This window comes from Melanerpes formicivorus, unplaced genomic scaffold, assembly GCF_026170545.1.
Source record: "Melanerpes formicivorus ecotype bairdi unplaced genomic scaffold, bMelFor1.0.p_v2 SCAF_5, whole genome shotgun sequence".
Lineage (NCBI taxonomy): Eukaryota > Metazoa > Chordata > Aves > Piciformes > Picidae > Melanerpes > Melanerpes formicivorus.
Genome location: NW_027142357.1, coordinates 9,156,552 through 9,271,934, shown reverse-complemented (window position 1 = coordinate 9,271,934; position 115,383 = coordinate 9,156,552). Strand labels below are relative to the sequence as shown.

The window sequence follows — 115,383 nt, the reverse complement described above, 5'->3', positions numbered from 1 at the left end:
ATAAATTTTTAGGCCTGTTCTTCCTTGACAACTGAAAAGGAATTGTTAGAAAATTGCCATCAGCGTTTGTCACACTCCACACTCTTCCTAAGGTCTTATTACTTTGAATCATAGAATGATTTTGGTTGGAAGTGACCTTAAAGCTTGAGTCCCCTCATTAAGCCAGCATTTCCAGGTTGCCACTAAACTATGCTCAGCACCAAGTCTACACATCCTTTAAATCTTTCCAGGGAGGGGCAGCCTATTCCAATTCTTAACAACCCTTTTGCTGAAGAAATTTTTCTAATGTCCGTTCTCAACTTCCTCTGGTGTGTAACTTGAGGTAATTTCTTCTTGTCCTATTGCTTGTTACTTGGGAGAAAAGACTGACCCTCACCTTGCTACTCTGTCCTTTTAGCTAGTTGTGGAGAGAAAGAAGGTCACTCCTCAGCCTTCTTTACTCCAGGCTAAGCAATCACCGTTCCCTCAGCCCCTCCTCACAATACTTGTTCTCCAGACTCTCCCTTTGCTAGCTTTGTTGCCCTTCCCTGGGTGTGCTGCAGCACCTCAATGTCCTTGAAGTGAGGGGCTTGAAAGTGAACCCAGTATTTGAGGTGCAGAATCACCAGCACTGCGTACAGGGGCAAATATTCCTTCCCTACTCCTGCTGGCCATATGATTTCTGATGCGTATCAGGATGCTATTTGCTTTGGGCACCTGAGCAAATTGTTTCATGTTTTCAAGCAACCTAGTGTCAAATCACATTAAATTCTTCCATATCATGCCAAGGAGTGATCCCATACCCTTCTTGTTGAAGTGAACACACAGGATTAATTGCGGCTTGTCTCCAGCTCTCTTCAGTTTGAGTGTGTCCAACCTCTGTAGACTTAAACACTTGCAGAGCCTCACTCAGCAGTAGACTGACACCCAAACTGCAGCAGGGGTCAAACTTTAGTGAAGCAATAGATAAGTACACAGACCCTACTTAGGTCACTCTTGCTAATCGGCAGAAGGATAGCGCTAGATAAAACACATCTTTTAAAAGTCTAATAGTAAGGATAAATCAAGTTCCTTAATTGACTGGATGGATTCTGGCTCCTGAAAGCAAAGTTATAAAATGGTGAGGCATACAGTAATCGGTGTATAGGGATCATTCCTTATTGCCTCTTCTAGTCTAAAACCAAAGGTGCATTAAAGGAAGCTAGGTAGGAGGCAAACTCAAACCAGAAGGTGTTTCAAGCTGCAGCTCATTATGGGTGCTGTACATTTTGGCACAGTCTGAAGCAAGGAGTAGATGAGTTCATCAAAGAAGATCTATTAAAGGTTAGTAAAGAACCTTATCTCTTCTCCCACTGAAGTGCATGTACTTAATGTGTATTGATGATTTGAAGAGATAGAAGTCCAAAGACTTGCATTCTGGATTATACAAGTTTAATCTTGCACTTTGGGGGATGAAAAGCTGGACGCAAGCCGGCTCACAGCTTGCAATGCGTATTTGCAGCCCACAAAGCCAATCGTATGCTGGCTGACCATATCCAAAGCAGTGGGGCCAGTGGGTCAAGAGAGGTGATTCTGCCCCTATACTTTAATGTGGTGAGACCCCACCTGCTCTGCTGTGTCCAGCCTCAGAGACCTCAGCACAAGACATGGCCCTGTTGAACTGAGTCCAGAGGAGGCTACAAAAATGATCAGAGGCTGGAACACCTATGCTATGAGGACAGGCTGAGAGAACTAGGGTTGTTCAGCCTGCAGAAGAGAAGGCTTCAGTGAAGTTAGTATTGCAGCCGTTCAATACTTAAAGGGGAAGTATAAGAAAGATGAGGACCATCTTTTTAGCAGGATCTGTTGTAACAGGACAAGGGGTTAAGAAATTTTAAATAGGGGAGATCTAGACTAGACCTAAGGGGGTGGGGGGAAGAAAGAAATCATAGTAAGGGTGATTAAACACTGGCCCAGGTTGGCCGGAGAGATGGTAGAAGTTCCATGCCTGGAAATAGTCCAGGTCAGGTTGGATGTGGCTCTGAGCTACCTGATCTAGTTAAAGCTGTCCTTGCTCAATACAGGTGGGTTGAACTAGATGACTTATAAAGGTCCTTTCCAACCCAAGCTATTCTATGAGTCTATGATTTATATACCTCAAAAATGCTGTGAATCTCAGGCTAATGGTTTTCAGGCAGCTTCCCTTCCCTTGGAATTTATCTCATCACAAATTATTTCATCTGAGACACCCAATAGCACCTTCTTCAGCAATGTCTGGAGTTCAGTGGCATCAGTTTAACATCAATCATTAGTGGAATGTAACATTTTTAATATATACTGTATAATATTTTTGAATGGCTGTCATCTAAGGGAGACTTTATGTAGCCGGCCTGGTTGGTTGATTTGCTTTTCTTTTGGGTTGTTGTGTGGTTTGGGGTTTATTTTTTGTGTGTGTGTATTGAAATGAAAGATAATTCAGAGCATGGAGATTGCTTCCTTGCCTTGGTGTCCTGAATAGATCTCAGGGAATACAGTCATAGAATAGTTCATGCTTTGGCTGTTTCTACCTCTATTTGGTTACTTGTTTTCAAAGCTGTCCTCAGTTTCTTTTATTCTTAAAACATCAATAGTTCTCTTTGGACTTTGTTCCTCCAGCTATAAAATAAAATCTGTTCTCAGTTGCTGAACCCCAAGGATTAATTTGTTATTTGAGATGTTCAGAAGTTACTTTTCTGAAGTAACAGCAAGTGGCCCATGAAGAAAAGGAGCTTATCAGAGCAATGTAGGAGAGTTGGATGTCGTTATTTCCATCAGTGTTTCAAGGAAACACCAGGCAAACAGGTAGTACCAAACAGTGGTAGCTGCTTTTGCTCTCAAATGAGAATTGGCATGCCTGGGAAATGCTTGGGATCTGTTGTCTTGCAGTCCTCTTCTGAAAGGAGAACAAGCATGGGAGGATTCAAAGACTTGCATTTCTCTAACAGCAAAGATTTCAACAAGTGCTTCACCCAACTGGCTTCAACACAACCTTTAATTATGCTAAAGCCATTCTCTTCTGCTCTACCACAAGTATCTGAGCTTAGGTTGGACCTGATCAGATGAGTAGGACCTGACACAAAGTTATCCATGATCAGCCTGGGCAAAGTTGACAGCAGGAGCAAGAGCAACTGAAGTAAAAAACATTCAAAGGAGGCAATCATTCCAGGTAGGAAATTGAAGCTGGTTCTATCCCCTGCCTAGGTCTAGTGTCTTATTTCAGACCAAACGTAACCTGCAGCATTTGTTTTGTACTTCAGTCTTCTGGCAGATCACCACTGACTAAGGCAATTTGCAGGACAAAGATGTCTGTGTGGGAGTTGGGCTTTTTCTCATTCTCCCTGGAGAAAAGGTGGCTCAGGAAAAACCTTGCTCTCTACAACTACCTGAAAGGAGGTGGTAGCAAAGTGGAGTTTGGTCTTTTCTCTCAGGTAACAAGTGAGAAGGACAAGAGGAAACAGCCTCCAGTTGCACCAGGGGAGCAATGTTGGATGTTAGGAAAATATTCTTTGCCAGAAGGGCTGTTGAGCCTTGAAACAGGCTTCTCAGGAAGGTGCTGGAGTCCCTGTCCCTGGAAGTATTTAAAAGACACATAGATTTGTTTCTGAGTGACACAACTCAGTGGTAGACTTGGCAGTGCTGGGATAGCAGCTGGACTTGATGATCTTTAAAAGTATTTTCCAATGTAAATGATTTTGTGATTCTATGTTATGAAGCCCCAGACTGTTTTAAAACTACACACTGGTGCATATTATTTGAGGAGAACATGTGAATGTAGGGATCCTCTGGTCCCCCTGCCCATGCTTTCTGAGCTGCTTCCAATTTGTGTGGGCTAGCTTTCTTAGCAGGGTGGCAGGGGGAAGGAGAGAAATCAGTTAGCCAATGCTGTGGTGCCAATAGAGCGTCTGGGCAGGAGCATCTGTTCTGGCCTTTGCTGCTGAACTGCCAGCAAAGTCTGGAGAGCAGTGACATGGGATCTTGCTGGGGGACAGGTTTATAAATCACCACAGAGCAAAGCTTTTCTTTCTCCTCTTCATCACCTGGGGAATCACCTGGGTTTGGAAATGGAGTGAATTTGATGTCAGGCATGGTTTAGTTGATCAGATAGTGTTGGATGATAGGTTGGACTCAATGACCTCAAAGGTCTCTTCCGGTCTGGTCTGGTCTGGTCTGGTCTGGTCTATTCTATTCTATTCTATTCTATTCTATTCTATTCTATTCTATTCTATTCTATTCTATTCTATTCTATTCTATTCATCAGTTTGACCCTGTGTCCTTTTTCTGACTCCATACTTTGCAAAAACAAGCAGGCTGTTGGAAAGGTTTGAATCTTTCTGACACCAAATCAGACCACACTATGTTGCAAAAGCCAGCAAAGCAGGTTTCACTATCAGCTTTAAAAGTACTGAAAGAGGTCTTTGGACAGCCAGATATAATTGGCTGGGAAATGGGCAGCAGTGCCTCAGATGGAACAAATGAAGATTCAGCTGTTTTTAATAGCAGTGCAGCATGTTCTATCTTTTTAGACTTGTTTGATTTAAATTAACGATAGTTTAACTAGTGTTAAATTGCCCTTAAAAGCAGAAGAACATTTTGTGTGTAATCAGAAGGGGGAAGGGGAGGAAGGCTCCCACCTGTCTTTTTTTTTTTTTTTTTTTCCCCTATAGTGAAGAAGCATTTTCCATGCTTCAATTTAATTCCTGGCAGGAGGTCTTGTCTGATGAAGTAGCAGAGAACCATCAGTAGCTCCTGCTGTGTGCTTCAGACACTGGTGTCATTCAGCAAGCAGAGATGCTAAGGCAGTGACAGGCAATGGGGTGCCTGGTACCCATGGTTTTGTTATGCAGCAGGGGTTGCCATATCTTGACTTCCTGGATGTTGGAACTATTGGGAGAAGCTAAGTGTCCAGTGCTATGATTAGTTGCAATACAGTACCTACCTTGCACATCTAAGAGTTTTAAGAAGCAGGGAGGTTTCTTCCTTGATGGGTACAGCTGTATAAGCCCAACAGCCCTTTCTCAGGTCTGGATTTACTTTGGGGCTATGGCTGTTGGGTTACAGTGCACATGCTGAGGAGCAGCACTGTGCTGCCATGAGTGCATCGCAAGAAGGAGCAGTACTTCCCTTCACAGGCCTGCCAGTTAAACAAATACATGGTGAGAATGGGGTTAAAATACATATTACAATATAGGGTGTGAAACAACAGCTAAGCTGGCTGCCTTGCTCAGCTTGCTGAACTGACAAAAATTTACTTATTTCTTCAGCCAGCATGGAGCTGGGTTAGTTTCCTCGTAGTTTAGTGAACTACTACTAATAGAGGAGCCAAAAGAAGTGCTTTTTGGTGGGGGGGAGCAGGTGTGAGGCTGCATCTTTTGGCAGCTAGGGCTCCACTGCAATACAAAGGCCTTGGAAGTGAGGCTTTCCGATTGCCATAAACGCTTGAGCGCTCCACGTTCCCCTGTGAGGGTCCCAGTTGCTTTGCACGGTTTGTACTGAGTCCTACTGGCAGTCTGACCAGGGAAATGCTCTCCTGCTCCACTGGAAGGGTCAGCTTTGAACAGCTGATGCCAGGGGAAAGCTTTAATTTGGATCCAGCTGGAAGTCACGGTCTCTAGCAAAATGTAACTTATTTTTCTGCAGCATAAAAGATCAGAAGGAACATTTAAAAAATAAATTAATAGGGGACCTTTTAATGGAATTAAATATTAATATGGATAATGCAATCAATGCTGTATTGATTGCATTAGCCACAATAATGTTTAATTCAATTTAGTCCACAGTGCTGGATCTTTTTCTTCCCCTGTGTTTATTGTATGCTGTGCAGCAATGTACTGCCCATATGCTCTGCCCAGCTGTGTTCCCCAGGCTTGTCCTAGGAAAGCAGGAGTTGATAGCATGGAGAGGGCAAAAGAGCCAGGCTGCTCTCCATGCTAGATTCTTTCACCTGCTCTCAGGTTGACTGCAAAAAGTCAAGGTCACCTGCCTGGCTGATGAAACCCAGATTCAAACCAGCTGCTTTTTGTGGGGTGCATCGGTTTTAAAGCCCAGACAGAAAATATTGCTATTAATGTAAATATCGTCCATGGTCTCCATGTGTTTTGGAGCCTCAGATCCATGCAGTGTTTTTCGCTTGTTCTCAGCAGTTGAGTTCCAGCAGCTGCAGGTGACAAAATGGGAAGATTTTTCTACCCTAAGCTCTCTAACATGTTTCTGAAGAAGTGCCAGGTTTGGGTTTTAAACTCAGCCAAACCTGAGTGATTTTATCTGTGGTTGTAGGCAGAAGGTTTTTATTATATTAAAATTCCCTGTTTTGTTTAACTGAAAAATTGGAGGCAGATGTTCTCCCCAACTCAGTCCACTCACAGAACAGTTTTTCTGGTCTCTGGTTCTTTGCTTGCTGTGTACAGGTGTGTACAAATACCTGGGAGCAGCCTGGGATTAGCACTTGTTGGGTCATTTTTGAGGAGTCTTCCTAGACTTTCCATGGCATACTTACTTCTGGTTTTAGAAGCTGTGGTTTCTTTGTGGGGGAGGGAGAACTGAACTTTCTCTCACCACCACACTGATGGATAAAATGTACCTTGACTCAATAATGAGCAATGGAGAAACTGCTTACACTTAAATTCCCATGGTCTGTGCAGCAGCATACATCTGTGGCTTAGAAGTGAGGTGTTCCTACCTAGCTCAGGTCTTGTGAGCTACAGACTTGCTCTCCCACCCATTGAATGACACCAGGCTTCAGAGAATGCTTGAGCACATAGCCTGCCTTGCACCCTGGGCTGTTGTAGAATACAACTGACGCTGCTGGCAAAGCAAGCTTTTGTCAGTCCCTGCAGATATTGAGGATGCACTCATTGATAGGCAGTCTGGGATTTGTTTTGTCCTTGTTGCATTCCACATACATGGACCTGTAAAGAGAACAAAGTACTGAGAGGTCCAGAACCAAAAGAGAGTTTTTGCCAGGTTCACTCCACAGGGAGTCCCAGATCAGTGCTGACAGCTTCTGTCTGGCTCCGAATAGAATAGAATAGACCAGACCAGGTTGGAAGAGACCTTCAAGACCATCATGTCCAACCCATCATCCAACACCATCTAATCAACTAAACCATGACACCAAGCACCCCATCAAGTCTCCTCCTAAACACCTCCAATGATGGCAACTCCACCACCTCCCCAGGCAGCACATTCCAATAGGCAATCACTCTCTCTATGAAGAATTCCTTCCTAACATCCAGTCTAAAGCTCCCCCGGCACAGCTTGAGATGGTAAATGAAACTGGACTGTGGCCTCTTCTGGTTTAGGAAGAAGATGCCTGTTGGCTGTGACTGCCAAGGAGTCTAAATCACCATTTTCTTCTGTTCCCTACAGGTGATAAATCTTTGTACATTTTATAATATTTTATCATGGAGCAAAATACTTCTGAGTGCATCAGAGAGAGAGGCTACAGCCAGCCCCCAGGATGAGTTGGATATTCCCACACCTAATTAGTGCACATTAAGGTAAATTTTGAAACTGTCTTTGCGTATTAAATGATAATACTCACTTCTCTTGGTCTCAGTCTTTCTCTTTACACTTCACATCCCTGAAAGAAAAGTGCAGAATTCCTGGAATGAATTGGAATGAGGCTGATATGTGTCTCCAATGCCGTGGTGGTCACCCCCACCTCTTCTGCTCCTGCTTCACACTGTGCCCAGGCTGCTCCTGGTATTTCTTTTAACCTTCAAAATGATGGTCCTAGAAAAAGATCTATTTTTTACCTGCTTGGGAGACTGAACGGTTGATTTCTCTGAGCAGCTGTTTCTGGGGTGATGCCCCATAGCATGATGACTGTGTTTCACTAGGAAAAAAACATTTTCTTGTGCTGTTTCTCCAAGCTATGAGGGATTGCTTTCCCCATGACAGGTGGGAGCTTAAGCGCCCAAAAGATGGGGAGCATAGTTTTGGTTCTTCCCAGGTCAGTACAAGCACTTGAAGGAGCCCATGTAATGAGTAGTGTTGCCCTGCCTGCCAGCCAGGCACCCTACAGTGAAAGGCTGTGCTGGAGCAAGCAAAGCCATTTCATCTCCCTTACCACAGCCTCCAGCAGTGGGAAGGGCAATGTATAGACAGTCAAGCAAAGGAAAAGAAAGTTGCAAGAAACATCTTGTATGTGGCTGTGGAAAAGGTTTATGCTGGTGGTGCCCTTGAGGTGAGCAACAAAATTATTCTGCAAGAGAGGCAGCCACAAAGCTGTTTCCAAATTCTCATCTCTCCAGACCCTTTTCATTTTCTCCATCCCCCCTCGAGATGTCCTTATTAAATTGAGAGGCCCAGAACTGGACACAGTACTCAAGGTGTGGCCTAACCAGTGCTGAGTCCAGGGGCAGAATGACTTCCCTGTTCCTGCTGGCCACACTATTTCTGATGCAGGCCAGGATGCCATTGGCCTTCTTGGCCACCTGGGCACACTGCTGGCTCGTGTCCAGCCTATTGTCAACCAGTACCCTCAGGTCCTTTTCTGTTTTGCTGCTCTCCAGCCACTCCAACCCCAGCCTGTAGCACTGCATGGGGTTGTTGTGGCCAAAGTACAGCACCTGGCACTTGGACTTGTTAAATGCCATCCTGTTGGACTCTGCCCATCTGTCCAGCCTGTTAAGGTCCCACTGGAGAGCCCTTCTATCCTCTAACAAATCAACACCTGCTCCCAGCTTGGTGTCATCTGCAAACTTACTGATGATGGACTCAATCCCCTCATCCAGATAATCAATAAAGATATTGAATAGGATTGGGCCCAGCCCTGATCCCTGGGGGACACCGCTAGTGACTGCCTGCCAGCTGGATGTGGCACCATTCACCACCACTCTCTGGGCTTCGCCCTCCAGCCAGTTCCTAACCCAGCACAGAGTGCTGCTGTCCAAGCCACAGCTGACAGCTTGGACAGGAGTTTGCTGTGGGGGATGGTGTCAAAGGCCTTGCTGAAGTCCAGGTACACTACATCCACAGTCTTCCCCACAACCTCGAGGTGGGTTACCTGCTCATAGAAGGAGATCAGGTTGGTCAGGCAGGACCTGCCCTTCCTAAATCTATATTGGCTCGGCGTGATCCCTTGGCTGTCCTGCAGGTGCATTGTGATTGCACTCAAGATGACCTGTTCCATAATCTTGCCTGACACTGAGGTCAGGCTGACAGGCCTGTAGTTTGCAGGTTCCTCCATCCGGCCCTTCTTGTGGATGGGCATCATGTTGGCCAGCTTCCAGTCACCTGGGCCCTCTCCGGTGAGCCAGGACTGCTGAAAATAGATGGAGAGTGGCTCAGCCAGCTCATCTGCCAGCTCTCTCAGCACCCTAGAATGGATCCCATCTGGTCCCATGGACTTGTGAGTATCCAAGTGGCTCAGCAAGTCCCTAACTACTTCCTCATGGATTTCAGGGGGATTATACTGCTCCCTGAGCCCATCTACCAGTTCAGTTATCCTGAAGTCCTCCTGCCTTATTGTTGAAAATGGAGGCAAAGAAGGTATTTAGTACCTCAGCCTTTTCCTCATATTTAGTTACAATGTTCCCCTCCAAGTCCAATGAAGAGTGGAGGTTCTTCTTGCCCCTTTCACAGAAGTGGCTAGCTTGAGTTCTAACTGGGCTTTTGTCTCTCTAATTTTTCTCCTACATGATCTAACAACATCCTTAAACATATCATGAGTTGCTTCCTCCCCTTTCCACAGGCAATACACCCCCTTTTTCCCCCCTTAATTCCTTCAAGAGCTGCTTGCCCTTCCAGGCTGGTTGCCTTCCCTGCTGGCTCATCTTTTGGCACGTGGGCACAGCCTGCTCCTGTGCCTTCAGGAGCTCCTGTTTGAAGTAGGTCCAACCATTCTGCACCCCTTTGTTCTTAAGGACTGCTACCCGAGGTACTCTCCAAGTTTGTTGCTTAAATAAGCTGAAGTCTGCCCTCTGGAAGTCCAAAATAAGGGTTCTGTTATTGCTCCTCCTTAATTCCCTGCATGTTGAAAACAGCCTCCTACCATCACATCTGAGTCCTGAGTCTTGGTACTTCATCCTTTAGTTCAGCCACCAGATTGATGAGATAACTCACTTGGTCACACCTCAGACAGATGGTGTCTCCTTCACCCTCCATTCCAAGTGCCAGGCTCCAGCACTCTCTGCAGCTAGCAGCCTGGACACCTGCGTGCTTGCGCACCGGCTCTGTCTGGGTACCTACTGTTTTTCTAGTAGCCTTTGGCTAAGCCATTACCATGGCTGGATCTCTTCTGGTAGGTGAAATTAAGTTTGGGGTTTTTTGTTGTTTGTTGTTAAATATATATATTCCACCTGACTACTATATTTTGCCCAAGCTACCACAGAGGCTACTGCACTCTGGCGGCTGACCCAACACGTGCCGCTCACTGCAGTCCAGCCAGAAACTCTCTTGCCAAGTGGTGGTGGTGTGGCTTAGATTGTCTTGCACTTGCAGCCATCTTTACAAAGGTCTCTGTCCTTGCCATGCCCACCTCAGATTTTTACAGACTTATTCCTGCATTATAGCATTGACACACCATGGGTCCCAGACATTTCCTTTTAATGGATTCTGCATTAGTAGCTAGTAACGGGAAATCTAGTATCAAAAGGTTAATGTACCTCCATTAGTCCTTCCCCCCTTTCTTTATGTGCTAGTAGAAGACAACCAATTTCAGTAACTACATTAGGTCTGGAAAGGGTCTGTAAGCACTTGAAATTCTGTACAGGCAAAGCTGTGGGGCTATTGATAATGTTCTGTCGAAGCACTGTGGGTAACGTGGGATTTGCAGATGTTGAATACCTTTCAGGTATTTTCCAACATTTCTTTTCCTTTGTGGTTTTTTTGAGACCTGCTCTTTTCATCAAGTGGATTGCTCTGCATCTCCTACATCAGGAAGGGGGCCTACAAGAAAGCTGGGGAGGAACTTTTTAGGGTGTCAGGTAGTGATAGGACTAGGAGGAATGGAAAAAAGATAGAAATGGGTAGATTCAGATTGGATGTTAGGAAGTTTTTCACCATGAAGGTGGTGAGACACTGGAACAGGTTGCCCAGGGATGTGGTAGATGCCCCATCCCTGGAGGTTTTTAAGGCCAGGCTGGATGTGGCTCTGAGCAGGAGTTTGGAACTAGATGATCCTTGGGGTCCTTTCCAACCTTAACAATTCACCCATGTGCTCTCTCAGCTACAGGCAAGCTAAGGAGGAATGATGCTGGGGTAGCTCAGGCTGTTGTGTGGCAGCTGATGTAGCCTGAACAATTCCTCAACCTGCAGCAAGCTGTTTTCTCCTTCCTCTCCCCAAAGTCAGCATGACAATTTCTGTTCCTGCTAATTGGAGTGAAGCTGAACTCTTAAGTGTTATCACATTGACCTTGTCTAAAGTGTAGGTCAGAGAATGCAAACTTTCTCACTGAAATAAATCTGTTACTCTAATGACCACAAGTGGCATGCAGGAGGGTGGGGAGGGCTGGCTGTTTGTTTTGCCTCCTGATATAGTATGATTTTCAGAACTTACCATGTTCTTTAACTGAAACAGTTTTTTTTAGCACTGCAAGCCTTTGAAAGTTAAGACTTTGGGCCGTGATACACTGGCTGAATGTCTTTGTGTTTAGCACATAGTCAGTGTGGGCTGAACCTCCTCACCCTTGAAGCCAACAACCAAGGCCCTGCTGGAGAGCCACTCCATCATCCTTCCCATGCCTTCCATGCACTCTTGTCCACCCCAAACAAGGATATAGCCTTCAGGTCTCTGGTTTCCCCAAGGTTCTTGCATATAATAACCCAATTCTCTCTGGTTCCTTGTATGCCACTTATCACTTCTGGCAGAGGTGAGGGGCTGGGCAGCATCATGGTATGTGCATGCTGAGGAATGCTAACATTGCTCTGTGAACCAGCAGCTGCTGATTTTGAATCTTGTCACTGTGTGGCAGTTTTAGGCTGATGCCTAGGAAATTTTCAAAAAGTTACCATTGGATGCAAAAGAAAAATAATGACCAGGGTAGACCCTGGTTTTGTCTGGGGTGCGTGGGGTTCGTGTGCTGTTTGTAAATACATGCAAATATTGTATATTTTGTACATACTCATTGCATGTCATATTTCCAGATTTTTAGTTGGCCTGTAAATATAGCTTCATTTGCTTCCATCCCAAACTGAACTAGTCTGGCAATTTTATTTTGGGGGGTAATTCTCTCAAATTCTCTCAACCCATCTCATGCTGTTACTTCCCAGTACCACACTGTTGTTCAGATGGAGGACTCGTGTCTGGCAATAAAATCTGGGTGTCATGGAGAGCATCTGCATTGGTCTTATCTGCAGCCTAGTGTGGACACCTCTGTGATGACCATTGCAGGCCAGACTGCTGCAGGATGCTCTTCCACTGTGTCTGGGGCTCAGTTCTGCAAGGTGCAACATCCCCATACTTCTGACTTTGTTATGCAGGTAAGCTCTCCTCTACTGGAGGCTCGCAGATGTGAAGGTATTCAGGTGAAACAGGGGTACACAAAGTTGGGTGCATGAGCAGCTCTGGGTATGAGAATTCAAAAAGTTGCAGAGCCAAGGCCAGAAGAAAAAAAAATAAAAAAATCCCATGTGCTTTAATTTCACTTAATGAGAAACCATTCACAGCTTTCCATTTCTGATCTGTATCTTTCCATTTCTATTCTAATGGTAATTACTGGAGCAGTTTATTAACAAAGAAATCATTTGATAGCTTTCACATATTCACATACTTCAAGTATCTAACAACCTATTGATTCGATAGCTTGGCAGCATTCCTGATTGAGGAGCTGGACTTTGAGCCTTTTTTTTTAAGCCCTGTGATCATTTCACATGCAATAGGTAATTATTTTTCTGGTTGAAACAAGGGATGGATTGCAGGTCGATGGAGCCTACAGTACATTCTTGTGTGTGACCCCTGACTCAGCCACAGTCAGGGAAGCAACATCTGCATCTGCTTATGGAAGGACTTTGGAAAGTTTTCATTGGGTTAGATTTCTGATCCCTGAGTTACTAGAGTTTGTAAAGAAAAGGTATGCAGCACGAGTGCATAGAGCATCTACTCAGGACACTGAGTTGCTGGAGTGTGTCCAGAGAATGAAGCTGGTGAAGGGTCTGGAGAGCAAGTCTTGTGAGGAGCAGCTGAGGGAACCAGGGTTGTTTAGCCTGGAGAAAAGGAGGCTGAGGAGAGACCTTATTGCTCTCAAAGCTATCTGAAGGAGCCTGTAGCAACATGGAGCTTGGTCTCTTCTGCCTAGTATCAAGTAAGAGAGTGAGAGGAAATGGCCTGAAATAGACCTTAGGGAGGTTTAGATTGGATGCTGGGGGGGGGGGAGGGGGGGAGGAATACTGAAGGGGTTGTAAGGTATTGAAATAGGATGGCTGCCCAGGGAGGTGGTGGAGTCATTGTCCCTGGAAGTGTTCAAGAAATGTGTGTACATGGCACTTCAGGACATAGTTTAATGGCCATGGTGATGCCAAGTCAATGGCTGGACTCGATGATCTTGGAGGTCTTTTCCAACCAAAACAGTTTTCTGATTCTCTGATCTCTTTATGAATGGGTTTTGTGTGTGGAACTGTGCCCTTCTTTCCACTGGGCCCCAGCAAGATGCTGCATGGAACAAGCTTTGCAATGGCAGTGCATGTTCATAGCCCTCACTTGATGATGCTGGTTGGTTCACTACCCCTGCTTTCACTTGCTGGATGGGGCCTCACTTTTTCAAGGTGGCTGGGAAAATTTTCCCTGACCCCAGTTTATGCTGGTACAGAAGATCAGGGCACAACAAGTGCTCCTGGAGGGCTGCTCAATGTGCAATGAGTCGATCTCCAGAGGACCAGAAGCCCAGGCATGGTCCAACCATTCAGAGCTAGCCATCAGCCAGTCTGTCACTGCACTGGGGTGTCTGGTGTGTGTAAGGTGTGTCAGAGGGTCACAGGAGGGAAAGACAAGGCAGTGTTTCTGGAAGCAGTGTGGCACAGACTGCTTGTGTATATTGCTGTCATGCCTTTTTGAGATTTCTAGCAAATTACTCAGTATGTTGGAGGCCTACATGGGAATTGCACATCTGTGGTTAAATAGCAGAGAAACTTGCTTAGAAAGAGGCCCCAGCTAATTCAGTAAGCAAACATCAGACACCTTTGGTTGCATCATGAGCCATTCCAGAAAAATTAAGGGGAGCCAAATGGATGGGAGTGAGTTACTGGAATTGTCTTATGCAAGTTTGGAAACAATATAAACAATTGATCTCTATGAGGAGAAGCTACTGCCTGTGTCCTCTAAGGGTTTTCTATGCAGGTGACCCTGATGGGCTTCCTAACTGGTTGGCTAATAATTCATACACTTCTGAAATGGCCTGGTTTGACCACCCAACATCTAAGTGACCCTACAGCCTATCAGGAACAAGGCACTGAGAGAACTTGAATTACAGGTTAGTCATTTTCTCAGCTAATACATCACAGACTGAAAGCTTTATGTCTTCAGAGCTTACTGTATTAATTTTATGCATGAGTGCTTTATTTTTTGCCATATGAGATATATCACTGGCTTACTAGAGCAGAGTATCATTAGACCTGAAAAGGGATTTGGTCACTTACACTTTGTCACCAAGGATCATTGCACATAGATTATGTAGGGCTGTACTCTGCCATTTCTCATGTGTTTATGAAGTGATTATAAATATCGAACAGCATGCCTTCAGGGGACACTTGAGATCTGTTATTGTAGCAACATTTCATTTAGAAAGGTGGCACACACGCAGTGATTTGTGCCTTGGGAGGGTCTGTTGAAGGGTTTGTCTGATGAGAAGACAGAATTAGCCTGTTCTGCCTAGAATCAGCTCTCCTTTGTAGGTTTTCGTCTTAGCAGTTATCATTATGCATCTCCTCTCATCCTGGTCACACATCCTGGTAGCTGGTGTTGAGGACAGGATCCTGAGACAAGCAGAGTACAGCATTATCTGTGCTGGAGCCATTGACTAAATCACATGAAACTACTTTGGGTTGGGTTTAGATTTTTTTTGTGTGTGGGGGGGGTTGTTTTGTTTTGTTTGTTTTCTGTCTCACTTCAAGACAGTTTTGAAAACACAACAAACTTGACTTTTCAAAAGTGCTAAGCCCTCAGTCTTTGTTGTTTCAATGATGGGGTTTGTAAATGAACCTATAAAATACAGCTGTTTACCCTGAACATTCAACTTATTTCTCCACAAGTCAACAGAAAAGAGCCTGTGGACATACCAATGGCTGAGGGATGTTGTGTCCCACCTGTTTGAGACCTTGGTACCCATTTCTCATAGCTTAAAGATGTGCAGGAGTCCACCTCAGAGCTCTTCCACTCCTCAGCTACTGAGACCACAGGGCAGCCCTTATCTCCAGATTTTGCTTTCCATTTGCTACCACAACTGCTAGTGAGCTGTTGTATTGTGTCAAGCCTTCAGAAGATCTCTGTCCCTCTTTGTCACTGAACAGGCTTTATTTTTCCACAAAACCCAGTAACTAGTAAAGCAGCAGACTTGGTAGGGTTAAATAGGGGTTGGACTTGATGATCTTAAAGGTCTTTTCCAACCAAAATGATTCAATGAGTCAGTGAAGGCTGGGCCTCCTCTGTAAACTGATGTTGTAAGCTGATGCTTCTCTTCATTTAAAGTTTCATATTAAAACATTTGCTGCTGGGTAATGCAAAGCTGTTCTCCATTTCTGGATTTCCATTTACAGATGAACAACACAGGCCCACCTTTGATTAAGGGATACATAGAAGGAAAAAACCCCTCTGCTCTCTGCCTCTTAAACATTAATTAATGCTTCTGTGAGCCTTTGATGAAAAGGATCACTATGAGAACAAGCAAGTGAGCAATAAAAAGCTGTCTAAATTTGCCAACAAAACTGATGGAAGCCTGAAGTTGTGTTCTGAAACCGAGAACACAGTGACATGATTTGTGACCGGGAGAAGGAGGAATTTCCTTGTGTTACATGACTGCATGTTTTTATTAGTTTGATGATGTACAGTGGGACTATTCCTCTTGGAAATGGCTTTTTGGTTAACATTTCATTTTCCTTCCCAAAGTTTGCTCTCACTCACAGTGATATGAAACACAGCTCCCTGCAATTGGCTATCCCTGAACTTTATTAATACCACTTGTTGTTGTTGTTGTAAATGATCTATTTCAGAACAAGTAATAAAGCTCTTGTTTTGCAGGCAGGCAAGCAAGCCCTCGCCCTTTATCGGGTGGCATTTCCACAGCAGAGGAAGAATGACAAATTCCTTAATAAAAAAATCAGAAGAATAACACTCATAACCCATCGCATCGATAGTTATATCACTTTCATACCAGCCCACTTCTCTTTAGGAATTCCAGCCCGTGCACTAATTTAATATCACTAAATTGGCCTGGGTTTTGATGTGCTCTACTGATACTGCATTTCCAGCCCGTGCCACTTCTGTATTGCAGAGTGCAGCTGGATAACAGCATCTGGAAAAGCAGCAGGTTCAGTTTTATCTGCAAAAGGCACAAATTTCCAGGGGCAGAGAGGTGGTACAGGTTAGCTGGCACTAGATTAACAGGCATTTATCACCAAGTAGATCTAGAATCATAGAATTGTTTTGGTTGTGATGAGACCTTTAAGATCATCAAGACCAACAGCCAGCAGTGCCAAGCCATCACTAAACCATGTCTCTCAGCACCACATCTACATTTCCTTTAAATACCTCCAGGGATGGAGACTACACTGCTTCCCTGGGCAGCCTGTTCCAGAGCTTGACAATCCTTTTGGTGAAGACGCTTTTTCTAATGTCCAACCTAAACCTCCCCTGGTGCCTCCTGACCCAGTTTCCTCTTGTCCTGCCACTTGTTATTTGGGAGAACAGGCTGATGCTCACCTGTATGAGAAAATTGGATTGAGGCAGCTGTTGCACATACCTATGGGAATATTTCCCATGATGAATGGAGCTATGGGGCTGGGGAATGGCAAGAGACTCCTGGTGATGATGGATGTAGCATCTTTGCACGAGGCCAAGTTTTTCTCCTTCACCTTCTCCAGGAGCAGGTTCTGGTCCAAATTCATACAAGTTTGAAGGTAATGTGGCTCAGTTGTTTTCATAATTGTTTCATGTTTTCTAACCTGCTCAGTTTCTCTTTTCTCTTTTCTCTTTACTGGTAGCAGAAAGTCTGTGACACCTCAAGGTTTCTGTAGGACAAGGCTCCAGCACTGTTGCCCACTGGTTGCCCCTGCACACGGAGGTAGCAAAATCTTTGCTATGTGTTAAGTTTCTATAGGTGTTCTCATTCTGTCTCTAAAACTAAGGCCAAGTACCACTTGATGGCTAATACCAGTGCAAAAGTGTATCTGACAGACAGAGCAAGTCTATGGCGCATGTGGGTTTCTCTAAATCTCCTCTCCACCCTGCTCAAGGTTGGAGGCACGATGTGCCAGGCCTGACCAGGGAAACTTTCCATCCTTCAAAGGATGTGCATCTGCTTCACTAGTCAAAAATTTGGACATGCATCCTCCTAAATTTTTATTTCTATGCCGACTTCAGGATCTTGTCTCCCATTCAGCAACTTATTTCTGCTTTTAACATAGTTTCAAAGAAGAAAATTCCTGTATTTCTTCTACAGGGCATCCCAGTCACCGGTAGCATACAAACACTGGGGGAATTTGGCCTAGGAAAGGATGGGTTTGGGCTGCCATCTTCTTTCTCAGATCCAGAAGGATGGAACCCAGTTTGCCACTAAGTTTGGGTGACAGTTGTGTTTGCAAATGATACATCAGTACCCAGGCTCCAGCTGGATGGAGACAAGTCCTATACCTTCTCAGAAGCACTCAAGAGAAGCAGGCAGGTGTGACCATTTTAGGCTGTGCCTTTAAGAAAGGGACAGTGCTGGAACACTCTGGCTGAATATTTTGAAAACAAAGATAGGTCTAAACGAATTTCATTGGTAGATTGGTAAAATGCAACTTTAAGTTTTAGTTCAGTTTGAGTCTGTCTGCGTTCTAGTCTGTTCTGCCTTTCCAGTCTGTCTGCTTCTGAGCAACTAGCCGGAGCTGATCTTGGAAAACAGATAAGAGGACTAATCCTTGCATGCGCTTTGAAGGCTAACAAGAATTTCCTCCTTGATAATTAACCTTTTCTCTCTCTCTAACCATTTTTGGAAAAAAGGGAGGTGGGGGAGAGAGGGAGGAAAGGGGGGGAACCCTCCTCTGGCTGGAGGAGGGAGTTTTGTTCTGTATTACTTTCTTTGCTGTGTATTTCTGTATATATTGTAAATAGTGTATATTGTGTATATATATAGATTTGCATTTCATCCTGCTTGTAAATATAGCTCATACCCCATCATCTCCATCCTCATGTGTTTTATAGTATCTCTACTTTTCCCACACTGTCCACTACCCCAGGGAGACTTTTTCACCATTGGGGAAACTCTTAGGGCTATCTTTCCCTGCATGCCTTTTGCTCCTTTTCATGAGGTACCTGCACCTCTTTCTGTTTGTTGTTTTTCACCCTGCTGACAAAACCAGTAGGACTTAGGATGTTTTAAGTAAAACCATGAGGGCTACAATATCCTGTGGGGCTTCACAGCCTGCTAACAAACACAATTCTTTTTCCCAGGCACATCTGCATTTGCTTTCTTTTCACGCTGGCAGGGCGAGGAGGGGCAACACCATGATTTGTTTAGGAATGCAGTTAGCCCAAGTGTGCAGGCCTGCAGCAAGCCAAGAGGATAACCTTGAATCCAGAGAAAGTTAGGGGGAATTTAAAGCCATCTGCAGCTCCAATGGGTCCCCATGCACCCCTTCAGCTCGCAGTTTCTATTCATGCCGATAAAGTGCCAGAAGATATGCAATACAATAGGAAATTGCTTCTTTGGGTATTGTAGCATCTTGACTTAGAAGTGCTTTAACCTTGGCCTCATGCTTCCTGCGGGGCCTCTTGTATTTGCTGCAGAAGTACTGACACCAGCCAGGAACGTGTAGGATTTTTCATCTGAGTAAAATTAAAACTCGAAACCTTTACCATCCTCTCGGTGCCAGACATGCTCTACCTGCATTAACTTGAGCTTAATGGACTGCAAAACGAGCATTTCAGCACGTATGGGAGTGGATTATTTGGGGAAGAGCAAGTTCTTCACGCATTTATCTCTTCCCTTCACCAAAGCTATTGTCCTTAAAAAAAAGAAAAAAAAAAAAATAAGGAAAAAAAAAAAGGGGAAAGAGAAAAGAAAGAAAAATAAAGAAAAATGGCAAATATTGCTAAATTAAAGGGATACATCTGGGCCCTAAGAAGCCAGGAAAGTGCTGGAGCAAGGAGGCAGAGGCTTCATCCATCAAGACAGCTGACTAATGAAAAGAGCAAAGGCCACCAGCCTCTATCTATTACACTGGAATGGTTTCTATTAACCAAATACTTGATGGCAGTGATGAAGATGATATAGACACTAAAGGCAACACTTTTCAGCAAGCCAACTGAATGCCTCACTCTGGCTCTATTGTAGCCTTTCCTCAAGGGAGGACTCAAGGCACCTAAAGCCAGAACATGCTGACCCCAGCACCTTGCACACTGGCTACAAGGTTGGTGGTAAGAGACTCTTGGCTTTGTAGCCTGCTCTGAGACATAGTCTCTGCTCTCTTCATCATGCATCATTTAAAGGGACAAGGTAAAGCCTGCAAGCCCTTTTTTTTCACCTGCTTTCCTAGAACTTTGCCTTCCAGATTCATATGAGTTTTCCAGGACTCCCTAGGCTGGGATGTGACTGTCTCTCCAAACAAGCCAAGCCATCAGTGAAATACTGAAGGACTAATCCTTGCAGGTAACAGGACAACTCCTATGGGTAACCAGGTGTGAGGGTGGCACAGCAGTTTCTCTTCAAGCTTTTATGAGTTATCACTATAAAGAGAACAACAGCGTGAAGCATTCTATGTGCATGTCTTGTAATGGCCGTAATACCTTGACTGTGTCCTTCCCAGTGCCAGATGTCTTACACTCTAAATGAGCATCTTTAATAGTGGCATTAATTATTATTGACATCCTGCTCTCACTGTAACAAGTCTAAAAGCTCTTTCTCTCCTTCCTTTCCCCAGATTTCCATCTCCTCTATCTGATGCAAACATCAGAAAGTCAGACAGCAAAGGGTCTTTTTGGCTGACTAGCTGGGCCACCGAAGTGGAGAGGCCACAGAATTCTGCTGAGCTGGCAAGGTGAGCAGAAAGGAATCTGCATTGCATGGAGGACATAGCTCTGAGCTATGGATGACCAAGTTTACAGTCATTCTACAACATCCTGTGCACTGAGCCCCATAAAGAGAACATGGAAGGTCTTCATCACCTTAGTATGTAAGCCAAAACAGTCATGTTCCCAGAACTCCTATGCTAACAGGGAAGTACATGTCACCACGTCATGTTGGACATTGTCCCATGTTGGGTGTATTTGGATGCAAACTTCCCAGCGTAGCCCTGTTGCACTAGAGTATTGCTTGCACTCCTGGGAGCATACAAGAAGAGTGTGGATGAGTGGGGGCATGACCTGGCACCTTCTGAGCACAGAGCACTTCTAGATACCGAAGTTAATCATGGTAAAAACACAGTTTCCCTTAAAAATAAGTAAATAAATAAAAATCACTCTGAGAAGGTAGTCAGTATATCTGCAAATGGTATGTTAAATATATATATGCAGGAGCTTGCCTCCTTTCTGTGTGCTCTATTCCACGTGTTTTAAAAGCTAGGCTTCCACACTGCAAAGGAAGGTGGATTTTTGATACATTTTTAATTGGCTGCATTGACTTGCCATTGCATGTGGTTTTGCTGTCTAAAAGGCATTCATTTGCTACACACTCATGTGCCCTCTTTTCCTTTAGCCACCAAAATGAAACACGTTACTGCTCAGCTGGAAGTTGAGGATTTGCTCTTTGCTGTTATATTTAGCAGAGCTGTGGCCAAACTGGGCATGCAGCAGCAGATCCAGCATCCCTGCTGGCTGGGAGAGCTGAGCCAGGGGAAGGTCACATCAGACAGGACTCATTAGGTGCCACTGAAGCCATTCTGTGCTGCTGACTCATGAATGCTGGTGCATAGTTAGCATCCTGATACTTTGCAGAGCCATCTGAGTGGGAATGTAGGATGGAGAGTCCCAAAAGTCCAGATTTTTCCCAGTCTTAGAAAGGTTTTGACTGTGCCTGGCATGGTCCTGGGGGTGAATTACATTGGCCTGCTGATGCTTTGCAGCTGCTCTGGAGCTGAGAGAGCTCTCCCCCAGGGTGTGCAGGAAATAGCCCCACAGTCATAAAATACTCCTTGGTAAACAGCAGAGTAATGAAGCAAGAGAAAAGGTGATGCTTTCAGGGTGGGTTTTCCCACTGCTGCTACACTGGAAGGGTTTAAAAAATGGCATCACGTAACAATGAGACTTGCATGTAAAGCACCTCAGTAGGAAGGATTTGCTTTCTGGCTCTGGGTGTGCTTCTGCAAAATTCACTGTTGCTCATGACAAAGGCTTTTCCTTTAAGTTATCCACTCTCTGACCCACTCCTTTGCTCCAATTTGAGATCTTTTTGTCTCCTTTTTCTATCCAGGTCTCCCAGGCTGTATCATTCCTATCTCCGATCACATTACTACTTTTATCTTCCATCTTTCCAATCCATCATCTCCCTTTTCCCCTTTTTTCTGCCCTACCAGGCCCCCTGCTCATCTCTCCAGCCCTCAGCATCTTTTCGCACCTTTGTCCACCTTCTCTTCTCCATCTCCCACAAATACCTCTTGTGTTTTCAAGGGTTTGTGCAGGGGGAAGGAAAGGACAGCAGCTGTGGAGGAGGTTGTGCTCCCCTCCCTTAAATAACATATGTATCAGACACCTTTCCCTTTAGGTGGCAGCCTCTGGAAGCCCAAGACAAACCTTTCAACAAGATTAAAGAGATGGTATTAATTGCTATCGATCACGGGTCAACAAATTAAATTGCATCTGCAACTGCATCTCTGAAAGGTCTAAATGAGAAGAGTACTTAATGGGTCTGGCTGGCCCAGAGCTGTGATTAATTAAAGGGAGAAATGAACTAAAACATTAAAAAAAAATAAAGCAGAAGGGAAAGGGATTGAGATGAGCTTGAAACTCTGGGTAAAAAAGAAAGAGCATAGCCAGAGGGTGCTCAATGGGATTTCAAATCTGGTTTCATCCTGTCTGGCCTGAGATGGCTGCTACAAAGCAGAGCTTGTGGCAATGCTTTTGGGGGCTATTGCTCCAGGTACCCCAGGTGCTGTGGAAACATTCCCCACCCATAACCACCGTCTCTTCCACAGAAATTCCCCATCCCTCCTATCTGCCATCCCAGACCTTGCCCTGCTGCTGCCTTGGTGGTCAGGGAGAGCTCTGGGGTCCCTCAGGGGACCATGTACCTAATGCCACTGGATTTGGGCGAATCAGACTCCATCTGCAGTCTGAGCCAGCACTTCACAGAGCACCATTTAATTTGTCTCCTTTGACATTTCGAGTTCAGTTCACAGAATCACAGAATGATAGGGATTGGAAGGGACCTCTGGAGACCATCTAGTCTAGTGCTGACAAATGCCCCTCTTCTGCTGCAGCCAAACCTGGTGGCATGTGTGTTTTCACTCCCCCCAGGCTAAACAAGTGACTCAATTTCAGCTCCTCCCTGGCAATCTTAATTGTATTTTTCCCTCTAGGAGAATAGGAGAGAAGAGGGCCAGTACTTGAAGGGGACTTACAAAAAAGCTGAGGAGGGATTTGTTACAAGTACTTGTAGTGACAGGACAAGGGAGGATGGCTTTAAGCTGGAAGAGGGGAGATTTCAATTGGATATTAGAAAGAATTTCTTTACAGTGAGGGTGGTGAGAATGAAACAGGTTTGCCCAGGGAGGTCATGGATGCCCCCTTCCTGTAAATGTTCAAGGCCAGGTTGAACAGGTCCTTGAGCATCCTGGTCTGCTGGGAGGTGTCCTTGGCCATGGCAGGGAGGTTGGAACTAGATGATCTTTTAAGGTCCCTTCCAACCCAAACTATCCTATGAGTCTGTGATGGACTCTGGAGGGCTTCCCCCTCATTTCACCCAAACACATGCTCCAGCTTACCATTCATGATCCTGCAGGCATCCCCCTGCCATCAGCTTTAGTTTTTTTTTTTCCATTGGTTTTTCAGACTCAGTGCCCTGAAAGGGTGAAGGGAAAAAACCCTGAGCATCCTCATGTTGCTTAGCAATCCCATTCAGCACAGAGACTGTTTATCCCACTCTTCTTCCTGTGAGAACTAGGAGTAAATTACTCCCGGGTGGGAATAAGGGCACTACTGTGACTCCTTGGGAAATAGTGAAGTAGCACAGCATGGGATGGAGATGGTGCTTAATTAATAATGAAGAAAATAATAATATGTGGCACGTATAGTGCTCTACTTGTTCCAAGCACTGTACAAACATTAACTGCAGTAATTAAGCTGTAATTAATTAGAGTAACTACTAATCAGTGTAAATAATGATGCATCTGGAGGTACCAAATGGAGTTTGTGAACTGAAAGCAAATTTTTGTATTCAGGAAATGGCATCAAATATAAAATGGCACCACTAAAAGCTAAAACCAGATAGAGGTTAAAGCAAGAGCCTGGGAGCTGTGTCAGTCCACAATAGCTCCCCAGAAGGGAATCCTAGTTTGGTATCTTTTGACCAAGCAAAGCTGATTTACTGCTGAGGATTGCCCTCCCCAACCCATCCCATCCATAGGGCCCTCAGGGCTATCTACATGTTCCAAGGCTGCTCTTCCCACCCCAGCTGCACTCAACAACACTGCAGAGAGCTGAGGGCTGGAGCAAGGGATGAGGAACTGGGAGCTTGAGGGGATGACAGTCAGTAGAGTAAAATACACCACAATTATGTAATTTTGGTGGGTTTTCCTGGTTCACACACTTTATATTTAACAAAATAATTTTTTAATAATATAGTCTTTTACACATCAAATATTTTTTCTAGACCCCCTCCCCATTTTTTTACAGATTTGTTTTTTTCTCACTAGTTTCAGGCACACTATTGTTTGAAGAGTTTGAAACTGGATAGGCATCGACAGGCAACAGCTTACAAAGAAATGTGGCGATGACTTCTCTAATGGCACCAGTTCAACCTGCAGGAAGGCAATGCCAGCCAAAGTACAGCAATCACTGCACCAGTACTCAGCCCCCTGCCCTCCCCTAAACACAAAACCAGGGAAGAAATAAAAATGTAAAGGTAACAGTGTGCATATACCGAGACCGACCACGCCGGTCGGTCAGTGGAGGATGCTGTAAGGAGGATTTGCTGCTACTGCTGAGAGCAGCCACTGGACTGAAGCCTGAACAAAATGAGCATCATCACCCTCATGGCCATGACCAAACAGCAGCAAACCAAGTGTGGGTGGTGATGGGAAAGTTTCCTGTGCTCACCTGGGCAGGGCAGAGCAGGGAAAGTACATAGGTGGTTTTTCTCTCACAGTATAGCTTGGAAGCTGCAGCCTGAGAAAGCAAGAGATGCCAAAAAGCCCAAGGAGACCCTCAGCTGCTGGTGAGGACCACAGGGACTTCTTCTCCCAGTGGATAGGCATGTAACCATTTTCTAGAGAGATGTTTCACCAAGAGCTGATTCCTGTGGACATGAACAGTCCATCTTTAGTGCCCCTGTGCACCCTGGCTTGCTTTATCCCCAGCAGTCCGGATGCTTCCTGGAATGGGAGAGAGCCAAGGCAGCTCCTTCACACTGCAGCAAAGGGCCTTACCCGCCAGCTGAGCCAGTTTAGTGCTGGCACAGTGATGGGACATGTCTGGAAACCTCCCTAAGGCCAATGGGCAAAGAAAGAGGATTGGTTATTTTGACTCATGGCAGCTGAGTCGTGCTGTTGCTGGAGTCAATGAAGCAATGCCCATGGCCCCAGCAAAAGCAGCCTCAGTACTGGCAATGAAGGGCTGGGGCAAGGCATCAGCACCTGCTCAGCCCAAGAGCCACTGGAGCTGGGCACAGAAGAGACACTCCTACTTCTGCCCACTACCCATGGCCCAGTCAGGCATCACACAGACACAACCCAGGGAAGATGCTGCTTTCTTGGTGCCTTTCCAGTGCTAACTTGCAAGCCTTGCCTGCCCATGCAGATGGTGTTGGCTCATGCTCTGATCAAGGTCACGGTGACTGTGTAGGTGTCTTCAACTTTATTGTCCCCACTCAGTGGAGAAAGCATAACACAGATACAGCTTGTGTCTTGGGTGTCTAGTCATATACCTGTGCATCTACCTTGGTCCTTCCACAGGTTACATTCCACTTGGGTTTTTATTTTTAACCCTTTCCTCTCCTTTTGATGTCTTCCTCCATCCCGTCCTTACCAGCCTCTTCTTGATAGACATGATGAAAATGATTCATCACTTCATTCACAGCTGTGTTGCCCCAATGACCCCAGCTTAGTAAGAGGCTTAAAAAAAAATAAATCACAGTAGCAAAAAACCCTTAAATAAATAAAAGTGAAAAACCCCACAGTCCACATTGTAGAAAGTGAGAGTGGTGAACCAGTCGGTGTCTTGGAGGCATCACCAGTCCAAGAACTTGTGTGGGTTGTTTTTCTCTTTTCCTCCCCAAACCTGACCACTGCATCCCTACCAAGCACTGATAATTACGAAAGCAGAGTAGATACTTAGATACTGGATATATGTAGTGTGTGAAGTGAGAGGAGAGCAGGAGAGGGAGGAGAGGAAGGCCCTTCCCCGTGAGTAAAAACCTCTGCTTGTGTGAAACTCTCGCCGGTTTTGCTGGTGACCCTGTTGCAGCTGTCGGGAGGTCAGACAGGTGTGCAGCATGGAAGCCATTCCTTTGTCATTGTCGGCAGCAGCAGCAGCTGGCTGCTTGGCTGGGGGTGCCGCTGGCACGGGGCCTTGCCGCTACAGAGCCTGCTTGCCCTGGCACTCGCGCTTGGAGCACTGCGCTGGCTTCCACCAGTCCCCGTTGTGGCAGTGGCAGATGTTGCAGTCGTCCACCTTCACTTCGATGCCGGCGGGAATGATCGTGGTACCTGCAAAGCAGTTCGGACCTGAAGAAACACAGGGGAGGAACAGAAATCAGCGCTGCTTTGTTTTCAAATAGGGGTGCAGCAGCTCTGCTGTAAGCACCTGAGAGCAGGCAGAGTGCTCAGCCTCAGCCCCAGCCTCTTGCTGTGCTCTGGCCAGAACGTCGCTGCTGCCAAAATCAGCAGCAATGCTCCCAGCCTGCTCTCTGCCACGCCTTTGTCCCACGCCAAACACTTCTCTCTTTTTATTCGGCTTCCCTCAAATACTAAAGGAAGAAAATAAAAAAAAAAGAAAAAGAAAAGAAAAAAGAAGGCCTTAAAACTTTCCTTATCCTGTTGCTGTTCCCAGCCCCGACACAAATGGCATCCAATGCCCCATCAATGAACTTGTCTTTTTCCATTCGGTTGCCCACCAGTTTAGCAGCTTTTGTTCCTAAAATTTGGCTGTGAGATGGACAAGACCACGAAGACAAACACCAGGACAGAGACCAGCCTTCATTTCTCTACCCCAATGAGCCTGCAATGAGCTGCAGAGAGCAGAGCTGATTCACCCACCCAGGACGACAGCAACTGTGCCAGAAAGCCCTGTAACCCCAAGGACCCCTCACCACAGCTGGGGGCTATTAATCACAAATCATTTATGACATCAATTCAAGAGAAAATAACTTATGTCTCAAGATTTCTGATAAAATATGTTGGTAGGTTTTTTCTCTTATTTTATTATCTCAAGGGCCATTCATAGAATCATAGAATGGCTTGGGTTGAATTCCTTTAATCTGCTCATTATTGGTACTGGTTTGGGCTTCTTTATTACACAATATCAAAGTGAACAGCAAGACAGCAAGAATCTTATCTTCTCATACAAGCCCCACAAAAACCTATTGCCCAGCTGTTCCTCTGCAAACTCGCCTCCTTTCTTGTTCTTGCTTCAGTTAGCATCAGGAATTAATGACAGAGCCAGCAACACATGGGGAAAAAAAAAATCAAGGCAGTTGTATTTGTGGCATCAGGGAAGCACAAAGACATTTGAAAGTGTCTTGTGGTTTGAGTGTTGCTCCAAAATGCCACCCCTTGGCTGGCCACTGGTTTTAATCCATGCCTCTAGTGCATGAGGTGCATTTGAAAGAGGAGTGTATACAGACACAAAATTACAGGCATGTTGTTAGTGATTAAAATAAGGCTGAAGACTGTCTGGGAGGGAAAATAGGGTCCTTGCATGGCTGGAAACAGGGTGAGCTGTAGCAAGACCAGTGCTGGGGGCTCATGTTTTATAGTCTCAGAGAATTATTAATTTCATCTCACTGATTTCTTAGTGTTTTGACTTTATTAAGATGCTCCTCAGGATCCTATCTTCAAGCTCAAAAGGTGACGAGTTTGACAGGGCTGGGCTTAAACAGATGCAGGCAGGATCCTGCTGAGCCAAACCAGTACCTTAATGTTGTTTGTGTTTATGTGACCTTCCACCTTTATTAAAGGCCTCTTCAAATGCAGGTTATCTGTACAGCAACTTTTCACATCCATCTTAGGTCACAACAGAAGGGGCCAAGACATGTCTCTAATGGCTGCTCTCTCAGACTTTGGGTTGACCAGGAGTACCCACAGGTGGGAGCTGGGAAGGTTTGCTGCAGCACTGAGAAGGTCTGCATGTCTCCATGAAAGACATGGCCAGCACATGAATCCACCAGGATGCCAAAAGAAGCTGGCTTTTGTTCCATACAAAGAAATTCAACACCACTTGTTGAGCTAGAGTTCAGGCTACACTGGTCTGCTGGCAGTGCACTGGGCATGGGGATGTTTTAAGCCTGATTTGAGGTGAGTTTTGGACTGGACAATCCCCAAAGGTCCCCTACCCTTCATCGTTATGTAGTGCAAAGCACTTCAAAGCTGAAGTTACTCATCAAGCTGAAGATTTCTGACGTTAATGTCTCTCCAGAAGGCACAGTCCTGGTTGGAAAGGCTGTGATCCCAACGGCAGGATTCCCCTGGCAAGCCACTGGAGTTGTCACTTTTCAGGGCTTTTGGATCTCTGTGTTGGCTGTGCCACTGCCTGTGATATCCACCACAGATTTTAGCTCTCTGCTTCATCAAGTTGTGAACACAGCACCCAGCAAAGGCTTCACCATCAGGTTGGCTTATTTGCTGCTGTAAAATGCCCAGGGTTTGAATGCAATGAAAATGCCAATAATTGTATCCAGCTGCAAATGAAAATGAAGTGCCTATTCTTCAATAGGATGCAATCATAAGATTACCTGCTGATGCTGGGGATGCCCAGCATGGGAAGCTTCCCCACAACAGCCTGCTCCATACTCCTAGTGCAACACCACCCCCCCCACCCCCCCACTTTTATTAAAATGTAAGACTTCTCTGGAAATCAGGGTGGTAAGGAAAGGGGAAGATTGTTTCCTTTCTTGTTGCCCTGTGGCTGCTCCTTTGAGCTGCCTGGACATCCACACACCTCTCCAGACACAGCCTTCTCTGGATGCTGGCTGATGGCAGATGTAGAGCACTGCTGGCCCATTCAGTGTGGCTAAAAACACACGGGAGGCTGCTGACCATGGGAGTTAGCATGTTTTCTCATTTACAGGTAGGACAGTTTAGGCCCCCTTCATAGGGTTTGGCTGCATACCACTGCAGGGACAGAGCATGACATGGGCTGTGGTCAGCCAAGGACAAACAAGTGGGAACTGGCTGATGGGGTATTGCAAACTGGGGAAAAGATCATTTTCATTTGCATCCAGCTTACCTGTCCATCCCACAGCTGCTGCATCACAAACACAGCTGCCTTCCCTCCTCCTCCCAGAAGCCCCAGGACCCTTTTCCCTTTTAAGCTTCCTCATTTGCAAAAAAAATAAATGAAAAAAATCATTAAACAGCTCCCATTGATGTTCTGCTCTCAGAGTTGAAAGGCAGAAGGCAGACACCATGACAAAGAGATGTACCAAAAGCATCACTCAAATGTTTGAGATCCCCAGCAGAGAGGGGATCACTCATTTTGGGTACGGCACCACCACAGCAATGTCCCTGGCCCAGCCAAGAACAGGGCACCTTGCATAACAGCAATTAAACACAAATAATCTGCCCCTCTGATGTCTGGCATCTATTGAGCCAGGAAGGACCTGGCAACTGCCTCTGCGACTAACAGAAAATCCTTGGGATGGTGCCATCCCCCCCACAAAGAAGGTGAAGGGAAGAGATAAAACTAAGACTATTTTGGATAAATTGTAGGGTCCAAAGGCTAGGAAGAGCATCAGGGGGTGGCCAAAAAAGCCCTCAGTGAAGCAGCACTGAGTGTTCCTGAGCTGGCCAGCTAAACATCCCCTGAGCACACCCACAGAAGGAGCTGTATCCAGAGGCTGAACTGAGGGGAAAATTACAGGATGTAGCTTTCTTTCCCTTTTTCTTGGCTGTTAGCAAAATGGATGAAAACCTCACATTGGGCTCTGCTGACACCTGCCCTCCTATGAGATGTTTTGCTGCCATTTTGGGACATTCTTCAGACCTTAGTACTTTTCATGAGGCCAACACTACCCCAGCTCTGGAACTTTGTTCCCCCAGCACTCTCTCAAAACATCCACCTCTGCACTGCCAGAGGAAAATGGCTTTTTTTGCAAACTGCAGCAAGCTGGATGGAGCATTTCTGCATCCTCTCTACCTGCCTGCTATCCTCACCCCTTAAAAAAGTGGATTCTAATGGATGGCAAAATTTCCATACTTCATTTATGATAATTCAACTTAAATTCCCATTCTCTGAAATCCAATTATTATTTTTTTAATCACAATTGCTTCCAATCAGCTCCCCCCTCCCCCCACCTCCCCGCCCCCCACCCCCATGTATACTTCTTCATATTGGAAAAGTGTGTCCTGGTTGTCCAAAATGGGATGCAGTGAGCATTGCACCTGTGGCTTAACCAGGAGAAAGATGCACTCGGAGATGGGCACTGCAGTGCTGAAAATAGGCCCCAGACAAGTGGCATTTTCTCTGGAATGGCACAAGTCACCAGGGAGTGTTCCAGCAACCACAGAGCTGACAGCTAGTGCATTGCTGGAGACAACATCCAGCACCTGAGGAAGCTACGTGACTTTGTGCTGTGATGTGGAGGAGCTGCAGCCCAGGAGGCTACAGCCAGGTCACACAGCAAGAAACAAAGTCTTTTTTTTTCAGCAGAGCTAATCAGACTCCTTTGAGTTCTCTATCTTTTTTTTTCCTCCCTTAGATCAGCATCCCAGCATTTCAAAAGCTGAGTGCCTCAACCCCATGCTGCTGGAGACTGTCTCAAGCTTTTTCCCACTGCAGCTATGGCAGGAGCAGCTCGAGACCAGGGTCTGCCAAACTCACAAAAGAAATTGTGAAGAATGAGACAGAACAACACAGGGTTTTAAAATAATTGTTCAGAGGAAGATGCTGGCCAGAAACATTTGAAGACCTGTCAAGCACATCAAGAAAGTTACCTATGATAACTGGAGTATGAACAAGAAGCTACTTTGGGCAAGGGTTGCTGTCCTGCTCTTTGCAAAAGCATCTTAAACCAGAACTATGATGAAAACAGGACAGCAGCCACCCTCTTTTCTTGCTCAGGAAGACTGATGGGAGAAGTCTGCTACTCCCACAGACAATATAATAGTGAGATTTGCTTTGTTTAACATAGTTAATACTCATAAAAGACTACAGCACTCCAGGCTGTTTGCGAGAACAACTGTGCAGACTTTTATGGAGATACATGAGGGAAATTCAGATGCTGTTTTGATGGGAGAGTTGTAGAAAAATCATACATGGCTGTTGTCTGGAAAGAGTGACAGCAAATTTTGCAACTGTATGCCTAAGACCGGGTACCTGGTCTGCACTGATGAACTGCAGCCCTGCTATGGAGGCAATGCATGTAATCCTATGCATGGGCATTCAGTGCATGCCTTCTACATCATGCAATGCTACGCAGGGGTGTGAGATTCCATCCTCTTGGAATTTAGTGGCATGGAAGTGCTTTAAAGAAACTCAAAAGCCCTTCAGTCTGATTCTCCCCAGCACAGTGGAAAAACTCACAGCCCAAGCACAAGAGGAGCAACCATTCCAGTTCAAGAGCAAGCCACATCTTCTGCATGGTCCCCTCCACAGCTCTATGGAGATGGGAAGGAAAACACTAATTCAAGAGCACCCCACACAGATGCCAAGTTACAGCTGGAGACAACAGGAATGTGGTGTCTCATACCTTCCAACACCATGAGCACACAGTCAGGCTGATGCTTTGGAGTTGCTCAGTGTCAAACATCAGCCCAGCTTGTGGGCTGCAGGCTGCCCCTAGTTGCTTCCTGGGTGACTTTTACTGAACTCAGTGGCTTTGCCTGTGGCTTACAGCAGCTCTCAATTTAGCTTCAAGTGTGCAAAGAAGCAATAAAAGGAAATCAAATGTTAAGCACTGCAGCGAGCACAAATCACTTCAGGCCAACTGTGATATTCAGATTTGCCCTGAATGGCATCTTACACCAGATGAAGCTCACTGCCTTCACTGGAACTTCTCATGGTACAACATCAGATTCAGCAAGGAACAGTATTTTCCTCTTGGTTAAATAGCTTTTAACAATAACTCTGTGTCTCCTGTTACTCCTTTAAGAGCCTCCCCGTCCCTTTAGGAAACACTAAGGCTGACTCCAAGAGAATTTAGCTTATTCAATCAATGGATAACATCAGGAAGAGAGGTGTTGATGGCTATGCTTATCTACCTCGCACCAGTAGTTTAGATAGCCACTAAATAGCAACTCAATTTAGCCAGTCATCCCTCAGGGTCCTGTGAGATGTGCCCCACAATTAAAGTTGCAAGGGATAAGAAGAAATTGGCGGTGTTTTCCGACAGGATTTAGGAATGGATACAGCCTGGAAACATCCCCATGGACAATTCATTCAGCTGAATGAGTCCCCACGACTTGGCTTTCAGAGCTTGACCACAAATGCAACAGGGGGTGGGAATTTACTGCTGGCAATCTGCATTGAACTGGGGGAGCTATTTCTAGTGAACATGGCCAAGTGTCTTCTCAGTGGAAAGGCACAGTTTTCCTTGCATATATCCACAAAATAGGTGCATCATACCATGACCATGACCAGCCCATGCCATAAGCTATGTGGTCTCCAGTGCCGGTGTCCAGCAACCCTAAGCACCCAGCCCCTCACAAAGCGATGCCCAGGTGAGGACTGCACCCCAAAACCTGCACAAGGATGGTCACGGACAGGTCCCCAACAAAGAGTGAGAAAAACCACAGCAGAAATATGTGATCCTCAGGATCTGGTACAGAGGGCAGAAATCACCAGCTGAGTACCCCTTGGTACTTTTTCTACATCTAGGCTGAGCTCTATGCTCAGTGGGGAAGAAAAATTCATCTTCTTTTTAATGACAGCCCCCATTTCTGGAGGTGAACGCAGCTCCTCTCTGCTGATCCTGCAGGATCTTTTCAAATGCTCATTTAGCTCTGTCAACACTATTTATGTGATCACTTCAGATTGCAAGAAAAGAGCTCAATTTGTAGCTTTAATTAAGGAGTCAGGGAGGAATGAAGTCTTGTTTTCACTGCCTGGTATTGAGTCTGCCTGCCCCCCTTCTCCTCAGAGGGAGGAGAAGGCAGCAGGTGAACCCAGAGGTGAGACATAAAGCAGTCAGCTGTCAATGCTGAGCTTTGCCTTACTGAATATTAGATCTGGTGATGCTCTGCAGGGGAGGCTGAAAGCCCCACCTGAAGTTTACAACCCTGGAGCTCTTTTGTGACAGAAAGAGGCTGAAAGGTGAAGGTCTCAGCTCAAAGAATTGTTGAAGCCCAAGTATGCATCAGAAGCAGGGGTGATGTGACCATGGCCTATGGTGAGTTCATGCCTTGATAATGCCCAGGTCTGATCCCAGGTCATCACTAGTTACCTCTTGGCTCAGGGGTGTGGGGATTACACTTGCACCTCTGCCTCCTTACTGCTCCTGGAGGTGATGTCCATATCCCTCAAGCTCTGGAGGGCACAGGTCTTTGCAGATTAGAGGACATCTAATCATAATTCCACATGTTCCCAATATATGCACCAGATGAAAATACCCACCCAGGACTCCCCTACAGTACGTGCCCACCCGACCCTCAGAAAGGCTTCTTAAATGCTGGAAATGGGATGGTTTCAGGTCAGTGCCCCCACCAGATCACCAGCAAGACTTTGGAAGCCCCCTTCCAGCCCTTATGCTCTCTCTAACAGCAGATAAGCTCTCCCAAGCTGTCTGCATCAAATGTGGAGGCTGCATCAACACCACAGCCAACACCCACTGTGGGCAGAATAAAATTTGGATGCTTCTCTGTCTCTGGAGGGACTAGGCATGGAGTCTACCAAACGGGGCCAGCCTTGGCACTGTAAAGTAAAATTCCCCGCACTGGGCAGGCAGGGGCTGCTGGAGGTGGCAGTCCTCACCGCCGTAAGCAAAACACTTTGCAGAGCCATCTGCCACCCCAAATGCTGATTGACTGCACAACTCAGCTTGGAAGTGCTGCACACTGGAGTACAGCGATGTTTTCAGCACGAGCAGGTGAAAGTTGGTCACTGGCACAAGGAAGCCATCGTCTGCTAACAGCCACCCCCGGCACCACCACAGGCATGTTGGATGGCAATCACATCCTGCAGGGAGGAGAAAGCCCTACCCAGCACAGCAGCTGCCAAGAATGTGGCATGCCCATCTGGCAGGACGAGGGGGCTCTGTCTCATGGTGGGGCAGGTGGCAAATACAGGAAGGCAACAGCAGTGCTGGTTTTTTTTTGGTGACAAGCTTTCAAGTAAGTGGATGCTGAAATGAAATCACAGCTGGATTTGTCCCATCCTCCCCCATGAGCTGAGGAATGAAAACCAAGACAGACAGGGAAAGCTTTGTGGAGAATATATGAGCAAGCACAGGGGTAGCAGTGGCCCCAGCAACCCCCCCTTCTGCCATTCAAAAGCTCAGGAATTGCCCTGTACCTCCTTTTCTCCCCCTTTTCCTTGCTATCGGTATTTTAAAATCCTTAAAGAAAACCCTTGCATGGACTTGAAATACAGAGGGGTGTGTGTGTATATATGGGAATGGAATGGAATGGAATGGAATGGAATGGAATGGAATGGAATGGAATGGAATGGAATGGAATGGAATAGACCAGACCAGACCAGGTTGGAAAAGATCTTTGAGATCATCGAGTCCAACCTATCATCCAACACTATCTAATCAATTAAAACATGTCACAAAGTGCCCCATCCAGTCTCTTCCTAAACACCTCCAGGGATGGTGACTCCACCACCTCCCTGGGTAGCCCATTCCAATGGCCAATCACTCTTCTAGGAAGAACTTCTTCCTAACATCCAGCCTAAACCTCCCCTGGTGCAGCTTGAGACTGTGTCCTCTTGTTCTGGTGTTGCTTGCCTGGGAGAAGAGACCAACCCTCAGCTGGCTACAAACTCCCTTCAGATAGTTGTAGACAGCAATAAGGTCTGCCCAGAGCCTCCTCTTCTCCAGGCTAAGCAACCCCAGCTCCCTCAGCCTCTCCTCAGAGGGCTGTGTCACCATCTCTGGAGGTGTTAAAAAAACATGTAAACATAGCACTTTGGGACATGATTCAGTGGGCATTATGGTGTTGGGCTGATGGCTGGACTCAGTGATCTTGAAGATCTTTTCCAGCCAAAACAATTCTGTGGTTCTATCAACCTATACTAGACATTAGCAAAGCCAAGGAAGTTTGAAAGACACAATTCCCACAGCCTTTTTTTCCATTGTTCTTCATTAGCTTTGAGCCAGTGTTTCCCTGGAAGGACAAGATATTTGTGCTCAGCCTGCTCCTGTCTTCTGTCCCCAGTGCTGACAGTGCAAAGAGCTCCCAGCAAGGTGGGTACGTCACGCCTGTTCCCTCTGCTGCAAGGAGCCAAACCAGGCATACATGCAATGATGGACCAAGAGATGTCACCTCCTGTCTGGGGTGTTTCCACTTTTAGGCAGAGCATCACATGGTGATGGCTCTTAGCTGTGGTAACAAGTGTCACCTCTTTGAGGTGACCCCAAGGTGGAAGGTTCACTTTTCTTTTGCCACCTTGTCCAGTCACGCATGGAGAGAAGGCACCTCCCATGCCCCTAGTTTCACTCTGTTGTCTAAAATGTTGCAAAATAAGAGTCATCTGTTGTTGGTTGGAGTTTTTTTTTGTTGGGTTCCCCCCCTCATTTGTAGACAAACCCTACTGGCTCTGGTTAAAAGTTCCCTGTAGTCAATTGGTTGTGTCTTCTAGCCAACTATGAACTTTCAACCTTGCACACCATTGCCCCTAAGAATTAATTTCCTCCAAAGCTGTTCGGCAGCTCTTTTCCATCATTCTTTTCCATCGTATGTTGCTCCTCACAAGATGATGCTAACAGCCTCTCAAGCACTTCTAGAGATATTTCCAGCTATAATTCACATTGCTGGGTGCCTGAAGATGCCTGAAACTTATTTAATCTCTGAATGAAAAAAAAATCTGTATCTCTATACATAGATATATATCTATATATGTATCTGCAGTATCCTTCTCCAACCTAAACCAGAGTAAGCCTTATATCATTAAAAGGAGAGCATTAAAAACATGAGACCAAGCTGAAAAGCTAAACTCAAGGCCACAGGGACCTTTTCACTGACTTCTACCATTGATGAAGCCAGCAGAATAAATCATAGGACCACTGAATCATTTTGGTTAGAAAAGACCTTTAAGATCTTCAACTCTAATTGTTAATCCAGTACTGCCAAGTCACCACTAAACCATGTCCCCTCAGTACCACATCTACAGGTACTTTTCAATCCCTCCAGGGATGATGACATCACCACTTCTCTAGGCAGCCTGTTCCAGGGCTTGACAACCCTTTTCAGGAAGAAATTTTTCCTAATACCCAATCTAAACTTCCCCTGCTGCAACCTGACCCAGTTTCCTCTTGTCCTATTGCTTGTACTTTGGGAGAAGAGACCGACCTCCACCAGGCTCCAAACTCCTTTCAGGTACTTGTAGAGAGCAAGAAGGTCTCCCCTCAGCACCCTTTTCTCCAGAGTAAAAAACCCCAGTTCAATCAGACATTCCTTGTAACACTTGTGCTCTAAACCCTTCATCAGCTTTGCTGCCCTCCTCTGGACACGCTCCAGTACCTCAATACCTTTCCTACACTGAGAGGCCCAAAACTGAACACAGTGTTCGAGGCATGGCCTCACCAGTGCTGAGTACAGGGGCATAAAGCACAGCTCCTCTCATCCAGTCCAGTGGGACAGGGATCTCCTGGTGGCCCCACATCACCTTCTGGCTCTCCCCATGAGGAGATGTCCATATCATCCAGGCTTTTCTCAGACAACCCCAAGTATCTGTTGCCTTGATGTCTAATTAATGCAGGGGACCCAATTGAGTTCCCTAAATTATAACCCAATGACACGGACAGATTTAATCCTCACAACTTTGCACTGCGGTTAGAAAATTACTGATTGCTCATTATCTGTCTTAATCAGGAGCAGCAAACAAATGAGGGACAAGGAGGCATCCAGAAGGGAATGCACCACATTACTCCTCCTTATTGATAGCACGGTTACTTAATTTGATGTGGAGACATAACTTCAGGCATCACTAAATACTGAAGCAGGAATGTTTTGGTGCAAGGAAGATCTATGGGTGCAATTTAAAAGCAGTCTGTTTAGGAGCGATGACGTCTACCCGCACTGATACAGATCTGGGCTGTGTGGACAGACTTGAGATTATCATTCAGCAATTTAAATAAAGACAGCAGCCCCCCTGACAGTTAAAAAGCACCAGCCAAAAATTGCAGGCCCTACTTCTCTCTTCACTTGCTGTGCTTGTGGGATAAACATAATGATGGAGGACCAAGCCCAGGAATGATGGTCACCTCCCTAACGTCCCCATCCCCAGGGTGATGCCATTATTTGCTTTCTGACACACAGCACTGCCTGCACCAGGGTAGTCACAAAACTCTAGGTGAGGCATTCAGCAAGGCTTGCTGCAGAGAAGGCAGTTGATGGGGATGATGGAGACAAAGCCATGTTCATTACAGCCATGAGTGGTGCCAATGACTGTTAGCCGACACTGCTGATGGCAGGTACAAGGGGATGCCAAACTGGCCAGTTCCCAGGGTTACAGCCCAGAAGGAGCAGAACTTTTCCTGCAGCAGAAATATTGTGGGTTGAGATGCAATAATAAACCATAAGGACTCTCAACCCTGAGAATGAATCTTTTAAAAACAGTTTAATCAATCCAAGACCAGTCTAGATAATCTAATGAAACTGATCTGGGCATATGAAAGGCTCTAGAGTGAGTGATGTGTTTCCTGCTGCTTTAGAAAGGTATTGGCTTCACTGCACGGGCATTTCCCCCGTGCCTGTCCATTCAGCCTCTCTGCTGCTGATCCCGAGGGCATCAAAATCAAAGCTGGTAGCACTTCTGAGTGCACTTTGCTCTCCCTACAATACCTCCACCCCAAGTTTCCCCATTTTACTGGGTAGTATTTTTCACCCATTTTACTGGGTGGGTTTCTATTCCAGTGGTAAGTTGAATTAGAATTAGAATTAGAATTAGAATTAGAATTAGAATTAGAATTAGAATTAGAATTAGAATTAGAATTAGAATTAGCATTAGGATTAACCAGGTTGGAAGAGACCTTTGAGATCATTGCGTCCAACCCATCATCCAACGCTATCTAATCAACTAAATCATGGCACCAAGTCTCCTCCTGAACACCTCCAATGATGGTGACTCCACCACCTCCCCAGGCAGCACATTCCAATGGGCAATCACTCTCTCTCTATAAAGAATTTCTTCCTAACATTCAGTCTAAACCTCCCCTGGTGCAGCTTGAGACTGTGTCCTCTTGTTCTGGTGCTGGTTGCCTGGGAGAAGAGACCAATCCCCACCTGGCTACAACCTGGCGTGGTGAGCAGCAGGGTTAGTCATTGCTGCTGTACAAATTAATAGCTGCTATCAAATTTCTAATATTTACTCACTCTGCTAATTGAAGAATACACCCAAATTGAGTGCAGCACTGAAGTGAAAGCAGTCACCCAAGTCATGGAGGAGCCAACAAATGGCATGGCTCAAGGAGCAGGGAGGTCATTCTCCCCCGTACTCAGCACTGGTTAGGCCACACCTTGAGTCCTGTGTCCAGTTCTGGGCCCCTCAGTTTAGGAAAGATGTTGACTTGCTGGAATGTGTCCAGAGAAGGGCAACAAAGCTGGGGTGGGGTTTGGAGCACAGCCCTCTGAGGAGAGGCTGAGGGAGCTGGGGTTGCTTAGCCTGGAGAAGAGGAGACTCAGGGGAGACCTTCGTGCTCTCTACAACTACCTGAAGGGAGGTTGTAGACAGGTGGGGTTTGGTCTCTTCTCCCAGGCAACCAGCACCAGAACAAGAAGACACAGTCTCAAACTGTGCCAAGGGAGGTTTAGGCTGGATGTTAAGAAGAAGTTCTTCATAGAAAGAGTGATTGGCCATTGGAATGGGCTGCCTGGGGAGGTAGTGGAGTCGCTGTCATTGGGGGTGTTTAGGAGTAGACTTGATAGGGTGCTTGGTGCCATGGTTTATTTGATTAGACAGTGTTGGATGATAGGCTGGACTCGATGATCTCGAAGGTCTCTTCCAACTTGGTTAATTCTATTCTATTCTATTCTAAGATACGCTCTCAGACAGAAGAGCAAACTGCAGGGCTAGAGAGTTCACCTTACTATAAGATTTCCTCCTGTCTTTTAACATAAAATGCAGGTTTGCATTTTCAAAGTCACCGGTAGAATTTGCCACAAAATTTCTCTTCATTTGAAGAGGATCTGTGTGTGCAAATACCTTAATCAGCATGGAAAATTTAGCTTATTGTAAAAAAAAAACAAAACACAGAGGCAAGGTGCTCAGCACTGCACAGGCAGATAGTGTGCATAGAAACCAGATTTTTACATTCAGTGTTGAAGAAGGAGAACAGTCACCCCTCAAAGACAGCAATCACCATCTATTAAGTGGGAAATGCATGTTTCAACACTTACCTGACCAAATGAAAAGGATTAGCTCTTTAATAAAATCTCTTTGCAGATAATGCAAAGCTTTGAGAGGATCCCACAGATTCTTTACATTTTACTTGCAGGCAACGAAAGCTACTCCTGGGTAATTATAGCATTTCAGGCTTTTAAAAAAATGGTCTAAACAGCTGTTTTGGAGCTGCTATCAAGTAGGTTAATTTAAAAGAAAACAATTATCAGTTAACAATGTGACTAAAAAAGAACCCCAACAGCCAAAGGGTGAAAAAGTTGGATCTACCAGAATCTCTCCATATCCAGAGAGTGCATATATATATATACAGACACACATATGTTTATGCTACCTTTGCATTGACAGCTTAGGTCCCAAGAGTGGCTGTGGAACAGCCTGTGCCATAGGACAGGCTCAGCCCAGGTGGTTGTGTCCTTATATAGATTTCCCAGGACACTCAAGAGAGGAATTAGTATGCAGAGTGGCAAACTCATCCAGGGACTTGGCTGGGTGTTCATCCTACTGCATTGCTACAGTACTGGGATACCTCCCAAGGCACTATCCTCAGACCTCAGCAGGGAGCAACAGTTGTCCATACAGATGTGAGGAGAAAACCTTACCTAGGGAAGCAAGTGGCAAAATAGCCCTTGATTGCCAAAGTACCTGGTCTTTCCTCTCTGTCTCTGTATGTCCATTCAAAGGGGAAGGTTAACAACAAAAGAATAACAACTGAGACTTTTTCTCTGGGTCTTTTGAGATTTTAGCCAACTTATTCACCTCTTGGTTGTGCTGGGTGTGAAAATTTAATGATTTTTATGGCTCATTTTAACATTTTTATGTCTTTTTTCTTTGGAAAAGAAAAAGCCCCACATTTGGTGTAAGAATTAAAACAGTATTTCATCCTTAACTGCGATCACAGATGATGTATGGAAGAGAGCTGGCTGCACGTCAACTCAATATAAAAGCAGAATTGAATCTAACTTGGTCACTACAGCTGTGCATGATGTTTTATGGAGTGTGGGGTTTTGTTTTGTTTTTTTTTTCTATCATTCATAAATGAATTGGAAACTGTGACAGTGTTAATTTTGTTGAAAACAGGAGGGGAAAAAAAGATACAAAACAGGGGAGGCTGGTGCAGGGGGAAGAATAAGGATTTACACAGAATCACAGAAACACCAAGGTTGGAAGAGATCTCAAAGATCATTTAGTAGACATTTATCTGAGTTGTGCAGCCCCCTGAAAACCCAACCCACCACTGGACAATGAAACTGCAGCAGTTACCTCATGATGACAGTCACACCACCATGCACATCAGTCATGGTGTGAGCAAATCTCTGTGCAAACCGCTTGCCAGGGGGACAAAGGCTTTGTTTAGCTGCAGGAAACCACACAACTACATGCTCAGGACAAACCTTCAGCTCCTGTCTAAAACACAGAGCTTTATCACAATATAGATGCCTGTGGGAACATGTGAATCGGTAGGAAAATGCTTTTATGCCTTTCCACCATCATGAGATGAAATTTGACACTTTGAGAGCATCATCATCATCCCTGAATGTGGTTTGTTTTCTTTTTTTCCCACCTGCAATTTATTTTTCTGATGAAGGTTTTGAACCTGGGATCATGGTAGAAATGGAATTTCAAAGCAATGAAAAAAACTTTTCACATAAAAAGACAGGTGCTGCCAAATCCATTTCCTCCTGCTCTCAGTTAATATTTGAGCTGTTGGGTTTTCTGCTGCTGATTTGGAGCAGAACCCCATTTACATACTTTGTGTGTCACAGCAAGCCCATCTCCTGCCATCTTCACCGTTATTCCCATCCTCCTGGCCTCTGCAGTCTTCACCACCATTCCCCGGTCTCCTGGCCTCCACAATGACAGACACAGAAATGACTGGCCACAGGCAGGCAAGAAAGGTGAATTTAAAGAACATGTACATGTCTAAAAGTGAAAAGTCTGTCAGTAATCAAAGACTCCTCTTCCAGTCAAAGGATGGACTCTTCTGGAGGGCACTTAACAGAGCTGAGTGGCACTGGACTTTTTTTTCATCCCTATGAATTCAGGTTGGGCTGCAGTGTCAGAGCTTGCACTGCTATACAAATTCCTGGAAAAAGGAATAACCACAGCATTGGAATAATGATTTCCTCATTTGTTTGGGGAATATAATTACCTGCCTAAAACACAGAAACAGGCACGTGAGAAAATCTCTCTCCTCTGGCCACTCCACAAACAACTGAATCTTTGTTAGAAAGCTGAGAAATTGTGGTGCTGAAATCTGCAGCTCTTGAGGAAACAGCAGGAGAAGAAGGAGGAAGTGTATGGGGCAGAGCAAGATGGATGGACTTGGAGGGCATACATGGAGAGAGCAAACCAGTGCAAGGACAGGCACACCTTGGTCTGATTGACAGATGAGACATCCAGAAGTTGGTGTTTCTGGAATAAATAGGCTCCTATATTCTTCTGCTGGGACCTGCCCTGATTCCTCCAACAGCTGCAGAAGTAGCTTTAATCTGTGTTTTGTCCCCAGATTTTGCTCTTTTGGGGGCCCATTATGCTACCTGAATTTAATGGCATCCATGGCATTTCCACAATGCTTTCTGACGGTGCCATGCAAAGAGTCAGGCTGCTAATAAAAATGAAATGAGTGGTGCTAGTTTTGCATGTGAATAGTTGCATTTAATGAAACCATCAAATGGGAAAGTATTGTCCTTTCCTTCGCTAATAATTCTAGGTTCCACTACACAATGCATTACCATAGTCTATATGGGCTTTTACACTCCAGCAGATGCCAAGTGATATTATGCTGATGGGCCAGGACAGAATGGTTATTCTGCACTGTAAGGTAACAGCTAGCAACGATGAAAGGCTGGGGAAAATTTATGGTGAATCTATGTGGTTCTGCACTTTCCCCCCCAGATTTTCAGAATGCTTCATTACCCTTCATTCTGCCAGTCTGTTTTTATTACTTAATTACAAGATAAAACTATTACTCTGGTCTTGGTGGCGCCACTGAATGGGTTGCAAGCAAGAGCCTGCCCTCATCACCGCAACCCTGTGGGGTAGGAATGGCCATGGGGGAAACTGAGGCACAGAGGCAGTGCCCTACTTGAAGGGTTATTAAAACTAAATCCAGCAGCCAACTATTTTTAACAAATCTTGTAGGAACATGACAGGATTGAGGCTGCAAACTGCATTCTCAAAAGTGATGGATATTGGTTCAGACCTTACTGGCAGAGGAAGGAACTGTGGGACAAAGCAGTAAAATGATGAGCAACAACTTTCAAATACAATTCCCTAATTCTGAGTGTTTTCACAGTCTTGAGGAAATATTCCCTGCCTTGGTTTTTCTGTGTTCATTTTGTCCTTTAGAAATGTTATTTTTTCTTAAAGCCAGAAGGGAGATTTATACATTAGAACAGCTAGTGACCTGATAAAAGTTAATGATTTTATAAAATGCCTTAAAAATGCTTTACTTTAAAAGATGAATGTTTCCTATTGTATTTTGTTCAATGCCAATTAATTACTTAATTCATTAGCAATGTAACACAAAAATAGTCTTTTGAAAATCTGCTACTTTGTGTTGATGCCTTTAATTATGGATAATTAAGTAGTGTGGAAGGACCTGATTATACCTCTGAGCATTTTCTAATCTGGAAAATGAAACACACTCCTGTACTCTTGACTGCATACAACAAAAGCTGAGCTCAACAACTACATGTAATTAAAAAATAACAGCAAAAGTAAATCACCCCAAAATCCAGCCCAGCCCAAAACCCCACAGCCAAAGGAGGGTGGAAATTCCTCGGGCATCTTGAGGGTGTTGTGCACACCATGCCTAACTGACTTCTTGATCCAATGTTGTAGCCAGGCCCAGGAAGAGGGTAGATTTAGACTGGATATTAAGAAGAAATAATTTACAGTGAGGGTGGTGAGACACTGGAATGTGTTGCTCAGAAAAACTGTGGATGCCCCCTCCCTGGAAGTGTTCAGGGCCAGGCTGGACAGGGTCTTGAACAATCTGGTCTAGCAGAAGGTGTCCCTGCCCATGGCAGGGAGGTTGGAACTAGATGATCTTTAAAATCCCTTTCAACCCAAACTGTTCTCTGATTCTATGAATATGAGAGGAAGTCCAAGCAAGCTGAACATGGAGCTGCTGCAATCAGTGAGCAAACACAGGCTCAGGGCAACTTGATGTTAACTCCTGCTAAAGTTGGGAACTGATTTCCAGATGGTCCTTTGTACATATGGCTGCAAGAGCCAAAACTGCTAAAAAGAGCAAAGCGCTCTCCAAATGAAATGAAGGCTGACCTTGGAAGATGAACACTTGCCAATGCCAGAAGTTACTCTATTAGTTTGGCTTTGCATTGCTTCCCCTGGCTTTTTTTCCTCGCCCCCCCCCCCCAAATCTTTTTCTCCTCTTCATTCCTCTGCAGTGATCACAGTGAGAAAGCACAGAGGGCTGCAGTAACCAGTGCCTCTCTCTCAGAAAGGGTTTTAATCTCAGAAGAAAGCCAGGGAAATGTTTGTTTTGAAGACAGCATCAACCTGGCACTTTCAAAGCAGCTGCCCTCCCTACCAAAGCGGAGATCCTGCAGTAGGGCCCAACATGGTTTATTTTTAGCTCCTTTTTTACTCACTGGAAAAAAACCAAAAGAAAAGGAGGGGCTTCAGTGTCTAAATAAAGCCAATCTGTGCTGTCACACCAGGAACCCTCACTGTGTACACCTTCCCTCCCTCCTTCTCTCAGCATCTTATGTATACAACAGACAGCTCCTCCCAGTATTCCAGATGCCCCTGCATCCTCTGCAAATCATTGCCTTCTGCTTTAATTAAAAGCCACTGGTGATGGTGCTGAGTGGTAAAACAAGGCTAGGAGCTATTGGTTGCTAGTGACCACTCCTGCTTGTCTGTCTGGGAGCTGGCTTTTGCCACTGGTCAGCCCAACCCAAGCCCCTAATGAGCTTCAGGTTATTGATGCACTGAGCACATATGCTGCAGGATAGGGCTGTTAAGCACCATATCATGAATCAGTCATCAGCACAGATAGAGAGCAGAGGCCAGGGCTGGGTAAACCTCCAGTGGATGCTGTTGAGAGCAAGCAGCATCTATTTATCCCCCTCAACTCTTGTTTGGCGTCCTTCTTCCCCAGACCATGAGGTGATTGCCAAACCCAGTGAATAAACCCTGTTGTCTTTATTAAAGCATAGAAACGTTTTGGATGGAAATGACCTTTAAGATCATCAACTCCCACTGTTAATCCAGCACTGCCAGGTTACCATTAAACCACATATCTCAGCACCAAATCTATTTGTCCTTTGAATACCTTCATGGATGGTGACTCCACCACTTCCAGGGCTTCACAATTCTTTCCAAGACAAAAATTTTCCTAATATCCAACCTAAACCTCCTGTGATGCAATTTGAAGTCATCTGCTTTTGTTCTATTGCTTCTTACTTGAGACAACAGACCAACCTCCACCTTACTACTACCTCCTTTCAGGTAGGTGTTGAAAGTGAGATCTCCTTTGAGCCTTCTTTTCTCCAGACTAAACAACCCCTGTTCCCTCAGCCACTTCTCATAAGTCTTGTTCTCTAGACCTTTCACCAGCTTTGCTGCTCTTCTGTGGACGCACTCCAGCAGCAAAGTGTCCTACTTGTAGTGAGAAACCCAAAACTGACCACAGTACTCTAGATGTGACGCCTGCAAGCTCTACCAGACTCACACTTTGGACTTAGCAGGTGGGAAAGCTCGTGACAGAATGGGGAAGGGGTATTTTTTTTTTTAAATTTCCCCCCAGCTGATTAGTGGAAAATAGCCAATGATACAAAGCTGCTTTGCTAGCCCAGCAGTCACCTGCCTATTAATGCATACAGTGAGGGAGAACTATTGGGTCGGCACCAGCTAGGACTCTATACTCAATCCATACAAGCAATATCCAGGTCCCTGTGCCAGTGTTTAGTGTAGTAGAGCAGGTCATGCCTAGAATGCAAGATCCCCAGTCAAGACGACAAAACATACTGATTTCCTTGATGCACCTTGAGCATCATCTTCATATCTGCCAAATCCTGTTCAGGCAAGGAAAAGCTCTCACATACCATTTTGAAACCCCAGTGCATCTATGGGATTGGGTGAGCCTGGTCTGTTTCCTGGTCACAGGATGTCCTGGTCAGTCTGATGGTGTCTGTCAGCATCCTACATGAACCTGCCAAGCACAGCCACTGCTGCTGTTCCAAGTTAGCTGGCAGACTTCTCTAATCTTGTCTTTGGTTACAGGACAGCCATGACACTTTGTTTAACCTGCAGTTAATAGAGGAGATTCTCACTTAATTACATGAAGCCAAGGAGGGAGGTCACAGGCAGTGCTCCCCTGAGATAGAGAAAATGAGCAGCAGAGATGGGACAATGCAAACTGCAAGAAACTATTGCAGACAAGAGGTGTAAGAAAAAGTTCTGGGTTTGCTGCTGAAGGGCTTGTAATCCCTTTCCTCTGAAGCTATTTCCCTTCCACCACCACTCCTCCATAGCCATTAGATCCGTAGATATAAGGCTAAATCTGTAAAGAAAACAAATCACTTTTACTCATGAGCTGACTCATTTGGGAAACCCAAGTGACTGTTTCAGCAGGAAAGTCCCTCAAGTATATGTGAAACTGTTCAAGAAGTGGCTCTGGTAGTTTCACAACAAACACCAGGACAGCTGCACCAAGCACAGCCTCTCTGTGCTTCTCAATCTGTTACTGAGATTTTGGTAAGAGCTTTTTGGCAAAAGACAGCAGCAAATCAGAGAGGCAGAGCAGCAGTATAGGGTGTGTGCAGACCCTCCCAGCCCAGACAAGCACAAAACAACTCTAACTTCACCACTCAGGCTTTCTGTTTGTCCCAAGAATCAGTACCACCTCACAGGGACGATGGCAGCATCATCCCCTGATTTGGAGGGCACAATGCTGGTTTGTGAGGTGCAGGAACTGACCCTGTCTGGTTTTTTGCTTCTAACAACTTCATTGTCAAGCTGTCAGGACAAATAAGAGAAGGGGGCAAATCCTCAGCTGCTGAAAAAGCATGGGTGTGTTTCCCTTGCTGCAAGGAAGCCAGGCCAATTTACACCAGTCTTGGGAACTGGATCACAGCTTTTGTGTTTTCTAGGGGGCATGAACGTAGCCAAGAGAAAATGTGGTTTCTGTGCAAAGCAGCAAATACATATAATTGTTACTATTGTGGATGATTTTCCATTTTTAACCACGTTTTTCCAAGTCCTCAATAATTACCATTTGATATTTCCTGTAATACATTTCCTTTTCATTTGACACAGCTTGAGAAGTTACCAAAAAATCTTCTCTTGGCTGGTAGGATGACAAGGGTACCAGAGCCTCACATACATCAACCACGGTGTGTTAAGCAAAAGCAAGGTAAATTCATTCATCAATAGCTGGCAGCCACTGCCCCAATCCATAACCCAGCAGGCAGGTCTGTGACTGCCGTGCCATTGGGAAGGGGCCAGTACCCACAACTCCTGTGTGACTACTGCTGGCCTCTTTTTGCTGGGAGATAAGAGATGACGCATTGGATGCTGCTGCAGACCCAGTTCAGATGAACAATCTTCATGCAGAGGGAGTCCCTTGGACGTCAGCAGTGGCTTGATGAGTCAGAGATCAGAGAACGAGGCTTTTCTGGAAGGAACACCCAGTGTTGGCTTGGCCCTCATGACATCTAAGCCTCTGACTGGCAAACTGAGCTGGCTCGGCCCTGAAAAACTACATGACAGCTGCAGTGCCTTCCCCAGCCTCTGCTCAGATGCAGCCTGAGGAGCTGACGGGGGCATTATTTACTCCCCAGGTTGTGTAGCCCTTTCTGTATGAGGTGAGAGCTGAGAGTGGATGGCACAAATCACGCTGGTATTTTGGTTCACAAGCCAGAAACCAGGCAAATGCAGTGACCTGAACTAATGAGACTCAGGAGTATCGAACGAGGGCTCCTGACATTTCCCATGCATTTCAATCAGATGAGAAAGTGCAATTCAAGGTGCTATTTGCCAACAGCAAAGCCTGTGGGCTTGATCCTGCAAGGTGTGGAAGGCTTCCAGAGAGGTAGTGGGTACCAGTAGCACTCTCTGGCTAGGCATGGGTGGTGGTGACTCCAAAGGCATCTAACTCCAAAGGAGTATTTTAATCCCATCCTGGACCTGACTACTTACCCAAGCATGGGTGAGAGCTGAGCAGGAAAAATGTTTCCAATTGCAGTCAGAGCTTTCTACTGTCCATCCCCCACTGGAATTGGGAGGAAAAGTCAGTTGTAAACACTTTTTGGTTTTAAAAAATATCAGAAGAGGTTGCCTGAAATAGTTTGTCAGGCAAAAGGCCCCTTAATTTCTGTCTTCTCTATATGAAATGCTCCAAATTATACAAGAACTAATTTCAAAACCATGTCACCCCTTCTACCCTCCTAGATTTGAGTTAATTCATTCCAAAGACATTAAAAGGGGGCATCTGATCATTCCAAGTTTTTTTTTCCTGACGTTTTTTAACATGCAAACAGCAAGTTTGCTATAATTGGCCTTTTTCCCAGGGATGTTTCAGTGACTCAGCATTTTCTGACCAACATATTCCCATCTCCTTCAAATACTCTCAGTCAGCTGCAGAGAAGAAACTCTGAGCTTTGAAAGGTCAGGGAGAACTTTGTGTACTCATCTTCACACAGACCTATATCTGTCAATAGATCCCTCTGCAAGACATCAGTACTTTTCTTTTTGGTTTACCAGCTCCTGCTCCATTTATTCTAGAAAAGATGAGCTTCCCTACCAGCACTACCTAGCACAAAACCTTTTTAACTGGGACAAAAATGTGTCTTAGCTGATGTAAAATGAGTTTTTCCAGTTTACATCAGTTGTGGGACTGGTCCATATCTAGTTTTTGTTTGTTTGGTTGGTTGTTTTCTTTCCTTAAAACTACTAATTTAATTCCTTGTGGCAATTACCATTTCTGAGGCAGGTACAAGTAGAGCATATACATCCTAGAGTTCACCTGAAAAGAATGAACCTGGGGAACCTCCATACACAAGAAATATTATATTGCTCACATAGTGTAGAACACGTGTGATGAGCTCTGAGGATGATTAAGGGACTTGAGCATCTCCCATATGAAGAGAGGCTGAGATGCCTGGGGCTATTTAGTCTTGAGAAGACTGAGAGGTGATCTCATCAATGTGTATAAATATCTGAGGGGTGGGTGTCAAGTTGATGGGGCCAAGCTCTTTTTGGTGGCACACAGTAATAAGACAAGGAACAGGTTCAAGCTTGAACATAGAAGATTTCACCTCAACATGAGGAGAAACTTCTTTATAGTGAGGGTGACAGAGAGCTGGAACAGGCTGCCCAGGGAGGTTGTGGAGTCTCCTTCTCTGGAGACTTTCAAAACTCACCTGGATGCATTCCTGTGCAGACTACCCTAAGTGACCCTTCTTGGGCAGGGGAGTTGTGCCCAATGATCTCTTGAGGTCTTTTCCAAGCTCTGATATACTGGGACACTGTGATATGCTGTAACCAATCCCGGGACATTCTGGCCAATGGTTCCATCAAACTTGCACTCATTTTCATTCTGCCCAGGAGATGCACTCCATCAGCAAATTAGGGACAGAGAGGAAGAAAAAATGCACCTGAGAAATATTTTCTGGTCTCTCCAGCCCAGCATGCTAGGATGAAGTGCAAGCATGCAGTAATACCCAGAATGAGATTATTGCACTAATTTTCTCTTCAGACGTGTGTAGGTGTTGAAAAGGCATAAGGCAGCAGCTGAAATGCAGGACCCTATCAAAGAAGCAGAGAGGATGGAGACATAAAAATGTGGAAAGGAGGAAAGGAAGCAGGAGGAGAAAACTTCCAAGTGCTTTTTTTTTTTTTTTTAATTCTGGGTTTTCCCAAACTTGCTTAGCTCTAATCTTTAATTCATATTTTCATTACAGTTTCTTTGCTCTGTAAAGTCTGCATTTCATGTAAAAGGAGCAGCTCAAACATCAATTATTTGACATAAGTCAACCCCTTGTTTAAGTCCTCTACTCTGCATGTATGTAGGCTCCAATAAAAGAAGCATTAAACATTCATTAAATTAGAAATACATGAAGACAGTGTCTGCCACTCTTCTCATACAGATATGCTTAATAACCCCAACCTTCTAGAGCAGCAAAAGTAAACCCATCTCTAATCCTTTTAGAAAGCCTGACCGTGCAAAACACCCCAGACTGCAATTTGCCTGTGAGTCATCACAAGACTATCAGCTCTTGCAGGTCAGATCCTCAGCTGGAGTAAATCAGAGTGAAACAACGCTGCCAGTGTTACACCAAATGACACAGACTCAGGATTTGGCTTTAGGCTTCTCTTGCAGCAAAATGGTTTACAGCAATGTAATTGGGCAATAATGTCACTTTTGGTCTTTTAAGTTACGCTGACAATTTGGTCAGGTTGGAGACAACAACATCATGCCTGCTTTAACTTCAGTATGGCCTGGGCTGCTTGCGTTCTGCAAGAGGATCCTGGTTTCCTAACCTGAGTCCAGGAACCTTTCCTCCCAAAACAGCCCAAACCCACTCCCTCCTCTGCATTATGCTCTCATGATGATAGTGGATCTTGAATAACCACTGCCATATGCTTGGGCACACAAATTTCAGCAACATTTTCCCAGGGGAAATCACCAGTGAGCAGATTCTTCTTCCTAAGTATTTCTGAGTTTAAAGAACAATGCAGATCATGTAACTGTTCCACATCTCTGTGAGTTCTGTCCACTTAAGAAGTGCTTTGGAGCAAGTCCCAGAAGGGGGTTTGGACTCGATGATCTCTGGAGGTCCCTTCCAAAGTTCTGTGATATGACTGCTTATAATCCTGCCCAACCTTTCTCTTTAGGGTGCCTGTAGACATTCATTTTGACCTCTGCTGGGATGGAAGCACAGAAACTTGGTTAGGACCTGGCATACAAATTTGGCACAGCAGTTTTAAGCTCCTGCCTGGCCTTCATCTGTCTGGTAGAATCTTCTCCTGTCTTATTTAATGTGTGAATTCTTCCTTTCTTGCTTCCTGGGCAGAGGAAGAGATCACAAATTCACAGGAAGCATTAGCAGATCTGTGAGCGTGGAAAGGAACGCGCTGGGTCAAAAGGGACTGCTGTCCTGCTGGCTCTCTACCACAGCACTCTTTGAATGGTGCTTTTCCCGACTGTGTCCCTATCACTCTGGCACTACACAGGACAGCAGCTACCACTTTGTGTGAGCACTGAGCTGTGTGATAGAGTTAATCACATTAAGTGCTGTTCAGTTCATGCCTTTTTTGTTCTCTAAAGGCTTTTCCTCTCCCTTGACTCTTACAGTCTCTCCTTCTTCTAAACTTCGGGAGCTGGCAGATTCAACTCAGTTCTCCTTGATGTTATCCAGCACCAGTAAAGCTTTTCACCATTTTTAGATGACTTTTCCAGCAGAGAGCAGGTCACAGACCTGAGTCAGTGGGCTACTGAAGCATCTAGGTAATCCCGCTGTGTGATTCCAAAAGCAATGGAGGGGTTAGCTCTTCAGAGATGCTTACCTGCCTAACTCTCATCAGGAACTCTGGCATCTGCATGCCTTTAACCACTTGGCCCAAAGTGATGGGGGTGAACAAGCTCCACTGAAAATCATTTCAGTGAAATCACTACTTTTCCCAAGGAACAATAAGGCAAGTACTGAAGCATGTTGTCAAGCTGGTGACTGTTTGTCCCAAATATACCATCTTGTTTTCAGTCCTGATCTTCCTCCAGTTTTTAAAACACTTCTTTTTTCCTCTTTTGGTAATCAAGTCACTTTAATTGGGCAAATAGGGTGCCACAGTTTACATTCCTGCTGGTAAACTCAGTGAACATTGGCTAACGAAGAATCCTGCATCCTTTGTAATCTCAGGGATTTCCTTTTGCATTCAGCCTGCCAAAACCACTGATTTCCCAGCTGACCATGAAGCCATGGTTCATTGGGTCTGTCATCACAATGTTAAGGTGGCTTCTACAGGTTCTCCAAAAATGGAAGAAAAGTCCTGATTTGGGATGGCATCTCTGCATTAGCTCAGCAGCACTGAGGAGTCAGCTGTGAAGCAACCATTAGCCCCCATGAGCTGAGCAAGGAGCAAGTCCTTCCTGTGACCCCTCAGCCTGCCATCTGACTGGGGTGGTAATGATGGGGTCAACTGAGTACCCAAAAAGCTGGCTGGTTGCCATGAATACTTCATCCATTGAGAATGCAGGGTGATGCAGCTATTGCTATGCTATTGGCTTCAGTCTCTGTGACCTATGAAGAGGATTGTAGAGTCCAGAAATGTCCAGCGTAGGGAGATACATCTTCTTGCTGACTGGTCACTTTCAACTTGCATCTGCACAATCAATCAGCATATTGCATAGACTTTGACTGAAGGAGTTTTAACTGCAATCTTAAAATCTGGCCATTTCAGGAATTCCTGAAATAAATTAGAAGAGGAATTTTATTTAGTTGTTTTTCCTAAAGGAATTTTCCTATTGCTCCAAGCCACTGTTTTCCACACAGTAAATGAACATGAAGTCTTCTCTCATCCTCTTGCCACATTTTCTGTGTCATCTTTATCCTGAAACATTGCATATAATCAAATTGCAGACAAAAAAATCCTCTCCCCAAAAACCTTCTTTTTTTCCTCTAACTTTTAATTTTGCTTCCATGCTTCATTGATTTTTTTGTCACTGATCATGTTAGAAGATGCTTTCCAAAGCAATGACCTGGAGATTCAGTGACCCACATCTTGCAGATAAATAACAAACTATATTTATGTAATATAACATGGGTAAATTAATATCCAGGCACTGGATTATTTGATTATTTGCAACAATAGGGACCATGTGGGAAAGTTCTTCTTGTCAATATTGGTTAAAAACCTTGCACTGCTAATCTATTACCTTCAGCTGAAATACAATAAATAATTTACATTTATATAAAGCCTTTTGTCCCCCAAAATCCCAAAGGGTTTTTGCAAACTAAACAGATTGCATTTGCCCCCTAAGACAATGCCTGGGCATTGATTTGGTTGTCACCCTGATTCAGAAAGTAGAGCCCTGTTCATTGACTGCAGCACCAACATAAAGGTGTGTTCTGTGGCATCTAGATTCTCCTAGGAGGTCTATCCACCCAAGGGGTAATCAGTATGTACCATGTTTAATTTATGAATGTAAATCAAGTTCCTGAACAAACTTTCACCTGAAGTGCAGCTGGGCAGGATGGGAACAACCTGGCCTGGGAGCTGTCTGCCCACATCCCAGCACCAACTTCCCCTTGTTGCCAACATTGGAGATTGGACACTCCTTTGGCCCTTGGGGACTTCCAAAAATCTCCTGCTTAGTAAAAACTGAAATCTACAAACAGCTTGCTAGGAAAAAGCAGCCTTGGAGGTCATCCCTGAGTGTTGTTCCTCACAGTAGCATGCAAAATTCGCCTAGGGCCATGTAGTGCATACTTGTTTGGTAAAGGAAAGGCTGCCCTTAGCTTTGACAAGCTGGGAAAATCCTTGGGGGTTTCTTGGCAAAACAGACTGTGTTACAGAAGGAACAGGCTGGGATGCAGAATGCTTATTGCAAATTAATTCAAACAGAGAAATAATGAGCAGCGAGTTTATACTCTCCGTAAGACAAGAGAGAAGCTTAGGAAAAGTGCAGATTTAAATGCATGGAAATAAATTATTATTTACTCACTTTTGTGCTCATGGACTCAAAGACAAAGGCATTTTTATGGAATTATTAATATTTATAGCACATTACAATAAATACCTATAAGAGCTTTGACCGAATACGTGCGATTTTACCAAGGTAAGATCTCTTGAAACTCAAAGGGACCTTTTACTTGGGTGTGGAAGTCAGGATCAGACTCTTTCCCCTGAAGTCTGTATCAACTGTGATAGTTTGAAAGTTTAATTAAAGACTCAGTGACAGATTAGCTACAAAACATCTTCCTGCTGCCCAGTATTTCATCACAAATGTCTCCAGAAGCCCCTGCTAACATGAGCAAGCAGACTTGCCAGGAAGTATTTCATTGCAGGTACCTTAGTTTTTTATCTGTCTCCTTGGGTAACAAATTTTTTTTGTTGAGGATTGAAGGCAACAGAAAATTAAATTAAAAGCAAAACCAGACCCCAAACCAGAAATTTATAATGCTTATTCTGTTCATCCCTCAAGAAAATGAAAGTGCCAAGGCAAAGTCTATTCTAGCAATTGCATTAATGTATGTGCAAATGGGTGAAGGCACTTTTGAAATGCTCTGAGAAGAATTTCCCACTTTAGAGAGAAGTTAACAATTCTATTGTGGCAGTTGTTGGAATTTAAAAAATAATTTCCCTGACAGAGCTGTGCCATAAAATCCCCTGTGATGATGTATGTTTGCTAATGTCGAGATCATTTTTGGATACAATTTCAGAGGAGCACTTCGTAAAATCAGTGGAACGTGGGTAGTCAGGACTCCTGTGCTTCCCTTTTCTTGTTTCCATTCATCTCCAACCTTTCCCTGAGCAGCTGTGAGGCTGCTAATTTGAAATGGCATCTGTTTTTTCTTCTATGGAGCAGCAGACGGGTGGATGCACAAGAGGTGTGACGCTAAACCCGCTTTGAGCGCTGGACAAAGATAAGCATGTCACTAACTCACCATGGCACTGGAGGAAGGACCTCCAAGGCCATGTGGAGACTCCCTGCTGGAGCAAATCTACTCACTTTCCCTGAAAGGGCATGTTGAGAGTGGCTAAATAAACACCAGTGGGTAAGGTGAAATGCAACATATTTCTCCCTTTGTGCACAGCAGTAGATGCGAGTTGCTTGGAGCTGACAAAGAGAATAAACTCATGTTACCTGGATCACAGATTGAACCAGATTGAGAGATGTGAGTGATGACATACTGGGGATCTCCCCCATCTCTGCATCCTTGCCAGACCACAGCCAAAAGAGTTGAAGGAAATATAAAGACTAACTTCACAGCAGAATGGCTTTAAAAACCACATCCCACCAATAACAAGGCTCAAACCACAGCAGTAGATGGATTTATGGGGAGGGACAAGCAGAGATTGGCAAATGAAGAAATCAGGGTCAGGTGAGAAGATTGAGAGGAGGTATGCATAACAGCACACAAGTCTACAGCCTTGGCCACAGGAGGATGGGGATCTAGTGAGGACTTTTTGCTTAGAAAGGCTTTGGTGTAAACAGAGTGGATGGATGTTATAACTGAATTACAGGAGAACCTGGGGGCAGGAGGGATAGCACAGATGGTGGCGGCCAAGAGCTTGATTTTAACAGCGATGGGCAAGTTTGGGATCCCATGCAGGAGAGAGCTAACAATAGCTGACACACTTTTGTCTGGAGAAGTCACAGTCACTAGAAACAACAACTTGGGGCCATAATTCTGCAGTCTGCCACTACCAGGAAACATGAAATCCAGTGACCTTTCATCTCCATGACAGAAATGCTGTGCAGCACCTGGAGCCATCACCCTTAAAATCTACTCTGACAAATTGGATGATGGGATGTAAAGGAGAAAACGTCCTCACCCTCCCTCCCAAATTTTATCCTCCCAGTGAACTCTGCCTACTCCACATGTAAGGCAGCATCTCTTGCTGAGCAGGGTCAGCTTTTCATGAGCTGTAGCATTTAGCAAAGCACCAGACAACAATTCTTGTAACAACAAGGAATAAATCTCTAAAGCCACTTGTTCAGACTGTTCTTAAATGATGGTAGAGGAAGGGAAATTGATATTGGCTTTTTATGAATCTTCTGGTCAGGTATGTTAGAATCAACAGATTTTTGGATTAACCTCACTCCTTCACAGCAGTTTTGCCCTTGGCAAGACATAATTAAGAAAGGCATGAAAAATCTATCTAAATGTATAGGGAGGAAATTATTCCCCTGTTAAGGGCAGCAGCAGCTAAACAAGCAGGTGAGCCAGGCTGCTAGCAGAGTGCAGCAAACAATGCAGGGCTGTGTTTTAACCTAAACCAAGGATCTCTCCTTACCAAAATTTTTAGAAGTAACTTTTGAAATGAGGATTTGTTCTACGTGGTATTCTAATGATTGATTTTCACACACCCCCACACTCTCTCCCTCCAGTGGCTGTATCCCTTGAGATACTCTGTTTGATGACCACAGACACGTAGCTATAATCTTTTCACATCACACTGGCCCTGTAACTGTCTTCACCACTTTGGAAGAATGCAAAAGCTACTGGATGGAAGGAAAAAAAAAACAAATAAATTAAACAAAATAAAAGAAAGGAAAAAAAAAAAAAGTTTAGTCATTTCAGTGGGTCTGTCAGCTTCTGTTATCTTCATGCATTTGTGAAACTGAGCTTTAATTGACTGGCTGCCGTGGAGAGCTGAAAGGTAAAATCTTGGTCTCAAGATGAGCACACAGCTTAAAATGTTGCAATCCTCATTCATTAGGATGTGTCAGAGGGACTCAGAGGAGAAAGAGAAACAGCAATGTGTGTTACTCTTTTACATGAAGTGCCCAAAATCTAAGGGGGAGGTGAAGGGTGTGTGTCACACTTGGAGCCACATTCAAACAAAATTTGCCTATCAGATTCCCTGAGAAAATGTAGACTATCTTGGTGATTGCTGATTTCTATCACTGTTTGAATTATTTAATTTCATTTATGAAGAATAAAGCAAATACTACTAGCATTGGCCAGCCTTTAGCCAGTAAGCTCCAGCTGCAGCAGAAAGAGTAGAACTGGGGTCTCACATCTCACCCCTACAGCCAGGCTAGGAAGCAAGGAGGGTTTCTTCTCTTCTCCACAATATCTCCCATGTACATACGCTCCTTGGTCCCAAAGAACAGTCAAGCCACTGTGCCACCTCTCTCCTTTATCCACTGCTAGCTCAGAGCTGCTCTGCTAGCCCTGGAATCCCTGGTTCAAGAGACCAGGATTATCAAGTAATGCAGGCTGCTCTTAAGAGGATAGTAAGAAATATATCCCTGACTAAACCAGGGTTCAGAGAATTTTATGTATGTATCTCCAAAAGGTAAGTGAAGAGAGCAGTAGAGAAGTTCGGGAGAGCCATGGAGGAAGCCTCCTGGCTCCCAGTTGAGAGAGTCAGTCACTACACCATGCACTGGAGCCCCTTCAGTAGGTGGTTAATTTTGCTTCTGTTCTCCTATCCTCAATTGCCATCAGTAGTTGCTGCTTCATTCCCTTTACTCCTGGTTATTTGGGCACTCTGTTTTAAGAAAACAGATCCTCCCCACTCCACAAGGGTTGCTGGAATTACAGCACCAAAGGCAGTCAATCCCAAAGAGTTTGGTTACCAGGGGAAATGATCATGGTGGTGAAGGGTTGGTAGGGAAATCCAGCAGCTTCTGGACTTGAATGAGGTCACCTTTGAGTCAGTACTCCTGGGAAGTCTGAATGATGCTTGGATTCATGTGACATGATCCAGATGGGATGGAATCAGCAAGTGCTGCCACATACTGAAGGGGGAACACACACAAGCAGCATTTGTTTGGTGTTTGAGCTACCATGACAGGCATGGTGATAGCCAGTGTAACCCTGCCCAGTCATCAACGCAAGACATCAATCTTGTTGAGTGCAATGGGAAACCTCACACACCTGAGTGCAGGTTGCCATACCTGTTTGCTGAAGTTCATCAACAACAACAAAACAATGGCATTTCCTACAGACATTTTCTGCTTTCCATTTCAACAGAAACATAAAACACTCTAAATGCAGACTTTTCAGAACACTTTGGAGTAAAAATCATGGTTTAATGTAAACCTCAGAATTCTGCATAATATTTTCAGTATAATTTGCTAGACTGGTCTTAATTTTGCCAATTCCACTTCAACTCCTTGCCTTTTCTCTGTCTTAAAGAGCAGAAAATACATTGAAAATGTTCTTTCTTTGCAAACATTTTCATTTAGAGCCAAAAGCAACCATTGCTCTTATCCAGCAGCACTGATGTATGTAAGAGGAAATATACATGGACAGTGAATTCTGAGCACAAGAAGATGAATCTAAGTAGTGATTTCTTACATGATAAGAAAGCCATGAAGAGGTTTATGTGACGCTAGCTCACCTTTTAATCTGTCTTCATATCTACGTTAGGAGAAAGATGCTTTTCCAGAGACATATGTGCTTGTGGGATGTGATACGAGACTGAGGAGTCCTTCTTGGAAACAGATTTATTTTCCAAAGAGGTACTTTCAGTCATTCCAAAACCTTTCTTCAAAGTATTACTGAATCAGAACTCAACTCATGAAATAACTCCAGCAAGACAATGAGGGCCAAGACTACACACACAGACTCCTGCACACAGGTAACAGCGTTACAGGCTTGGCAGCTGCCTTACTGGCCTCATTAGAAGATATACCACTGATTTTGGTGGGTTTTTCCCTGGTCTTAATTAATAACCATTGGTTTCTTAACTTAAGGTCAGAGACCGTCTCTTTTCTTATATGTTAAGACTTTCCTATATATGCTTTCATTCATGACAGACTAATTATGAGAAAAAAAACAAAGATGCGAAATAATTATCACCAATATCAGGACTCAGTCTTATAAAGCCTTGCTCCAGTCAGCAGTACCATCAGCTTCAATGAGAAGAAAGAGGCCAGGAAGGGCAGCCTTATTTTTCAGTTTCCACAGTCTGACTGAAGCCCACACACAAGGAGAAGCAACAGCCCCAAAGCCAGCCTGTGCTGATGGGAGCGTATCTCCTGGCAATGCACAAGTAACAACATTTTAATAAAATCTTTCCTTTGTATCTCTTTGTTAAAGCCAATACAGGACTTTCTTACCATTTTTGCAGACAGGACAACACTGTTCTGGTTCATAGACCGGGTTGACACACTCGGGAACTGCGCAGTCTGCTACAACACAGTGAACTTCATTGCTGGGCTCGCAGCGACACCATTCGCATGGCGAGGGCTAGGAACAAATCTGAAATTAGCCCATTTCCTCCTGTAGCTCACAAGTTTGCAACATTTCTATCTTGCCACAAGATAAACACATCAGCATTCAGTACCTCTTGACTGCATTCATTCATCATGGGTAATACAAATTAATCTATAGGACAAAAGAGCACCATCTGAAATAGATGACCACAACATCAGAAAAACCATTGAATGTGGTACTTGGTTTTCCAGAGAGGGGGTGGAGCTTTTTAGCATCCATGAGGCTTTATGTCCCTCAATCAGAAAGGCCAAACTGATCTGTTGCTACCTTACACATCTGGCCAGAAGCAGAGCAGGATATTTTGAAGATCACAAGTGGTGGTTCATGTAAGGAAGGGAGGACAGGGTGATTCTTCAGGTCATATTCATATCTCAAGTATAGTAGCACTGCCAGCAAACCCCAAGCTGTTGGAAAGGTGCTGCTGGGGAAGCCTATCCATCCACCAAGTTCTCAGTATGCTTTCATTCCTGCTTTTCAGAGCAGAGGACAATAGTGCTGTTCTTTCAGGGGTATATTGTGTGTCTGTGCAGCATCTGCATCAGGGGTGTAGAAGCACTTCCACAACATGTTAATTGGACTTGATGATCTTAGCGGTCTTTTCCAACCAAAACTATTCTGTGATTCTATAACCATTAGTTCTGCTCCTGGCCCCACTCCTGCCTGTTTCAACAAGGTCTGTGAGCACTTCCCTCACACAGAATATGTAAATAATTAAGAGCTTGAATAACTCTGCTGAGGTCAGGGTATTCTGGATTAAAGCACCCAGCTAAGCAGTTTTGTTTCACTTCCAACAATTAAAACAGGAATATCTATCTACCTCAAAAAGAAAAAAAATAGAGAGAGAAAAAGGAAAAAAAAAAAAAAAAAAAAAGAAAGTAGAGAGTTGCCACTCAGCCTTTGAAAAGCTGGAGAATCTGTTGAAAAATAGAAAGGTCACTTTATTTTTAAGGCTCCCAGTGTTCTTATGTGTGCAAGTATGATGAAATATGCAACACAGTTGAGAAAGAATAAAAGGATAATTTGAAAAGAAAATAACCTCCTTTCAGTACCTGTAGGCTCAACACCCCAGCAATGGTAGGTCCTTCAGAAACACTTGAATGAGTAAATGTACATACTGGAAAACAATTCTGCTTTCTGTTTCATTGGTGGGAATCCGCAGCAATGGTAATTCCTCTATATTAGAACAAAAATTAGATGCAAAGGAAAGCAGGACTCATCCCCATGTGTTTCAGACCCCAGTGATGCCTCACCCATTTCTACAAGACAGATACAACCTGTGAGCACTGGTTCTGGCAGGTAAAAAGCTTTTCAGTTCACCTCTATGAAGCTCCATACATCTTGAGTCAAATAATTTATTCGCAGGAAATTCATTTCTACCTTAAAATGCACTAATTAAACCTTCCCTTGCTTTGTCTCAGCATCTGTAGTCTGTAATTCCCATCACCTCTCATTTGCTCATGGCATTGGCAATTTAGATAAAATCAGCACTACTTGAGCAAAGGAAGAAGTCTGTGGAGGTGGAATTCCTCTCTCTAATTATCTTTCCTCATTCAACCCTGCTTTGATTTCTGTCTGAAGCACCAGAAATCTAAATTCGTTTGACTGACGTTTCTTATTCAAGCCTATTTAATAAGAAGAAACAATACAGAAGAAAATAGACAGAACTATTTGCTGAGGGATCAATAAGAAAATTGCTGCTTTGTTTTTACTCATTTTAATCACTAATTATATGGAGCAGGAGAACTAAATCTTGTGATTTGTGGAGACTTTCACTGACATCTCCTTCAAGACTTGTCTTCATCTTCACTACTACACTGGCATCAATGCTAAGAAATGTGTGACCCATTTCCAGGACTGTGGCCAAATCTGTGGCTTGAAGATGATCAGCATAAGTAGAAGATGCCCCTGAATGACTCTGCAACTGACTAGATGAGTCATGACATATAGATCTTTTCCTTTTGTGTTGTTTGTGTGACTTGAAAATGACACTGTAATAAAATGTGATGTTGCCTGACACTGAAAGAAGCTTTTCAGGAGGGAGGAACTGCACACACTTAAAGAAGGAAAGCAGACCTTGGCGCTACAAGCAGCCAGAGTAAAAAGGCCGCTTTGGTATGAACAGTAACAGTTTTCTCAGCTACCTCCTCTTCCCCATCTTATCAAGTTCAAGGTACTTGTTCTTCCCTCTAGGATCTTCCTCTGTCTCGCTATTCTATTCAGTTACCAGTGCCCCTTAATGGTCTTAACTAGATGTTCACCTTTGTGGGTGACCCCAGCCTTCCTGTCCTCTTATGAATGTTTAGGAGAAGTCCTAGGCACTCCAGCTTCTGATTTACAACCCCCACACACACCCCAAGTACATCAACTTAGTAACTTTTTACTGTTGTGGCATCCCTGTTACTCACTTCTCTGGAGCCACCCTTTTTGTGAGGTATCTATGGGACACTGTCCTAAAAACCCTATTTACACAGGCATTATGTAGACCAAGCAGCAAAATGACAAACTGGGAAAGAGTGAAGAACAGGGTACCGGTGAAAGATGTCCCAAAGTTTTGTTTCCTGATTCTTTCATCACAGAAGTATAGAATCGCAGAACGGTTTGGGTTGGAATGGACCTGGAAGATCACTTAGTTCCAACACCCTGCCATGGGCAGGGGCAACTTCCACTAGACCAGGTTGTTCAAAGGCCCATCCAGCCTGGCCCTGAACATTTCCAGGAATGGGGCACCCACAATTTATCTCAGCAACCTATTTCAGTGTCTCTCCATTCTCACAGTAAAGAATTTCTTCTTTATATCTAATCTAAGTCCACTCTCATGCCATTCCTCATTCTATTCCTACACTCCTTGATAAAGAGTCCCTCCCCATATATCCTGTAGGCCCCCCTTTAAGTATTGGAGGGCAGCTATGAAGTCTCATCAGAGACTTCTTCAAGAAACAGAATTCCCTTCCTCAACCTGCTGGCTACGCTGCTTTTGATGCAGCCCAGGATGCAGTCACCTTCTGGGTTTCAAGTGCACATTGCTGGCTCATATTCATTTTTCATCCACCAATATCCCCCAGTTCTTCTCTGCAAGGCTGCTGTCATGTACCTAATTTGTTCTTATTTTTCTCCAGATCACAACAGTTACTTTTGTGATCAGTGGTGTTCTCACCCACATGCTGCTTCTTTGCTGGCTCTCTGTCCCAGTACAAGCACTGCTCGTGATGAGGAGTGTTCCACAGGATCCCTCAGGCAGCTCAGTCAGGCTTTGCAAGTCCCAGAATCTGGACTTGAAGATTGAGCCCCCATGGAAGAGGGATGGTCTACACTTTCGCAGTCACTGGAGTTCAAACACCAGCTAATATCTGTGCCTGAAAAGAAACTCTCACTCCTACAAAAAACAAGGTTGAAAAATACAGAGGGTTTCTGCCTTATGAAAGAGAGAGGATACAAATCAGAGGATATGCCATTCCCATGTGGACAATGTAAAGGCTTTATTGATGTCCCTTAAACTGATACTCTAGAAAAATTGTTAAGATTAAAGGATCATAAAAGGCTTGGTCCAGAAGATGATTTATTCACTCCACCTGTCCAAGGCAGCATAACCTAAGAACACTCTCTAGGGAAGGATTTGTTATGAAGGATTTTGACATGTTCATACAGAAACATTCTTCTCACCATTGTCCAAAAATAAAAGGATGTTTGTGGTACCCAGCCATAACATGGGTACACTTCCACACACCTGCATAGTCCCTACTGTTCAAGGCATGCTTTAAGCAATGGACCCATCACTCAAACCAGAAGAGCAAACTGGGTCCTTTTGTTGAAGGTGTCAGTACTGCATTTTGACTTGGGAACTTTTTATCCGGTTTTCACTTACAACAGAGGTGAGAGCACTAACCCTTAGAACTCTGTGGAATGATGGTCTTTGATATTATGGGGCAGTGCAGTTGAGGGATTTTGAGAACAGATGAAATGGGGCACAGAGCACAAAAGACCTCAGTATTAGCACTTACCCTGACTACTTCTTTGGACAGTCACTAGTAATATTCTTCACAAATCTGAGAGAAGTAGAGACACCATGGAAGCACAAGGATGTGTATCCTAAAGAGCCCTGTTTATAACCACACCTAAGATCATGTCCCAACTCCTATTTCTCTTCTGGACTATGGATCAAGGAGGACTGTGACCTTGGGTTTGGCTAGGAGAGCAGGTTCATTCCCTGCTTCTACAAGGGGACAGCCTCATGCTGCACAGCAAAGCAGCCAGAGGAAGCAGTCAGAACTCATACAGTCACGTGGATGGAAAACCTTAGTCTCAGGTGCTGTCAAATGAGAAACATCTGCAATCAGCAGAGTTTGTTAACAAAGAAAGAACGAAAATTAAAACAGAGAATAGAAAATACACATGGCTAATAAAGATTTTATGTGCATGAGCACATAAACTTGATAGATGATAGATGATATAAACAAACAAATGAAAAAGGCAGCAAAGGAAACAGAATGAAAATGAAGATACACCCTGAGCAGAGGAAATCAGAAAGGCAAACAAGATACTCTGTCTCTTCATCTTCACTCTGGCCCCCATAAACACTACCTCCCCTCTAATTTCATCCTCTTTTAGGAAGCAAACACCAGCTATGTAGGTGTTGTGATTGCTAGCATCATCCAGCTACTTCTCACAGTGATAAGGTGCTCACTCCCTTAAAGGTTTGGGCACCACGTAGGTCCTTCTTTAGCCAGCTACCAGATTTCATACAAACACAGAATCTTCACACCTGAGAGGGCTTCACTTGAGGGCTCCAGAAGGCCCTACAGGCATGCAAAAGGACTAGTGAGAACAGGCAGAGAGATGGCATGATCAAACAGTTCTTCAGCAAAAGAACCTAAAATAGTAATTGTTCCCAAACTTACTGGAGTGGTGGGGGAAAGAAAATGCAAATCCAGTGTCAGTGTCTGTTATAGCTTTTTGTAGTTGGAGAGATCAGAATCAAGCACATTTTTAGACCAAGGCAGCTGGTACAATCAGACAATTGATACACACAACTTCCAAGATTTTTAGGCAAGATCTTCCAAGAAGCTCCTGCAAGATCTAAGCTTTACTGCATCTGAGCTACCTCACCTGTCATAGAAATTCTCTTGTCCTGAATACTTACTGAACCTCACATGTATTTAACCCTTAGCTCATGCCTTGTCCACAACAGCACCCTAAGCCAACTCTCTGCTCCCCCAAACGTGTGGAAGACTTTTCTGTAATATGTAGGTTGACCTGCAAAAGCTTAATACTGAGTAGTAAGTATTCTCCTTGAGTGAATAGAGGAAGCATATACATATATATGAAACCTTATGATGCAGTCCTCCTTTTCCTTGTTTCCAATTAGGATTTTTCTGTCTACACATCTGCTTGTCAATCACCTCTTCTAGAGGTGGAGAGGGAGTAATTTATCTAAGACCAAAAAAACCCCAAAATAAACAAACAAAACAAAAACCCACCCACAAAAAACTATAACAAAACAAAACCAAAAAAACCCACACCAGAAACTCTGAAGATGGCGTCTGACTGATACTTTTTCTTTACCTTTTTGTTCTGCCAATCAGGAACAAATTTCCTCCCTTTTTGCTCTGCTGTCATATCCTCCAGGCTAACAGTGGGTTTGGAGCCCACTCCTATATGTAGGTTTTCACCTACCTCAGAAGAGATCTCAGACCAAGTTTCAAGGCTGAAGTCTCCTGTGATCAGCTGTGATTAACCCAGCTGACTTCACTTAGTCATACCCCTCCAGGTGCTGGGAAAATGGTGTTCATTTCCCAAGCAGCCTTCTGAGAACAAAATCTTATTTGGCACATCAGTATTTCAAGAGCAGGTGGACTTACATCATTAAAACAGACCTGTTACTCCTTGAGCCTTCCAACTCTATAACTGTAGATGCCAGCTCCTGGTTTCTTTCAGGCATGTTGAGCACAGTCGCTTCCTGAGACTTTGGACTTCTCACCTTTTTAAGAAAAGACTCTGAAATGCATGGTACTTTCTTCTTACCTGAGTTTTGAGTCTCATGGAATAAGGTTTACATCTTTGCTGGAGCTATCATACAGGCTGCTCAAAGCTGTCTCAATTTCTTGTCATTGCCCTCTAGCCATCTGTTCCGAGACCCATTTATCAGGATTTATTTGGCTCTTCTCTTCCCTTTCCTTCCTATACTGTCCAGCCAAGGCTGAAAAGGGTATTTGTACAAGAACGTCCAATAACCCCATGGCTGAAGACTCCATCTCATTGACAAGGTCCCATGAAGTTCTCACATAAGGACCGTGCCCTCACACTGTACTGCACAACAGCCCTTTTTTATTTGTACACTGCCACTTGCAAACAACTGCAGAGCAAGACAAACGTTGCAACTATCCTGTCACAGATACTTGGCACTTCTTTTGAGGAACAAATCAGAAATGCTTCTTGTAAGTGTTTACAACCACCTGATCATGTTGCAGTTGGTAGACAACTAAGCATTTTCTCAGGATTGAACAGACCTGCTTGAGGGCCTGTGGTCCTTTTCACACTCAAGTATGCCTATTTACAAAATAGGCAGAATGGCTGGAGACATCTGCTTGGTTGACTGGAATCTGAAGTGCTGTGCAACCAAGATTTACACCAGTGGGCTTGCTCTCTGAGCCCCATAGGAATGCAAGGATCCATCGCATCAGAGTAAATGCAGAGCAGATGCCAGGACTCTTGATGTCACTGCAGACCTTAGTCATGTTAGCTCATACCTCCCTTAAATACCAGAAAGGAAATGGTGCATATGTATATACCTTTTCTAGATTATGTTACAAAGGGAACAAATGCTTTTCATGGTAGTCTTCCTTAGCATGGAGTTGCAATGCTTCCTCCCTCTTTGAAAACAGGCTAGAAAAAGAAGTGCAAACCCCCTGAAAAGGAGGTGCCGGCATCTCCATTTCTACTAATGTCAAGGCAGTTTTCAAAGCAATGGATCTAAGCTGGTACTTCTTCAAACATTGATCAGTACCTTGCCTTAGATTCAGATCCACTATCTGTATCCACATACCACTCCAGCCTGAAGGTCCCCAGGGAGGACTGGATATGTCCCAGCCCTGTGAGTGCTGGAAGTCCAAGAAAAGGAAGGATGAAAACCTTCCTGTTGCAAATCTCTCTTATCTTTTAAGGAAATTGTGTGTCAATGTTCTTATGGATAATCAGATATAGCCTTCTCCCTCAGACAGGATTGACTGATACCATCCTGCTTGTTGTGGGTTAAGGCTGAATGCCTCTAAGAATCAGAGAGATGACAGTCCTCCAAGGGACTAGATAGCTATCAGAAACCATAAGCTATGTTATTTTATCCCATAAGCCCTGTATCTACTATAGAAGTGGAGTGCAGAGATTATTCAGCCCTTTTTTCCTGGCCTTCCATCTGCCTTTCTCTCTCCCCTCTTAGCACAGTATCTCTTGCAATGTGGGGGAGGCCTGCTGCCTGGTTGGGTTGCGATAAAACTACCCTGGTAGCGGAGCCGTTTAGGAGAGCTTGGGAGGGTAGGAAGGAAGAGTGGGAGGTCTGGGAGGGCATGGAAGTCTGCAGTGTTGAATGGGTCATGAACTGTAATGTGAACCTGGGAGTCTTGCACATTTGTAACTAGTGTAAATGGTTGTAAATATTATAGCCATTTGTATATACCAATTCTGGTGTGGAGTGTTTTTATTTTACTCCTTTTTGGGAGGGGTAAAACACAATTCTTCTGTCCACTCCAAGTTTAACTTAGACATCGCTCTGTGCAGATAAAACAGGAGGAAAAGCAGAGCAATGTGGTCTGTCAAAGTGAGCACTTAAATATCTTAAGAGTAGCTGTATCTTTTAATAACGCTAAGCACAATGGCAATTCTGATGGAAAGGATTTTTGTAACTACAGTTTTGGGTGGTGGATTTATTGGCAGGGAGCAAGAAACAGACAAAAGTTAAAAAGGACCTGATGAATAAAATCAGGGACAAAACCAGCCTCCCCATTATGGCAGAGGTGGGAATTCATAAACCAGGAGAGATGAATAAAAAAGAAACTGGGATAGCATTCATCAAAGATACTCCTGGAGTCGAAATTAGAATCATTTTCATTGTTATTGAAATTGCCTGTGATCTCAGGCAGATTAGCAGGAGATTGCAGGAAAGTTCAGAGAAAGCTTTCAACTGAGTAATTTTGCAAGTGCCAAACTGTGGAGAATGGGTTAGCCAGAGTGTCCCACCTGAAGGTGAGACTCAAATCAGCCCATTTCTCTTCTGGGCTGCTCACTTTGCCTTTTCTATTCAGCCAGCAGCACATAAGTAACCATGTAAATTGTGTTAGAAGTTTGGTAAATGGCTCTTTTTGTGTGTGTTTGTGTGTGCATGTGCACCAATACTAGAACTCTCACAGGGAAAAAAAAAAAAATCACTCATTTGGATCACTTACTTAAAAATATAAACCCCATCCATCCAGTTAGGGGATACACAGTATCGACTGCTACAGAAATGGCAATGACTTGGATTTTCCATAGGTGGAAAGTTGCTCAACTAAACAATCTGGTGAGTGATTATAGATGAGTACAAGCACTGAAAATGCCATCAGGTTGCAAATGATTTTGCAACACGAAAAAGACTGCTAGGTCATTAGATAATTTATTTGCAGTGAAAAACTGGAGCTATATCCTACTTCTATGGAGGACGAGCGATACAAAGGAACTGTGACATCCAAAAACTGAAAAATGTTTGCACCATACTGCATCAGCTAAAACAAGGAGCTGCTTTCCACAAAGCAACAGAAGTGAATACTGAGATGCTGTGTTTGTCAGGGAGTCCCTCAGATACATTACTAACACAAGGCTAAAATGAATGACAAATTTCTCACTCAGTGAAAAATACAAGAGAGACACAAATACATTACTGAAAACATTTTCTATAAATGGGGTCTCCATCCTATGCACAAAGCAGCCCCATCACAAGAAGGCTGAAGATAACTGTTTTCTTAGCTCTTCAACCAAAGCTCAACTTCAGTTACCCTTCATTTTACAGATTCACAGATTGCATTAGGTTGGAAGGAACCCCCAAAGATCATCTTGTCCAAGACCCCTACAGTCATCAGCAGGGGCATCTCCAACTAGATCAGGCTACCCAGGGCCACATCATGTTTCATCTTGAATATCTACAGGCACAGGGCCTCAGCCACATCCATGTTCCAGTATTTCACTACTCTCATTTTAAAGAACTTCCTCCTAATGTCCGACCTAAATCTATCATGTTCCAGTTTCAAACCATTGCCCCTTGTCCTATCACTACAAGCCCTTCTAAGCAGTCCTTCCCCAGCCTTCCTGTAGTTCCCCTTCAGATATTGAAATGTAGCTCTAAGGTGTCCCCAGAGCCTTCTCTTCTCTAGGCTGAACAGCCCCAGTTCTTTCAGCCTGCCTTCACAGGAGAGATGCTCCAGCCCTCTCATCTGTTCAGAGCTACAAAAGCCTTTGCAGCAGACTGATGATGAGAAATGGATTCAGGAGAAGGAAAGGCATGAAGACACTGTAATCCCCCCAGGTAATATATACCTCTTCTCAGCCCCAGACCATGTTTGTCCATACTTGAAAACATTATCCTTGGCATCCTTTTGTAAAAATTCCTAGGAAGCTACTAGAGATCAACAAGTCAGATGAAAGAGCAGAGTGCAGAAGATGGACTTTACCAGGCATATCCTGGGCCTTCCTTTGGTGATTTAAGATTGTAGTAGTATTTAGAGCTTTGTACTCACATATCGCTAAGTGCCGCACACCTTGATGGGTTTAAAAGGCTCCTGGAACTATGTCTGAATCTGGAGAGTGACTCCTCCATTAGCTGATGAAAGAGAGAGAGCCGCGAGCTGAGCCCTCACCCTTCTTCCACAGGAGATGCAGGTCTGCAGTCTCATGGTTGCTCTTCTCTCCAGAGCTTTCCATAACAATCTGACTTCGCATTTGTGACCACATTTTTTCCTGAGGACGCTTCCTTGGTTTGATACATGTCTCATTTTGTTCCTTGCAATAGTTGTCCCTCACCTACCCTGGGGCTGAGAGGACTGGGGTTCCTATTACTTTGGTGATAATTTTTATTACTCTATTTTAATCAGATTTTTAGTTCAGACACACCCAATGCACAGGGAATAGGATTCCTTCTGAAAGGTTACAGATATGACAGATGGGACTGTGGCTCCCACATGTGATGCACAGCCCTGCTTGGACAGAGACAAAATGTTTGTGCTTTCCATTTGTTAAGCTCCTTTTAATATCAAAAAGGAAATGAGCCCAGCTGGCAGATTCCTGCTCTCCATTCTCTCCCTGTTGGCTCTTGCAATGAAGGACCCTCATCTAGGAGAAAGCCTCCAGGGGCAGAGAGAAAGGAACCAAGGACATGGTCAGAAAGGTAATCCCTTTGTATTTACATTCCCTATACCTGAATCTGCTGCCTTCATCACTCACATCAAAAAGATGGGTGAAGGTGACAAGATCAACTCTATGTACAGATAACACATTGAATTTGTATTTAGGTGGTAGGCATAACACAACCAGCCATCACTAAGAGAAGAGATTTGGATATTGGTCTCAGTCCTCCTCCTGCAGTTTTCAGTCTGGATCATGAGATGCACTTTCCACAGCCACAATACACACCAAGCAGATTTACACCAGTGATAGATTTTGCCTGTGGCATTTCTACTCACAAGGTAACCAGATGATGACTGTTTGGCTGAGCTGAACACAATCTTTAAAGTCCATCTGCCATGTCTGAAGACAAGCTCCATGTGCTCAAGTAGTTGGAAATAATCATCCTGGCAAGTGACTCCTGGCTGAGTCGCAGCAGGCAAAGGAAGGTGAAAGCTCCTCTTGCTCTAGGACCCACACTGCAAATCTTCACACTGCAACACTCTCAGCCTCAATGCTTCCCACAGCTTTGCACCTCTTGTGCCCTAAGGGAAGGTGGTTCTACACCCTGGAACTGCAGTGGGAGCTCCTGTATCCCAGTAGCATACCATATGCCCTCTTCTTCCTCCTAAGGAGAATCTCCTTCCAGAAAGCTTTTTTTTTGCTCACTTCTGTCAAGTTCAGGATTCCTTTCCCTTCCAGCACTGGAGTTGGAGATAAGTGCCCATTACTGATCTCCACTGACCTGCTCTCTTGCTCTATCACCTTATCCTCCTCCCAAGGAAAGACATGCTGTCTGAATCCAAGTCTATGTTCAAGGAGTGATTAGGAGCTGACTTTCTTTTTCCTCCACATTGCTGAGGGTACAGGAGCACAAGGACTCTGAGCACCCATGATTACACTTACACACACATGCCCTTCTCCTTTGCTCTCTCCAAGCCCTGCTTCAAAGCCTTGTCCTGACAAGCAGTAAGCTGTGCTTGTACCAGTGGGTTAACATCATGTGTCTGTCAGGGTTTGCTGTGGTTTTGGTTTTGGTTTGGTTTTGCTGTGGTTTTGCTCCTGGGATATGAGACCAGTTTTCATTGCATGTTGAGAGGTGGGAGAGGGACAAACGCATCATATCAAATACTGATTTGCTCCTGGTTGCTTTCTCTCTCCATTAGCTGTACCTCTCTGATAGTCTAGCCTAACTTCTGACTTTCTGTCAGCTGACTAGGTAGATTAGGCTTCATGGGAACTCTCTTGGGCAAATCCTATCTAAAGTCAGACTCAGGCAAACTCCACAGAGGAACACCTAACTGGTACTGTACTTTACACCAGTGTAACAACCCTGTGGGTCACTTGTGATCCATGGAGCTGTAGCAGTTCTTAGCAGTGGAGAACCTGCCCCACAGAACAAAGCAGCTCTTCACTAGCTGGCACTATGGAGAAGGTGTTTTCCAAATTCTCCCATCTGCCCCTTACATTCAGCTGCTATGACTTAAACCCTCATGAGAAAAGCCAGCAGAATGTAGAAAGTTCTTGACCTCAGGGGATGTTATCACATTTGGGTACAAGCACAGGCTGGGAAGGATGTGAAATTAAAACAGGTTTGAGTAAGTTATCTGCAATGAGAGAATATGCTGGGCCCAGAAAGAATGTCCTGCCTGGGATGGTCATGGTTAACAGACAGAGATTTCCTGCTTTGAGAAGCTGCTCCAAACCCTAACACACTCCAAGCACACAAATTTCATTGTAATTCCCAAAGAATTACCTCTGAATTGTACCACAGAACAAAGAGTAAAGAAGCCTCATGCAACATGTATTTTTGTTTTGCAACTAGACTAAGCCTTGTCACTACATGACTTACCTAATTATAGTCTTAAAAACAATAACTAGGGTAATTATCTAATTGAGCATTATTTTTAATGAGCACAAATCTGCACAAAGCACATTCCAGCAGCAACAAACACACACCTGTGCTTCCCCTCGCTCTGGTAAGAAATGGTTGCCCGAGAAACTTCTCACCAATGATCTGTCAACATTTGTACAGATAACATCCTTCACAAACTGATGACCTGAGGACCTCACGGTCACTGGCTCTAGAGAAACATTGTGGGTGACAGAGACAGACCTGGCTTGGGAGAGCCAAAGAGTGAGCGCTTCTCTGAATGCTGGCAGGATAACAAAGTCTCAGACTTGATTTTACCACTCCTGGAAGGAGCTGGTAACAGTTGTATGTACTACACATCACATTCTCTTAACAGCATGACTCCAGCAGCAGCAGAGAGGAGGGAAAGTGCCAGTGTCTCTTCTCTGTACAGAGCTATCTCCTCTCTTTCAGTAGCATTCTGGACAGCCTTCAATTCTGGAAGCAAGCAGAGCCAATGGGCTATTTTCTGGATCAAATGACTGAAAGCCCAGCCATGGCTCTGGTGCTACAAATGGTTGGCACATTAATTCCTGTGTCATATTTACTGGAAAAAACCCAATTCCTTGGGCTGACACATACAGTCCAAATTGAGCACTGTGCTCCCACACCCATGCACTGTGATTAACACATGAGTGATTTTGAAACGTGATGATGCCTCAAGTTTTGGGCCTCATGTATTTCAATGGGGAGTTCTGAGAGAGTGTGTTTGCAGTGCGGGCAGCATCACTGAGCTCTGAGCTTTTGAGACCTTTAGGTATTACCGCAATCTTGGGGAAACAACAGTGTGGACTTTTTGTAGCCAAATTCTTCTTTCACCTGCTGTAATAATATACTTGTGCATAATGTAATAAATATGTTACAGAATCAGTGGCTAAGTACATAACATCATTTTAAAGTAGGTATCAATACATGACATGCCTGTCTATTTCAGTCTGTTTTCCTGATAAAAATAATGACAGAAATACAGTAAGTCAGTAATTTCAGATTCCTTTGCATAGACATTGTCACTGTAATTTTGCCAGGAGGGAGACAATAGATCATACTTTTCCATCTGACTGATGTTCAGTTTCCCCTGTCTGATTTCAATGACTATGTTCTGTCTTCAGAGCTGGCATCGTTCATGGCTCCTTTTTATTAAAGCACAGGCACGTTATTGAAATGTCTTTTGTATTATGATTTTCTATCCATACGTGAAATTGCAGAACACACACATTAAAGAGAAAAAACCCCAAAAGCCTAATTTGTTTGAGTCACAGTAGAAAAAAAACAACCTGCTGCATGCATCTTGGACAGAAAAATGCCAGTGTTAAAATCAGGGGCCCATACTGGGCTGGCTTGGGTTAGTAATCAGTTTCTTGGAATCAATGAGTGAGGATCTAAAAACTACTAGTGATTTGGATGTCAGACCAGTGCACCACGAAAAGTTTTTGAAATGGCTTTGTTCTTGCAATGATTAGCTTGCTATGATTTGAGTGCTTCCAAGATTCACCAGGAAAGTGAACTGTGACATAATAGAGGAGAAAACTCAGGAAAGAACCTTCCTTTTCTCCATGCTTTGTTTTTCTCATGGCCTAATGCAGCTCTTCAGATTTAAGGTGTCATATCTCTGTTCTTAAGTTGACATAAACAGCATCCCCAGTCCAAACCTGCAGCTGGATGTATTAGGTTGGACTGAGCTGGAGTTAATTCTCCTCACAGCATCTTTCTAGTACTGTGTTTTTGCAGCAGTAGTTGATAGCATAGCAGTGTTTTGGCTACTGTTGAATAAGTATCCAGGCTGTGTCCTCTCAACATTTCCCTCCTCCAAGAGTACATCGAGGGGTGGGCAAGATCTTGGGAGGGGACATGGCTGAGCCGGCTGACTCAGACCGGCCAAAGAGGTATTCCATACCATATGATGTCAGCTCAGGTATAAGAATGAAGTGAAAGAAGGAAGTGGGGGGATTTGTCCATGGTGTCTATCCTCCCAAGTAACCACCAAGATTAGAGAGCCCTGCTTCCCAAGACCGACCATCATCCTGCTGATGGGAAGTAGAGACTAACATCTCTCTCTCTGCTTTTTTTGCTTCCACACAGTCTATTGCTGTTTGCTTATTAGTGTTATTAAAATTTCTCCTATCCTATTCCTGGCTTCTGTTATATTTTTTTCCCTTCTCCCCCCTGTTCACTTAAGAGGGTGAGTAATAGAGCAGCTTTGGTGGGCATCTGGCCTCCAGGCCAGGGCCTAACCACTACACTGGACAGTTAATGCCCCGAGCAGGACTGAAGGAAACTGAGAGTAAACCACTGTGCCACCCCATACACTGGATGGTTGCATGCTTCTTCCCCTCATCTTCCCTTTCAACACAGAGCTGCAATAAGTCCCTGCTTTTCACCTAACAGCATCATCCCCACAGTGTCCCAGGTGGTTCATTCATATTTGACAAGGTTGCACTCTCAGGCTGGGTAACTGTGATCAGAGCAAGGTTGTAGTTTGCACCACTTAGTTTCTATTTCTGGCATGGTTCTGGGGCTGGGGAATCACTTTTTGGTTTCATTGCCTCCTTTTCTCCAGCAGCAGAATGGACACGCTGCATGTCAGGGAGTGAGAGATGCTGGGATAGAAGCTGAAGACAGTCTTGCATGTGCTAATGCCTTTTGATGAGAAGTCTTATTTTCTTAAGTTATATTGAGATAATTGCATTAATAAAACATTTTTAAAGAGCATTAACAAAGGAGAAGGAGGTGCCACTATTCAGAAGAAAAGTTTTCCATAATGATCTGAGAGTTAGCATATGATAATGTTATGCTTATATGGTCCCTCATTTATTTTGGATTCTGATTATAACCTGAAGATCCCTGTTTGATCTGTGATGCCTGCTGTGCAAAGTGCTGCTCAAGAAGACACAAAGTCAGCAAGATACAGAAGCCTTAGCTGAAGGATTACAGATGATTTGTGGACAAACAAAACAACTTATGACAGAGTGGCAGGAAGCAAGGGAAAGAAAAATAAAGTAGAGCTCCAGCAGTGAAATCTGGCTCTTTTCAAGTTTGCCCTAGAATGAAGCAAAAATGTCCTTTTCCCCTTCTTTTTCAGTGTGGAGGCCTGCCCAAAGGCAAGGGGTGTTCTTCCATCCCTCCACACTTGTGCTTGATCCAAGAGGCAAACATTTGGACATCATCTAGGGACTTTGTGAGCAAGAATGGGTTTGAGAGCAGTGAAGATGGAAGGGGAAAGAACAAGGAGGTGAAGCCACTGAGAAGGGCAGGCAGAGGTTAAGCATTAGGAGAGCCAATGGCTAGAAGAAATTGCAGTTCTGTGCTTGGCAGAAAAGGCAGCCAGTGAAGATGTCCTCGGTACTCAGAGCTGTATCCAGGCTCAAGTGCACAATGGCAGGTAGAAGCTGCTCTTCTGACATGAATGTTACCAGGAAGGCTAAAACTGTGATTCCAAAATCTTTCATGTTCCTACCCCAAAGGATAACTCACCCAATCTACTGCCAGGCAAATGGAGACATTTTAATGTATGTGGCTAGAAAATTTCTCCCACTCACTTTGGGAAGGATGGCACCACCAGACAAAAATCCACACCACTGGGACTCACTGTCTTGCAGGAGAAGAGAACAGCTCCTGCATGTATGGTCTAAAATGAAGAGAATGTTTCAAGATGTTGACCTGACAATTTCTTGTGAACTGACCATTCATTTCCTAGCAAGGGTATTTTGCTACATATTCATACAGGTCCATAGAAGCTTAGTCTCAATATGGCTGCATGGGGTGGTGAGAGACCTAGGAAGTTCAGAAGTGATTAAGGACTTTTCAACCTGACAAGCTAATCCTCTCCAGCTCCTAACAATGGCTACAAACAGACCTTACCGGCACTGTAAAGCGCATTTCTCAAATAAGGGTAGGCGTGTGCTTTTCTGTCAGCAAGTTATGCAGAAGAGTAAAAACTAATCAGCACTTAGAAGAAGTTGTCTCACTGACATTTGCACAATTTCTCCATAAGCTGCCAATGAACATCCATCACACTGGCAGTACACTGTCTCCTTAAGTTTACATAAGCTGCTGTCTGGGAACATTCATTTAAAACACAACCATGTGTACTCAGAATAAGGGAGACAGCTCTCTCCGGGTTGTTATTTGCTTGTTTTCTCTCACTGGGAAAAAAAAAAAAAAGGGGGAGGGTTAACAACCTCCCTGAAACATCTCTGCTACATTCAGCCAAGCACGAAGCACTTAGGACTTAGACCTTAACCTCCAGGACTGAAATCAAAACATGGCTGATGTGTGGGAGAAAAAACAAGCTGCTAAGTGACCCCAAGAGTCCCTGTAAGATCTCTCTGGAGAAAACAGACTGCCTGAGACTTGCAGCATTCTCCACACCTTCCCTGCAGACACTGCAGCTGCCCATCACCCCACGTTTGCCTCTGAGAAGGGTGAGAGGAGAATCAGGAAAACAGATTTGAGGCCAAGAAAGAGAGAAATAGAAAATGAGATGGGAAAGAGATAGATGGATCCCAGTAAAAGGCATCAGAGTCACCTGTTCTCCTGTGGATTGCCCCACAGGACTCAAAATCCTGAACACCAGACAGCAATTTACATATTAAAGATGTCTGAGTCAGATCTTGATTCACATCGGAGGGTACCATGCTGACCTTTTCTGTGAGGGTTTCCAGGTGGAACCTTAGCCTCATCAAAAAGGGGGGATAAGACCCAGTCAAAGGGGGGGATGAGACAGGCTCTCTATGGGCAGCTTAGACACATAATCCACAAAGATCTCCAGGATCTGTAGCAGAGTTATGAAGATGCTACATGGGGGTTACTAAACCATCTGTCAGGGCCACAAGCTTTCACAAAAGAATACAATAAAAACTGCTAATGGGTTTAGGTTTACAGATGAAGTTCAGCTCAGCATTTCATTTGCACATGTTAACAATTTAGGGGCACAAGCATAAATATTTGGACAGCTGTCTAAGCTAGATGGCTTGTTGTCATGTTTATATTTTGTGCTTATGACTGCTATGAGTCAGGAAAATCAGGGGCACAAGATTAGTCCACTAGAAGAAAGGTGAATATTCAAGAAATGGGTCTTTGTAACTACTCCTTTACCCTGGGACAGTCACTGCCAGTGGTAAGGAGAAAAAAAAACCAACAAATTAAGTTGGATCTAGTTGTCTCACCCCAACCTTAAACAGAAATGTAGAGACAAGGCATGAAAATGCTCCCAAATGGAAACCTCCCACAGATAGTGACATCCTAGAGAAAAAAAAAAAATCTCCTAGAAAAACAAAACAAAACAAAACAAAACAAAACCCACCATAATTCATGAAAGATCAGGTAGCTGAAATTTCTGCAATATGAATCAGTCCTGGAACACACACACATACATACATAGACACATACTTGCAAAAGGTTTTTAAACGGAGGCTAATTTCAGCAGTAACTAAGCAATGACAAATATTTCTATGGATGATGATTTGGAACCTTCATATTATCAAAAGTAAGTCAAGCAAGAGAAAGGGTTACAAGTTCACATAGAACATGTTCCACCAAAAGTAATCTGGATTTGATACAGAATGACTGGAGAAAGACTTTCTTCTTTAACTTCAGAGTGTGTGGAATGGTCTTGAGAAGTTTGCAGACCTCATAAATTCAACAGGACAAAGAGTGGAGCTCAGAGCTTGTAAACTGCTCAGAGCCTATGAACTGCTCAGAATTGCATTTGTGGAGATAGCAGGTCAAGTCTTTGTTCTGTTGAAGTGAACAGCAAAATGCTTGGATGCTTCAGTGAAGTCAAGATTTCACTTTATAGCAGCAGTTTCCTGAATCTTAAGTTCTGTCTTCCCTGTAGCATTTAGAAGTCACAGTTCACAGGTGCTCCTTTTTTTCCTCTAAAACACCCAGAAAGTGCACACTAATCTTCCATTCCCCGATTCACATTTTTTTCTAAGTGAACACACATATTTCCAAAAAATCAGTTTCCACCCTACTCCACAAGCTATTGAGCTCTCAGCGAAACACAGGTACAGGTCAAAAGCTCAACTGACAACTAAATTAAGTTTGAAGAATCTCACATTAGTGTTGGACTGAAGGTTACCATCTGTGAGAGTGGTGTGCCACATTCTGCTTTGTTTTTCTCAGAGGACTCTGGAACTTCACTTGCCACCCAACACCCCATAGTTTTTGAACAGAGCACACAAGGAACCAGACTGTTCCAATGCTCTCTAATAGCCTTTTCCCCTTAAATTCTGTTTCTCTATCCTTTATTAACAGGGTACAATTATTTCTTTTAGGAAAGGTGATTAGTACATCTGTACTTCATTCACATAAAAAAGACACAGTAGAGGGAACATCAATCTCCTTATTCTTTCACTAAAATATCTCCAAAAAGAGTTCTTACTAATGGTCTTAGAATCTTTCCAAGAAGAGCCCTTGTAACTCTCACGTAGGAACCTGACCATGTGTCAAAATTACACCTAAGTGGGATATTTCACCATCTGACAGCACAGCAGTTAAAATGAGACCACTGAAGCATGATGGTGGGATGAAGATGGGCTAAGCCTTACCAGGGCAAGATGAAAGCACTGTTTAAGTGGTTCATAAGAGCAGGGGCTTCACATTGCACAGGAAAGTAAAACAGAGAACAAGTTGATCAGGATGGGCTCAAGGAGATGTTCCTCATACACGTTTTTGCCTTGAGTCTCTGACATTAAACTGTAAGCCCATACTGAGTGATTGCAGTTACAGATGGACAGAAAGAGATGAACATAAACCATACAGGACAGAAGAAAGGAACTAAATAGTAGCTTCACTGAAAATGAGAGTATCTGTGATCTGCATTACTGAGAACTTGTGAAGTACACAGACCCCATATGGAAGTATTTTCATTGTCAAAAAAGAAAATCGATTGGCAAAGTGTATAATGAGATTGGGCACACAGCCATGAAGAGTTATATAGGCTTTGGTTAATCATGGAGGTATGAATTTTAAAGCCACGTGACCTGAGAGAACAAGCCCATGTATACCTCCTGCCTTTACAGACGCTGTTCTTCATTGTGAAATGCTATTTTCCTTAGCAGAATTGAAAACATGCAATGAAACTCATTAGAATGAGAGATGCAGGTTGTGTAAAGGGTAATGGGTTTTGAAAATCCAGTCATATTTTTAAGATATATTCCAGAAGGTTTTCTTTACGATATTCCTAATAGGAACTCAACCATGACAATTAAACTCCACACTTCTCATTCCTTCAGATGGTCCTCTGCCTAAGAATTCACCTTCTGCCACGCTAGACAGCCTTATCACAGCTGAAATTAAACTATTAAATATCACTTGCAATCTCCTTATTTACATTCTCATGCAGGTATAAGTAACAACTTTCAGTACCATGCCATCAATTTTTGCTACCCAAATTGGAAAAGGGGTTCTTAAAGAGCACTTGGTACTGGTTTGCCACCATTTTCAAAGACACCATTGGCAGTCCAGCTTGATTCATGCTATAAGCAAAGGAGGAGGTTGTCCAGAGCAGCACATTCTGAGGACTGCCATTTTGCATGGGAGCTTTGGACTGGCCACCTGCCCTCACACAGAAGGGAGGAGGTGTCAGCTCTTACCTTTGTCAGACCTGCATCACAGCTATAAAGGACTTCAGCTCAGCATTGATTAACAGCAGTAAGCAAACACTGAGTGCTTCTCAGAGTCCCCAACAGAAATAAAACTCCTATACCACACCAGTACTAAATACTTAAGAAAGGGTTTCATACCTTAAATTCCTCCAATATTTTGTAATTTTTCCCATGATATTCACAAAAGTTTTTCACTTCTTTGCATTCTGGACAGCATCCATTATGTTCCACTTTTGTGCACTTTGGGTGGATTTTAGGGCATTCTGGTTGATCGCAAACAGGTCCATCCTCGGTACAGACACAAGGACAGTTGGAATGTCCCGGAAAAAATCGTTCTCCTAGTTTGTACACAAAGCCACTGTCATCCACACAGCCCTTCCCTCGGTAGTCATCAAAGATCAGATTGTCATTACTGGAGGTTTGGTCCCCTTCATCGGCAGGGTAGTCTTCATGACTGATGGCAGCTGGAGTGACCAAAGCAGGGATTACAAACAGAAGTATCCAGGCTTCATGGATATGAAGAGCCATCCCCCTCCTCAGGTTCTCCATGAGATCTCAATACCAGATTGAAACAGCTGCTTCCATAGGGAGACCAGTGTTGTGGTCTGAAAACAAATATTTTTAAGTGAGAACAAACTCAAAATTGTAAGGAATACTGACTTACAAAGGTCATAATTTCAACCAGCATTCAAGAATAAACCAGTGCTTTCAAACTGCTCTATCACAGTTTCATTCATATTGTCTTCTCAGTTAAAGAGAATAAAGTATGTGAAATAAATAACTTAGATACAACATGCCTCTAAGCATACACCCACAAAATATCTTTACAGAAATGCTGGTTCACAGAATCATTTCATTTTCACTTCCCTCATTTGTGAAGTTCTGATGCACCAGAAATTAAAGTAGGTGCCTGAAATCACATGGTGATAGGCAGCTCAGAAGGGATTTGAACCCAAGTTTAAGCCCAGTCTTTAAATCCAGTCTTAACCTCCTGCCACTGTCCCTCTGTGATACATCTGCTGCACAGTGCACTTCACTAAACCGAGACAGAAAACCTGAGTTGAAAAATGAGATTAACATAATTTGTAGGTAGATCAGCATCCAGTATGAAAGATGGTGCCAGGTTATACTTGGTCTGCGAGAGGTGGAATAGTACAGAATGTTATGTACAGCATACATGAAGAGGAAGATGGACTACTTGGGCTACCAAACCAGGCCAGCCATCAGCAGGTGCATAAAATCCCAACAGCAACAGAGATGTAATTCACCTTCTCCATTATTCAGCGTTTCAGAAATTCCCAGAGTGAAACGCAGAGAGCAGGATGTTAACTGCCTGTGTAATGCATGGAGCTGCTGAAGTGTGTCTGGCTCATTAAGCTGGAGTCTTTCTAAAACTTTAGGAGCTATGCAGCACGGCCCGACCTTTGGAGAGCTCTGCTGAAGTGGTCGAGGTGAGGACTGACCCAGTGAGGAACAGGAGCTTTGCAGTGCCCTCAGGGAGAGGCAGCTCCCGGCAAAGGCTCTGTGCGTGTGCTGTGGGTGTGCTATTGGCTGCCCGCTGTGCCACATCACTGCCACCAACACATCGTCCTGCCTGCACACCCGCCAACAGCCAGTGACACCCCAGCACTAAGATGGTTTCTGACCTCTCTTAAGGGAACCGAGGCAAAGCATGACAGGGAACTTTTAAATGAGATGAAATATTTGCATTTAGGGATTGAGAAACGAGGGAGGTGGTTGATAGCATCATCCAAAGATGGACTGGTTGGGATCTGTATGCATTCCTTCTCTTCCTCTGTTTCCACAGTGTGCACACACACACGTACTCAGAGCGTATACAAACACGCATTAACCTAGACACAGAGGCAAACATGTACTCCCCCTCCCTCTCTCTGGGAGCAATTTTCTATATATTAGGATTTTTGGTGGACTGCAGATGTTCAGCAATTAAATCTCCCTTAATTGAAAAAGCAAACACACAAAAACCCCACCCCACCACCCAGCAGCAGGACAAGCTTTAATCCCAGAGAAACAGCTAAGGGATCCTGTTGACAAAGCAGTTTTTCCAAAGCCACAATAGAGGGAGACACCGGATATTACACAAGCTTTATCAAATTCAGAAAGATATCTTCTTAATTGAAGTACTAGCTACGTTTCTATCACAAGGACTATGCACCCTGCTACTACTATCAGCAGTATCTCTTGTAACATGTTGTTTGGAAAGCGAGTGATTCACGCAGCTCCGGCTGCTTTATGCATCTACAGAGCAGAGCATCTCACCCACCTAAACGCTACAGGTAGGTTGCAACATTGCAGATTGGTGAGCATTAAGAGGGGAGAAAAACAAAGCAGAAACAAATTAAGTAATTCACGTCTGAGCAAATATGGGACAATATAAGGGATCTGATGAAGTTTGATGAGAAAGCTCTCCAAATTATAACATTAAAAAGTTCTCCAAAGATGAGAAATAAGACCACTATATTTTGCTCCTGTATCTGAGCTGTCCCACAGCAACTCAGAAGCGCTCAGCTCAGCTGGAAACCAGACAGACTGCGGACGTCTTGCACGGGCAGATTTCAACAAGTAAACAAACGCTGCTCAGCTCAGAATTAGTTTACAGATGAACTTTCCTATCATTTCTCATCACCAGAGAAGCCAGGACCGTAAGTAAGTCTCCAGGTAAAACCTTTCCATCCGCCTTCCCTCACCCCGAGTGCATAATTCACACTTACCTAATCAGGCTCGATCGGAAAGCTGAAAGGGGTCACAGGCCAACATGGACTAAAAGGTTAGAAACAGATTAGTGAAAGCAGTTCCTCCTAATCACATTTTCAGTGTTGACTCACGGACAATTATCCCTTCTCCTCCACCTCCCACCGCAAAACAGGGGAAAGCAGCAGCCGTGCGACCACATGAGAATTAAGCTTTAGCCCGGCTCTGAGGATTCAAAGCAAGCAGCAGCGAGGCGGTCCGGAGGCAAGGATGCCGCGGAGAAGCCCCGATGCCAGCAGCAAAGTCATCACGCCGAACTTGGGCTGGATTTCCTCAGGTCTTCAGACGGGGAGAGGGGGGGGGGAGAGGGGAAAAAAAGCGTCTATATCCCCTCCCTATGCCCAGTGGATCTCTTGCGAGTCAAGCCGGGGAAGGAGGGGGGAAAGGGGGCTGGTTAGGCTGCAAACAGGCGGGAGACGGAGGGCGGAGGAGCCCCGCGGCCGGGCGAGCGGGCAGCCCCCGCGGCGGGACTCCCCGGGCCGGGCATGCCCGCTTTGCTCCGCGCTCTCCGCCTCTTATTATTAGAATTAATGTTTGTGAGGTGGAAAAAAAAAAAAAAAAAAAAGAAAAAGAAAAAAAGAAAAGAAAAGAAAAGATGGGGAAGGGGTAAAAAAAAAGAAAATAAAAAGAGGAGAATTAAAAAACCCCACCCCAGCCCCAGCGGCGGAGCGCGGAGGCGGGGCGGCGGCGGCTCTCAGCGCGGGCGGGCCGTGGCCGCGAAGCCGGCGTTCCGAGGGGTTTGGGCTCCCCCAGTGCAGGCCGCCGGGCCCCGCCGCCAGCCGCCCCCCCCTCCTTCCCTCAGCGCCGCGGTGCCCAACTCTCGCTGCTCATTCCCGCCGCTGCCCGGGCGCCGTCCGGAGCCTTTGCTGCAGGGAGACGTCCCCCACCGCTGCATTGTGAAAACTTCACATCTTGCCACAGGCTGGCACTGGGGAGGGGGCTGCCCTGTTCCCGTGCCTCCTGTTGTGCTATATTAAATACCAATCTCCTTGCAATTCGGCTGCTCTGTCATTAGGCGTCATTGTAAAGCTATTTCTCCAGAAACCAACAAAAGAGGTTCTGGATGTTCGGAAAAAACAGGATGGTAAGAGAAAGAGGGAGAAATTGGGGATGCTGTTTGGATAAATGCAGAACAACACTGCTTTGGGGTGGTCATTCCCACTGCAGACATTAACTATGAAAACACTAAGCCCTCACTGCTGTGCTGTCAAGATACGGCTTTTCTCTTAACACCTTGAGATTAAGATTACTCCTCCGGTCCGGAGACGAATGGTACCCTCAGCACCTCTGGAGAGCAGCCTGGTGATGGAAGAGAAGGCTGTGCACTTGGCCGCTGTGGCCACGCAGTCTGGAGAGCTGCCCGCGCTCCAGTGGCAGAACCTGAAGGGATCCATCACTGTTCACCAGAGCCACCATACAACCTGGAATTCAGAGGAAAGTTACTGAGGTTTGCAGAGGCAAAGGGAGCGGCGCCAGGAGTTTTGAGATTGCTGTTGTAAAGATGAACGTTTAAACATGCATAGTCATGCTTTCTGAGGTAAATTATCAGGAAGTTGGACAGATCAATAATAATGAAATTGGATTTTGAAGCGATTAAAGAGAATCTGGAGGTCCTGCCATGTTACTTATTAAGAGCACAGCTGTTTTATTATTCAGAGGCATATTCTGACACGCAGACTAAGCACTGGAGAAGTAGAAGCCCTTCTGATATCTAGAGATATCAGCAACAATATGCTGTCTTAACACTGCTTTTCTTTTACAGCTTTATAAGAGGTGAAAATGACGGTGTTCAACTGAATTTCATTGAGATCGTACATCTAACTGAACTAAGTGCCTTGCTCCCTTATATCCCTATGGATAATACAACAATAATCATAGGTATAAAATTGAGTCTAACCATAGAAAAAGAGAAAGAAAACTTCAAGAAGCTCCCAGGGAGGTGGTGGAATCACCATCACTGGAGGTGTTTAGGAAGAGACTGAGTGGGGTGCTTGGTGCCATGGTTTAGTTGATTAGATGGTGTTGGATGATAGGTTGGACTCAATGATCTCAAAGGTCTCTTCCAACCTGGTCTATTCTATTCTATTCTATTCTATTCTATTCTATTCTATTCTATTCTATTCTATTCTATTCTATGCTATGCTATGCTATGCTATGCTATGCTATTCTATTCTATTCTATCCCAGTTTCCACGTGTTTATTTACAAACCAAGTGGACTCAATTTTCTTCACTTTCAAGGAGGCAGAATGAGTTTATAAGTTTATTCCTGCTTCACTAAAACCAGAGGTAACAGCTGGTAAGTGACATGTTTGAAGCACCTTGTGCTTATCCAGCCAGCGGATAAAGACTCTGTCTTTTCAGAAATTAACTATAATGATGAGTTTCACACAGACACACACGAAAGAGGATCAATGCATTCATTTAAAAGTTGATGTGGTCCTCCCAACAACATGATCATTGCACTGCCAGTCATAATCTTGGTCAAACACCTGTTTCTATTAGAAGAAAGTTCAATATACCCTCCAAATGATTACAGTTCTATGAACCACAATTTTCTCTCTGAAAGCAAAAATGTCAGCAGCAGAGGAATAATTAATATTGACACTGACAAAGTCAATCTGGCCCCAAGGTCATCATTTTGGGGAAGATCATGAAAATCAGGATATACTTAGCTATTTTTAGTCACTCAGATTATTCACTCAGTAGCCAATGAGCTACTCAGCGCAAGAAAGACATGAACTTTTTGGAGTGGGTCCAGAGGAGGCCACAAAAAAGATCAGAGGGCTGGAACACCTCTCCTATGAAGAAAGCTTGAGAGAGTTGAGGTTGTTCAACCTGGAGAAGGTTCCAGGAGACCTTATTGCAGCCTTTCAGTACTTAAAGGGGGGGCTACAAGAAAGATAAGGACAATCTTTTTAGCCGGGCCTGTTGCAACAAGGGGGTGACAGTTTTAAACTAAAAGAGAGGAGATTTAGGCTAGATATAGGGAAGACCTTTCTTTACAATGAGCATGGTAACATGCTGGCACAGATTGCCCAGAGAGGTGGTAGATGCCTCATCCCTGGAAACAAGGTCAGATTGGACTGAACATTGCTAACAATGATGTTTTCTGCTTTGCTCATTGGCATCCAATAGCTTCATTTGACAGCCTAGGATCTGCCATTTTCATGATTTGTCAAAGGAAACACATAATCTACACCAGTTTACAAACACACTGAGTATATTTAACCACAAGTTATGCTTAGCATGGTCATGGATATTTGTACAAGAAAGGGAACTAGAAAATAGAGCTAACCATGATAAATATGTCCTATTTGCAAACCTTTATAACTACCCAGCTCCTTCATCTAGAACAAAGCCTGACACAGCAAAGATCTGTAGGATGGATTAGAGTGTCCAAAGGAGCAGATGTGAATATTTATTATAAACTCCCTTCCAGCAAGTCGTTGCTGACAGAAGCATTGCATATGGATTTCTCTTGCAGCCAGACTCTCCAGGCAGTCGCTAGGCTGACTTCTCTAGGAGCCAAACAAATGCCATTTTGCCTGCAGCCCTGACATTGCAACAGCTGGGCAGGGGGTTAATGTCACTTTCAGCCTCTCAGAACCAGTAACAAACCCACTCATTACAAAGAGAGATGAACAGGAAGGAGAAAAGATTTGGACAACTGCAGTTCACTTCAGAAAGTAAGGGCAGGACAGACCAACAACTGAGACAACAGCTTCAATGTATAATTTGCCCTCCTGGCTTGGCAGCAGGACAGGAGCAGACCCCAGATGCTGTGTTTCTCCAAACCTTTTGCTAGATAAGTCATATGCCTGAAGGAGAACAACATCGCTTTCAGCCCTGCAGTCCATGCCAATATTCCAGCAGTACTGGGAAATGACAAAACCAATAGGAATATAGAGAGGGACAATAAAAAACAACTAGCTAGGTGGTGCAGTAGTACACTACATGTCCCTTCACTGCTAGTACTGGCTGGCGAAAGGCTTTAGGTGTATGAGGCAGCCCTGGTGAAGAAGAGTTAATTTCATACAACTTGTGGTTAGCTGAGTTATGATCTGTTAAAGCTGTTATGAGTACAAGTATGGCAGGGGAACGCACAAAATGAGAAGATCTTTCTGGCACCCTTTATGTCAACACTGATCTACTACTCAAAACTATTTGCTCATTATATTGTAAATTTACTCCCCCTGCCCTTCCTTTTGGAAAGGGGAAACAAATTGTGTTTTATTGCTCTTTCAAAATGTTCTCCAATTAAGAAAGCAAACAAAAACTATTACATAATTGTCATGCAAAGCTCTGTTTTTATGAAGGATACTTGTACACAGACAAAGGCACTTTGATGCAACACTCTTCATACCTTTGACCAAACTGTCAAGTGGGGATGGTCTGTGTAAACTCACTGAACTCAGCAGTTGCGATGATTTGCATTGAAATGAACAGTTTCTGCTTAGAAGATGCAATGCCTTGGAGACTGTGACCTCTGGATTTCACAGCCTCAAGATCTCCACCTCATGAGGCTTCCAAAGGACCTGCTCTGTATCTGCTGGTGCACCACCTGAATGGGCAACATGGGGAGCTAAAATGAAACTTTGTTGTTGCTTGCTCCAGGCCAGTCCTGATCTCATCCTTCTTCCTCAAACTGTCAGAGAGGAGTGACAACTAAGCACATTGCCACGACAAAGAGACCCTACAGTTGCAGCCTTTGTACTAATTACAGCTGGTTTGCTGTTGTCCATTGCTAGAGCATAGATACTAATTTATCTGATGTACCCCTATTATGTCCTTAGAATAACATAAGCTCTGACCATCTGGTCTCTTGCTTCAGAAAGGATGCAGTGAGTTAGAAAAGGGAGTGAGAGAAAGGCAGCAAAGGCAATGAAAGGTATAAACAACTTCTGTTCAAGGAATCATTAGAGGGATGAAAACTTACCCAAGGAAAAACTATTAGCACACTAAAATATACTTGGCTGATCATGTTTTGGCCATATGCATACCTCAAGCTTCAGTCAGCCCACAGGTGTTTTCTTACTTAGAGCCCCACACAGAAATCCAGAGCAGAGCCAGACTCCAAACTAGCACCCAGACAGTGTGGGTGAAACACAGTTTCCACCAAGTGCTAGTCCAAATCACAGCTGACCTGGGAGCTGCAAGGCATCTAGAGAAGCTGTCACAAGCAGTGCATTCTGCATGGTATTTCTGAACAATCACCTTTCTTTTTGGATTAAATGGGATTTCCTCTGAGAGATCAGTGCACTTCTGCTCTCTTGTTTCCTGATGTGACAGTTTAGGCTGTGCCTTTAAGAAAGGATAGCTGCAGAATTTTCTAGCTGAATGTTTAGGTGTAAAAAGGAAAACAAAAGGAAGATAATGGATGTGACTTGCTGGAACGAGTCCAGAGAAGGGCAACAATGTTGGTGAGGGGTTTGGAACACAAGCCCTAGGAGGAGAGACTGTGGTAGCTGGGGTTGCTTAGCCTGGAGAGGAGGAGACTCAGGGGTGACCTTCTTGCTCTCTACAACTACTTGAAGGGAGGTTGTAGACAGGCAGATGTTTGTCTCTTTTTCCAGGCAGCCAGTACCAGAACAAGAGGACACAGTCTCAGGCTGTGCCAGGGGAGGTTTAGGCTGGATGTTAGGAAGTTCTATACAGAGAGAATGATTGCCCATTGGAATGGGCTGCCCGGGGAGGTGGTGGAGCCACCATCATTGGGGGTGTTCAGGAGGAGACTTGATGGGGTGCTTGGTGCCATGGGTTAGTTGTTTAGGTGGGTTGGATTGGTTGATGGGTTGGACGCGATGATCTTGAAGGTCTCTTCCAACCTGGTCTGGTCTATTCTATTCTATTCTATTCTATTCTATTCTATTCTATTCTATTCTATAATTCTAAACTAATTTCATTGGTAGATGAGTGGGATGTAGTTTTGCGATTTTATGTTCTCTAATGAGTCTATTCTTTCTTCTATTTCTTGGCCAGTCTGTGTGCATGTTCACCCTGGACTAAAACTGATAAGTTAGATAATTTTCTTAACAACTGCTTTAAGCTTAACTGGAATTCTCCTAACATTCTTTTTCTAGTCTTCTCTTTTCTTCTAGATTAACTAGAGGGAGAGGAAGGGGAGGGAGGTTGGGGGAAACCTGAGGTGAAATCCTCCTTGGGAGGATTTCTGTGTTCTTTCCTGTAAATTCTTGTATAATATTGTAAATACTGTATAATTTGTATATATTCATCGCATTTCATTATTGCTTGTAAAATATGGTTTCATTCACTTCTCTGGCTGAGTTCAACTTACTTTTTGTTGGTGCATGTGGGCTAAATCATCACACCACTACACCCCAGTATCTAAGTAAGCTACCACTGTAGGTTGACAGCCCTGGTGTCCTACAGAGAAAGAACTCTGCTCCTAATCTCGTGTGTTCTACCTTGCCAGGCTGCCATTTCCAGACTGGTAATACTGTTAGCCTTAGCCCTTGATTAATTACAAATGCAGTACTGTTGTTTGGTCTGGAAATACATTTGTACTTAACAAAACAATAAAAATCACTCACACCCTTCTGGAAATACTATTACTGATACTAACCCCACATCCCTACACTGTTTTGAGACCAGAACTGAACCCTACAATCAATTAGTACCTCAAGAAACTCAAGTATTTTAAAGCATGTACCCCACTTTGGAGAATGGGGTAATTAAAATTAATTATCTTGTATAGAAATCTGGCCCTGCCAATTTTCCAAATGTACATAAAGTTCTGGGCCTAAGAAAGTCCATAGACATATGATCAAAGATTTGTATACAGTGATGCTCGGTTATGTTGCATATAAGTAAGCAACATGCCTTTCCTCATCTCCAAGCAACTTTGCATGCCTATATTGCTATGTAAATGTTAACAAACCCAAAGCCACTCATGTGAATGCAATATGAAATCCATCTCCTAATTTGAACTGGGAGTTAAATTTAAAACAGTGCTGGTATATTGAAGCAATCTAATTCGTTACCACATTTCTTCAGAAGACAAAACTGGACAAGAATAATTTGCTGGTTTGATGGAACCAAATCACTTGGGGTAGAGGAAATAGAACCTGTACTTGTCAAAAGACTGTTTGGCAATTTATATTCCATAAAAGCCTAACAGAAATCAGAGCCATGACTACTGTGTTCTTTGTTAAATGAATTTTGAGCAAAACGTTTCCAAGCCCACATTAAGCATTACTTTCCCGGATTGTGTGTTTGAATAGACAGACACATCTTTGGACTGAAAAAGCCTAAGAAAAGCAGGTCATTTTACTGATATCAGGCTCTGGTGCTCAATAAATGTTGTTAGCTAAAGCCCTAAGATTTCACCCTAAAACAAATCACAGCTGTAAAGTCTGTCAGGCAGCTGATGCCTCAAACAGTCAGGAACAGAGCCCTCCTTCAGAGCACTTTGTCACACACACTCCTCTCACATTCCAGACTGCTACAAACACAGTCTGATGTGTCTGAGCAAACCACACCACCAAGGCTGAAACATTAAACTTTTCTTCAGGCAAATTCATTTACAAATTATGTAACATTTGATTATTGAATACTCTGACCAAGGCTGTTTCTAGAGTAGTCTAGCAGTTTAAATGTTAATAAATCAGCAATATAGCAGAACTCACAGAGTCCAAAGTTACTGCAGCATGTTCTGCTGAAACATTCATACTGTTACATTCATACTGATAACTAGCACTGTTCGCTATCTCACAGTAAGTTTTTTGCATAGATTCAGCAGCTAAAATTAACTCCTCACTCAGCTACAGAACAGAACAAGAACAGGCAAAGACTGAAAACTCTCCTCCAAGTCCCAGAGCAAATGGACTAGTTGAGGTCCTGGATTTGGACAATTGCTTCAAATAAAATTATGGCAGTTATTGTAAATAATTCAGAGGTAGCAATTTCCCAGTTTAAAAATACTTGCACCAACTGTAAGCAAAGCATTCATCTTCAAAGACACAAACTCAGTTATTTCTTGTTTCATTAAAATTACAATCTTCTGTGGCTTTAAGAAATGCTCTTTATCATAACTGCAAAGAGAAGGCTGAGACCATTAACCATGGCAGAGATGAAATAATGTATCAAAGAAAGAAAGAAAGAAAGAAAGAAAGAAAAGCTTTGATCAATAGGATAATGATTTTTGTACACATCAGAACCAATTTAAAGAATTCTCTAGGATCAATTTAGATAGACATAAATGCTTCTCAGCATTTATTACCTATGGAGGGAATATTGATCCCATCCATTGATTTCTCCTATGCACACAGAGCAGCATCTGGTTTTGTTGCACCATTTTTTTAAAAGAAAGATGCCCCAAAGTGGAAAGTATCAAGAAACTACTTATATTTTAAAGACTTACACTAATGACTCAACCAATGTCGTTACTCAGGACTCAAGAGCTGGCAAAATGGAATTTACCTTAATTTTGGTACATGATTGTTAGTCAATAGAATATATTAAGAGAAGGGTGGTTTTGTTTGGGATTTTTTTTTTCTTTTTAGAAAGCTTACTTACCAAAGGGTACTAATTCCTTGCATGAGACACTGTATCAAACATATTTTCTTTTTAAAAGGAATCGCTCTTCATGATTTTATAAATCACACAGGCCTAATGAGTTACATTCCCTCTGAATTAAGATTTTTGTCATTACTGGAGCTGCAACTGTTTGCATCATCATGATGATCATTCAGCCTAAGGAGTCCCCTAGGAAGAGGGCACCTCTCAAGCTAGGTGAAATAAACTTAATTAGTCATGATCACATTGGCTTTCCATAATTAAATGTTATCTGGGCATCCTTGCAGCAAAGGACTTAGTTCTGAAGCCTTGTGCGTGCACTGCACCATGTTGAGGTAGCCGGTGCCATCCTGTATACAAAGCTGGTTCAGAGAAACAGCCACATGAGAGGCACCATATCTGACTGGAATTCACCCCGTGAGCCAATACAACTTGCTTCTCATCCTGGACACAGCATGGCATGACAGTGTCTGTGTGACCTCCAGCTCCTGAGTTGGCATCACTTGTGCTGCAAAGAAGGATGAACTGGGTGGGCTAGAATCCTAACCTGGGAAATGGGAAGAAAGCACTGAGGTGCTTTATGACAAGTCTGGATCATAAATTTTTACTTAGTATGAAATTAGACAAAACTTATGAGGAACCTTTCTGCTGTGGGGGAAGATGGGAAGGTTGTCAAACACCTCAAAGACTCTTCCTGTGAATGTTAGCATGCTTGCATAAGTAAGAATAAATAATAATAAAGAACAAAAATAATAATGAAATAAATTATAAGACTAAATAAAATACTTAGAGATGATGCAACTATGGTTGCAATAGCTCTAGATAAAATTCCTAATTACTGTCACACCGACCAGCATGTTATTTACCAGTCAACTGATTTCACCATGATTGTCTTGTACATTTTTGTCGTTGTTCTATAAACAGATTTCAAAACCCACAGCAATTATTTCTCATCTTCCACAAGCACACTACCTTTTGCTTAAAAATGCTTTTTTTGACATTGTTCTAAGTCAGAATGTGAATGTAGAATTATCAATGTAAATAAAAACTCCTAAATATGATTCTCTTGGAAATTATGTCAATCCCTTCCTCCCCTTTGTTTTCTCATTGCATTTATATAGATCCTTCATTGGGAGAGGTCATAGAAGAATAATTTTGAGCAGGTTGTAACTCACTTGCAGCAATTTGCTACATATTCCCAGTAATGGAGACCAAAATGCAAGATGGAAAAGAAAGAAGAGGTCCAACAGTCTGCTGATACAGGTTTTTAATACCTTGGTACCAAAATAAAATCTTTTGTCACTATCTAATGTAATGACTTCCCCCTCCACCCTGGGAAGTATTTAAATAGACAAAGATTTGGCAATGAATATTAGGTAAAATTAGCTCATCTCAGTATGCACTTAAACTCGTGACTCACCTTAATACATGTGAAGTCATTCAATTTAGTGTAATCATGTGCTTAAAAGATGGCAGGATCAGGGCATCACAAACAGATTCATTATTGCAATAATGAGTTACAGCACAAGTTCTTATAATGAACAAATTCACCTCTATTTGCTTTTAGCAGTACACTAACAGATCATTTAAAGAGGAAGGCAGTTTTCTAGACTGAGTAAGGACATTATAATGCAGGTTCCTAGACCCAAATATTAAAGATCTTAGACAAGTTATTCCATAGACATTTACAAAGGTGGACAGTGATTCCCCAGGAACACAGAAAATCTCTGATCATCTAATTTCTATGTCTTAATAGAAATTCAGTTATTATCTTTAAAAATCTGTATATAGAGGCTTGTCCTGGATGAGAAGTACATGTGTGGCAGGATATGGCTTTATGCATTTCCCTCAGAAGAGTAAGGATGTGGAGTAGTGGTTGGCCAGTGGAAAAAGAGGACTTGTCTTAACTTCTTACAGGGTAGAAAATGTGACCTAGATGGAGGGCCATTATTTCCAGAGCTTAAACAGATCTCAGAACTCAACAAAACTTTTTGCAATCAGAAAATTCACCAGAAAGTTAGAGCAAAGAAAGCATTTATCTGACAGAAGAAAATCCTTTTAAAAGAACTTAAAGCCTTTTTTATAAGGATTTCTAGACTCAGACCATTAGCATAAAGCTATGTTTCAACTGGACTTGAGCTTGTTTATAGTAGATTTTAGTTGGCCTTTTAGTAGCAGTTTGGATTTTCAGAATAGTTTCAAATGAACCAGCAAGTATTACAGCAGAAACTTTTGGGGCAGAGTCTTCAGGATGTCAAAACCTTTCTGGATGTGCTAATGAGGCATGCTTTGGTATATACAGAACATATTAAAAATGAATGTATTCAGAACAGAAGGACAACAATCCCCATCTTCCATCCAGGACTGGGGAATTTTTGGTTGTGGGGTTTTGTTGGGTTTTTGTGGGTTGGTTTGTTTGTTTGTTTGCTTGTTTTCCATGAAAATTTCTACCCAGAAGAAATATTTTCATGCATATAATAGTAACACATCTGTCTAGTTTTGAGAGTTACCTAGAATATCTACATGTGGGTGCACATTTAAGTCTATGTTTCCAAATGAATCTATCTTGAGAAAAAGACAGATGAGGAACAAGGCAGATGGCATTCTGGCAAAAATCTTTGCACTGCTATCCAATGTGGGAGCTCAGTCCCACCGAACTCTTCTGGAAACAAACATGCCAAAAGGCTTTTTTTTTTTATATTATCATTAAAGGGGAATGTGTTCAGTGATACTGCACCAAGAGGGAGCTGCCTGGAGCCTTGGCAGAGCAATAACCTTCTCAATGCTTGTTGGCTGAGAAACTTCAGAGAAGGTGACATCAGTAATATTGTTGCTGTAGTTGTGCTTGTGCTGCCCAGGGCAACAACATGACAGAAGTGTCAAACTTTAAAATGCCACATGAGAAGAAAGCAATGGAGGAAAAGAGTAAAGATCAATATCATCTGATGATCTTGAAAAAGGAATAAATCACCATAAGATTAACTGCAGAAGTTGCCATGCTGAAGCTCTACGTGCAGAGAAACTTTCTGAGGGACTTTCTGTGTGATGGCAAATGCTCCAGAGTGTGGCTAAGGTTCACACTAAAATCTTGTTCTGAAGAAAAAGCTTTTCTCTGAACTTATATATTGGAAGAGGCATGTCAACTACTGTACTGTGTGTAATATTAGCTCCATAACACATTATCTGGTTTTGTCATGCTTTAAGAGTCTGGGAGGGTGGAAAATTCACTTATATTAAATAACAAATTTCATTAAGAAAAATAAAACCTACTGATGTGTTAACTTAGAAAAATTAAGTCACAGCAAACCTACTGTCATCACAAATTGAAATTTCTCCTTGTTTCCGCTACAAAGGAGGTCTCTGAATATAAAGGTACAAAAACATGCCTCTGCAGCTCCTACTTTACAGAAGCTGTATGTATTTTAGTCATCAGTATGTCTCATTTTAGAGAATTTGCTGAAGTTGAGCAATGTAGAAAGTCAAGAAAAATTCCGGGTATGCAAGAACACATCTCTGACTAATGGAAACACCACTTTAAAAGCATTCAGAGAACAGAAGATAACCTTTTTATTAGTATTCTAGTCTTTCTCTTTTCCGCACTCTCTATTTTCAGGTGCCTGCAGTCATTCAGGTAAAGCCTCTTTGATAATTCCTTCCTCTCTCAAGTGGCAAGATGGATATGCTTGTGTTACAGAAGATGAGACCAGGATGTGAACGATGATTTATTTTTCCCTTGGACGACATATGCATCATCCTTTCCATTAACTCTAAAGAAATGACCAGATGTGCAATTGTTTTTTTATACAGACTGGGATTCATCTCATCTAACCTTGCTGTCCTGAGACCAGTAGTTAGTTCATCTGGGCTTCCTCTGCAGCTTCCTTTTCAAAAGGCACTCACCCTGCCTCTCTTAGACAGCTACTGCAGGTGATTGTCTCTGTGCACTGACTGCAGAGTGACTCTACATAGCTCATTTTCAGACAGCTGCAGCAGGTTGAGATTAAATCCCACTCAAAACTTCCAAACAGGCACCTCAAAGAAATTTTCAAAAGAAATTCCCTAATTTGTGCTGCTGGCAAATTCGTGTGTATCAGAGCTTCTGAAAATGTAAGTAGGCACCTGAATACATCTTCAGGCATTTACACAGCATTGAAAGTCAGACCTACATAGGCAATGACCTCTATTAAACCAAAGTCTTAATCATTCGGTGCAACTCTCATGCTACGGCAACAATCCATCCTTTAAGCAGCATTTGGTAACAAAGCAGATCATGTGCATCAACAACGTCTTGTTACCTTATTAACTCTGATATAATGGACTTGTCTCTGCTGTATTTCTAAGCTTATTGAAATGGACTGTAATTAGCACTTCCTTTTTTATACAAGTCTCTTGACCCCAAGAGCCAGCTCTTACACCACAGCTAATAACTACTGCAGGTGGTCAAAGCCTCAGATGAAGATGGACTCAGACAAAAGGGTTTGCCCATGTAGACCTGGAAGCCAAACCTCAGTTTATTTCTAGAGTTCAAGCAGGAGTCATGAAAAGTACTACCTCAGAAAAAACAAAGCATTTTTCAGGAAAGTATTAATCTTGCTTTACCTCACAATGTTCTGCCTAAATGTTTTATGTCTTACATGTTCATTAAAGAGAAGTTCAGTGTCCTTATGAGCCCTGATCACAACAGAAGCTCTGGGTAAACACTGTTGATTCCTAGTGCTTCTTGCACTCATCAGTCTTTTCTAGTAAATAAGATCAGGAAACCCTTCTGTTTTGTCCTTAAAGCTAGTTTGTTGTTATCATTATTATTTCAGGCTTAGAGGATGATCTAGTATATGCTCCCTGGAGAGGAAGGTTCATACAGAACTGGTTAAAACACTGCTGAAAGAGCTGGGAAAGATGAGCCTTGTTTGTGCTGTGTGTGCCTCCAGCTTAGCCTGAGGTTACCCTCCCGACTTTTCCATGTCTAGTCTGTTGTAGTTGTCTGGGCATTTTCAACAGTGACTGTAAAGAGATGAGCAGAATAAAATGTAGTCTGCAGATCCCCACTCTCCCTTCAGTCCAGAGGTAGCCCCCTGACTAACTTATAGTTTCATAGTTTCATAGTTTCATTCAGGGTTGGAAGGGACCACAAGGATCATCTAGTTCCAACCCCCCTGCCATGGGCAGGGACATCCCACACTAGATCAGGCTGGACAGAGCCTCATCCAGCCTGCTCTTAAACACCCCCAGGGACGGGGCCTCGACCACCTCCCTGGACAACCCATTCCACGGTTTCACCACTCTCACGGTGAAGAACCTCCTCCTCACATCTAGCCTGAATCTCCCCACCTCCAGCTTCATTCCATTCAATCTACCTCAATTTTAGGTAGCCAAATAGATGGGTTCAGTCTTTAGTCTTCTCAAACTTTATCTCTCTCAACTCTTAAGTTTATTTCTTTTGTCTGTTTTCTTTCTTTTGTCTGTTCATAAACTTTTCAGGATAAAAAAAAAAAGTGTAGGTTTTAATCCTGTTCACTGCAGCCTTCAGATGTTACCTACACTATCATGGTGAAACTGCACTACAGAATGATTTTTATCTTTCTTCCATATTACACTAGTATTTTACCAGGGTGGTAAAAACAGACAGACACACAGGAAGACTCTAAAACCAAACCAAAGCAAAACTTAAAAAACAACCAACCAAAAAACCCAGAAGTGTATGAAGGAGCTTAATAAAATCATCTCCAAGTTAAACCTCAAACAAAGACTCTGCTTTTAACGTGAGCATGTTATTGTCAACAACAGCGTCTCTATTGGGCTTCTTCCCATACCTAAACATTCCTATTACTGTCATTTCTCAGGGTTGTCACATTCACTGCCTTGACAGCACAAACACTGTGCTCTAAAATCTGTCAAAGGGGCTAGCTGATTTCTTACATCTTCTGATGCTTGCAGGTCTTTAATATCAGGCTGTCAGAACACCTAAGAGAAAGGCGGGTGCTTCCCCGTTCAGTGCTGTTACTGTGACTACCACCACACATACTTTAATCATTAGCCTTATAGTACTGTGAAATCCTGACTTTTGTGCCCTTGGAGTCCCATGCTAGAAAATGCTGCTGGCATAAATCTATCATAGGGCTTAGCTGGCTTGCTTACCCACGGACTTCTACACATGAAATGAAGTCTCTACATTGTACAAAGCTTAGATAGGTTTTTCTTAATTTTTTTCTATTCTTTTGTTGTTGTTGTTGTTGATTTTGTTTGTTTGGGTGTTTTTTAGGAAAGATCTGTAGTAGGTGTAACAATTATTCAGTGACAGGAGTAGGTGAAACTCAACTCTTTAAAATAGACCTCTGTGTGCCAGGACAATTTTGTTTTTAGGTATACTACTAAAGCAAATGAGCATGGTGGGCAGTAAGTTTTCCATAATGCAAAACAAGAGAGGAAGAATGAGAGCAAATCAGATCAGAAAAGTCAATGTCCTTTAGGTGTTTATGCCACCCACATACCAAGGAAGAGAGTATCTGTACTCCTGCTCCTGTTCTGCTGTTGTCCCCTAGTGACACTTAACAAACTAATTCCTGAGCTAATAATTATCCTAGCATAGGGTTTTTGAACCTCTCTTGTTTTATCATCCCACTGCATATATATATTAAAAAATTATTTAAAAGCTTGTAACAAAGATTTTATAGCCCTGAGATCAAGGTTCTGCCCTGAGACAGAACAGGCTCTTCTATTACTAACAATCAAATTAATTACACAGTGTGGCATGGCTCCATGGAAACCAGGATTTAAGAACTAAGTGTGGATAGGCAAAGCACATGCATCCAGGTGGTATGAGTCAGGTAAGCTGCCAAAACCATATGTGGACTTCTATGCAGCATTAAATGTCCCTATTGATGCTCCCAGAGTTTCTATTTAGAGAGAAGGGAACAAAAATTTAGGTCTTTAGTACTTTAATTGCCAAAGAACATTCGCTGCAGGAACCTAATAACTTTTCTATGTACAGATCCATGAACACACTACAAGAGCATTAGTGGAGGATCAACAGACTTGTGGCTGAAGCAGAGAGAGGACACGTTTGGAGATCAGTTCCAGTAACTGTGTTGCTGCCTGGGTACGTGTCATTTACTCCCCCATCCACAATAGGAAGCAGTAACACTAGTTTGTTCTGCTTATCTCCTTAGATCAGCTGGAGCAGAAGCTCTTACAGCTCAACCCAGTGGAGCCTGCAGGCATTATTTAAAAAACCAACCAAACAAACAAAAGATACCTAATAACAAAAGTGTTTACTGCTCAACAGCAGGTCTCCTGGCAACATGTGCACACAAAGCATCATTGAACCATGGGCGATACGACTCAGTGTCACTTCCTTGGGCTGCTCTGCTCCTATCAGCTGCCAAATTACTCTTACCTCTCGTCAAGTAATGGCTAAATACTGTAAGCAAATGCAGTCTGGCTGCTGTTGCTCACAATAATGAATGCTGCTGTCAAGTGTAACAAATGTTTTATGTCATAACTGCATTTATGACACCCGTACTGAACCACTGGATAGTATCCAATAAAAATCTGTTGTGAAGTAATGGGATGTAGCTGGAGAGTGTGGAAGAAGAACCCTGAGTTAATGTAGTTCTTACAGCTTTGGGTATACACAGAATATCTTGTAATACAAGCTAAATACAGCTAAGTGATAGTTAAAAAATAGACAAGCTCACTGCAGGATACATTAGACGTTTTGCAGATTTATGGTACTTTGGATGCAGCTCCCTGCCAAGAGTTTAAGTGGGGTTAACACTCTTGATCATTTTGGGGTATCGCCTGTGCTTTAAGTGTATGAAAGATATGAATTGTTTTTCACTTGTCCTGAACTCCCTGGTTCATTGCTGCTTTTTTTTTCACAGCCTCAAAAAAAAAAAAATATTTCATTTGTTAATGGATTATTCATCCCTTGCCTGAGAAACCAGCATAGGTGAAGTTGAGTTTGTCTCAGATCCTGCAAACTCCTCTTTCCAGTCTAAGTACCTGATGTGTAATAGTTTTGGAAATTAAAATGTCCTACTAGGCCCAAGTAATCTCTCATATATCAGGTTAAGATACAAGATGTGCCTTAAACTATGTTCCTATTTCTTGAACTTTCAATATTACGGATTGCTTAGATATGTTAATTACTTGCAGAGCCAGTTACACACTAAAATTACAGAGGTAGGGCTTTGTAAATCCAGTCCATCTCTTTCCCACAGCTGAACAAGCATGGGTAGTTTAAATTATTTCATTAAATCCAGGTTTCCTAAGCAAGCCTGTCAGATAGATACATCCACCTTTCATGTACTGTATGGCTTCAGCCAATATTTAGGCTGTCATGGTCTTCAAAAGAGGGAAGATCCACTATTGTATTGTCTTTTCTAGCTGCTTTTTCTACTTTTATATTCTGGCAAACCTGCAGTGACGGGAGGTAATTCTAACCTGCAAGATCTTTGAAGAACTGAATGCAGGTCCCAGTCTATATCTTTCTTACGTAAATATGCAATTTTCTGCAATCTTTCTACCTTTCCAGTTTACCCAAAAAAGACTCCCTTTCTTTGAAAATACATGCTGTACTCTAATAGCTCTTCTCCTTCTCCAGAAACAATTTTCCTTCTTCTTGTACTAAAGCTCTACTGATGGTATTGTCCTCAGCGTATCTTGATTATTCTGTGTCTGCATCATCTTCCACATGAGTTGACTTCTTTGCTCCATACTCCTTGTCCTTCATCTTCTCACCTAAGCCTAAACTTGTCCCATTGCAATTCATGGTTTCCAGTTACCCACCCATCATTCCATTCACCAGGCTAAAACACATCCTTTTCACTCTTTCAGCCCCTCTACAAAACCTGCTTTTTCTGACATGCTTCCCACTTGAACCATTGGTTTCTTGTTATTTGTTCATTTAGCTTGCCAACCAGCTAAGCTTCTGTAACCTCGTGGACTACTAAATCACCTAAATTACTATTCTGATAGGACAAAAAATTACCTACGGAAAATCACTTCTAAATTCAGCTGCTGCTCCGTGCAAATGATGCTTTAAATGCCTCTATATTATTCTTAATTGGGATGCTGTTTATTAATATCATACTGACAGAGTTCTTTGTGGAAGCAGAGCTATTACAATGCCCAGTATTCATTGTCAAAGCACAAATCTTAATCTTGCAATGCCATGTGTTTTGGGATGGAATGCAGACCTGGGTACCAGTATAAGAAAAGCTTAGGCTATATAGTGGGAGAGAGTGAATCTGCCATGTCCAGACAAGCCACCAGCCTTTGTCTTTTTAGTTCATTTATACACACGGTCTCTGAACGTTCTCCTATGGTAAACAATAAAGAATGAGCTGAGGGCAGAATCACAGGAACTTATTGTCTGTACATGAAATCTGAGGGTTAGGTTGAGTTCCTCCATTGGAAGAGCTTTTGTTTCAAATACTCCACTGTACTTCCAAGATTCCATTCCGAGGGATGAAGATCTCTTTCATCACATTTGTTATTGAATGTTAACAACCTCTGATTAAATTAATCTGGCATTTCCATGAGACAATGCTTTATTGTGTTTATTCTTTCTTCCCAATGTAATTGAGTCTTCAGATCAGCTGCCTTTGAGTTAAAGCTGCAAATTCATGTGGCTTCATTAAATTCTGTTTGTTTTAAAACAGTTCACACATGGTTCTAGATTATCTCAAAAGCTTGAGATGCTCAGGATAGAGGTTTTGATCACAGCAGCTACTGAAGGGAAAAACGAGGCTCCACTTTCATATTCAAACAAGTCCTTTATACATACCTCTGATGGTTTGATTCAGATTCAGCTTCTGTTTTCCTTATGCAATTGCCTGGAAGTTAGTTTGGTTTCACAGGACCTTTAGCAACATAACCAAAACAACCATGCCAGGCTGCATAAATGGAATTTCAACAAGTACTTTTGAAGAGAACCTCTTCCCAAAATTGTTTTTCTGTAATTGAAAAATGTCTTTCAAATGGAACCACTTAGCATAGCTCTGAACTATATCCAGAGTGGTCATAAACTGCTGCTCACAGGCTAAGGGCCGAGATTTTAGCTTCAGATATAAGCACAGTAGCAGATGCCAATACTGCACTGGATTCTGGCCCGATAAGCTTGATTTTAAAGCATTTGTTTCTTTGTTCACATTTTTGCTTTTGAAACCAAGGAGTGTGATTAAAGCAGAGCTCAGATGAAATATTCTTTGGGAAAACTCATCATGAAAATCCTATCCAACCCAGGATTCTGGTCTGCCTTAATCTTACCATAGCCAAAAGAGCTTCTAATGGAGGCTTGTCTGGATTCTCTTACTCTTTATGAGCAAGAAATAGGTCAAGAGCTTCAGCAGTAGCTTCAATTCCTTCCATCATAACATCCCAGCTGCGTACAATTTCACCACTTCTTCCCTGACAGCTCCAGTGAATCTCCTTTAACTCCTCACAATGTCATCCCTAATACCTACCACTGTCATTCTGCCTTCCCCACAGCAAAATACTGCGTCTGAGATCATAATTGCTAACTATTGTCAGTGGCCTCCATTCTTCAACTACACCAGTTCAGGCTTTTCTCCTCATTCATTTAGGTTTTTCTCAATTCTCTCCGTTCCACCTGTTGAGCTTTCAATATCTCATTTGCCTGATTCACCCAGCAGTCTTTATGCTAAGAAGTTCCACAATTCAAATAACTTATTGACAGTTTCTTCAAAAACACAGGGGTCTTGAATAAGATCAATTGAACCCATTGATGTCAAATTACCTCAATCTGAAAGCTGTTCAGCAGAGTTCCTTCTACTTCAGCAAAGGCACCTGTTCTTTAACATTCTTTGTGCTTTTGGTAATGGCTGTTGAGAGAACAGCCTTCTACAAGCCTCGCTGCAAATTCAGAAGTCTGAACAGGGGCAGACATTGAAAATTACTTAAGAGGTAGAAATGTGTCAGCAATAAATCAAGAATGCAGGAGAGAGGATAAAATTGCTTCCTATATTGTATCTACCTGTTTATTCTTGTTTTACTCCAACATCAAAATCACATGTCTCTAGACAGCAACCACGCCAGCTCTTTTACCTTTAGTCTGTTCTAATTATCATTGTATAACCTGGGTTTTCAGAATCACTCACAGCACCAAAGTCTCAGCTTCTGCTGGAAGTTATTTTGATTTGGCATCTAGCTCTCAATTATATTTCTGGGTATAGAATAGAATAGAATAAACCAGGTTGGAAGAGACCTTCAAGATCATTGCGTCCAACCTATCACCCAACACCACCTAATCAACTAACCCATGTAACCAAGCACCTGTCAAGTCTCCTCCTGAACACCTCCAGTGACGGCGACTCCACCACCTCCCCGGGCAGTCCATTCCAATGGGCAATCACTCTCTCTGTGTAAAACTTCCTCCTGACCTCCAGCCTGAACCTCCCCTGGCACAGCCTGAGACTGTGTCCTCTTGTTCTGGTGCTGGCTGCCTGGGAGAAGAGACCAACCTCTGCCTGTTTACAACCCCCCTTCAGGTAGTTGTGGAGAGCAATAAGGTCACCCCTGAGTCTCCTCCTCTCCAGGCTAAGCAGCCCCAGCTCCCTCAGTCTCTCCTCATACGGCTTGTGTTCCAAGCCCCTCATTAACTTCGTTGCCCTTCTCTGGACTCGTTCCAGCAAGTCAACATCCTTCCTAAACTGAGGGGCCCAGAACTGGACACAGTACTCGAGGTGTGGCCTAACCAGTGCAGTGTACAGGGGCAGAATGACCTCCCTGGTCCTGCTGGCCACACTGTTCTTAATGCAGGCCAGGATGCCATTGGCCCTCCTGGCCACCTGGGCACACTGCAGGCTCATGTTCATCCTACCATCAACCAGCACCCCCAGGTCCCTCTCTGCCTGGCTGCTCTCCAGCCACTCTGACCCCAGCCTGTAGCACTGCATGGGGTTGTTGTGGCCAATGTGCAGAACCCAGCACTTGGATGTGTTAAATCTCATGCCGTTGGACTCTGCCCATCTGTCCAGCCTGTTGAGGTCTCTCTGCAAAGCCTCTCTACCCTCTAGCAGATCAACTCCTGTCCCCAGCTTGGTGTCATCAGCAAATTTACTGATGATAGACTCAATGCCTGTACCTGTACCTGGTGCAGTAAGAATGGACTTCCTCAATTCCAGCACAAGCAATGATGTCTCCAAAAGATGTACCACTGGCCTAGCCATAGACATCAAGCAAAATAAGGATTTGGGTAGCAATCATTTAGTAAAGAAATACGAGTTTCTAAAGGGATCCAGAGTAAGGAAAAATCTACTTCCTGCATTTGCTGCAGCTGTTCCTGAGCTAATGTGTCAGGGATAACAAGAATGAGAATTCCAGTGGACAGATGGTAATTACTATAACTAATTTGATATTATCTATTTCCCTATCCCTAACAGTGGAATATTTCGTTCCTTACAATTTTGGTTTTGCACCACAATAAATCATGGGTAATTTACTGATTAAATCTGAGGTTCTAAAGACACCAAGTAATTGTAATAACTCTTATTAGAAAATCATTTAACTCTTTGAATCTACTGATTAACATATAATTTGTGTGATTACTTTTGTTGTTATAAATACAGTTTAATTTAAAGATAATCTTCTAATCCACTGTATTAAAAAGCAATTATGGCAAGAGTGCATTAACTAGGAAACACTTGCACATCCCAGAGACAAAACACATCCAGGATTTTATTAGAACACGTTCATTTGGGTGTGACTGAACAACTAGGAGGGCACCAGTTAATCCACTTAATTATTTAAAGCAATGAGATTTAATTTGCTAATGAAATTCACAAAGTTGTTGGATACTGAAAACATGCTGGCTTGTGGACACCCACCACAGCGCTTGCTGTCATGCAGATACAGAATCACAGAGTCACCAAGGTTGGAAGAGACCTCAAAGATCATCAAGTCCAACCTGTCACCACAGGCCTCATGACTAAACTATGGCACCAAGTGCCACATCCAATCCCTTCTTGAACACCTCCAATGATGGTGACTCCACCACCTCCCTGAGCAGCCCATTCCAATGGCTAACAACTCTCTCAGTGAAGAACTTTCTCCTCACCTCCAGCCTAACCTTCCCCTGGTGCAGCTTGAGACTGTGTCCCCTTGTTCTGGTGCTGGTTGCCAGGGAGAAGAGACCAACCCGCTCCTGGCTACAACCACCCTTCAGATAGTTGTAGACAGCAATAAGGGCTCCCCTGAGCCTCCTCTTCTCCAGGCTAAACAATCCCAGCTCCCTCAGCCTCTCCTCATAGGGCTTGTGCTCGAGGCATCTTCCCAGCCTCATTGCCTTTCTCTGGCCACGTTCAAGTGTCTCAATGTCCCCTTCATTTGCAAAGATGGTCTTGTGGTGGTGAAATGGTCATGTGCAGCAGCAATCTTGAGAAAGGCTGTTCAGATAGCCTTTTAGTGGAATTTATAAATTGAGATGTTGGGAGAATAAACAGCAACCAAGTCATCCTCTGCACAATACCAACAAAGCTTCTGTAGGTGTCTCCTGGCCTATGTGATATACACTGACACTTTTCAGGAAATTCAGAATCATTAAGTCTGAAGTTTTAGACAAAATTGTAGAATCCCCTCTAAATTAAAGAAATCAGGGGAAAAGAAAAGAAGACCACACAGACCAATTCCATCATTTTGGATGCTAAAGAGAGATTCTGCTTAAAAGTTAAAGTCACATTTCTCCTTAGTACTTGAATATCCATAATTCAAATACTTAAATTAGTGAAAACTGTTCAGTATTGAATCTGAATTAACCAAAGAAGGATCTGAATCTGTTTCTCATAATATTAAATCATGCCAGGAAACTGCCTTTTCAAATTCTCTTAGTGCTACATGGATCGGTTCTCATCACACTGGCTGCCTCAATAGGATGCAGAGTAAGCCTTTAATTCCTCTGAATGGCTTGGGCATATTACAAATGGTTAGCAACCTCCACTGTCTGTATGTGCAATTTGTATACCTATTTGTCTTCTGCACAACTATATTTCCATCTTATTTTCATTAGTAACTTGTACTGTGCTTGGTTTAATTATTCAATGAAAAAGAGTATCATTATATATGGCAAAGATGAAAAGCTTGCAAATGGAGAAGTATAATTCCCTCACCAAGGACATTATACTCTCTGCCTCTCAGAGAGTATTATAAATCCAGACATGCTCAAGCATTGAAATTCTTCACCTGTATCTCAGTTAGGTAAAACAGTGTTGCCTTTTTGGTGTCTTCAGGCTGCAAGATTTAAGTGGTCTGAAAACGGAATGTGGCCCCAGTAGCTTTATATTATTTATTGATATTAGCTGTGTGTCACTAATCTGCTCTATGGAAAAAGAGATGTTTCCTTGTTTCTAAGTCAGATTTATGTGGAGAGCTGACTTTTTAATGTATAAAAGCTTGGCCTAAGTTTGATGTATGGCAATAATTAAAAGAAATCAAGTCTGAGTAGATTGGTTGATGTATAGTAATGATTGCTTCTAAAATTTCAGCTCACTGTGATTTTATTTTTTGTTTGTGTGTGTGTGAAGACAAGTATAGACACTCTGTGGAAAAGAGACAAAATGACAGTGACTCCAGATCATCCATGGGGGACAGTGTGGTGGGGTGGGCTGGGTATCCCCCAGAGTTGAGGGATCATTGCCACTGCATTAGAACTCTAGAGTGGAATGAGATACTGCATTTTTTGCTGACTGATACTAGTCATTATAAAAAGTAGCTAAGTAGTATCAGGAAAGAGTTAGGAAAAATTACTTCCCAAGTAAGGGTGACAAGAGACAATGGACACAGACTGGAACACAGGAGGTTTCACTTTCAGAGTGGCAGAGCACTGGAACAGGCTGCCCGGAGAGGTTGTGAAGTCTCTATCTCTGGAGGCATTCCAAACCCACCTGAATGTGTTCCTGTGTGGTTTACTCTAGGTGATCATGCTCTAGCAGGGGGGTTGGACTACAAGATCATCAGAGGTCCTTTCCAACCCCACCATTCTGTGATTCTGTAATATCCTAAGGTGACCCATGAATCATCTTACTCGTATGTTCTTGATATCACTTCACTATTCCGCACTCCCATTTCCCTCCCATCTATTCTGTGATCTCAAGACAAAACAAAACATGGACAATGTTGTGAATGCATCTGATTTTCTTAAAGCACCAAGATTTTCTCATCCTGTTGTACATGGCTGAACTTTATGAGCTGTATTTATATTGCCTAGTTTGCACAGTCTGGAGCCAACCTGGATATTTTTAAGTAAGAGTTATTAATTTATTAGGAACAGGTAATTCACTGACTACCTGAATTTTTTAGGCAAATTCCCTGTACTAGCAACACTTCTGCTTCATATATACTTATAGAGCTTATCTATTACTCTTTGAAATACACACCTAGAATCTTTTACTGCATTCTCATAGCTAGAAACCTACATCTTGATTCAAAAATTAGGACATCAGAGGCAAAAGTATCAGCATCATCTAGTCCTGACATCTCTCTCTGTTCCTACTACTGTTAAGCTCCAGATTCCTGATCGTAGGGACCTGACAGAGAATAAATACATTTCATATTTGATTTATTTCTATATTATTAAATCTTGTTTGTGCTTCACCCAGGTACATGTAAAATTGTGAACTTATTTCACGCCACAATGGATCATGTAATCCAAAGTCATTATTCCCACTGGAAATTTTGCAGTTGCTTGCAGGCTTGGAAGCCTGTGATACTTCTGACTCAAGATCCTGTGATGGGAATGAAATTCACAGTAAGTTGGTAGTTACATTGGGACCTATACTGTGGAGATACAGGGACTCAGAGGCAGGAGTATCAATATTCTGTGTTTATATTTTTTTGGAAGATAGGCAAAATTCAATTTTATTCAGCTATCTCTCAGTGACTTTCTGAAACTATGTATCAGCAGAACTTTTTTTTTTCCACTTTTTATTTTAAAGATAAATTGCTCGGTATACCATCAAGGATACTTAGAATTTAAGAATAGAATCTATTATTCTGTCACTCTTCCAGAGACACAGACCTTGAAGAGTCTGAAGAAGTAGTCTTTGTGTGACAGCATAATAAGGATGTCAGGCCCCCTCCCTCCTCCCCAAATCTTTTTAAAAAACATTTTCCCCAGCAGGGGAAATTAATACACTTCAAAAGTTATAATGTGCTGGAAAACATACATCAGCCATCAGCACGATTTTCTAAAATGAAGCAGTGTGGAAAGCACATCCTTAATCAACTTTCCTAAACCAGCTCTCTTCCTTCTTCTGGAAAAAAAAAATAGGGAAAAAAAAAAAAAAGGCATTTCGTAATGCTTTTACTATGTAGCATTAGATTTGATAGTGCAGTGTGGAATATTTTTCTTCTTATGTTATTAAATTTCAAAGACATACTCCTTAGGGCTTGTCTTAAGTCTGTCATCTGTACTGCTAGTAAAGACTCTTAACACTTGGACAGCTCCATCCCTCCCCTTGGATCCCACCAGCAAATCAATCAAAATGGCACCACCTCTCTTTAATGCAGCCTTTCAGCAGCATGCCAGAAAATGTTTATATTTCATCACCGCTTAGCTGGGTTTTGTCATCGCTTGAGAGTTGTCTGTATCACTTAGCAAGAAAAGGAGGCACACAAAGGAATTATCTCCTTAGTGTCAGAGGAAGTGCAATTATGTTATTTGATCACAGGGAAAAGAGTGGCTGGTATCTCACAAAGGGTGGAAAACAGAGAAGAAGTTAGGGAATTAAATCAAGGCAAAATAATAAGAGGAGGAAAGAAAAGAGAACAAATAAAGAGAAAAAGGAAATTAGTGTAGCTAACCGGCAAATTATGAAGGATTAAGGAATGTGAATCAAGAAAATACTATGTCAATAGGAAAAGTAAGCATGCTAGAAAAAATAAATTGAGATAAAAGGAAACAAAATGAAAAAAATTCAGGAGTTTCAACTTTAAAATAAGAAGCAAGATGTCATTATTGATGTTCTCCTCCCTACTAGAACCTTCTATATTGTTTCTGAGTTGTGTGCAGAGCTATATGCACATAATTGCCCATCAGTGGAAACCAAAAGGCAAACACCAGTTCAGGAAGAAAAGTGTGCTGTTTTATGACTTGCTGAAGAGGAGAAGCTTCGCTTTCTGGTACTTTTAAGGACCTCAGCAGAAACAGAGCAAGCTGAAAGTAGATTTCTTGACAATGATTCATGTCTTCAAAAAGAAAAATATTCAAAGTACTTGGATGTTTGTGCCACTGACCTGCCTGTGTCCAGGGAAATAATAAAGACTCTACAGAGAAAATCACTTCTGATGATGTTAATGTGATGCAGAATCAGAAACTAGTTAAGAAACCCATGAGTAATCCAAGAGTCCAGAACTAAAAGGGAGACTTGCCAATTGCAAGTGAAATGGAAATATCTAAAGTGATGTTAAAGCAAATAGCTCAAACCTGAGTTTACAATGTCCCTAAGCCAATGCAGCAGAACAGGACAATTTCATCCTCAACTAAGGAGTTTAAAATCTCTCAGAACACAGTTGAATTAGGCCAAGTACATCCAGAAGCCTCTTTTAAAAAAAAAAAAATAATAGTATTGAATGGTGGATGTAGCTTGTGTGTATTTCAGAACTGGTTGGTGAATGAACAAACAAGTGCTGCTTTCATGTGGTGTTTGGTTGAGGAGGCAACTGGTAGTTGGTAGTAGCTTAAAGTGCTGTCAGTTTCCTCATTAGCTCCCTTAGAAATAAAACAAACAGAGATGACAGATGATGATGTCCCTATCACTGAGCAATAGTTTTTGCTACACAAATCATACTATTTTCTGTTTAGAGGAGGCAGTGTGGTTATATCATTACAGGAATTGCTGACAGCTTCTGTTATTAATGGTCCCAAATGTGCCTCCTGCCATCTGCAATGGGCGAAAGATAGTAGCAGGCAATGATCTGCGCTGAAGTTGGCTTTCCTGACTAGTACTTAATGAAAAGGCAGAATTTCCCCAAGAACAGATCAGTTTCTTACTGGCCCTTAAGAATGCTCTTGATAGAGTAATCTGCTTTGTAAAATATGCTAATTCCAAAAGGAAGAGCTATTATTGTCAGGAGTAAGTACACAGTTTGTCTTTATGAATGTATTTTCATTACAACCAAGTTTGGTGGGAGTTGCCTATTATATTGGGACAGCAAACCACAACTAGGAGGTTTGGCATCATTCCGAGAAGTAGGCCAGCTTTGAGGTATTTTGTCTGTTTGCAACAGGCTACAGTCTGTGTTCATTTCCATTAAGTGTTTCTCCAGGATACCTGGCATCTGCATAGCCCCAAACTGTTGTGCCAGGAGATACCAGCACTGCTCTCTCCCTCAACCTTTGACACAACTGCAGTGCTGGGGCTAAATTTTTCATTAATTTACTTTTATTTTGCAATTTCAGCCTGCCTTCCCCCCCTCCCCCCGCCTTCTTACTTTTAGAGAGATATTTTAGTTAGCCAAGGTGGGGCTAAGATGGCAACCACAGATTTCTTGCTTCAGTTCAAATATTTTAAAGAAACAACTAGAAAAAAGAATGATCAAAACCCAACCAGAGCAAGCTGCAAAATGGCTTGCTATTATTTTTTTTCATAAATCAGCAGAACCAAGCTGACTCGGTGCGTGATGATTGCCCTGGGCATTACTGCAAGCACAGTGTGGGAGAAAAGCATGTACATGGCTGAATTTCACTGGCAGGTCAAGTGCCACCAAAGGTGTCTTTGCAGGCAGGCTAATTAGATCTCCAATTTATCCAACATAATGGACACACTCTCTTTCCATTCTAAATGGAAATTATAATCTATCTCTGAATAGAAAAAATTCTCAATTCTATAATTCACTATCTGCTAAATACACAAAATGTATTGCACTTTATAATGCTTGTAATGAGGTTCTAATCACACTAAAAATTGTGTCTTTATAGGAATCTTCAGGCACAGCATTGCAAGCATTGCAAGCTGACAACTGGATTTGCATCTGCTTTGGCTCTTCTCAGAACTAGCCTGAAAGAAAATTACTTTAGAATAGCAATAGATGAATGCCAAACTTTTATTGAGTAAAAGAAAGTCTTTGAAAGTGATGATGCAGAAAGTTGGCCAATCTTCTTTACTTTCTCATGTAAAGAATGCAAATAAAAATAGTTTCCAGTGTTTGTTTATCATGAAAGGATAAAAAGAATCACTGTAGGGTCAAGTAAAGTACACAAAAGTGAGCTATTGACATCACATGAGATCCTGCCATGACTTGCAGCAGATGGCACTCAAAAGGTGGGTATTTTCTTGAATTACACTATGCTACTAATTTCCAAAGGAAACAAAAAACCACAAACAACCCCCCCCACCCCCACCCCCCCAAAAAAAAACAAACCACACTATGAGAAAACTCCCTCTAAGTTCTGAGCAATTTCTGTACTGTAGGAAAGGCAGCACAGCTATAAATGGTGCTTTAGACAAACTCAAAGCTCAATCTATGGCTCTACCACAGCTTCTGAATATCACATTATTTTAATCATGAGTAATTACTGAGAAACAAAAGCAACTCAGGGCAAGAAAAGAATTAGAATAAAGAAATCATTCATAGCACCAGGGGGTTTCTATTAAGACCAGATTTAAGGGGGTCATTCTTATTAATATTGCCAGCATAAAATATAATTTATTCAGCTTTTATTTAGGTAGGCAGAAAATAAATTAAAACATTTTTAAATGGTCAATATTTGTATTTAATTTATTCTGCTGCCAAATTTATTTAACAGTGCTTATGCTGAGTAAATCCCAGCTAGGGTGGATCTTTGACTTCAGAATCTTGTGCATGGCAGCAGGACAAGATGTCTCGTATTGTATCAGATGGATCCCTGAGCTTAGAACCTCATCTCACAGCTTCAGTGATGAAAAGATGTCATGCCATGGTATGTCTACATACAGATATGCTCAGTTCTATCAGTACATTTGGGCTGATTTGCAGCAGTGTCAAATCAGTGTAGCACCACTGTAACAAGGGGGGAGAATAGAGACCTGATCTCTCACTCTTTTACGCATCTCAGCTGTCATCTGGAACCTCCCAGACATGAAACAGAAAGGGTTTCCTCCTGAGAGGAAAAAAAGGTGAACTATTGCTGCATGTTAGTGCTTTGCCATTAGATACTCCTTACAAGAACCAGAAGTCAAGGAGAAGATAAGAAAAGGAAGAGATCAAACTAGTGCATATTCTCATTCGTCTACATTAAGTAACTTTGTATCAGAGTATAAAGTCAGCTGCAGAACAGTTGGGGAAAAATCACTGGAAGGTAGATTTATTCACAGTTCTCATCTCATGGTCTTTTTGCATGCAAAATTCCTATTAAGTTGTGCATTTGAAACACAGACAGGTTTCTAGACAATTTTGCCCAGGTATCCTCAGTGTATATTCTTTTAGATACCAGAATAAAACTCAGTTGGGTGCCCCACACTTCTCTGTAAGGACACTTCAAAAATACAATCCAAATTGTCTTTTCAATACGGTATTTGTAATGCCATGTCTACACTGGGAGAGAGGGAGGTTTTCCAGGCAATTTAGAACTACTATTACTCTGGGTAGATAGAAATCAACCCATCCAAATATTAAATGAAAGAATGGCTGCTGTCCAAAGCTGGGTTTCTGATAGCTGAAGACTGGAGAGGCTGTGGAAGAGCTGTCTTTACAAACAGATTTATGTTCTGTAGTATCCTGGCAGCAGACACTGCTGTTGCTGACAGGATCTACAGCACTGGGGATGGATCAGACTGCCTTTCTGTTGTGTCACCAGAGAGACTCAAAAGCTGCAAGACAGAAGACTATTTCTTATTCAAACAGGCATAAACTCCCCACATGGAGAGAGAGAGAAAAAAACATGGGCTGGGAAGAGGTGTACAGGATAAATAATTAAGAGAGTACAATGCCGGGGAAAATGAAGCTTTGAAGAAAGCAACAGAAATTTGTGTGCTCATTGAAATGAGAAAATTGACATTTAAATGACCCAGTAAGTTTCTATGAGGGTGGCAAACGTGTTGTTATAGTGTTTAAGGGATTTCAGCCCTCATACTTCAGGATGTAAGGCAGTTGCTACCTGCTTGACGTTGGCCAGAACCACATACCCCTCCCCACCATGTTATTGCTCAACTATCCGTTATATGGTTTTTAAGCCATTTTCTGTAACATGTGGTCTTGGCTGCTGTCAAAGGCAAGACACCTTAGCAACTCCAGATGAACTGTTGCTCTGATGTGCTGTGACAGTTTCTGCATTCCTACAAATGCCCAGATTAAGCTCAATTTTGATTTCAGTTAAATGGTTCACTTTACAAAAATAGCTCATAGAAATACTCAGTAGAAAAAAAGGGAGGACAGTAACATGCCTAGAATATTTTGTGACTATGATAACTAAAATATAACATCAAGGGCTTTGCCTAGAAATGGTTTTAATATGAATTGTATGAGCAAGAACCTTACCAGTGCAACCATACAGTGTAATGTCAGGTAAAAATAGGTGTTCCCAGTCAATTGACAATCCATCACACCAGACTAAGGAGATGAGTTTGATGCCTTTTTAGTTGCTCTGATGGTGCACTGTGCCAGACCCTCTAAAAGGTTAATGTGAACTGCAACAGTTCTTGGTAGTAAAGAAAACATGAACTGGAAACCCTGGATGAATGTTAATTTGGTGAGGCTGACAGCACCAAAACAGTTCCTACCAAGAATATTAAAAAGTTAGCATAAGGGAAGGGAAGGGAAGGGAAGGGAAGGGAAGGGAAGGGAAGGGAAGGGAAGGGAAGGGAAGGGAAGGGAAGGGAAGGGAAGGGAAGGGAAGGGAAGGGAAGGGAAGGGAAGGGAAGGGAAGGGAAGGGAAGGGAAGGGAAGGGAAGGGAAGGGAAGGGAAGGGAAGGGAAGGGAAGGGAAGGGAAGGGAAGGGAAGGGAAGGGAAGGGAAGGGAAGGGAAGGGAAGGGAAGGGAAGGGAAGGGAAGGGAAGGGAAGGGAAAAGAGAGGCGTTGTACGAGTTCTGAAAAAGGGAAAACTCTTTTGATTTTAAATCCTTGTAAAGCAAAGTCCAGTTGAAGCTGCCACTGTAATCTGAATGGAAGTTTCACTTCAAATCCCTCACAGCCTATCATGTTCTGGTTTTAAAGGTTAAACAAGCAGTAGAAACACAATTTGATTAACATCTGTCTTCCCAAACCCCAAACCAATTAAAACCAAACTAGCTAAACTAGTTGGAGGCTAAATTTAATGTGGTAGCCGATAGCTGGTGGAAACTGATGGAGGAGAAGGAAGATCAAGAAAGCAGAAGCTTTACCAAACTTGAATGTTACATCTTGGAAGATTTCACTCATCTTAAATGTCAGCCACTTGATAAAAGAGTGAGACAGAGGGAGAGAGAGAAGGTATTGTTCTCATTGAAGAACCCTTTATATACATGAACACATGAGAAAAATGTTTTGTTTCCCTTTGCCAGTCCAGTCTGTCAGAACAATTACCAATCTTGAAGGTCCCTTCCAACCCAAACCATTCTATGCTTTTATCCATGCATGAATTGCTAGACAGCAGGTATAAGGAGCCACAGTTTCAGAAAGACAGACCAGATGTATATAGAGGGAAATATTTCATTATAACACAGTTACGGCTACATACATTTTTGGTATAATAATATTTTCATCAGCTTTCAGTGGAGGAATGGCTTCCAGGAAGCAATCCATATGTGAAAAGTTAAGCATGTTCCTCACAGTACTGAGATAGATCAGGAGGACAGATTACTTATTATTATTGCAGTGGCTCTGTCATTAATTGCTTCCCTGACAGCCTGTCACTCTCTTTCTCTTTTATCAATGTGGCCACTCACTGGTATGCAACCCAACATCTGATTTATGTCTTCTCTAAATTTGCATCACATGAAGCTGAATGACTAGGTGTCAATGTTCTGGAGATCTGGACTTCACATATATCATCAACTTAACCTGCTTTCCTCTTCTGCAGAGAAAAGGCCATACAATAAGAGCAATGACACAAAATTACTGTCTTTCAACTCCAAGAAGAAATGAAGCTTTTCTCAGAGACCTTAGGTTTAACATGGCATCAATCCAAGGCAGTTCTTCAGCTCAAGGAGATTCATGGTTTTGTCATCAATAAAGGAAGACAAATTGACCTGCTCTTGTCTGAAATCTTTTACCCCAGTTGCTTTTCCTAAGGAATGCATCAGGAATCACAACTGCTTACTGCATAAAAATGAATGACCTCTGCAATATATCTCTAAATTTGAGCAAGAAAGTGCTGGGTTGTTATGCATGACCCAGATGGATGAAGCTGCTTATCTAGTCTCTAGGCACCTTCAGCATCAAAGTCTAACAGAAAGAAATAACCAGAAACCACAGACACAATGGAAGAGCCAACAGCATAGGAATGCTCATTGGAAGACCTCAATACCATCTAGTCCAGCTGAGAACTGTAAGAAATAATTTGTTTAAAGTTGTCTAACATTGGAAAATTAAATCTTACTGGATGGAAGTGTCAATACATGATGTCTCAGTAAGGTTTCTGGTTCAGAAGTAAACTTCTGAGTAGATTTGGATAGGGGTGGGAAACATTGTTATATATGGGATAGTTAAGCACTCCACTCTTGTTGCAGTCATCCATCCAGCAAGAGGCAAAAGACATAATTACTAACAGCACCTTAATAATAACTTTTTAAAGCTCCACTGAGAAGACGTTGGAAATCTCATCACATCAAGCCTTTAAGATCCTGTAATACATCCATAATTCAGTTCCATGCTTATCATTAGGGAAACACAGTGACAGCACTAAAGGCTTCTGTGTCTGTAACAACTTCTAGTTAGGGAGTCTTCATAGAAAAGAAATAGAGGTTTGCTGGATTGTGTAAACAAGCTGACTAGAACAGCAGTGTGTGTAAGAAAAGGGAGTACAATTTCCACAAACTGACAAAGAGGGAAAACAATGCCAATGATCATAACCAAAACAAAAGGAGAAATCATATGGATGTTGAGGCAAGAAGTTTTAGCATGCATCAAGAAGCCTGGCCAACTGTCCTGCATGGTGCTTTTGCATCTATCCAACACACTGCTCTCATGTGAGTCTCCTTTCAAAACTGCCCTACTGAAGTAACTTATCTGTCATTGAGGACAGCCCTTCACTCTTATTGATGAAAAACTGCTTGCATTAGAAATGCAAACCCAAGAGTCAGATGTTTAAAAAGGGTTATTTACATCAGAAGAAGCAATTCCACATAATTTTAAATTTTCTGTCTGCATTATTTCTTGTGCCCTGGTACTAAAGCCATTAAATTAGGTTAGAATTCTGTCCATTGACCATAGAACTACTCATCATTTAATCTTCCTAATAACATTAAGAGTGCAGTAGGATCCTCCCAGACTGTGTGTAGGATGATATATTAGCATTTCAAATGTGTTTTCATGCAGGGTTACTGATAACAATATAAACAAACCCTATAAAGTATGAGTGGTTTCACTATGTTATTTACTGAAACCTGAAAATAGAACCACTGCCTCATCAAAGGTACAGTCTAGGCATTTTAGGAGACTTCTGCAGAATTTATCACAAATTAAATTAAAAGTGTTCAGTAAAAGCATAATGTTCTGTAGAAATCCTGCTGTGGTGAGCACAGAACTTTTTTACTTCATATAATTGCAAAAACAGTGAAATGAACAGAAAATTAAGGGGCAGATACTTGTCACTAGCTCAGTGAAAGCCAGATTAGTCTACCTGCTGTGGACCAGGAGCTGCAGGTTTCTGTGAATGCTTTACAAACTCCACAGAAAAATGAATGCATGCTTAGCTTCCTTTCATTCATTTTGGGGTGATCTATTAAATAAAAAAATGAAGCATAGAGAGACGTACTTACATTCCAAAGAGTGCATGTTGAATACATCCAACTACCTCCTACTCTAGTTCCAAATACTTTCCCCTTCACATATTTACCCCCATTACAAGAAAATTCTTCAAAAATACAATGTAAGCAAATACAGGATCAAAGAATTGTTTCAGCTAGAAAATACCTCTAAGATCATTGAGTCCAACCATTGACTTATACCCACCATGGCTGCTAAATCATGTCCCAAAGTGCCACCATATCTACACATTTCTTGAACACTTGCAGGAATGGTGGTTCCATTACCTCTCTGGGCAACCTGTTCCAATGCCTGACCAGTCTTTCAGTTAAAATGTTTTTCCTAGTAACCAATCTAAACATTCCATTATGCAATTTCAGGCTATTTACTCTCATTCTGTCACTAGGGACAAGAGACTGACTCCCACCTCACTACAACCTCCTTTCAAGGAGTTGTAGAGAGCAATGAAATCTCCCTTCAGGCCCCTTGTCTCTAGAGTAAACAATCCCAGTTCCCTCAGCTCTTCCTCATAAGACTTGTTCTCTAGACCCTTCATCAGCTTTGTTGGCCTTCTCTGGATATGTTCCATACTGAAAGTAAGTCAGGAGTTAGAATGAGATACAGATAGAATTTCATTAGTTGGTTCCAATAGTTATGACACATCAAGCAAAAATTGGCAGAAGAGCACCGTGTAGAGCACCATAGAGTTGGGATAAGGACTAAGGCACAGGGTTGGCTTTTCATGTGCTGTTAAACACTTATAATTTAAAGTACACTAAAAAGTATTAGTTACCATTCCTAGTGGCCATGTCCATTTCTTATCACTTATAACAGAAAACAAAATAACCAAAACCATTGCACCACCTCAGGACAAAAATTATATACATGTAAACGTATTTTTCCATAAATGACACCTAGCATGTTTGAAGCCATAAATCATATCCTCTTTTCATCTATTTCTATCTCCTTTTAATGACTTATTTAGCTATCTTATCCACAATTTATTTTTTTTTAAACCTATTCTGAGAAAGGGCCCAGGATTCATGAATTTGAAAAGCATTTTTGGCTTCACTGACAGCCCTAAGGGACCCCACTGCAGATAGCAGGAGATGAGCATACCATCAGGAGTGATATGGCTTCTCTTATGACCTCCAGTTTTCTTGACAGACAAAACACCTTACAGAGTTGTTAGATAAAGGTCTAGGATGACTTTTGAGGCCACAAAGATCCTGAAAGTCATTTTTATATTCTTTTTAATGGTATAAAAAGGAGACAGCAGCAATACCTGTGCTATAAATGACTTTGTGAAGAATCTCTCCTGATCTTCACACCCCAGACTCGCTGTCACAGGCACAAGT

General features: G+C 43.1%; 1 protein-coding gene across 4 annotated transcripts; it reads right to left on the bottom strand.

The window, feature by feature from the left end:
- Nucleotides 1-23,855: 23,855 nt before the first annotated feature.
- On the bottom strand, nucleotides 23,856-81,360 carry VWC2L (von Willebrand factor C domain containing 2 like). Of its 4 annotated transcripts, none has more exons than XM_068138001.1 (4): nucleotides 80,574-81,359; nucleotides 77,980-78,446; nucleotides 57,765-57,894; nucleotides 23,856-26,004 (listed from the first exon to the last, which is right to left on the bottom strand). In XM_068138001.1, the coding sequence occupies exons 2-4, from the start codon at nucleotides 78,388-78,390 to the stop codon at nucleotides 25,856-25,858; spliced, it is 690 nt and encodes a 229-aa protein (XP_067994102.1). In that variant the 5' UTR covers nucleotides 78,391-78,446; nucleotides 80,574-81,359; the 3' UTR covers nucleotides 23,856-25,855. The 4 variants fall into 4 exon arrangements, with proteins under 4 accessions (XP_067994102.1, XP_067994105.1, XP_067994104.1 ...); XM_068138003.1 differs by lacking the exon at nucleotides 23,856-26,004 and adding an exon at nucleotides 45,223-45,271; XM_068138002.1 differs by lacking the exon at nucleotides 23,856-26,004 and adding an exon at nucleotides 51,219-51,430 and having other exon boundaries at nucleotides 80,574-81,360.
- Nucleotides 81,361-115,383: the final 34,023 nt, after the last annotated feature.

What these genes read in the sequence shown, in the direction of transcription:
- VWC2L (XM_068138001.1), bottom strand. Translation starts at nt 78,390, where the DNA reads ATGGAGAACCTGAGGAGGGGGATGGCTCTTCATATCCATGAAGCCTGG. An exon ending in AAATATTGGAGGAATTTAAG is followed by an intron (nt 57,895 to 77,979) that starts GTATGAAACCCT and finishes ATTTGTTCCTAG; the next exon opens with CCCTCGCCATGCGAATGGTG. An exon ending in TTGTCCTGTCTGCAAAAATG is followed by an intron (nt 26,005 to 57,764) that starts GTAAGAAAGTCC and finishes GTGTTTCTTCAG; the next exon opens with GTCCGAACTGCTTTGCAGGT.